General features: G+C 39.6%; 1 protein-coding gene across 6 annotated transcripts; it reads left to right on the forward strand.

Moving 5' to 3' along the window:
• Positions 1-33,766: 33,766 nt before the first annotated feature.
• Positions 33,767-120,392, forward strand: ENAH (ENAH, actin regulator). Of its 6 annotated transcripts, XM_027659229.1 has the most exons (16): positions 33,767-33,992; positions 76,265-76,430; positions 77,839-78,016; positions 88,601-88,612; positions 88,973-89,057; positions 103,580-103,899; positions 105,110-105,910; positions 107,670-107,977; positions 108,244-108,389; positions 108,773-108,827; positions 109,096-109,144; positions 110,835-110,901; positions 113,353-113,415; positions 116,928-117,006; positions 118,737-118,794; positions 119,914-120,392. In XM_027659229.1, exons 1-16 carry the CDS (start codon positions 33,988-33,990, stop codon positions 119,949-119,951), a joined length of 2,430 nt encoding a protein of 809 aa, XP_027515030.1. In that variant the 5' UTR covers positions 33,767-33,987; the 3' UTR covers positions 119,952-120,392. The 6 variants fall into 6 exon arrangements, with proteins under 6 accessions (XP_027515030.1, XP_027515033.1, XP_027515035.1 ...); XM_027659230.1 differs by lacking the exon at positions 113,353-113,415 and having other exon boundaries at positions 33,852-33,992; XM_027659232.1 differs by lacking the exons at positions 88,601-88,612; positions 113,353-113,415.
• Positions 120,393-142,276: the final 21,884 nt, after the last annotated feature.

Raw genomic sequence — 142,276 nt, forward strand, 5'->3', positions numbered from 1 at the left:
GGAGAGGGAAAAAAATTCCAAGATTTCTCCCATTATATTTTAAAATTCCGTTTCCTGAAGTGATTTTTGTGCCTTCGTAGCACAAAGCTTGTAGCCAGCCAGAGAGCTAAGCTCTGATCATGTCACACAGTTTGTGTAACTGCTGCAATGACAATAAACACCTAAAACTTGCAGTCTCTATTCTCTGTTTCATGGGGACACGCTGAGAACCCAAAAGCTCCTGATAATGACTCACAACTTCAATTTAGTTTTACTGAATGCCTCAGACCTCAACAGTGTGGCCAAACAAATAAACTGGAAGGTTTAGGGTAGATCTGCATGTGAGGGGACAAATTATGCAGGCTGTTGCAGTCTCCATTAGCAACATGGGGAAATACTATAGCTGGAGGTTTTTTTGACCACAAAAGGCACAATAGGCCCAAGAGAAAATGAAGAAATGTGGCATAGAAATAAAAGGGTGGATGGGAGGTAAGGGGAGAAAAACTAGAATGAATTTCCCTGAGTCAGTAAAGCAGAAAATAATTGTTACTGTGGGGATCAACTCTGAAAAAGTCTGCAGCGATTAGGCTGCCAAACTTCATAAATTGCAACTTGTGGGTGTGATGTGGCCTAAACAATTCTGTTAAAGGGCTTTGCACCAATGAGTGGAGGTTATGGAGAGTGGAAAGACTTAAGAATTTGGGGTTTTTTTCTTTCTAGATTAGCTCACAAAGTTTAGATGCTTGTGTGTCTGAGAACTCAGCTGTAGAAATATAAGAGTTGTCTTTCAGAGATGCTGATAATCAACAGATCTCATTCAGGTGATAGAGGCATTGACAGAGCCTAAAGCAATCAGCCCAAACACTGGAAGCACTGGAGGGAGTGTTTCTTCACTACATTAGGTTTTGGGTAGCTATTTATAACAACAAAATGGGAATTGTGTTTGGTAGAGTTTTACAAACATGTAGAAGATGCAAATGTGTGAAAATGAAAGATGTGGGGGAGCACAAACCTGTAACAGGTATAACTTTTTACAGAACCATTGTTCACCAGATTTGGATTCAGGTTTTCCAGTGGGACAGGGATATTCTTTCTGAAAAAAGAGTCTCAGTTTTGGGCTGTCCAGTCATAAGCACTTTAGAGTTGCTTTTCGGAGGATTTTAGTTTTGACTTAAACGTTCAGGATCTTTTATGTGTTGATACAGAGCTGTCTTAGGAGCTTGCCAATGTCCAGTCATTAGCCCTGTAATTCACCGTGTCTGCAGTTGAGCTAATGCAACAGAGCAAGATTAAAAAACAAATCCAAATCCATTTTGGTATTTCTTTTTCCTTAACCTAGGTTATTTCTGTGATCCATTTCAGGATGCAGCTTCTAAAACTGCTCTATATGCACAACTTTGCAGGTGACAAACTGCACCAGCCAGGGCAAGGAACAGAGAGAGGGATTTTGTAATTGGCCTTGCCTCTGAGGAAAATGTGATGTGTCACTATGACAGTTATATACAGCCTAATACACAGTGCTGCATAGCTGGTTCCTGGCTGCAGATCTTAAGGATTTTGTCTTCCCTGCCACTGCCACCACCACCTATGGCCTCGCGTTGGGCTGCCACACCTGTTTGTAACTGCACTGGGGATCAAACCAGTGCTGGGATTAAAAGCAGCGCCGTTTTTAGCAACACATTTTTTTAACTGAGATCAGTTCGTTTTTCCAGTTTACTGTGTGGCCTTACATACTGCTGTGCTGACACAGCTGTTGAAAACGTACCTTTTTTGGTGGCAAGACAGGATATGGGAATTCCTACTGTTTTTGCTGGCTTGCCACCAAAAAAGAGGGACTGTATGTGAAACCACCCCCACTCCCAGTTATCCTGAAAGCAAGGCCAGTTGCTCAAATCTCAGCAATTAACTAGAGAAGCTATTTCTGAGCCTCAGGGAATGTCTCATACCTGTAGTTAGTGTGCTGCTTCTCTCTGTTTTTCTCCTCTTGCCTGGAGAACAGAACATTTTCTTGACATGTTTGGAAAGTAAGTTAGACCACTGCAGTTATTCAACTGTAAGTTGTACTTGATGTATGTCCAAAACTGTATTTTTCAAGTGAGCTCCAGTGAATGCAGTAATAGTAGAAATCTTTCAATGGGCTTTCTGTTTAGTGAAATAAAATGAACAGTTGTTTATCACTGTGTGGAGTGTTTGGTATGCAGCCAATAATAATTTAGTAGTTAGTAAGAATTCTGCTAAAACATACATACTTATCTTGCTTTCTTTTCTTGAGTTTCTACTTTCTGCCATGCAAGAAATCATTCCAACGGTCTTAATGGCCATTCCATCACTTGCAAGTGAAATCTGGAATGCTATAAAACCTCATTTACCCTTTCCTCAGTCTCTCATTGTGTATCCTTGCTGTATTCCCTAGACCACCCCAGATAATTTCTTTTTTTGCTTGGATTTAAGACCATAAAAAGCTATGAAGCAATAACGTAAGTACTTGTGTGATGAAGATTTTTCATGTGGTTTTTCCTCAGGCCTTTTCCCCTCATCCAACCTGTATGTACATGATTAATGACCTCTCTTTGATCAAGCTTCTACTTGCATTGCCACTGCAAGTTTTGCTTCGTAAAGTAACATTCAGGCATCTGGATTGCACATGGTGATTTCTTTAGGTTTTTTATCTAGAATCTTCCTTTGCATAAATGACAAACTGAAAAAAAAGAGCAGAAAAAGACCTTGCATCATATAATCCACGGAGATCTTGAGTTCTTGCAACTCCTACAAAGTTTGTTGAAGTTGCAGCTGCTCAGCATCACTCAGGGTCAGACATTTGGTTTCTTCTTCTTCACATTAATGTTTTTATTCGATCCAAAGCAGGTGCCATATTCTTATTTGCAAAACTACTTTTCTTTCCTGGATAAGGAACTAAGATAGGAGTATTAAATTCATTAAAATAGTTATCTATCACCATGGGTATAAAAAGCTGGTCTGCCCAGCTTAAAGAAGGTGTGTATAGAATACTGTGCTTTAGCAAGCTAAATTATGGATTTGATGGGAAACAATAGCATGATCTCAGTCATGCTGCTGTAAATCCAGAGTTATTCCATTTATTTGATTGGCTTTTTGTGCGTGTGTGTCTTTAACAATATAATTAAGAGCAGATTTTGGTGCTGAGATGTTAATCCTGTTCTTGGACTAGGAGCAACAGAAAGTCAGCGCAATCATTCAGGTCTAAGAGAGTGTTAATGAGGAGTTAGTTACAAGGCAATTACTATTGCCAGGAATGCTTAGTGCTTAAAGGAGATATAGTTGCTTCTTTCAAAATAGCTTCAACCCAGCCCTCAGTAAAGTTGAGGAGAATCCCGAGCATTGTGATTATACATTCCATTCTTGTGTGTCTGAACCAGCCTGGGATTTGTACTGATGCAGACTTCAATCACACGGGGTTATTTTTTGCTTTGAAAGGGCATTTATGTGCATAGGGGTGCAGATAAATCTTGAATACACTAAGATCCAAGGTCTTTGACATCTCACCGGCTTCTGCATCTCAGTGCCCATGAGAACCAAGCCTGCAGTCAGAAGCAGTTTGGATTTGCTTCTGGATGGGTTATAACATGCCAAACTAAGCCACAGGTTTCACTCCACAGCTCTTGAAGGAGCACAAAACACGAGTCTCCTTTCTGTGGGTTTTATGTTTTACACAGCTTGGCTAATGGTTTTGCCAGGTTGAGCCATACGCAGTTAATTACACCAGTGCTAATTTTCTATTTCTTTTGCACTTACTGAGTGATTCAGGCTCATACTGTCATAACAGGGTAATACAACAGTGGTGTCACTTTGTTGTTAAAAGACAGTTCACGACAGTTAAGGCTGTATGTGGACAGCAGGATCCTGGGGCCCTATCCTGGTGTCTGTCACGGCCAAGTCACAGCTTCAAGGCAGGGTGAGACCCAGCTACCGGTTGCTATCCTCATTCCTTTTCCCCAGTGCCCTTGCTCCTTTGAAAGGAAGCACATTCCAAACATGTCCTTGACCAGGGCCACTGGGGAGCCCACAGCCTCACACACTTGCCATACCTTTTAGCAATGACCTTGCCCAAGGCAGCATTGTTTCCTAGTTTGCTTTAACTATTAGAAAAGAAAATGTCGTTTAATATGGTCTAATCTGATCTTGCTTTATGTCAGGGAGTTTATATGTGTGGACGTCAATAGCCATTACTGTAGCAAGAGAGCCATTCCTGCATGTGGCTATCTTCTACCCTTAGTAGAAAACTGCCCTTTCATTTTTGGATGCTGTTCTGACAGTGTTCTTGTTAAGCTGCTTGGTTTTGATAGCTAGAGAGATTCATCCCTTCCTGTTAAGTGGTCAGTTTAGTCCCTTCAGCATAATAACATATTCAAATGAATGTGGTGTCATGCAAGAGACATATGCTAGAGAGCAGACTCTATATTGTCACAACACTCACTGCCTGTTGAGGTTTGAGAATGAAATAGCACTCCTCGTGATGGCCTTCGGGGAAAAGAGGAGCACATCTGGTAGCCAGCTCATGAACCGGCGTTGGAAGCGCTCTGGAAGCAGACAGACACTCTCAGCATTAACCACTCATAGATTTTGTATCACCATTACGTGGATTTTCTGAGCCTGCTTAAGACGGGGTTAGATCATCTGCTGGCACACGCTGGAAGCACATTGATTTCTTACATTAATCTTTAAGTAGAAAAGCTTTTTATTTGATAGGCATGACTTAAGGCTGGTTTACCTGTGCTGTTCATACTGCTGTGGCTGACGTAATTGAAGAGTACAAACAACCAGAACAGACAAGTGAGATTAAATGCTTGTAGCGATACCTTCCCAAGGCCTCTGGAGCAGTGTAACTGCAGCTGGGGTGGAAAGGCTTTTGGACTTCTTAACTAAGTTGGCTTCTAATTCTAAACTACATGTCTCAGCCCAGATCAAATGGAAATTGCTTCCTTCTTAGTTCAGCCTGCAGAAGGGGAGACATGAGCAGTTCCTAGCCTGCTGTAATGCTAAAGCCTGGACTTTCCTGGCAGGTGAACCCTGCCAACTTCTTGCTCAAGTTAGAGTAACCGGCTCCCCCTTCCCCCGTGCTGTGGCAAGCGAAGCAACCTGAAGCTGGTGGGAAACAGTAACTTTTACCGTTTACAAAGTAAATTCATGCCTGTCCCTGAAGTCGCAAGACCTCGTTTCAGTGGACTCTCGGTTTAGCTGTGTTAGGAAAAGAGGCTGGTAGTCCCAGCCACTTGTTGTTGCCTTTCCCCAGGAATTAATGCCTTCTCATGGGGTGTTTGCAGAGATACTTGTGTGAGTGCCCCTTAACCCACTTCAATCAAACTGAGTTAGCAAAAACCTCCTACTTAATCCATTTAAGCTAAGTCTGGCTCAGGTTGACCAAAGTAGGTTAGGGGGTGTCCACACGAGCCTACTCTGCCGGCAGATCCGAAGAGGTAGTAATTTCCACAAGAAGCAGGACGGGCTGAGCAGGGGTAGTGGATCTGAATCAGCAGCTTCTCCCATCCTTTGGCTGCAGGCAGAGGAGGACACCAGCTGTGCCCACACAGGAGTGTTGGGCAGCTTGGCGGGCAGGTGGAACTTGGGAAGCCACAGCAGTGCAGCTGTTCTCCCATACACCCCTTCCCATGGTTACAACAGTAGAAGAACTTTGTACAAAGCAGCTGTGGCCAAGAATGTACAGCAGAATAGAGCTTCTGCAAGCTCCTCAAGCTCTCCTGTCTGAGTCTTTGTCCTTGGTCAAACACTGGTGGAGATGGAGGTCCAAATTATGGTCAAATTAGTGTCAAAGTGAATTCTAGTGTTGCCAGTTCCTGAAACAGCTACAAGCACACACATTCCTTTGATGTTTGTAGTATGGCAGCTTTCTATAAAAGATGTCTGATACAGAGCTTGTGTAGCTATTGGGCTTGCAGGCCCACATAAAACATATGTAAGAGCTAGGATCTGTGCTGAGAAGAGCTTCCTTATTTCCAACATGGTGCTGCTGTTAAGATCCTTGTCACAGAGGTTGCAAGTATTTACCTGATCCTTTGGTTGGTTTGGATCTGCAGAGGAATTTTAACCTCAAATCTCTAAGTTTAGCATTTTCATAAGATTTGGAGTAGATTAAAAATATGAAAGGAGTTCTAGGTGGTGTTTAGGAGTGGAGGCAGGGAGAATATCTGTATAAATTACACTCTATGGCTGTGACTTTATGTTGAAGGGATAACCACTAATAAGATTAACCACTGCATTCATGCTGCGATGTTTTTTTCTCTCCATTAGCAACTTTTACTGATCTCATTTTTCTTAACACTAAGTTGGTCAAAGGTTGAAGTGATCTTCCTCTTTCAGGAATTAATGACAAAATTCTCCTTTCTTTTAGATGAGACAAAAGTTGAGAGGTCACACAGATACCAGGAACACACAGGCAGTGGATGTGAATGAAGGAGGAAACACTCACTGCTCTCACCGTTTCAGGGCCCAGAGAAAGATGAGGGGCCTTCAGGTAATTCCCAGCCTGCTGCTGACCCTCCTGCTTTGTCTCCCTGCCTCTTACCCACTCCTGGTTGGGAGGGAGAGGAACTGGAAATGGTAGCTGCATGTTTTCTGATGAATCTCTGTACCAGATCTCTATGTATAAAGGATTCAGCCAATCTGTGTCCCCTTTATGCAGCACAAAGAGATGAGGCAGGGCATTGAGGCTGCTCATACATATTTCAAATCTCTTTTTTTTTTTTTTTTTTCTGTAGGGTTGTTTTCACTTTTATTTTAAAACAGGGTAAATCTGGCTGCCCTAAAGCTAGCTCATCTTCTATATAGCTTACTCTTGTTGATTTAAAAACAAGAATCATGAGAAAGGTTTGCCAGCATAGCATTTGCTATGCAACATTTACATGCAGCTGCTTTGAACTAAATTCCCAGCAGAAGTGAAAGGATTTTGAGGCTTCCAGATCTTAGCAGACTAGTGGGGTTTTTTTGCAGACAGAAATCTGCATCATATGTACTTCTCCAGAGATCCTTCCCAGTCAGCTAGGACTGTACTATCCTTCTCCAATCCCACTGAGACAGCTTTTGAGAGGGGATTCTTCTGGACCTAGAAAGTTAATTAGTTTTGCTTACAAATATCTGCCACTGAAGTGACTGATTACTTTTTGGAGGTAAGGAAAACTCGTCTCTCGAGCTGAAAACAGCAAAAGCATGTGAATTTGTGTAGATTTTGATGCTTGTTTCTCTTCTGTGGGGCAACACGTTTCTCCATATGTGAGCAAATTTTTCCAGCAATTCCATTTCAGTTCTGGAGTTGCAGGCTGAATAACAAATCTAGTCTTATAGATCAAGAATATGATCAGTAGTATTTGAAGGCTGTTTGCAAATCAAATGCTGGCAATTTCTAGGAGGATAAGTCTTGCCCTACCTGACTCCAGCCTGACCAGTTTCACAGAAGCTGAGAATCTGTTGACACTGATAGTTTTTTTGGGTAATGAAACCATGATCTAATCCAGGGCCAGAGCAGTAAACAAGTGGTTTGTTGTTTAGGCATGTAAGGTAACTAAAGCAATTAAGGTAATGCAGGTCGCTTACAGGTGAGGTGAAGATGTCTCCTGGTTGACACAGGAACCTCCTCACACCTTGGTGGCGATGTTAACTTCAGCAAGCGGATGCTTTTCCCCTTAGGAGCAGGATCAGTTTGATGCCCCATAAATCTTATTAGGTATTCTGTTCATTCTTCAGAGAAGTATCATGAGGGTTAATTATTTCTCTGCTCTGACTCAGACAGTGATTTTGTGCCAGAGGATTCTGGCACTAAGTATAATCCTAGTGATACCCTCAGTGAGGAAACCATTGTTAATGATGTTGATGAGGAAGCGCTAATGGAAGCTGAACCAGAGCCTGTTATAGAAACCGAGAGACCTAAGGCAAACAAAGGGAAGAGGTTGGAAACCTGGTTGTTTTCAGCTTTCTGCAGCAGATCTCATGAAAAATAACTCTTTGTCTTCTTCCCCCTTGCCCCCCCCCATCCAAACGCAGGCTGCAGAATGGCTCTCCTGAGGCTGAGCTGTGCTAGAGGGAGGGAGGAGATGTGCTGCTGAAGTGCTGGTGCCGACCATCATTCCCTGGGGAAGATGTGCAGCAGGGGGCAGGTTTTAAATAGAGTGTTTCCTCTGCAAAACCAGGTTGCCAGATGGGGGCCGAGGCCCTCGCTCTGTCCAGGCTCCAGCAAGGCATTGCTCCAGAGCTGGTTGGCACTGTGAATTATAAATACGCTGGCCATGTTACTCCATTTAGGACTCGTGCTCTGGAGTTAGATGTTGCATGAATAAAACATATATTCCATACTGATTTTTCTGCTATCAGCATTTTATTAACTCAGGATGAAAGACCAGTGATATTTACCCGCTTTTAACTGTACTGAGAAGGGTAGAAGGGCTCCCTGCACCTTGCATTAAGCACAATTTAGCCCTTTAAGAGTTTTCCTTGTCCCAAAGAGGTTATTTTCCTCTCCTAGCCTCCTGTGGTTTCCAAGGCCCATGTTTAAACATACAATGACATAGGATAGATAGCTATTTTCCATACATGGCCTTGGTTGTTCAGCAGGAAGCATTCATTGCTTTAAGACAGTACTGAAAGGGATTCTGTTCTGCACTCCAAAAGAGCAGCAGGCAGGATTATCTTGGGTCACATCTTTCTTCTATTAGTCAAATGGTGAAACCAGACATCTGAGTTGTTTTAGTCTGTGACCTTACCCTGTGCTTTCTGACAGATCTCACAGCTTTTCAGTTGTCCCTAGTTTATATGCAGGATTCTTCAGTCCCCCTGACAATCTGCATTCTTATTGGAGCTTTTTTCTGGTATCTTGGGCCTTTGGGAGATCACAGCCTCGCCTTGGTTTCTATGTGGCTGCATAGCTAACCACTCCAATAATTCACTGCCTTAGTCTGGATCCCTCTGCTGAACAGGCTTAAAGGTATTCACAGCCTTCTCCAATGTTTCTTGATGCTATTCAACCTATATAGTGTTCTTTCAACTTGCATTCTTCCTGGATGCCTCCAGAAGCAGTACAGCAGGCTCCAACATTTCCTGACACTGTGGCCCTTTATAGCAACCAGCAGCTTACACATTTGTCATTCAACTCACAATCTGCTTCACTCTTTCTGGCATCTTACGATTGCTCTCTCATTCCCTAACATTCTATAGCCTTCTTCAGGCTCAGCAGCTGCTCCAAGAAGGTTCCTAAGGCTTCCGAGCTTTTTGCTGAAAACATTTTTCAGATTCTCCCTTATGCTCTCTAGCAATGAAATTTTTCCCCCCCCATTTTGTGATATGATGTGTTTTTCCTTGGTATATTTATAATTGCTTCTTCATTTACCTTTATAGGTCCCTGATCTCCAGCAGCATGTGTTATTCCTCATAAAATATGGACACTCTGACTTTGATATTCTTGTAGTTATACCCAGCAGTTTTAGCCCTTCTTGATGTGATTGCATTCAGTAACACTCCCTCGTGTTAGCTGACTGTCTTTTGTGTCCCCATCAATTCTCAACCTTCTCTGGTTTTCATCATCGTCATCATCCTGAGGCTTACATCTCATAGCACTGTGAGGCTTTCTCAGACAACTCTGTCATGATGATGTGTCCTCTGGTTTTTTGTATCACCCTGGGACGTTTCTTGACATACATATCTTATTCAACTTCCCTTATGTCCCACAGCACTACACAGACTTCCTACATCCTCAGCAACTTTCATGGTACTCTGATGTCCCCTGGCTGTTATCTGGCTCTCTTTGATCTTTCCCAGCTGAATCACAGCACTCTCTTAATATCCCTCTCTCTATCCTTTATGATCTTCGTAGGCACCTCTGGCTTGCTAATGGTTATTTCCACATTCTATTTTAAGTTTGTTTCAAAACATTTTCACTCATCTCCAAACATTTGCAATCATGCAGCCGAAAAGGACTTTCTGGTAAAGCAGCAGTTCAAGCATTTATTTTGTTTCTCTGACAACATTTTTTTAAAGAAAATACATAGTTGTCCCAATGAATTTTGAGGAGGTTGCTACAGCATTTGGAGAAATGTATATGAGCAGTCTGATGCTCTTTTACTAAATGACTAAAGTAAGGTAAGGATTATACCTTGGTGAGCTTGCCTCATATGTAGAGACCCTGCAGAGAATAAGACTGGCAGTGCTGTCAAAAATTTGATCCATAAATTCCATAAAATGAAGCAGTGCCTTTGCTTCTCTTTGTTAAAATGCATACCATTGTTCGTTGCGTATTCATGTAGTAATATTTGTAAAGTACTTGAAATATTTGGGCTCCGTGGAAGGTTAGACTGTTGCTATTCTTACATTAGACATCTTTACTCATAATGATTAATAAGAAAATCCTGAGTTGGACAGGATAAAGCAATTTTTTGCTTGCCTGCTGGCTGGTCCCAAAACTTGTTTGATGTCTAAGGTTTTCAGACAGAAAAAAAGAAACAGATGCTGAAGTTTATGAAGCTCTAGAATTGGCTTTAGTCTAATATTACCTCTTGAAAATATATGAACACGAAAGGATAAAAGTTACATTTCTCATTAGCTATTTATGTCATAGCATCATCATCATCATCATCCTCAAACTCATCTCAGCTGGTATAATGTAAGCCAACAGCATCCATTCTACATGGATATAATTCTAGAGTGAATATTTCTTCTTCATAAAAATTCCAACGCTCGAGTCTGTATACTTTGACTCTTTCCTTGTCCCCAGTGTTTTGATTGCAGTAAGAATCCTAAAATTAATTTATTCCTATTGTTTGTCTTGTGCAAACATGTGCTGCACCCATTCCTGGTTTCTACTTACAAAAATTACAGAAAAGCCCATGTGATATAAATCATACAGTAGTGCATTACAGCTTTATTTAGTTCCTTAGTCAACCGTGCTTTTAGTTATCCCCAGCAGTAGATGCCATGTTTAACAGTGCAAGGGCTGCATGCTTGTGTGCTTACTTTATTTCCTTTGCTGCCGAAGTTCTAAAGCAGTCAACAGCACTTTAAATACGGATTTATTGCTGCTTACGCACCACTGAACTGCAGGGGAGGGAGGATAAAAATGTTACCCGGTACAGTGGGGTCAATCTCTTTTTGCATGAAAGGCCTGTTTGGCAGAGGGGGAAGAAGCTGAACCTGGTGCCAGATATTTTTGCACTAGCCAGGTCCTGTCATCAAAACTGCACAGAGCCTGTGCTAACTTAACTCCGCAGTAGGGTAAGGTTAACTTAAACTTCCAGATGTACACTTTCACAAAGCCCTGGTCCTTTCCTTCCTCTCTTTTTGCTTCTGGAACAAGTGCAGAAGCCATTTCAGCCAGCTGGACATCATCATCTGTGATGGTCATCATCACTCTGGAGAACTTAATTCAGCAAGTGATCCAAGTTCAGTCATGGCATCACTGGGTATAAAGGTTTTTTTGTAACACGAAAGCTGAGCTGGACATGATAGCTTTTGGAAGATTTGAGGGGAAAGGAAAAACAAAAAATATTGAATGTAGTCTATATTACTTTTGCACCAGATAGATGTCTCTTTTATTGTATTTCCTAAGTTGGAATTTCCCTGGTGTTAAGGATTCCCCCGTGGGTGCAGAGCCAGCATCAAGGGTGCTGTCTGTTCTCCGATACAGGCTATCATTGTGGAGGCTGGAGAATAAACATTCAATAATTTAGGCTCGAATGGTCCTCCAGAGGTAATTTGGTCCAACCTCCATTCCAAACAGGGCCAAGTAGATGAGACTGTTCCCTGATGATCCTTCACTGAGAGATGGCCCATGGTGAAAGTAAAACCTTCAAGTTTAGATTAGGAAAGCATTTCTTAAACTTCCGAGCTTAGATAGACCTCTCATGAATCATTTATCTTCCCAAGATTTTTCTGAGTGCAGCAATTCTGCCCAGACTAGGGAACAGCTAACTTCTGCTGATAGCAACAGCTCAAATTCCTCCAAGGTGAGGGAGTGAGAATTGATTACAGTTTACTTGTTTGACGTGTGAAGATCCATTTCTTTGCCTTGGAAGAACTGCACTGCAGTGAACAGTTACATGAGCTTGCATAAGTACTTGCAGCCAGTTCTCATGCCCATATTCTGCAGGAAATGAGCAGCATCTAGTAAGTAGATCAATTACTTTTCTCTATCTTGTTCTTTTTACTATATATTTCTTTTTCTTCCTGTAGTTTGCCTAAATTTATGGTTCATACTTCCTAGCTAAGAAAGAAAATAATTTTTTCTCTTACATGTTTTAGACTCCTTGTGATTCTGTTTGAATCCTTTTTCATTGTAAAGGATACTCTTAACTGTCTTTGGCCTAGCACCGGACAAACATCAGAAACAGAGAACTGCTGGTTAATAAGGAGATTGAACATGGGCGTTGCAAAATTAAGTTTTCTATTGCTTTTGCTTTGTAATTTGCCTCATGGTTGATGCAGCGGCATTACCTCTAGCAGTGTTGGTTCTCTCTTTAGCCTCTGTATTGATATTTCTCCCAATAAGTGAGAAATCTATTTTTGTGAGCATCTTGTGACAACCGGCTCAAGTGACACAAGCCACTGAACAGCTATTGAGCAAATCAAGGCTAGATTCAGAATAGTAAATTAGAGGGCCAAGTCTCCACATTCAAATAGCAACAACAGATTAATCTGTTAAGGACAAAGTTTTTGTCCTTCAGTTTCTACTTGGTGTGACAACTGTCCACTTAAAATAGCATTTAAATGAAAAAGAAAGGAAGCTGTGTCAGTCCTTTTGGTCCCCCTGCGGAAGATGTTGGTACACCCCTAATGCATAATGCACAGCCTCTCCAGAATACACATCTCTTCAGTTCCCAGTATCTGCAATGTTATAAAGCAGTTCAGAAAAGAAAGGGAAGAATAACTTCTCCAAATGCAGCTAGAGAGAGAAGTTTGAGAGAGCGCTGGATATAATTACCTGAGCTGGACTGTAGCCAGGAGAACGCTGAGCTAAGGAACAGTAAAGTCCTGACTCTGCACAAGGGATCCAGACAAATTTAAAAGAAACTGCAATAACAGAAGTGGGATTTGAGTGTCTGGGAAGACGTTTTAGAGAGTGAATGAATACAAACTAAGGCCTCCAGGGAGTCTGATAGGAAACAAAAGGAGCAAAATGAAGAACAGATTATAATGGTAATATATGTGGCACTGTCTGCCTTACAGCAGTCAGGGCTATCTGGTAAAACTGTATCCTCTGCGTGATCTAAGAGATCTGACTTCTCTGAGTTCATTTACCTCTTTACCCAAGCCAGACTACATGAACGAGGATGAAAATAAGACATGTACTCTCTGTTGTGTTCTTAAATAGCGATGAATAAGAACTGAGTCAGACCTGATAAATATGTTAAATCTTTAACATAGCACCAGGTTAATTAGCCACCATTAATGTGAGGGAGAAGGATTTCTCTCTGTTTGACTTCTCCCCAGCTAAGGAGAACTGGTCTCAGCCCAGTAGTATTTTACCTTTAATTACAGATTTCTTAAAGGGTAGTTATTCTACCGCTTGGCTGCTGTTTTTTGACAGGACTGTTATCATATAAACATTTTAATTTTCCTTCACTTTTTCCTCTTTTACAACATTTCCTCTTGTACAAAGTCTTCACAACTCCAGTATCAGCAAACCAACATACATAGTGGAAGGATGACAAAAGGGTCTGCTATTGACTACCTTTCACTTTAAGGTCCTATTCTTGGGGTGTTTTTTCATATTTGTTGGCAGCTAAAAGCATACTCAGGCAGCTACCACCGCGCAGACCGTGCTCAAAGCCTTTTGGTCCTTCCAAACTGTTTCATTCAGGCACTCTAAATTCAAAGAGAAGTGGTTTAAAAAGGAATGCAAATGCAGAAGTGAAGAGCTGATAGATTCGAGCAGGGAAGGTCCACATAGCAATGGTAAAAAAAGAAAAAAAAAAACCACAAACAAAAATAAAAAAAGGAGGGGCTGGAAGGAAGGTGGAACATGACAAAATCCAAATAGGGTAGCATTTGGGATTTGAAATCGTGCATTTTTCCCACTGGCAGGTTTTTTTCTTACTTTCCCTTAGTCCTTTTTTTTTTCACATTCCTTTTCCCCCTGGCTCATTTGTTTTATGCCAAGAGGCTTATTTGTCTTTCCTGGCTCATTTGTAGTGCATCTGGATTTAGGCATCCTGATAAATCAGTTGCTCTGAAGACTGTGATCTAAAAATGAATGTTGAGTTGGATTTTGAGCTAATTTAAACTGATATACATCTGATGAAGTGAAGTTTAGCCATGTAAAATTCCACTGCTTGAGCAAATGCATAAACAATGAACATTATTCCCCTTCAGTGTGTCAGAAAAAGGTGTTGTCTGCTCCCTACCAAAAACATTATTTAAAATTTGAAACACGTACCTATAAATGCCTGTATTTTGCAGTTTTGAAAATCTAAGCATGGAAACGTATTATGTTAATACATAGCACACACTTTAAGAGATTGTCTTCTACTAAGCACATTATTTTGAGAAGAGCTAAACCTTTCGTTAGTTTTATCTGCCTGAATGTATTGGTTTAATTGTGTGTTTTATTTGCTTCTATATTATGGGTGCTTACTCGGCTTTAGCAAACAAATGTAAGCCAGGGTCAGAGTGCAAGCTCAGACAACAGTTTGCAATATTCAGCACCCTGCAGGATTTGAGATTTCATTAGTAATTTTTGGATTTATTTTATTATTAAACACAGAATGAGAGCACCGTGGAACTGATTCATCTTAGTCACTGTTCTTATATGACTGGCTTGGAATTGAAAAAATATATTTTAGAGACAGCTTTGCTTCTGATGTTAGGGAAAGCACTGATGGGAATTAGTTAGACACTGCATCTTAAAAAAAAAAAGGCAGATAATTAGAATCCAAATTTTAGTCTTGCTGCCTTTGAAAGCCAAACAAAATCAGTAAAAATCTAAAATCATGTCCCTTGCTACTTTTCAATTTAGTCAGAGCAAGCCTGATTTCCACTTATTCCAAGAGCTTTACTACGTGTTGGGAGATGAGCTCTGGTGAATTTTGCTGCAGCAGCTACAGATGTCACTGCCTTGGCTTCCCAGCCTGCTGCTTTGCTGGAGGTTATTGCCACCCAATAACACCTCTGTTTCGCCATGGAAAACCTAGTTGTCTACTTACGTTCACCTCAACTGGATTCTTAACTGGATTTTTAACTGGATTTGCACCCATTTCCCCACAGAAGTGGAAGCACAGGCTTCCTGCTGCACGCTCAGCCGTCAGGTGGAAACCTCCATTAGAAGGACTGGACAGCTGAGGGTGGAAGCTCTTGAGTCCACCACAGCAATACTCATCTGTCAGTGGTGGGGAGGTATCAGCTCATGGTGTACCACAACTGTATGTTGACAGCAAATTATGCAAAAAAGAGATTAGGGGCTTTAATGGCAAAATAAACAAAAATACACACGTATAGAAATAATAGAAGGACAAAATGCTTTAAGATTCAAACAAGAATTCATATGGTCAGTAAAATGAAATCTTCCTTTTCTATCAAATATTTTTATTGTCATATGCATGAGGGCCAAGTACCACCACATCAGTGGTGCCTAGGCCTTTTGTTATCTCTGAAGATATGAAAATTACACTCTGAATGAAAGTGCAAGAACACTGTGGCTTCCACTGGATCTACCACCTGCCATTAGAGTAAAAAGCTATCATCAACTTTAGACATTTGGAGCAAAAAGATACAGCTATCCCAGCCCTAACTAACTGTTCGTGTTCTGTAGTCCAACTGGAGACATGTTTGGACATCTAATTTCTTAATTAATTATTCACCTTAGTCCTGACTAGAAGCAAAATGTATTTGTCCAGCAAACTGTGTGCAATTGCTCTGGGAACTGCTGAGCTCCTGCCTTTTTTGTGTGCTGTTGAAAATCAAATTATATAGCTTTAGCAACAGTACTATAATTAGGGTCAGTGGAAAACTGTGGGTAGGATAATATTGTGGATTCTGCAATTTTTTGTCATGTTGCTCTCTAATATGCCAGAAACCAGTAGCTTTATTGCTCTGCAGTGCATTAGCACTGTTAGTGAAACATCCTCTGCTTCCTGACGTGGGACTGACCCTTCTGTGAGCCTGTTGCCAAGGCTGGCCTCAATTTACAGTAATTCACAACTGTGCTCCTCCTGGAGTTAGTGGCAAAGCTTCTGTTAACTTCTGTAGGAGCTGGGCAGGCCTAGGCAGGGAAAATGGGGATGGATAGGGAATATGACAGAGCAGAACTGAGAAGAAAAGCAGGCTATCGTGTTTCATTATAATCTCTCCAGTTATCACTGAAACTCATACTGATATCACCAGGAGGTTTGTTCAAAGATTAAAATTACGTTGTAACTAAAATTTAATCAGTTCTTATTTTCCTGTTCTCCATCACACTGAGAAAATCTCTCCTCAAGGCTACTGTTGCTTCTGCCTCTGGGCTCTTAAGTTCCTCCTTTTCCTCCCTGGATTTTCTTTTGCTTGCCCCTCATCCCCCCTGCACACCTTTCTTCCAGCTATTTCCAGATCTTGCCTCTTGGGCGGTGTCATTCTCTCCACTTGCACCATTCCAACCCCCAAAATAATGAGCTGTGGGCAGGCTAATCACTGATTGAGATGTGCCATTGCTGGCCCTCTCAGCCAGGAGAATACACCTCTTGAGATCATTCTTTCAGGATGTCAGCAAATTCAGGCAAACGTTACAAGACTGATATCATAGTTGGAAGGCTGCCTAAGATCAGTTTTTATCAAAAAAATTGTGATTAAAAAAACCCTGAGTTTTAACTCTTGTGACTCTACTGGTGGTCTGAAGACGTAATACAAGTTCGAACAATTATAAAGATAATGCAAGATCCAGACTCATGCTTCATTCCTTGTGACAGAAGAGGGAAATAAAAATGAAGAAGGAAAAAAAAGATGAGTTAATTGTGGAAAAGAAGAACAGAAACAGAAGAGGTGGAAAGGAAAAGAGCAATGGAGAAATACAGAATGCTCTCATTTTTTTTGAAAAAGTGTGAAAAAAACCACCGAAAAAAGAAATAAAATCTAGGGAGTGAAGAAAAAATAAAAGGAGGAAGAGTAGGAAGAGTAGCATCGTAAGCTGGGGGCTGGTTGAATTCAATTTGAGCACTGCAGTGAAAAGTTCCAGCTATGGAATTACAATCCAGATTCTTTAGATTGCAAAGTTGTCTGTGAAGAGACTGGCTCTCTGACTTAGGAACTACCACCACACAAATACTTACAAATGCTAAGAATAAAAGGTGAAGTAACTCTGGTGCACCAGATGACTTGGAGGAACCTCTGCATGAGGTGGCAGAAATAAAGATCATATAAAAATGGAAGTGATCAGAGCAGATGAGCAATGGTTGAGCTCCAATTCTTGTATTCCTGTGCTTCCCACTTTTTGAACGTATTTTCATTTCAAGTTCCCTGCAAACTAGTTTATGTGTATACACACACACACACTCACACATATATCAAAGAATTTCACAGCTTTTTAAGGAAGGAAAGTTGATTTCCTTTCACATGTTAGTTTGTTTTGTTTCACTGGAAGAAATTCCAGATCCACAGATTGAAGTAGAGGTTGATGGACAACTCTTATTATGTAGAAGTGTATCATCCCCTGTGCAGGCTGCAATGAGACAAGGCATGCACTTTTTTAGTGGATCTCCACAGGAAAAATAGAAACACACTGCAACTCAGAAATTCTGGGTTCTATTCCAGACTCTGGGAGGAACCCACCTAGGCACAGAGTCAGCTCTTAACACAACTTTAAAATGTTCAGCTCCTAGTTCTTCTAGCTTTTCCTTCTTACAGTCCCAATTTCTCCCCCTCTTAGCCTTACATCTGCTTGTTTTCATCCCTGTTTCTCAGTCTCCTTTGAGCTTCATGTTTTAGTCCTCACCATCGCCACATTCCAGCTGCCAGAAGCTCCTTCTTCAAGTCCTCATCATAGATTCTGCTGCTTCTAAGCTCTGTAGGTCAGTCCCTGGTACACCAGGTACTCCCTGGTATTTTGCCACAGGGCTGCTCCCCCTGCTCTCCCACCCAGCTCTCTATCACCACACAAGTTTAATCCAAGCCTGCCCATTTTTGACTGAATGAGTGAAAAGCAATTTTCAGAGGTTTGATCAAATTGAGAGGCTCATGGTATGAGCAGAAAAAAGTGCCTCCTTGATATCAGCACTGGTGATCTCTCCCTCTTTCAGAGTAAGGATGGGTTAGGATTACTACCAGAAAAAGATGTGAATGTTTTTAAGGCAAAATTATATCCTTCTTTCTTGGGTTACTTTGGCTAGAATTAACCAAAATATTGAGATGAGGTGGATACCCAGCAGTGTAACTTTCAGCTGCCACAGTTAGTACTTGCTATTATTGTAATACTGCAATTCAGCTAGAAAACAGTGAATTAAATGGACAGTGTAAAAACCTCAGATACAGGAAGCCTTAACTTTATTATCCATAATGTCACAACCTCCTTTCCGAAATAGCTACATCTGCTTTGAAAATTGCAAGTAAAGACCTCAGCTCACTTTAAACACATTTACAGTCTCTCAGACTTCCTAGGCCAGGGAAATTATTACTGTGAAGGCAGAAACAGAGATACAGAAGCATCAGAGGGCAGTTTCAAAGTGCCACAGGGGGACCCAAGGGAGAAACAGATCCCACATTAACCTGAATTCCTGTTGTATGCTAAATATCATAATTTGTTTCCTGTGGTGTCAATGGATTTAAGGAATTCACAGTAACTGAAGCACAGAGAGTGCACAACAGGTATAGTAGGAAAGGTAGGCATCAGAGAGCTCATCTTATGCCATATACCAGAGAGACACAAGCAGTTCTTTTCCCAAAGGAATTCCTTATCTTGGATGCTGTTTGCTGTTGTATCAGTTATGCCAGCAGTTAATTCGTGCGTGACAGAGCCCAACCTACTCAAAGGTCCTTATGACTTGCAGAGCCATGGCTTAAGAAATGAAGTTAAAAATTAACTCCTGAAAGTTTTTTGCTGACTTCACCTCACCAGCTTATTTGCCATTTAGCACATGTCATGGATTTATATATGAAACATGAGAGGTTTTTTGCTCAGATCCTGATGTCCCGAGGCTATGTGTGTGTACATAAACCATATGCAAAAGAGAGGACCTCTGTTTTCCAAGTGTGAAAAGGAAATTGTTCTAATGTGAGACATGCGTCATCGGCATCCCTTTCCCTTTGTTCCCAAACATGGTAAAGAGCAATAAAGCTGTTTGTGGACTATAGGGTGACGTCACGTAAGAATGCCCAGTTCCCATTTTTTTATGCATATATGTATATAACAATATCAGTGCAGGCATCCAAAGAATTAATGGTTATGAAATACTGAGCAGCAGCAATGTATAAAAGGTAAATGACACACAGCAAAAGAATCTTCCTTCAAATCACATAGCACATGAAACCATTTTGGTCTGTGACGGCTACACCACTAGATTTTTTCCATGTTTATCCAAAGTAGCTTAGTAAGCATATCATGCATGCCATTCACTAATTCTGTGCACCAAAATACAGAGTGTGATGACCCTAAGCAATGTCTGCAGTGCTAGTAAGCTTGACAGAAAGGGGAACTGCTGATACTTCTGTAAAGTATTTATTTGAACTAATTTTTGCGAGAGAAGTGACAAAAATAGCTCTCATTCTACTACAGCTATTCAACTGTTATTTTGGTGGAATTACACCTGTGTAAATTTCTTAGAGGTAGGAGTTGTGCACATGTTCTGTGCGCTAATGAGACTTCAGAAAAGGTTGTCAAGGATGGCACAAGGCATATCTATTATTTTTGGTTCAGAATCAATCCACGTATCTTTTCTCTTTGCTAAAAAGGGCAATTTCAGGGTTTTTCTGGTGACTGAAGAAAAAAAGAGTAATGCTAGATGCAGGCTTCCTTCTGTCCCATATGTCTTAAGTGTACAAAGCTTTTTTTAGAGAATAGCTTTCTTTCAGGGCAAACCAGTTCTTACTAAAAATAATTCTTATGAGATCAGATAAAATGAGAGGAATGTTGTTGGCAGATCCTGGTGCCTTATTTACAAAAAAAATAAGGCTAAATCAGCCTAATCCAGACCTGTAATACGAGGAGAGAGCTGAAGAACCTTCCCTGTTCCCCAGGGCTGTGGTTGATGGCTCAAGAGCTATTTTGGTGGTTGTGGTCAGAGGATGCAAAGGGCTGTACAGACGCCTCCTCTGGTCTGCCCTAACCCCTGGGACTGGCCCACAGAGGCACACACGGCCACACACTGGGGTTTTTGGAAAGGCACAGGGGCAATCTGCATCCCCATCTTGGGACCCGAAAACACAAAGTACAAGAGCACTTCTTAGTTTAGTAGCATCTACCTAGACATGTAACTCTCTAATTATAAAAATTCAGGCCTACCTATGACAGAGCTAGAAATACAGCAAGGACTGGGTGCATGCATGGAGGTGATTCTCCTTCCAGCAGGTCTTGAGATCAATCACACCCAGCATGAAAGTAAAACTGAGATAGATGTCTTTCTAGTGTAAATGTGCTCTTGACTTTGAACTTCAGAGTTCTGCCTTCCTTCATACCAGTGTCTTCTCTCAAGCCTTTAGTGTTGAACAGTGCCAAACCGCTGCTAGTTTCTGCTGTTGTGTATTATTTGCCATCTTTTTAGGCCATTTTTGAGGTAGATAGCAAGCCCCTGAGGCAGGGGCTTGCGTCATCTGTTTAAAAAAAAGCTCAGTAATTATTTATGATTCATTTGTGGGATGGGATTTCAGCATTTTTGTACATTATTTAATAACAGATATGGACCACAACTGTTGAGCTGACAGAATGATCCATATTGTCAGAAAGGGTGAAGGTGATTTTGCAGACTCTGCGTGTTGTAAGATGTCTACATCAGTGGACAAATTTTGTGCATATTTACATTCAAATCAATCCAAAGCATACCAGTTGCTTTCTAGTTGCATAAATATTTGTTCACACAAAGCATTGTGAATTGTGTAACCACACAGTTACTTGAACCTCACCAAACAAGCTTACTTGGAATTGTGTTGCCTGGTTTTACATCTAGCTTTCTTTATTCTTCATTTAAGAGCAAAACTGAAAGGTCTGAAAGGGGCTGGGGCCTTTTTCTTCAAATAAAGCGTTTTCTTATAAAGAATTCATTGACTTAACGTATTAAAAAAAAGTGACCTTCCATCAGGTTAATTTTATTTTCGAACTAGATGAAGAATCCCAGGATCCAGTTGTCCATTTATAATTCATCACTAAGCTAAAGAAACAAGAAGAAAATGTATAGTTGTAAATCACAGCAGCAGCCACAGAACAATATAATGCTGAGCAGCCATTTTAGGTTTTCGGTTGCTTTATACCCTTTCCATATAATGAAGTCTGTTAAATTAATCCTTACGGGAATCATTCATGAAGTTCATGTTTTTTACATGAAATTCCAAATATGAGAGCTTAAATTTGTGAAGTAAATGGTCTGTGTTCTGTAAAAATTAGTTCAAGGTACTTTTTTTTGGAAAGGCTTCTTGCTTTCTAGGTGTAACAAGAGTTTTATCCTTTTAATAAAATATAGACCCATTCTCTCAGGAAAAAACCAGACAAAACAGAAATAGATTTCAGTGGAATTATTTCAGTCAGACTGAATAAAGGTGGCAACTGCAATTCCTGGTGTATTTTATTTAGAAGGATTTGTTATCTATAGACAGATACATAGACCAGATCCTGCCTTTTCCTCTATTGCAGAAATCTCTGAAAGAAACAAACTGTTGCTGTTTCATTCCAGTCTTCAAAGTGAAACCCTAACAGTGCATGGAGTACAGACTCTACTCAGTAAATGTGTAATTCTAGACCGCCTTTTTTCCTAATGCTTTACTGATGAAATTACCACACTCTCTCTTCCCAAAATTTGCTTGTGGATAGATGTATTATTTTTCTCAGTGAGAAATAATCCAGGTGTCCTACCAACCCTAAGGTTGTGCATTCTTTATTTCTATTTAAGTTAATTAGAACTGTGCAGATGTCTCTTCTATTTGATGATTTGCTTCCAGAGAAAGACTAGAGAATTAATTAAAATACACAATCTAATTGAACTGAAATCATAAGATTTTGTTTCTAGGAAACAACTTGTGAGTACAGTGGATCTAAAGTTGTGCATTCATACCTAATTAGAGAATGTATCATTTCAAGCCACTTCACCAAAGTTTGAGTCTGGGGTTAGTTTTTGGACTGCAAGTTTAATTTAGTTTCAGAATGGAGCTTAAGATTTCCAACATCCAGAGACCTGGTTGGGGCGTACGGGGGGGAAACACGTGATTTTGGTTTCAGTTAATTTTAGATTTATTTCTGTTTATGAGATCAGTTGTCTCTTTCTAAAAGTGTTTTCATTTTGACAGGCTCCTCAAATGAAAGGCTTGTTTCGAGACATTTCTTGTTGAGTAACTGATGTTGCTGCTGCTGAGAGGTAAAGGGAGACACGTACAATGCTGAAGGGAACGTATGGTAGTGTCATGGTAATGACAGGCATGAAACCAAAGATTGCCAATATCTTTCCTTCCATTGTGGAGGAGCTTAACAGGCAGTGCAAAGGGAGAACACAGTATATAGCGTTAGCAGATCTATTCCTCCAGGCTTTTGGGTGAGCTCTACTAGCCATGTATTCTGAACATGGACCATGATCTATGTTTCATGTGGTCACAGTTTCTAACCCTTCCCTTTTCTTGCACAAAGATTCCCAGTGAGCTTTGCAAATGATCTATTTTTGATGAGAACAGGGATTGTTCATCATTTATTTCCACTGTGGTAAAGACACCAGAAACCAACAAAGCTGAAATGTGCATGATACTCCTACTTGGATGAAGCCATGGTAAAGTGAAATATCAGCAAAAAAAAATCTGTCTTTTGAGGTCAATATTCAGAAATCTTGGCATTTTGATAAATTCTGGAAGCGTTCCTTTCCATCTTCCCCTACTAATGACCACCCTTGTGCAATTACCCATCTAAAATGATCATCCAGTTTCACAACCATAAGAATAAATTTAACATAAAACAAAGGGTTTCTTTACATAATAACAGAAGAGACAATGCAGATGCAATCCTGGACACTTAAGATGAATCTATCTTAATTGCCTTGTGGATGTTCTGCTGTTAGTTTAAGTCCCTCAAATAAACTTAGACAAGCCTTTTCCTGGTTCTTACAGTCAGCCAGAACTCCTTTGTATAGTTGCTGTAGTTGCTGTAAGAATGCAGTAGCTGGATAGAAAGCATTAAACGAGTGAGGTCAGCATCTCAGGAGAGTACACCTGCAGAACTGCAGAACAGATAGGTAAAACCTAGGATATGGAAGGAAAATTCTCAGCTTTTGAGGAAAACCTGTTGTGGAGGATTTACAAATGTACACAGTAGGATATAGGAAGAGAAATACAATTGTGTCTGCTTAAGAGCCCTCACAGAAACCAGTAAGATATACAAAAGGTGAAAGTCTAAGGATTGGAGAGAGAAATGCTTATGAAGCTGAGCAATTGTCTGAATTGCAGCTAACTTCACAAAACTCTTACATGAAGAACAAAAAATGCAAGGCAGTCTCTTGTGTGCTTATTTAATGAAATTAATTAATACATTTGGATCCACTTTTTTTTTGGTGCAAAGGGATCTTAATTATAGCATAAAATTCAGATGTAATTGATGTAAAAGATCTTCATGTAAATGGAAAGATGAGCTGCTATGCTTGAAATGAAGGGAAGAGGAAATGCCCTGTTGTAAGGTCACAGTTTATGTGGGTCAGAGTCTCATATGATTTGCATGTGCCAAAGGTCCAACTCACACAGAATGCTCAGCACTTCTTTATCATACAGACCAGCATTACATTGTCAGGGGTGAGACTGTTACGCAGTGATAATGAGGATAATTTGTTTATTTCTATGAGTTAAAAGATCCATTCCAAAAATTGCCTGAAAATATACAAATTAAGAGCTTTGTAGAGTCAGCTCATTGATTTAGCTGTGCTCAGGCAGAGCTCCTGTGTCCAAGACTTTCCTGCAGCCTATACCAGACTGATCTTCCTGAAAAAAATCAACCATTTTGGTCTTTCCTCCATGATCCAGGTGTAAGTAGAGGCAAGAACACCTTTTTCTTTGATAATATATGAGTGCAACCAATATTTATTTAGTAGGGTGAAATTCTCTACATCTCTGTACAAGTCACAGGCAAAGATTCAAAAGCAATGCTTTTAGTCTCATTTTGTCAGGTTTGAAGACATCACTTCTAGTGATGTGCTTTGACCTACATGATCTATGTATAAAATTCCCATAGGATTCCTTGGGCTAGTTCATCTTCTGAGCTCTACCTAGTTCCTCTCTCTTCCCAGGCATATCCTGCAGCAGCTTCCAGACTGCTCTGAGTTACCACAAGCGTGGTCAATCCACAAAGACCATTATGAAGCAGGAAACCTTGCACTTTGGCAGGATGGGAGACACATATCCCCTTTCAGCTGTCCTCTGAACTCTCCATTTATTTATGGAGAAGGATGTGAAGTGAATGATGATTTTTGTCAAGTGAATGAATCTTGTAATGTTTCTGCTTTAAAACTCCTTTTGAGCTTTCATGATGGAGTTAAGAGATGCAAGGGTGATGCATAGCAGCTTTATCAGAATAGATAGCTGGACTTCTTTGGTTTTAAAACAAAAATTAAATTGGTAAATGCAAAGCCCAACTCTACAATGGCAGACTGACTTTTCCCTGGGATTTGGCTTAGAATAATGGTCTATGAAACATGATTATATTGTAATTCCTTTAAAAAAATACATTCCCTGCCTTTGTAGATTGGTGAATTGTTTTTTTCTCAGGAAAAATGCTCATGAATTCCTCACAGAGTTTTATAATTTTTTTAGCATTCTAACCCCGCCACCTTTTTGCTAAAAACCCACTTCTTTACCTGCTCTTGTTCTCAGCCATTGCTCCAAAGGACCACACAAGCAGCTGGGTTTTAGGAACAGGCTTGCAAACTTGCATTGTTCCTCATTAAGTTCAGCATTTTTCACCTTATCAGTCACCTCTTGTGGAAAGGGATGGGCTTTTCATCTTTCTGGCATTTTTTGTCTGAGCATGCTTTCTTACCATCACATCAGATCATATTCATAGAATCATGGAATCACAGAATGGTTTGGATTGGAAGGGACCTTAAAGACCATCTGGTTTCAACCACCCCTGCCATGAGGAGGGACAACTTTCAGTAGACCAGCTTTCTCAAAGGCCCATCTAAACTGGCCTCGAACACTTCCAGGGATGGATGCCATGATCCACGTGCAGAACCTTACGCTTGGCCTTGTTGAACTTCATAAGGTTTACATGGGCCGACCTCTGAAGCCTGTCAAGGTCCCTTTGGTATCCTTGCCCTCCAGTATGTTGATGACACCACTCAGCTTGTGTCATCAGCAAACCTTCTGAGGGTGCACTCAATCCATTGTCCCTGTCACCACAGAGATGTTAAACCGTGCCAGTCCCAACACTGACCCCTGAGGAGCACTACTCATCGCTGGTCTTTAGTTGGACATCAAGCTGCTGATCACAACTCTTGGATTATGACCATCCAGCCAATTCCTAATCCACCAAGTAGGAATTTCACCAGACTGCCATGACTTCTCATGGCATGATGGATAGTGGCTTAGCCACTTCATCCACCAGTTCCCTAAGGACCCACAGATGCATCTCATCAGGTTCCATGGACCTGTACACCTTCATATTCCTTAGATGCTCTTGAACCTCTTCTTCTCCTACAGTGGATGGTTCTTCATTCTCACAATCCCCAACTTGGTTGGTGTGGCTGGAGCACTTACTGGTAAAGATCGAGGCAAAAAAGCCATTGAGTACCTCAACCTTCCCCGTGTCCTAGGTCACCAGGTCTCCCCTTTCCTTCTGGAAAGGGCCTACATTTTCCCCAGGTTCTTTTTTATCATCAGTGTACCTATAGAAGCTTTTTCGGTTGCCCTCGATGTCCCTGGCCAGGTTTAACTCTATCAGGGTTTTGGATTTCTTAACCTGATCCCTGGCTGCTCAGACAAATTTTCAGTATTCCTCTCAGGCTAGCTGTCCCTCCTTCCACCCTCTGTAGGCTTCCTTTTTCTGGTTGAGCTTGTTTAGGAGGTCTGGGATGATTTTACTGATGATTTTATGAATAGACTAACCCAATCAGATGCTACCAGCTACCAGGTTATGGTTGCTACCAGCTTAGGATGATTCTAAACCACGAAGAAGTAAGTGATGGAAGGGTTTTTATTTCTCTGCAGATATGCCAATACTCTAGTATTGTTGTTTTAATAATAATAATAATTTCAAACATTACGAAGCTGGCCCTTCCCTTTCGCCCACTGGTGTAGTCACAGCAGAATGAATGGATCATTGTTGTAAGAGTCATTTTGCCACACAAAGCAACCTCTATTCACAATTTAAGGTTAAAAATGTTCAACCAGTCATGAAGATTAAATAAAATGACTGTCTGAGCATCCCTTATATTATAAACCAGTCTGTCTTCACTCAGTTGGTGCTACCTGTCTTCTCTTACAAATCTGCAGCATCTTTTAGACTGACAACAGCCCAAGTGGAAACAGTGTGGTGAAATGTGATTTTTGTTTCTGTGTTCAGAAGCAAAGAGCAGTTGCCTGTGCCTTGAATAAAGACATGAGTCTTCCTCCCAGGACTAAAGTCGTTGGAGGGAGCTTAGAACAAAGCCACAAAATGATAGCAGAGGCTTTTATATAACTGAGCTATGGGAACATTGAAAAATTTTTTTAGTGACAGAGAGCACTTGATGGTTGAGGGGTAGCTGATGTCTGAAGAAGACTGTGATAAAATTTACAGCTACCGAGAAGAGAAAAATACAGGGAAGGTAGAATATATCTAAGCACAGTAAGCCTAAGAGAAACAAGGAAAGTTTTACAAAGAAGAACTTCCTGACAGTGAAATGTATTCCGGATAGTATAAGGTTGCTTTTGAACAAAACTCTTTAAACTGCCTAGTGAGGAATCTTCATTGGTCTTTTCCTAGTTCTATTTAATTACATTCTCCAGAAGATTAATCCTTTCTTACTAGCCAGGGAGAAACCCCAGTATTCAGCAAGGATTTCAATGTAGACTCTCCAGCAGTACTTTTTAATAAGTGGTATTCTTGGAAAGCAGTTGTTTGACCGTAGTACCTAAATTCCTGACTGCAGCATGACAGTCAGTGTCAAACACTCAGTATGAGTTGTTTAGAAATAAACCTGTGACATAGGAAATAGCGTATCAGGTTCTGTTCTGTCTGAGGGTGGAAGGAAAGAAAAGCAGAAGAAAATCCATCACTGTTTATGTGATTGTATTTGTGAAACATGGGAGGGGAACTACCAGAGGAAGTGAAGAATAAATAAATACTCAGCAGAGAGATTGATTATTGTTGAGATCCAGATCCCTAGTCCTGGAAGTGTGACTTAGTGTGACTTAGGGCCAGTTGCAAGGAATTCCTTCTCATTGATTTTATAGAGTATATCTAAATTTTGCAATTGTTGCTAACTAGTTATAGTAATAATAATGACATGTTTTAGCATTGTAATCTTCTAAGAGTTCATTTCTTCATGTCTTTTTATAGAAACATTAATTCTTTTGGCAAAAATTTTTGTGATGTTCTTTCTAAAATACTGAGGAAGAATATTTTTGCAACTGCTGCTTTGTATATTTTGGGTCTCATGCATGATTTATCACTTACTAAATTTGAAATCCAAATTACGGAACTGGCTATAGCTATTGCCAGAAAGCAGAATCTGCAGTGCTGGAAAGGACAAAAAAGGTTATCATCTGACTAAGCTGCTACCTTTACTGGAACAATATTTGTATTGTAAGTTACTTCCAGTTTTGCAATCCACAGGTGCTCACTCACAATAGCAAAAGTGTCGTCATTCATCTATAATCGGGACATTATTTTGACTGCAAGTTATTCCAACTTTGCAGTCAGTGGAAAGTAACCAGTTATAGTAAAAGTGTTGTCATTCATCTATAACTGGGACTGTACTTTCATCGTAAGTTATTCTGACTTTGCAGTGAATGGAAACTAACCAGCAATAGTAAGTGTGATATCAGTCATCTAAAATAGAAGGGAGGAGAAAGGAGAAAGATGGGCAAAATACAGAACATACTTGCAATGGAGTCCGAGTAGAATAATCCCGGGGTTTCACAACATTTTTTGCAATTCTTTAGGTTTTGGTTTGGTTTTGGGCTTTTGGTTGTTTGTTTCTTTGGGGTTTTTTTGTCTGCTAAAGATAAATAGCAAAGGGCAAGGTAGCATTAAATCGGCGAAATTCGCTACAGGCTTCAAACTGAAAGGCTACACCACCTCTTCTGGTACTGCCTGCCTCAGTTAGGGCAGAATGAAGGGGTCTGGTGCAGTGAACATGCTCTGGTAAAGTCAAATCTCTGACAGTGTTGAGGAAGCTGTCTGCAGAGCTCAATGCAGTTTCAGGCAGACTGCACCAGGTAACTAATACTAGCTGAGTATTTTAAAGCCAGCTCAGATATAGGAGACTGCAGTGTAGACATCTTGTAGAGTACATAGCTCTTCTAGGCATGAAACAGGCCTTTTTTTATGCCACAAGTGCACTGTAGGCACTTAACAATTATTAATAATAACTAATTAATAGTGGCCCAAATCCTTGGCTGTGACTGAGGAACTTAAAGCATAACTCATCTAGAGTTGTAAGAAAAGATGGCTCAAAACAATCTTAACCAAATCCTGGGCCAGCTTTGTGCCTGGACTTTCCTCCAGCATAAGACAAAGCAGCAGAGTACAATTTGTTCTAAGACATTAGCAAGGGAGAGCAAAGAACATAATGAATAAATTTTACTGGTAAGGCACAAGAAGAATGCAGACTGGTGGCAAATAAGACCATTAGGGGATAAGAGTATAAAATTAGATGGAAAGGAAGAGATGAGATTGGTCTATCGCGCTGGTCCTAAATCAACATTTCATCTCAGAAACCACAAAAGTCAGCAACTAAGCAGAGGTGAATGAAAGACAAGGGTCAAAACAACAATTATAATTTATCTGAGTGTCAGAAAAGCATTTTTACACTCAGTACACAATGCACTGATTTACACTTGATAGACAGTACTTACACAAAAAGAGGCTTCAGCTCTCACTGAATAGCCTACAGCACAATACAAAATCTTTCCATGACAAACCTAGGGGGAAAAAACAATCCCTTTTTCTTCAAGGCATTTTCACTTAAATATTTGAGTCTACTGGGAACAGACTGAAAGACATATACCATACTCCCAACTCACGTCTAGAGAGGCTTGTGGTTAGATATGCTGATGCTGTTTGACAGTACGAGGGGCACTGGTAGGAACCTTGGAAAGAAGGATAGTGGAAAGCTTCAGCTGGTGTTTTCCTTTCACTTTGGAGGTGCTTGATGGAAGACCTATGAATTGTTTACTCGCATAGGAATACTGAACTTCACCTTCAGGAGCCAAAGGACTGTGTTTGATAGCAAAAGATCTGCTTCCTTTTCTGGTGGTGTTGTTTTTCCTTTTTTACAACAGAATAAAAATGTTATTCCTTTAAGAAAAGACCTTGCTGGCTATTGTTGTTGTTATCTGCTGAGTCATGCCAACCACTGTTTATTTTAGCATTCCTAGAGAATTTTAGAGATAGTTTTCTCCCCCTCCCCCAGAAGACAGTTGAGAAATACTGTATAATTTCATAAATAAAAGAAAGCTAAAGAGTTTTTGGTTGAAAGCATTTCCTTTAATGGTCTGCTATGCAACACTTCAGCAGTCGGCTGATTCATGGCAACCTGAAATTGAAAATGACTTGAGGGTGAGGGAAAGCAAGAAGAGGACAGGAAGAATTATACTACCCAGTATACTTTAACTATCTATAAAAAAGTCTGATCCTCATTTTGTTCAACTAACCATGACCTCACAGAATTGGTTTGGGCGTCAGCTCTGTGTCTGGTCCAGACCAGAAAATGTATTTATAAATTAGATTAACATAATCAGTGATGAGAACTATATATTCAATTACTTAATTCACTTCTGTTTTGATAATCTTCAATGCTACCAGAAGCACGCTGTCAGAGTAATTTTCTTTTAGTCCACCATTTTTGGAAAGGCCTTCACTTTTACCAGAGAGAAAGCTCATGCTTTGGTGTTGCAATTCTCTCACTTCTATTATATAGGAAACTGTGTTCTCTTCCTATACTAGTTCTATGAAAAATAATCTAAACAAGTGAAATTAAGTATCTTTCCCGCATTTTCAAAACCTGAACTCTAGAGGTATTAAATAAAAAGAACAATAACCTTCAAAAAAAAAACCCCAAATCACCAGGAAAACACACTTCTACCTGCTCCAGAAACCTCTCTGACTGTATCCTGCATTATGCTATGTACAGTCATCAAAGAAGGGCCAAAGTGATCTTCTCTAAGTGCTGCTGTCCTAGGACACTGAGTGTAGTAAGTACTTTTTCCTCTTAAATACAGACTTTCCAAAGAAACAAAGACTCCAGGGTGGGAGATGGTTTCAGAGAAGATGGGGGAAACCTCACTGTGAGAGAAAGGATTACTCTGCTTTTTCTTTTTGAAGCTTCTGGATTCCCCGAATGTCTCCAGAGCATTAGTCATGCATCCTGCTCATGACTCTGTATCAAGGGTGAGCCATGCTGATGAGATGCGATGGAGTCGGCTGGGTTTACTCAGGAGTAGTCTGCCAAGCCTCTTGCAGAGGCTGATACTGAACAGAAATACATTCTCTTCTGGTTTATGCCTGGTGATCCATTTCTTTAGCATTCAAAAGCCTTCATTAGGTTGTTTGGAGAGGAGGCAGGCCGTACTTCTCAACCTGAGCTGGCCTAGCCTTTGGAAACATTGGAATTCCGGTTCCCAGTTGCAACTGAGCAGCAGAAAATGCAAGTGGGAGGGATGCAAAGTGGTTTTGGGGTATTTTGAGCTGCTTGGATCTAGAGGAAGAAGGGCATGAACACAGTCTTTGGACACAGATTCGAAGAACCATTACATGGCTCTGCCTCATCAGTTGTCGGGGGCCTCAGGTTATTAGCGTGACACCACCAGCTATGAAGGCTTTCTGCCACATTGATTTTGCCACTGCCAGAAGAAGGGAGAGCAGCAGGAGGGGATGCAGAGGGCATTGACATCCATGCTGTGCCGATGGAGGATCCCGTCAGCGGGAAAGATAACAGCAGAATCGCACCAAGCGACTTGGACACATTGAACGATTGCAGCCTGAGAATATGCAGCTGCTATGAGAGCATACAGATTTCTCAATGCATAATTCAGTATCATAACATGTACACGACACTAACTCATTCTTCTGCTAGACTACTTTAATTTCTTGACAATAACCTCACTAAATTGACCTGGAAAGAAAAAGGCACTCAACGTTTATAATTTGATTTCTGCCCTATATAATTTTGGCTCCCCTCCTTTTCATGTAGCTGCTAATATGAGTTGCTGCAGATTTAGTATTTTGTTACAGATTAATTCAATGAGATTTTTGACTAAGCTAGTGTCCAAAATGACTTTGCATTTGGTGACATCTGCGATGCCAGCATGCAAAATGATTCTTCTGGCATTTTTACAAATTCTGTTGTACCACTGAGCACGTCTTGAGAAATCCAGCTAGGACCATATCTGATTTGGCTAAGAACACCAAGTAGTATAAGACAAATAACGATAATAGTTATTTTGCAGGAGTAACAGCTTCTGGCTATTTTCATTCCTTCTCAGGCAGACACGGCACACTTTCAATGTTTTGTATATACCTGTCACAGTCAAAATTGTTTTAGATTTGACTAATAAGACCAGACAGTTGCATCGGGACAGTCACATTATGATCCTGATGTTTTCTGCTGTAGAACAACTGGTCCCTTCGAACAAAATCTTTCTGACTGTATCTACCATTCCTTCCACTGATGTATCTGCTGAAACCCATTAGACGTACATCTTAGATATATCTATACAGATACATAGATATATCAGATACAGCTCTTAACATTTCTATTTGGCTGCCTTCAAGAGACTTTTCATTGTCAGAATGGCTTTCTTTCCAAATCTTTTATTTGGAGGATGTTCTGGTGATAGGAAGCCCAGATCTTAGGAACTTCATGGTGTCTTAGGAACTGAGGTCCACTTAGTCATTAGAGTCCTCAGTATTTGCTGGAAGCAATCAAGGTAATGTTATTTACTAGACTGAATTGTGTCTCCTTTTTCAGACTGTGTTTACCTTGTGGTCAAAGGTACACAATTTTTAAGACTGCAATGTCGTTTTTCTTCTGATTACTCATCTGCATTTTGTGATTCACCTCAACTGCAACGTTTTCATTGACATCATCTCTAGGCCAGCAAAAACATGTTTTCTTACTAAACTGTTCTTCATTAGCTTCCGTTTCAGAGCCTGTCCTTGTTCCTGAGTTAGTATTTTCTAACAATTGACCATTTTTTTCATTGACCACCTCATCTCTTACTGCGTTACTAATATGATTAATTGACAGCGAACAACCCTGCCTCAGTACCACACTGATTGAGGAAGAGATTGCGTGCATAGTGTCAAATAACTGAGAATCGTGGTAAAAAAAACTTCAATGTGTGAAACCTACATCAGAAATACATAAAGATATGTATTTCTAGAATTCTTTACATTTTTATATCTAAAAGTCTAGACATCTATAAAGAAGATTCATATACATTTACTTCTCATGTGCATTTTTAATAACTAGACCCTGGAAAACACTGGTATTCATGGGGGAAAATGAAATTGGAGATGCACAAGCACTAAGATGGCTTAACGGCATTGGAAATCACAAAGACACTTGCTCATCACTTCTTCTAACCGAGACGAAAGAGAAAGAGTATTCCGCTTGGCAGAAAGGAGCCGAACAGGAGCTGGGTTAAAGTTACGCATGAGGTTTGCTGGGTCCGCTGCGGGCACTGAGAACAGAACATGAATCTGCATTTAGGACAAACGCGGGGCTACGGAAAGATGCAGAGCCGAAATAACATTCCTGCGTTCCTGGAAAAGGCTTAGGCCATCGGCTTCCGAGGGCACAGAGGGGCGACTGCCCGCAGTGCTGTCGCCTGTCAGTGCGTGCCGCGCTCGGGCAGCGGGGCTGCCGGGGCTGCCTGTTCTCTCCGGCAACGCCACCGCTGCACCGACCGCCGGGTTCCCGGGCGGACAGAGCCCGGTGAGGCAGCGCAGGGGCCGAGTGGGGAAGGGGAAGGGTCGGCTGATGGATGGGGCCGCTCGCACCCCGGGAGGCGCCGAGCTCCGCTGGCCAGGACGCGGCTCTCCGGCAGCCCATCCCGCCCCTCCGCTCCGAGGCGACTCCCGGGGCCGCCGGGGCAGGAGCCGCCGCGGGCGGGCCGATGGTTCTCCCCAGGAGCCGGCGCTCCCTCACCTGCGGCCGCCCCGTCCCTCCACCCCCGCCCGCCCCCGCGCCGGGGACGCCGAGCCCCATTGAGCCGCCCGGGCACAGCGCGGCGGTGGGCGCGGCCTCCGCCGCCCGCCCCTTCCTCCCGCCCTCCCGCCCTCCCTCCCTCCCTCCTGCCGCTGCCCCCCCGCGCCCCCCGCCCGCCGCCGCTCCCGCGGCCCCGCCGGTGTCTCCGGCCGCCCCCGCGCTCCCCCCTCCCGTTCTCGTCCTCCTCCTCCTCCTCCCCTTCCTCCTCCTCTCCCCCCGCCCTCCCCGCGCGGTGGTTCGCTCCTCCCCGCCCCTTTCCCCCACCTCTGCCGTCCCCTCCCACCCCCGGCTCCCCGCGGTGGTCTGGCCCGGCCCGGCGGCGGAGGGAGCGGCGGAGCGGGCGGGCGGGCGGCGCTGCCGGGCGGGGGTCGGCTCTCGCTCTCCGGGGGTCTCGCTGTGCGGGGACGCGGCGAGGAGCGGGGCGGAGCGGGGGACACAGCGCGGCGAGCGAGGCAGCGGGAGCGGCTCCCCGACCGCGGGCAGCACCATGAGGTGAGCGGCCGGCCCCGGAGCGGGCGGCGGGCGGGGAAGGGAGTGGGGGGGATGCTCCGCGCCCCCCGCCTCGGACCGCGCACAGCCGGGAACGGGAATAGGAATAAGAATGGGAAGGAGGGGGGGGCTCGGCTGGCGGCGGGGGAGGGGGCCGGGCCGAGGGGAGCCCCGCGGTGGGGGAAGGGCCCATTGTTAGTGGCGGCGGGGGAAGGGCGGCCCCTCCGTCCCCGTCCCCCCGCGGCGGCGGCGAAGTTGCGGTCGGGGAGCGGCGGCGGGGCCCGGGCCGGACCGGGGGGCGGCCCCGCTCCGGCGCCTCCTCCGGGCCGGGCACGCCGTGAGCCCCGGGCGCCCGTCTCCTTTCTTTCTCTCCCGGTGTTTTTTTTTTTTTTTTTTTTTCCTTCCCCCCTTCCCCTCCGCCTTACCCGGCGCGTGTTGCATTGCAGCAGCAGCTGGGCTTTTCCCTCGGTAATCAATAAAGAGGCGCCGGGGGGCGAGGGGGGAGGGGGAACCCCCCTCTCGGCAGCCGGGAGAGTGTCGCGTTCGGAGGTTTGGGATGTAAACACAGAGGTGGCCGCGGCCGGGGCCGGGGGGTGGCCGGGAGGGAGGTGGGTGCCTGCCGCCTTCCCGCCGGGAACTCCCGCTCCTCGCCGGCTCATTCATTTGAAGGCGATTTTCTGCCTCCCTGGCCCGTCCCCCCCGCCGTCCCCCCCCCCCCCCCCAGCTCTCTTTTAGCGCCTGTTCTGCTTCCATAATCTCCTTTCTGGATTGGTGCAGGACCCGCTGAGAAATGCGGCTCGGTGGCCGAGCGCTGGTCTGGCTGCTCGGGGACGCCGTGCTCCCTGTAGGCCTGTCCCTCGCTGGAACAGCTGGGGAAACGAGTTACTCGAGCCTTCCTTTTTTTTTTTTTTTTTTTTTTTCCCCCGTGGAAGTTATTGTCTGCTTTGCAGTTGGATATGAACCTTCTTTGTCTTAAAGATGACCGTAAGTCGTCAGGTTCTTTAGAGTAGAGGTCCGCAAGATCTCCATGATCAAAGTCGGCAAATTCCTCTGGTGCATAAAACTGATGAGCCATTTGAATTCCTTGTAAATTACGGGAAAATCCTAATCAAATTTTTTGAACCGTAAGGGTTCCCCCTTCAGTGCACCTTCAATGGAAAGGCTAGCATTGCAGCGGGAAGCATGGGAACAGTCTCCCTGCTGTTTTGTTTAGAATTGTGTTCCTGTATTTCCCTCTAGTTTTCTTTGTTAAATGTAGGTATTTATGTCCTGTGTTATTTTAAGCTTTACTTTGTCTTGTGATAATTTATTTTCGATTATTCACATTGCTCATGTAGAAGTCAGATACCCTGCAGATGAAAAGTTAAAACTTGGAAAACCTGCAGCTCGTACCCAGATCCTTTACACAGAGGTGTTCTTTTTAATTATCTTGACAGCCTTTAGCACAATGAAATGCTGTTAATCGAGCAGGACTTGGCATAAATTTCTTGGGAAGCCCCGTATAAATCTGGGTTTCTTGCTGGCAAAAAGCACTTGAATTGTGCGGGTGATGCTGAGTGAAGTGAGCTATACCAGCAAGACTGCTCGTTCACTGATGTAACTGTATGTGTGCTAGGACTTCTGCCAGCTTGGAGAGAGCACAAGTATTTCTCTTAACCAGCATAACAGGAAAGTGTCTGAGTTGAACCTACCCTTAGGTTGCTTATTTAGAGCTTTGAATAGTTGACTTGAAGCAGTTAATAAATGTAGGTAAATGAATATATTACAGGTCTGAAACTTTCTACCTGCTCGTGTGTGTATACGTTAAGGTGGTAAGAGGGAAACGTGGTTGCAAGTTGGAGGGTCGCTCTGAGTGGTCTTGGGGTATTTCAAAGAAATCTGACTTCAAGAGCGCTCAGTTCCAAGGCTTTGGAAAAAAAGAAGCAAGCTGTACCAATTAAACTGCACAGGCTAAGAAAATGATGTGGTTAAAGAAGTATTCTCTCTATAGAGGCACTATTAAATTCACTCAGTTTTGTTTAATTGGTCTGACTCCAGTACAATGGCAAGCTTTCAGTACATGCTCTCTCTTTGGACTTGTTTAGACTACGATTGACGGTATATTTCTGAAACATGTTTAAACAGTATCTTCATACTGGATTTTGTTCAGGCAATGTCTTTTGAGGTGTATTTGCTGGTCAAGGCAAGTTGAGACGGGGGAGGAGTGACAGGGTAGGTGGCACAAGTGTCCAGCGTTTCATCTGCAGCTCCTCTGTTTGCAGGTAGTGTTAAATCTTAGCAGTTAATACTGAAAACATACTTTTGGCACATATACTGATGGTCTCCTGGAATGCATAAACTGCATTCTGCCATTGCTGTCAGGCAGGTAAGTATGCAGTTGGTGCTCCAAAGAGTACAAAAAGAAGTAGATAAGCGGGGGTGTGTGGGGGGAAAACACCCTCAGTTTCTATTCTGTCCTTTGGCACACACATATATATATATATTTGATATATATTTGTGTGTTCTTGAGCCATCCTGAGCCTGATCTAATTCTGATGATTTTGTGTTAAGGTCTCGCACGTTGTCTGCGTGACTAGCCGGTCAGTTACTGAAAAACAAATTGGTTTTTCCTTATTTCAAATAAAACTAATCATCATTGTGAAGAGCATCTTGGAATTATAAAATAATCAACTATTCCGTAAGATGCAAACATCAGCGGTACACAAGAATTAATTCTTGCAGAAGTCTGCTTTGTGTTCAAATTGAAATGATATGCTATTTGAGTAACATCTGTTAGGGGTTTTAGGTTGCTGATAAACTTTGAATATTAAATATCCCAGTTAAATGGTCTCGCCTAAGTATGAGGTTACTTGGATCAGGAGCCAGCTTGAATAGGTCTTGTGTGTCTCTCTCTCTCCTGCCTTAGGTAAACAGCTGATTCCTATGAACACCTGTTGCTCTCTTTGTACTGGGGTTAGCTGACCTAAGTACTCCTCCTAATTCAGTTTCCTGAATGCACTTATAATATAATAGGTATCCAGGAATCAGCATATTCAGTGAGGTTTCTGTTCACTAGCTGACTGGAATGTGGTGGGGGGAAAAGGTGGTAAAGATCGAGGTAGCAGCACAATTTGGTGCCCTGGTTCTAGTAATAGCATGACTTGCCATCGTATTTGTACAAGAAGAATATGTGTGAACGGACTTTTATTGTAGCATATGCTGAAGCCTGTATTACAGGAGCTGATAAACATAACTCTACTGCTAGGGCTGGGATTCTACGGTGAAGGTTAACTGTATTATCTTAATTTTATTTTTTTTTTTTTTTGTATCAAGCACATTTTGAATGTTAACTCCAATAAAAATAAATGAGCTTTCCAAGATACTGACTTTTTAAAAATCAAACTGTACAACCTTCTCTTGGGATTACTACATCCATTTCTTTGTGTGGGAAAGAATTGTTTTTCATTAGTGTGCTAGTCAGAAAGCAGACTGCTTAGTTAGGTTTCATTACCCAAGTTGCAGGAACTGAGAAAGAAACCGTATTTTCAAGGAATTTTAAATTCTGGTGTTTTCAGAGCTCAGTATAATGCTTTGTTTGTGATGGGCTATTATGTATATATGTGAATTTCATTCCATGTTTAGATAAGGCAAACAGCTATTATAGATTGTGCCTTTCTAGAAAATCATGTCATATCCTGATATTTTCGAGGTAAAAAGTTAGCTAAATTTGTGATCTCTAAACCATATTAAAATTTCTGTTTACTTCCATTCAACAGCTTTTCTGCTCAGGTATGTTGCTTTAGAAGGTAGTTCATGCTATTATTTGAAAGTCAGCTTATTTTGTGCCTGGATTGGTAAGCCCTCATTATATTTTAAATGTTGTGCTAAGAAAACTAATACCATACTCACTGTTTACTGAGTGAAAGCCCACAGCAGCAGTAACAAAACGTGTACCTTCATTAGGACTAGGAATTCTTCAAGGAACCCACACACGTTTCCTAGGGTTTCCAGGAAGGTGGGTATACAAGAACATTATTAGTGCCCGTAGTACAGTTCAATATACTGCAATAGCTACACTTATTTAAGGTAGCAAAATACACAGCAGCAAAGCCATTAATTTTGATGGTGACGTTAAGTTACTATGTGCATTGATATGTAAGGTAAGGCTTTGGAATCATGCCTTCACTTTAGTTTTAATAATAGCCTGAATAGTGTATTTGAAGTAGAAAGCTTAATTTAGTTGAGAAATATTTGACAAAATGTTGGAAGTGCAAGCAGGCAGTTAAATTAGGCTGGATACGCATAACTGCAACTAATACAGTTCCTAAAATTGCTTGTATCTCATGAGAAAAATTGGTGGTGTAGGCAGGTTTTTTTCAGGTGGATACAAGAATTCAGGTTACTTTCCTTTTTCTTAAGTAAACTAACAGATGGACTGAGTCATTTGTCTGCAGTCTTTAGCTTGCACTTTATTTGTGAGAGTTGCAAGTAATTTTTTTACAGGTTGTTTCTGCCCACCTGATATGGAATCTGACAGCTGTTTTACCCTCGGGGCCTCTGGATAGTTAAGTGAACTATTTTGATAGTAAAAGTATAAGTCTTTAAAAAATTACCGTGTGAATGGAGAGTGCAGGAATCAGAATACAATTTTTTTAGAAGAAGCTATTTGTGACCATCTTAGCAATTATGTTGTCAGCCTCTGAAAATTAGAAACAGTCTGGGAGTGCATATAATTCAGGAATGCTCACTGGAAGGGCACGTACAAGTTTTTTCTTGACTCTGATTCAGAGTTTCATGTTTTTTGTTGGAGGTCAGACAACAGGACTGAGTGAGTTGGTGTCCCACTTCAGGCCACTATAGCGTAAAAGCCTTTTTTCTACGCTTCCATAAAAAGGAGAACAATTTTTCTCTCCCAGCACCTGTTTCAGCGAATGCTTTGCCCCAAGTGACGTCTCTCGGCGCTGCCTTAGGCATGTGATTGGAAATACTTTGTAATGGGGACTGCTTCTTGCCATGCCAGGGCATTTCATGCGGAACTGTGGCAGAAGTAGGTTATTGAACCACTGGATGGAGTCATTTGCTTTCATTACTAGAGAGCAAATGAATTTTGTGAAACAGGTATTATTCCCTTCTTTACTTTGACCTTTCATCTAGAATTGCTTTTGACAGTTCATGCCTGCTTCCACTCAGCAGTGTAGAAGTACGTGTGCCAGCTCTTTAGGCATCCAGACATGTTTAGGTTTTGAGAGTGCTGTAGTGTTGAGAGAAAGCAGAAGATATGCGCTTTTTATGTTCGATTCCAAAAAATTTGACTTTTAGTAGTAGCTAAAATTAAATGTAGTGGTGACAGAAGTCACACAAGCCTTGTTGAGCTACCTCAATATATAAGTAATTTTTGGTGATGCCTATCTCACTTCCCCAGCCTGCCTTTCCCTGCCAGTCCTTGGGAATCATATAAAACTACTTGTGTTCTTGGGGTGTTAGATTCTCTTGGAATGAATAAAGGAGGGAAGCTGCTTTTGTGTCTGTCTGTATTTAAATCTGCCAGGTGAAGAGCCAGTGTTGTGTCCCTACTGTCCCCTTCCTACCCTAATTTCCCATGTTGTTCTCACAAACCTGGAAAAGAACAGAGTTTGTATAAAGCTTTTTCGGTTGATTAAAATACAGACTCTTTTTCCCCTTTTAGAAATAGCTACACTACCTTATTTTAACTTTCAAATTTTCTAACATGTGAAATAAGATACATCTAAGTAACTGAGTCTGATTTGAAAATGCTCTGTACCAGGACAGGTCCGTAGATGAAAACATTGAGTTTTACTCCAGATAGTCCTAATTAATTGTTGTAGTAATTGTTCAGCCTTTCTCCTGCTATCGCTTGTTACAAGTATCCTTCAGTGTAGCTATTTCGTGATTAATGTTAAAAAGGTTCCGAAAAAGAGCGTGAGTACTGTGCTTACCAACTTTTGACAACATTGTGCATGTGCTCGTCCTAATGTGATAGTTCCGTAGGCACTTATGGGAGGCTTATGGAACTGCTGCCGGGGAGGTGATGTGACATCTTTCTGGGTCTGCTGCCCAAATGTTAGTGTGGTGGAGAAAAGGGGACTGTTCAGTGTGACGTGAAAGGAATTGTCAATCCACTTTGGATTAGTCTTTCCAGTTGAACTGCTAAGTGTTAAGCACGTATTTTGGGAACCAATGCACAAGTAAATGTGAGGAGTTGAAGTAAGATTCTGTTGTCTCTGTGAGTAATCTTTAGGCAAGGCTCATTAAAAGAAAACACAGTAAATATTCAGGCAAAAAATAATCTGCTCTTAGTTTCACATGTTGAAAATTCTCCAGGCGAAGCTGTCTTACATAAAGAAAGAATAGTAAAAACTATTTCAGTTTAGTGCAAAACTAGTCTGCCTCTTTGCTAAGTGAGTGGGTTGGTGTGGGTTTTTTTTCTTTTTCTCTCTTTTTTTTTTTTTTTTTTAAATTATGGTGAAGAAAGGTGCTGACACCAGGTGATGTATGAGGGAAAGAAGTGGAAACTGATTGCACTCCAGAGGGTGATACAAAAATGCTACTTCGCTGGACTGGTGTGCTGCCAGAAGTAACTCTGTAAACTCTACTTTGAGGCACAAACATGATTGGAAGGGGTTTGTTTCAAACATTCCCTCATTCCTTTGTTTTTTTTTGTTACAAATTTCAAACTTCTGTTTCTTGAGTTCCAATGTAAATCTAAACTTACTGCAAATTCTGTAAAGAAGGTGAGGTGAGGTGGGTGTGTGCTGTAATAGCTGCCTAGTTCAAAACAGAAGAAGTTTCAAAACTTGGAATTTAGCAGAACAGTAAAAGAACAAGAGTAATCACTATATTACCTACTCAGTTCAGTGTTATTCTGACCAAGGCTGAGGAGAGAGGTCCGTCTTGGAAAGCTAGAAGGGAATCCATGTCTAATCATGAGTAGAAGGAAGAGCATCTGAATGGTTAGAGCACTTAATTATTAAGTATTTGAACTTAAGCAGAAGTTAAATCCAGTACTTCAGTTGCTTCTTCAGTGTTTTGGAGAGTAAATGAGGATGAGGTTTTGTAGCATTTCAGTGGTTTTTAGCTAAGGAGCGGAAGTGCAGTAGTGGCTTTTGGATGAAAATTTTTACTTGAGATTGAGGAAGAGGACCGAAGCATCAAACACATGAAAGAAGTAAATCATACAAATTCTCCACCTTAAAGATCTTGTGCTGCAATCTCAAGGACTGTGGTGATACTGTTCTAGTTTCCACAGTGCACTGTGATGAGTTCAGTAGCCTTTGGTTACTGGACTGTGTTAACTGCATCATATATGAATTATCCCCAAAATGATTACTGCTGCACTTTACATCTGATCTTGCAACTAAGTTGTGAGGTGAAGAGATCTGACCTGCGGGGTTCAGGGACTTCATTTTGTATTTTGGCAGTACCTTTGAGTAGTCTTTTCTTAAAGTTTGGAGGAATAGGTTGTCTTAGACCTCTTGCTTTGTCGTACTATAAAGGCAAAAAACCAAAGAGTATTCTTGTATTTATTATTTGATGTGCCTTTCTTACTCTCTGAAAGAACAGTTCTGTGTTCCTGTAATTGCCACTGTTTCCAACTGTAGCTAAATCCACAAATGGATGGCAATAACATAAACACAAGGGTTGCCTTGCAGGTTATGAATACTTGTTGCTGTAGCTGTGTTGCTCTAAGGATATAAACAAGACAAAGGTTTTATAAGGACAGGCACTATCTTTTATTAGATCAACTGCTGCAGTGGCAGGGAACAGGACACAGGCAAACTTTCAGGCATCCAAGTGCTGAGTTCCTGAGAAAGTTACTCAATTGTTTGGAGACACCATGTGGAGGTTTTGTACTCTGTGGATTGTCACAGGCACGTTGCAGATACAGGTAAATGTTACTGTGTTATTTTTTATATATAACTCATAGTTTTGATGCCTGACCTAGTAGCAATATATGGTCCAATTCTTATTTCAAGGAATAAGGAATTAGGTGCTTTATAACAGGTTAGCAGCTGTAGGATGTTGTTTAAATGGCCACTTGTTTTTGTATTACTCTGCAAAGATGATGTCTGCATGAAGGATGTGGAGATTGCTTTGCAGAGAGCAATGTCAAAAGGTAAACCTGGGAAAATATTTCTCAAATGTTACTGTTCCTGTGTAAAGCGTGACAATGTATTTTCCTTTGAAGCATCTGACCTACTGGAGATCACTGGGGGGGAAAAATGCTTGGAATGCCTTGTTTCAAGAGTTCATTTTTGTTATTTTTGTGGTGACATGGTCTTGGTCTGTATAGTAAATCTGTAAGATGCAGATAGCGTATTGCACTGCAAGAGTTGCATCTTTAGGTGTGACTAATGCTTAATAATACTTAATAGTAGGATTTTATTTTTGCCCTGTTGAAATCCCTAGTTACTCATCACGCGATAGAGGAGTGTACAGTTAAGCCAGTTCTGAGTCCTCTGAATATCTTGCCTTAGATTCATATATATCCTTTTCTCAGGGCAGATGGTTGCAAAACAAGGAACCTCTCCTCTTGCACTGCTCCCTGCCTCAACAACAAAAAGAAAACACTGTTCCTTATACGTTCTGTTAACCTCTGTGTGCTACCTGTGCAGGTGTTTGCTTGTTTGGGTTTTCCAATACTTGATGCACAATCTTCACCTACAATAAGGTATCAGATTTCTATCCAGTCCATTTTGTCTCTCACTAGTTGTGAATAAAGAGGAAGAGAAGTGACTGTATGATAAATCTCTGGCTGTTTTGAATTGGGAGGTGTTTACTACCTTGTTCATCCATGGTATATGGCTTTGTGTTAACTAGACCTTCTTAGTAAAGCCTTCATAATGTCTTTCCTTAACTTGTTCCTCTAAGTAAATTGCATGTATTTTGTAAGTGCTGTTAGGATGAAGTCTGTCAGTGTAACTGTTAGGAATGCTTTCAGGTTTGGTGATTTGAGTAGTGGCAGTCTCAGTATTCAACATCCATATATTCGAAATCTCCCATTTTTTCCTCCTGGATTGAACAGAACTCCCTCTCCTCAAGTATGTCTGCAATTGGGGTAAGTGTAGGCAGTGGACTCATCCCAAAGCCCAGTCATTAGATATTTTGGTTGTAACTCTCAGGGAACTGACCATGTTTTTTTGTTGGAATGGAGAGGGTGTTTAAAAAACCAGCAAAAAACCTAAAAACTGAGAGGATTCTCTCCAATTTGTTGATGCATATTTTCATATAACTTATGATGTATCAATTTCCAAACCACCTGAGTGATTGTAATTTTCTTATTCTTCAGGGAACAGGAAAAAATTTTATGCAGCTCATACTGTCTGACAAAAAACTTTCTTTCCCACAAAGAGATACACAGTTTAAGTGTCCACATATAATTTATCTTCAGAATTCGTAACAGATCTTAAATTCAACGTAGTTTGGGTTGATGCTCATTTTTATTTTTTTTAAAAACAAACCCAGTCCCCCAAGCAAAACAAAGCAAAACCATTTAGAAATAAAGCCACAGGCTTTTCTTCTAGAAGTTTCGTGCCTTGATTTTTTTTTTTTACATAGTATGACAGAAATACTGTATAAAATGATGAAAATGTTTCACACTTAAGAATGGTCTGAGAACTTTTTCTTGGTCATAACTATAGAATTAAAATGCTGCTGGCCATATGCATTGTAGCAGTTAATTTTCTCTCGGCAGCACCATACCCTACAGCTGTTTAAATGTAGAGAATCACTTTAAAACAGAGCGAGTGTTAGATATAGCATCTTAGGTAGATTGGTGACAAGGGTAAGAGTTTTATGCCATGGATTTTCTGTTTCTCAGGAAGACTGGGGTTAATTGTGGCTTGGCAAGTAAAAAAAAAAAAAGTTCCATATTGTTTTTCTGCAGTAGATTCCTGTTGCTATGCAACAAACAGAATGTCACTTAGTACAGGATATATTAAATTGGTATTCCCGGCACATATCTCTGCCCGTTCATTTTATACTTTAACAGGAGGGTATGGTTCTGGCTTCCTGTAGGACTGTAGTATGAAGTATATATTTGAGCTTCTATTCTGGTGCTTGCTGTAGCTGCGGTGACGTCAGTGCACTTGCAGAGCCTTTCTTTGTTTTCGGCTGCATGGGACACCTGTGCAACGCAACCAGGCTTCCACACAGACAAAAAGGGGTGGTGGTTATCTTTCCCTGTGGTGGGTTGGTATTGCCAAGCAACATGTTAACACTTCAGAAGGGAGAAATTTCTTAGAGGGAAAAAATATTAGGCTGTGAATTCTGAAAACCTTTGTGTGTGATGCTGAGAAAATGAATGCAGATGGCATTGTATGAATCTTTCAACCAAAAGGTCCAGTAAATTTTTAATTATTAGAATCAACTTTGATATTTGAATATGTTGATACTTCCTCTCCCTACCTTTCTGTTCCCCCCCCCCCAGTGCTAAAACCAACCAATCTCAGCATCTGAACCCTTTAGATTTGTTCTTGATGGATTCTAGAATAGATGCTTAGGGCGTGTTTGGGAAAATTATTCTCTATGGCTCTGGAACCAGTAATTAAATAATGGACAAATGACAACATCTGGTAAGGCATTATTTTATAATCTAGTTAATCTTCTGTAGTAGAGAAGAAGACAAAAATGATTTGAAAGCTAGAAGGATGATAATTTGATCTTTGCCTCAAAGTCTGTCATGCAGTATAGATGTCTGAAATACAGCAACTTGAAAGCTGGGGATTTGTAATACTGTGCTTTTAGAAAGCATGCATTGTGTCTTACATGCCATCATATTTACCCTGTGTAATGACCCATCTTATTTTAAGCAGTTCTGTGGATTTTGAAAGCCAGTTTACAAAAATCTTATCTGAAATTAAGTTAGGAACTAAAATTAGCAGGTCAAATGCTTGCCACTGTTTCTGCTCTTAGAAGTGAAAGATGCCATTGTCTACCATCTCTTTAAATTGTCGGTCTGAAGTAGGTTTGAAAGTAGCTGGTTTTTAAAGTACTGTAGTAAATGTATTTATGTGTGGCTTCTTAAAGCAGAAATCAAAAGGAAGAATAAAGTTCGGAAAGATTTAAAACACTTCTCAGTACTGTACTCTTGCTTGTTTTGCCAAGGGGGTACCTCTAATCTATAAAGCATCATCGAGCAAACAGCCTTTAGTAATACAAATTTCTTTCTTGTAGTCTGATGCCTAATTCAGACCTCAATGGAGGGAGTTCTGTGCCTGTTCTTAAGCAGACCCAGTAAAAAGCATTCCTCTGTGTACAGAAAGAGAACTTGATATAACTTAAAAAATTCTTATGGCATTTGGTGAGATCAAACCTGAACTCTGTCACAGAGAAATGATTTTAATACATGGATGGGGATGCTTGGGGGCTTTTTGCTCTCTGTTTTGGGAAGAGAAATCTTTGCTTCTGTTTCACAACTGTTTGGTAGGAATGAGTAAACTGCTTGTGGCTTTCAGTGCTATGATGACTTGTTTTAATTTTATCTTTTGACACAGGAAACAGTAGGAATTTGTAAAACTGTCTCTACTTCTTAAGGAGGTAGCAGAATGTAATTTAGTTGTGAAGTTAACAGATCTATCTGTAACTTTAATGACGTGAACTTATTTTAATATGTAGATGGAGAAGTTCTAGAATATACACGGGAAATCAGGAAACTTGAGATTAAATTATAAGTAGTCTGTTGGTGGGCTACTTGGGTAAGTCTTAAAGGAACTCAAAGTAGAAAGTGGATGTTCTAAAAACACTGATTGTAGGGCAAAGAGCATTTAAAAGTTAAGCTCAGGTACTGTGGTGCAATAAACAGGGCTGTAACAAAATGGTCAACTTTTCATATCCGTCATCTTCCCCCCAAATTGAAAATAAATTGTGATACTGGTAGTCCAGAGTTCTGTTTGGGGGTTGAAAAAATATCAATACATTCTTCATGTATGTGTGACCAGTGACACCAGCCTGCTAGCTCTTGGTCATTATTTAATACCTGCATGCATATACTATATGCAGAATTATCTTAAAAAGGATGTCGAAGCATGTGAATGATTATATGCTATTTTTTCCTCCCCTACAATAGAGACTGGATTCTACTTTGCAGAAAGAAATAGATTGGGGTTTGAAGGTTGCTTTTCTTTTTGTTTTAGGTTGTTTTTCTCTGTTGCAGGGGTTAGAAAGTCTCTAATGAGTGAGGTAGGGGATTGCTTGAAGATAAGATGATTTCATGGACTCAGCTCAGTGTTTTCTGCAAGAATGACTGCTTTTTATTTTTCAGAGAATTTCTGTCGTTTGGTGCTGGCTGAGTTGTTCAGAGTTGTCAGTGGTGTTCATTAGCTGTGTCCTGACTTGTTATCTTGCTGACTAACTTAAGTCTATGGGCCCAATCTGTCAAAATATTAAATTATTCAGCATATATCTTTGTCCTTTAAAGCACAGAGAACATTATATGGCCACTAAAGACAAAGGGGGCCCTAGATCATCTTGGATTAAATGATCAGCATCAGAAGACTTGGTGCCCCAGTTGTTGTGCTTCAGCTCTCCAGTGGAGGAAACAACTTCCAGTCTTTAATTTCCAACTTTTACTTATTTCTTAAAAAAGACACATGTTCAAGTTAAAACTCTCAAATGATCTGTTTTATTACACTATGCTTAAACTGCGAATAACTACTGAATTTGGTATTCAGAACCAGTTTTGATTAATGTGCAAAAAACGTCACTACACATTGAATAATGAAGAAACCTACTAGCTGTTCGTTTACTCCTCAGTTCATCTATACTAAGTCAGAGGCAGTCTGAGAAAAAAGGTGGGAGGGGTGAGAGGAGTAAGTATATAACTAAGACTTTTTAATGGTTTTACAACTGTAAGTCACTCCTTTCTTCATATATAAGCAGCCAGAACTGTTAGTTGTTCTTAACTCTTGTAATTTTTTTTAACTTTGAAGCTTATTTTTTAACCGTAATACAGCGTAACTTTTTGTGTTCTTTAAAAGTTGAAATACTAAGCCAAACATAATGTGCCATGATATTTGAAATACACATAGATTTGGAACAGCTAGATTGTCAGCCGTGTGTTCTCCCTGAAATCACTGTAACTTTTGGTACTTCTTGTCTTATTAGTAGAGCATGCACATGCAGGAAGCTGAAACTGTGATTATGGCAAGGTGTGCTTACCAGACAGAAACACGAGGTCCTGGAATCTATGGTCTCCTTGTACTGTACTTAATCAGAATCGCTAACTTCAACCAAGCTAAGATCCATCAGTAGTTATCTGCCAGTTTTTGAGATAGGACTGGGACACTTAATTCGTTGTTCTAGTGTTTTGTGTAGGTTAGACCAGGTGGCTTTTTCTGAAGATACTTCAAATTGGTCTAAGTTGATCTCTGTGTTGTCTTATATAATGGGACAGTCCTCTTCGGTGACTCCTTTTAGATACTCAGAGGTGCAACTGGTCTATAATGATGATGAAATGGTCACTGTAATGTGTTTTGGCTACATGGCAGATGTAGGCCTGGTTATTAAGGAAGGAGGTGTTGCAGTACCCCTCTGAGGAGTGAGGGACAGGTTTTCAAAATAACTGTACATGTTCTCTGGCTGTGTCTTTGTAGGGTCTGAGGAAAAATGATGCCGGGGACCAGTCTGGTCAGACAGATCTTTTTCCTGCAGACTCTGGTCTGTAGACTGCAGTTTGGGCACGTCAGTTAAATGCATCTTTAATCTGAGATGGTATCACCTATCAGGAAACTTACTCCATTCTGAATTATGTTTGGAGTTTGTCTCACTATGTGATTTAATCTTGCTGCATATTAAGACTTCCATGCTCACTAACTGTGGACAGTACAGAACAGTTCATTCTCTCCAAAGTTACATCTAGTGTATATGAGGCTTCACATTTCTCATAAGTCTTTTCAAGATTAAAATCACCAATTTCATTAATATCTCACTGTGGTCTGTTTTTAGACATCCTGCCAGTTGTTCTACACTTGGTCTACATAATTTGGAAGCTGAGGCTGATTGTTGTCTTGTTTGTCATGTACTGATTTGCATCTGTTCATTGGAACATATCTAAATGTAGACCTGAACTTTTTTTCTCCAAGCACTTTTCTGGTATGCCAGTATTATTCAGAATTCTTACCCTACTTGCTTGCATCTTCTTCTGGGTTTTTGTCTCTCTGATGATAGCAAGCATATTCTTCCATCTCTTTATTGTTCTGCTGCAGCACAGGCATTGCAAAACTGCACTCCATATAATTTCTCTGAGTGTAGCATGATAGCTGGTGTCTGAATATGGTTTTCAAAACTCCTTTCCACTCTCCTTACAACAATTTTTGTGTATATATCTCTCTTACAAAAATGTCCTGTGAATTCTGTCAAGAACCTGTACTAGAAGTCATACTACAGTATCTGCTACTTCTCTATGATAAGAAGACTCCAGAAGAACTAGAGGAAACTAAACTTATCTGACATTATTAGTTCATAAGTAGCATTGAAGATGTATTTGTTATTTTTTAGCAGGTTTTCACTGGTGTTTTTCTTGGGAGTGAAGTTAAACGTAAGTTCTTTATAACCCTGACAGCTTGCTTCCTGTCCCGTTCAGAACCTCTGCTCTGGATGTAACACTGAGCCGTGGGCTTCTGCAAACCTGACTGACATCCCTCCATGGTCTGAGGTTCTGAACACCAGCTGAAAACATGGTGGTAATGATTTCAGGGGAAATTTTACTGAGTGTCTCCTCAGCTTGGAATTGAATCTGTTCAGCGTAAGCCGAACAACTGCAGTCTCCTGAAAACCAAGGCTTGTAGCCATGACGTTCAGAGTTTTCTTTTCCCTTTTCAGAGGGAAAAGATACATAGTAAATGCAGACACAAAGTACCCGAAAAAAGTCATCTGTCGTAGTTGAAGCTTGCAGATTTTTACTCAATTGAGAACATGGGCTTTGTAAAAAGCAGCATGGAGCAATCTGTTGCTAGTATCACTGATAGTATCATGGAGAAAAGACTAAAGCTTAAAGAATGAGAATGGTATCAGCTTCCTTGGTAATGCTTGGGGGTATGTTGTTGAGAAGGATTACCCTCTTGGGATCCAAGCAGGATATAACAGTTTATGGGGCAAGATGTTGGGCTACAACCTATTGATAATAACCTAAGAGAGGGGAGGAGGTTGGGTTTGTGGGAATAACCCTCTTTTTACCATAGACTCATTTTGCTGTAGCTACACAGTTGCAGCATGCTTCAGGTTTCATTCCCTTACCGTGGTACCGGGGTGTTGCAGGCGCCTGAATAAAATCCTTTCAGTCAGACCCAGGCTGTTGTTTGCTGCAGTGGATTGTAGCAGAGTTCTGTGCTGAATCTTAAACTTGCTCTGGCTTTCAGGAGAAACTCCAGGTTTTCATCAGAATGAGTTATATTGTCCTAACAGGAATCTACATAGTCTAGAAACCTTGAAGGAAGTCTAATGCATTCAAGAGTATTTTGTGACCTGTGGTCAGTCTGTTATTCTACAGTGTAAAGCCAATTGTTTTTCTAAAACAAAATGTTTTACATGAAAATAAATCTCTGATTGAAGAAGCATTGTTCTGTACAATGAGAGTTAATTTTGCTGAGATGTAATTAGCAGTACTCAAGGCTTCTGCACCTGGTAAAAATACTACCTGAAAAGACAGATGGTTTTGCCTCCTTTGTACACAGCTTATTTGTGTTTCACAATAACCTGAAAGTGTTGGAAATACTGCTAGACAGTGTTATTAAATACTAATTTTCTGTGTAGCTAGTTGGTACACTTAGGGGATAAGCTCTTAAACGGGTAATCATGGATTATTTACTTCTAGAAACGAGCTGAATTTTCATTAAAAAGTGTCACTATGGCCACTTCTGTCTGCAAAATAGCTTGAAAATGCAAAAGCCTTTTCAGTTTCCTTTTGTGTTGCAACAAGCCACTGTTTGTAGTTATGGTCTTTTCATAGAGTTTCTTTTATCTCCTGTACACTGCTGAGCATCTTTAGGTTTAGGTAAGTAACTTCATGCTGCTTGACTCCCTATTGGAAATTAGGCTTAAAATGTTTCATAGACAGTATGGAAGAACAGATCATAAGGAGAATGGAAGTGGGGAGAGTGCCCAAGCTTTTTATCCAGCTCTAGCGAATGTATGTACAGAGAGAGTTTAACTTACTCTTTTAAGTAAAATCCAGAGGTGCAAGGTAAGTGGCCATTTCTCCTAGCAGGAGCATCACATTCCTTTCAAAAATGAGTGCTGCTTTTTGCTCTCCACTGTTAATCTTAACTAATGAGACCAGCAAAGGCACAAATGAAAACCTGGAACAGGTAGTTACATTTTAAACCTCTGTCATTGGAATTCTTAATGAAACAAATGGTTTCTCCCTTTACTTGGCAGTCAGTGTCTTTCTGCTAACCTGTCAAGGGTGCTTTCCAAGGGTGATTGTTGTAGGGTTACAGATACCTGTAGATGGAATGATTGGGAGAATGTCCACAAGACCATCTTTATAGCTTGGGTTTGTAGCCCAGTGGTTGTGGAGCTGCTACCAAAAAAACATAACAGGGTGAACAGGACTTGACTGATGGAGTTTTCAAACTTGTGTAATGCATATAGCCATTCTCATTTTCTGTGATTTACCCCAATAACTTAGCTCAGTACAAGGTTTTAGAATTTAATTAGGCTTGGTCAAAATAGATGTAGTTTATAAAGCTTATCTGATCTGTGCTTTGTCTGAGCTTCAGTAAATGCTGATAAGTGATGTCTAACACTTGCTAATATTGTAGTTCATTGTGAACTTTGTGGAAATGAGAGCAGAATCATAATTTTTTTTATTTAAACCTGTATCTGCTTTTTTGCCATTATTCTTGTCTTAAAAATTTTGAAGTTAATGGAATGTTATTTTGCAATGTCAGTTAAAGCCATTTAAAAAAGATTTTATTCCTGTAAAGATCTCTAAATTTTTTTCTGTGATTGGGCAGCTGAAGTATCAAGTCTACATTTAGCTTACATTTAAATTTTTTTTTTATATGCTGTGTTTGTAAAATAGGTTCTTGTCTGAAAATGAGAGGTTTTGTTTCCTATCTTTAGAATGTCTTGAACTATGGTTTAGGCAAGGCTGGGTCAGCTCAAACCACTTTAGAATCTATTTGCTCATCCTCAGAGATAATAATGTAAAAAGCCATTTCAAAAAGTGACTGCAGGCTGTAGAAGCCCCAAGACTTCCCCCAGTATTTCCCCAGTGTGGGGAGAACTTTAGTGACAGCCTGTGTACTCCGTGTGACCATGGCAAAATATGCTGGGATTATTTGCAGCTCTATTTGATCCATGGAATGCACTGCATCTATTGTTAGCTCTCCAGCTGAAGCAAGAGCAGGAGTTGTTTTTCTTCTTTGACATTGCAGCAGGTCTGGCTAGATACTGCTGTATCTGTCTTGAGTAGTTAAGGGTGATAGTATTGGCAAACTTCCCATCCTTTTAGTAGCCGTGGGGGAGCTGAGATGTGGGAGATCATAACTTATGTGGTTGGGTTTGCTTTTTAAATTCTTCAGAAGGCTGCAGGCAGTATATCTCTGGAAGCCTATAAAGTTCACTGTGTATAGCTTCCTTGTTCAGTTTAGAGTCTCTTGGAAGCACAAGTGCTTTTCCTGGGTAATTCCTTGCCGCAGAGATTAAACACTGTGTGTGTGATAGCAATGAGGACAACATTGTCACATCTAGCCTGTAAACACAACAGCCTCGCTAACCCACATACATGTGATTCTTTGCTGTTGCCTGTTGCAGAAGTGATCATAATCCTCTTTTATTTTCTCCTCAGTGTAAAATTTGGATATTGAACTCTTCAGATTCATTGCAGAGTGCACAGATCTTTTTGTTGTCTCAAATTCAATCTTAGTCTGCATTGTACTTCGGTGTCTCTTCTTTCTCAATTTCTCCCATCTGATAGCATGCTGTAAGAGGGGCATGGAGCAATGCTTTTCTCATGTTGCCTGATGACTAGAGAACAGGCCTTTTAGGGCCTTGGTTTAGGTTGATCTGTTTGTTATGAAATATTAGAGAAAAATATATCAAAAGTAGTGTAGCCATAGATTAAGTATGAAATAATGCAAATAGATTTGAAAGCTGTTACAGCTAAAATTAATGCCAGATTAAAAAAGAAAGCTTGCCAAGATTTTCCCAGTGGTGATCCCTGGGCAGAGTGGCTGTTTATTTAAACTGGGACTTCCTTTTGACTACTTAAAACAATAGAAAATGACTCTTTATCTGAAAGACTTTGCTTCCTATCTTAGATTTAACTGCCTTGATAACAAAACAAAGAAAACAGGATGTATAATTTAAACAAGACAAATTTCAGAGTTCTGTGATTCCCTGCCCATGGAAAGAGTTCGGGTTTGTGCGAGCGGGAGAGATTTCAGTGTTAGAGTAGCATTAAAACAGAGAAGTGCCCTGCTAGGGCAGACCAGTGTTTGATGCAGTCCCATACACTGTCTTGGAGAGTAGCAATAGGAGAAGCTGCTTGGAAGAAACCACCAGCAGCCCCTTAGCAATCCCTTTTCCTCCCGCTCTGCCAGCACCCTAGAATCCATTGTCTGTTTGAAGGTGTTTTGGAACATGCCTATTGATTCCTTTTATTAATTTTTTTTTTTTTAAGAACCTGTTATCTGTGAATTCTTCTAATTCCTTTTTAGCTTGCTGATCTTATCTGCATCCATAACTTCCTGTAACAGCAAAGTCCAGAAATTCACTGTGTCTGTATGTAACTTTTTAACCTTTAGGGTGGTAGGGATTTATGTTGAGTCAAATCAGAAGCTCAGATTTGGCAACTGGCTTCCCTTTGCCCTGTCATTGTGAGTTCTGCTTCTGTTAAGCAGCCTGGTTTATGGTATGCAATACAGTACAGTGAATATATTTCTTTGCAAATGAAGTGACAAGGAGGAGTGATCATGTTTTTTGTGCTATTGTAAGACCAAAAGGGCATTGTTAATTTTCCTTGGCGTGGATTAAGTGGATATACAGCTGAAGGATTTTAGACTATCCAAGTAGCACCTTCCAATTTATTCCTTTTAGCAAATAAAGGTCTGCACTAGTAAGGAAAGATCTCTCTAAACATTTTGACAATTTTTTGACAGGTTACTTTGGTGATTGCTCTAGCAGTTTGTAATATTTTTGTGGAACTGTTTCTATAAAAGTATTCTTTGTGTGTCTAGCACAGAGGCAGTACATGTTGCGTAATTTTTATGACTGGAGGGAAGAGCTTGAAACTTGTGCAGCTCCTGTGTATGATTTACATTATGCAGGAACAGGGTTTCCTTGCAGCTATTGCTTCAGGTCACTGTCCTGCTGCTGTACCTGGCTCATTACGGGTCAGTTTTGCTCTTTTTTCTTTTTCCCTTAGTTTTTTAACTGTACCCAGGTAACTGTGTTGAGAACAGAACACAAAAACCAGAGTGGAAATGCTATGACACAGGGGAATATTAAATTTGCAAGTTTAGAGCATGTAATGCAGGAATACTAGTATTAGGTTGTTTTTAAATTCACAGCATCCTTGTAAGTCAGGAGAAAAGTCAATACATTTTTATGGAGTAGTAGTATCGGTTGGCTCTTCAACATTCCTTTCCTCTGTCTCCTTGTTACCAGAGTTGTAAAACTAAAACACGGTGACCTCAGAAGATAGTTATGGTGGCAGCACTCTATATACTGTGACTTTGATAGAAGTGTTTTACTTGACACTTGAGTTTTTCAGTGTAAGTATGTATTGACTGAAAAAACCCCCACCATCTATAAGATCACAGTTAAAGGTCTAGTGCAGTGCTTGAAATGACTCCTCTTTTAAGTTGTATCCAGGCTCTTACATTCTTGTTGCTTATATTCGTGGGTTGGCATAGTTTGTGTATTGTGAATGTTAGGATTGCTCTGGGAATTTTCACATAAAATTTCTGGATGTTTTAAGTCTTAATCTGACACTAATGAAGGTTTTGGGCTTGATTTCTCTTACATCCTCCATTATCATGAACAGGTGTAGGAGTAATTCTTCAGTGATGAAAAGTGGAAGTTTTGTGGGCTTTGGATATTGAAGATGTTAACAGTCTAATATTGGATTACAGGCAAGAAACTGATGAGTAAGAAAACTTCCCATTTTGTTCTGGGGAGTCTGAAACCCTGTTTAAAATTAAAGTTCACAGGTAGTGTACACTCAGAAGGTACAGTTACTTACAGCAAAATTCTGATTTTTTTTTTTTGTCTGACAGTTTCTAACTGTACAGAGTGAATGTGGCTGTATGTAAGAGAATGTGGTTGTGTTCCAGTTAATTCAAAATTCAATTACGTTCCCATGTCAGGACCAAAAGCTGCCTCTATTTACACTTGTAAAGCTCCTGTTGAAAGAAACTGAGGTTACGTAATTTAAATTTAGGCCAAACTATGTTCTTTTGGATGTTTTGGAACAGTGAATGATGCAGGAAAGGCCTTATTTGTCTTGTGTGTTAGGATTGTGTAGGGGTAGCACCTAGTGAGAATATATGCTGACCACAGTGGGATGCCTTTGCAAATAACTTGCATAGAGCTCCCATTTTAAGGTGGAGAACTCTACTAATACAGAAAACCTCTGCCTTTTGTTTCCCTTAAAAGCAGGTGTGAACTTAATTCATTTACTAATTTTATCCAGTTAAGAGGCCCAACTTTATATTAACTATTTTGTTTCTCTGCAGTATTTTTGCAGACAACTAGCTGTGAAAATCAGAGTATATTTAGGTGTTTCAAACATAACTTCTTCTCACATGCTTTTTTTTTTTTTTTTTTGTCCTGGGAAATGGAACTTTTTGACTGAAAAGGTGTTCAATATTTGTTTGGATTTTTAAAACAAATGAATGCTTTTTCTGCTAACTGCTTTCATAGATACATAATACCATAACCTAGATTAAAATACAAAAATACTGCAGTAAATTTGGATTCCTCCTAAAATTGTAGTGACAGCAAATTGGTAATGAAAACTTGTTTATAGCCACCTGTTTTATAATTGAACAATTTGTTTAAGTTTTATCACTGGAGTACCCGAAATTGAATATTGTTGAAGGGTGGACATGATTCTGGCTGTCATTGCTGCATTAATTTTGCAGAGAACAGCATTTTTGGCTGTTGCAGTTCTGCATAGGTGTACAGAAAACAAACTGAACATAACGTATTGAGCAAGAAGAAATATTTTTCCAATAGAAATCAAAATGGTGGGATTGTTAGTTAAATGTAAGTACAGAGATTTTAGGTGAGTTAAATCTAGGCTGCATCAAGTAAACTAAATTTAGGGTACAGTACTAATATTACAGGACATATTAATTTAATGCTATGGCTTTCTCTTCAGAGGAAGGGCTGGTGTATTGCAGTTCTCCTTTGGAAGAATCCAGCAGCCTTTTTGCTGACCAGAGAAGGGATCTGGAGGGACCTTTTTGTCACAGGTGCTGTGTCTCACTCAGGCTTCTTATGCAGCTGCCAGCAGAGGCCTCAGCAGGTTCTGCAGTAACCCACGGTTTCAGTAGCACCACCTAAAACTCTGCAAAATGTGGTACAGTGGTAGAAATTCATGCTTTAGTTTCTGGTCCTAAAGAATCTTCAGAGACATCAGAAACTGAGTGCAGCTCTTTGTTTAAGGTATAGGACTTGATGGAAAGCTGTTTTAAACAGCCTCAGAATGAAGAATGTGGGGCTTTGTAGGGTGGGGTTTTCCCTACCAAAGTTGTATAGTTTTCAAGACTGGAGACTGCTTTAGAACAATAAGTGATGTTACGATACCAAAAGTTATTTGAAGTACTTCTAAAAGTTTGAGGAAAGAGAACTTTATTTACATTACATTACAGCAATGGTCATGCAAACTCAGACAATGTGTTGACTGAATCAAGCTAAAAATTGGTATGCAAAAAACAGGGACTTGTTGTCTTTGGGATTGCACCGTGAGTCAAATGGCGTGCACAGAGAAGGAATTTGTGGAGTTATTCTGCAAACCTTGTGTTCCATCTGACAGGTTTTTTAAATCCAGTTTGTTAAAAATATAACCTCTCAATATATGCTGAAGTCAAAACTTTCAAAAACAGGATTTGCTGATATGTTCAAGTTTTAACTCTAAGCTTTCATTAACTGCTATTTCTAAAAACGTGACTTTGTATATACAAAGAGGAGCATGGATAGCACCAGCCTAATTCTAGGACAAAGAACATCCATGCAAACTTTCCTACACAATTTTTTTTCTCTGTTTTCTTGCAGACATATTCAGATCAGTCTATTAAAAAAAGCAAAAAAGAAGGTTCCACATTTCTTCTTCATCCTTTATACATATTTATGCACCTGGCATAAAAGGCCATTCGCAGTGGCTGGAGCTTTGGAGAGCAAACAACTGACTTCAGAGCTAACACCAAATACAACAATCCCAAAGTGCTCAAATTGTTTTTAGGAAGATCGAGTTAATAGTTGTTCAGACTTCAGTGCTCAGTTGATTGACTCTAATTATCAGAGTTGTAACAAGGTGTTACAATTTATCCAGACACTGTAGAATTACACAGGACAACTGATACCAGTTTTCTCGGGGACATTGGTAAGACTGATTGCTCACACATTTGTTGTCACTTATTGCTATGACAGAAGCTTATCCCCTAGCTGCTACATCTGAAGCAGTTAATAACTAAAGTTAAATTAGGCTTAAATATGGACTGCAGCATCTGAGAAGCTAATGCATGTGTGCTTTGCAGCTGTACTGCAGAGATGGCATGACCTCGAGTCAGATGGTGAACAGATATAAATTGCCGTAGTTGGAATTGCCAGGCACTTGCGGATGTGTGGCAAACATCCTTGGGTTTCTAGAACAACCTGGGTACAACATCATTTCCAAAGAACAGGCAAGTTGTAAGAGACCACGTTCTGTCATCTGGGTCAACCTCCCTTCTCCAGCAGGGTCATCCCAGAGCACGTGGCACAGGATTGCATCCAAATGGTTCTTGAGCATCCCCAGTGAGGGAGACTCCACAACATCTCTGGGCAATGTGTTCCAGTGCTCGATCACCCACACAGTAAAGTTGTTCTTCCTCATATTCCTGTGCTTCAGTTTCTGCCTGTTGCCTCTTGTCCTATTGGCACTGCTGAGAAGAGCCTGGATTCATCCTCTCAACACCCTCCCTCAGATACTTACAGACACTCATGAGGTCCTCTCTGTTGTATCTTCTCAAGGCTGAACAGGCCCAACTCCCTCAGCCCTTCCTTGTAAGAGAGATGCTCTATATAGCAAGTTGATTGTGCACTAAATGTGAAGAAAAGCTATACATGCTCAGGAGTTTTTTGAAACCACCTGTAATCCAGAATTTTGCAAAACAGCAGATAAAGATCCAGACTGTTTAACCAAAAAACTTGCATATTCTTATTAGCTGGAACAAATACTGTTAGAGTAATCACAGTAGAATAAGTTGACCAGGCACCTAAATAATTAAAACAACTGAAACTTAAGTAGAAAAATACTAACCCCAAAATTATCGATTTTACTATATTAAAAATTGTTGGGAACAGACAAGAGTCTGTTTCTAGACTGTTTAGGGATTGGTTTCATTTTGTTTCATGTTAAGAAAAGTTATTGCTAAAGTCTAATGGGTTCCAGAAATGACAAAAACAGATAACACCTGATGCTGACCTTTTAGTCACTCTATCAGTGTATGGGAAACACTAAATGAGAACCATTATTATGCAGGTACTGCCTCATTTTTGGGAGGAAGGGGTTGTCTCTGTCATCAACCCTGAAAGTCCTTGGTGTATCTCTATCTAAGGAGGCAGAACATTCGTGCTTGTTCTGTAATTTGTTGTCCTGAGACTCAGAATTAATCAGATGTCTACTCATAATTTACCAGGATCATTTCTAGATGCTAGTGCATTTGAGGGACTGTTTATCCTGGGCAGATAAGCCAAAGTACAAATCACTTGGAGAAGTGTGAGAGAAAACAGTAAGAACACTTCTAAGCTGTGTCTCATTTATGTTGATGAGACACTCTGAATTCCGAGAAAAGTTTTTCATTTCCCAAACTACTGTTGTAAATGTGAGTGTTTAGATCCTTGCTCAGTTGATTTCCTGCATATTACTTTGTCTCTTGAATGTTGAAGGAAGTTGGGATAGTGTAGGCATCGGGTTTTTTTAGTGCCATGGATATTGAGAGGCTCAAATAACACAGCATGGTGTTTTGGGCCACCAGCTGGTGCTGTAATTGCAAATTAGCTGAGTAGCTTCAGATCCTAATAAAGTTATGCATGCTCCTTGGGTGTTTCTCAGACATGGGACCGGAGCCATGGTCTGGGAACATCTGAGCCAGATTCATTTGGCTGATTGATTCTTACTCCGTACCTTCTGAGACAGCAGCCTGCTGATCTGAAGGCGATAAAACCGGCACCTGCTAAGTGCTGCGATGCATTTAGTAACCCTGCTGCTGGATCTTGACCTTGTTTTGCATAGAGCCAGTGTTGGTCTCTCCTGTGACAGGGTTCATCCCTGGTGGATACCTGTGACCCCGGGGTGCTGTGGTGGTGAGGTCACGGTTTCACGTCGCTTCCTGGAAGAGTTTCATGCGATGGGGGTTCTGTCCCTCCTGCCTGGGAGTGTGCTCTGCTGGGTGTGAGGCTCAAGGGCTGCCTATGCACAGGGATGCCCCTAAAATACCAAGCTGAGAATAAAGAAGCTAATAAACTTACCTTGAGATGTGTTAACTTTTTCAGAATCTTCCATGGGATTTCACAATATTTCTAAATAGTCTGTTCCAGTATTTCACTGCTGTTACGGTTAGGGGAATTTTCCTGTTATTCATGTTTATGGAGGATGTTGTTAATACATCCCCAGGTCTTTTCCTCTGTGTTCACTCTTTTATTTTGTAACCTTGTAACCCCCGTGTCTTTTTTTGATACACTTCTGCCCTGCCAAGTGTTTTCCCAATTTTGTATGTCTGCTGTAGTCCAAAGTGCTTATGTTTGTAGAAAGCTAATTTGAAGCTACATTTTCCTTATACTTTAGATTTTACATCTCCTACCATTTTACTAATTATTGTATGGTGATGTTTAATTATCAAAACCGTATCCTTAGTGTGCAGTACTTCGCCCCTGTCCTGAGTAACTTGAGTAATTATGAAAGGTTGTGGCTGCCTCTTCTGTGTGATCTCTTGTTCTTCCTGGTAGTGAGGTGATACTTTGCTTATAGTTTTGTATGTGCCCACATTACCTGAACCAGATTATTACAAGCAGGTCCCAAACAACCACTAGTAGTTACAGCTTTTTCTTCCCTACATGCACTGTTTCATGACGAGCTACTTATTAGTGGATTTGTCACAGAAAAGGTTGTAAAGTGGTAAATCTTCCACAGGTAACTAGGAACCTTGATTTTTATGAGCATGGTTTTCATACTTCGGAGTAAATTTGCCTCTCAGCAGGAAGTTCTTGCTCTTGGCAGTAGTTGATACTCTTTGGATTGTTTTGGCCAAGCCAGTTTTAGTGTCTGTAGGTCTTACAGTATGAATGCTGGTTACTTAATGGAGATGTAGAAACTATTTTATATATTTGTACTTTCTACAGTTCTTTTTTTTTTTGTTTGTTTGAATCTGTATAAAAGTATTCCCTATTGGCTTATGCTGCTCTATAAAAGGCATATATTTTCATGAGTCTGCTCCATAAATTGAATGTCTTTACCCGACACAACAGTAGTTTTAGGTAGTTCAGGATGCTGCTTCACCTCTTTGAAGGCTTTTCTAATTGTTTCTTTAGCTGTTCAGGTGAAGGAAACACTGGTGCTCATGGTGGGTCCCACTCTAAGCTGTCTTTTGTGAGGAATTGAGAATAGTATTGGTTTGTTCCCAGACTTTTCAGTTTGCTTTGAATGCTACCTTATAATGAGTTGGCTACTTCTCAGACCATTGTTAAGCAGGAAGAGGTAAGACTGCATGGTGGTGCCTGTTATTGTATTTTTTCACTTGGATATTTTCTTCACAGTGACTGTGCTCTTTGTGTTGGTTTTGGGTTATTTTTTGAGAATTCTTGCTCCTGTGAACATCTGTGCATGTCCATTTAATTTAGCAGATATTAGTTGTTATAAAACATTGCCTGATGTCCTTGCTGGTGGAGTGAGATGTATTGCCATGGCTAGATTTAAATAACCTCTGTGTCCTGCTTTAAGTGCAAATGATGCTGTTAGTCTGACTCAGTACCACAAGGAAAACCAGCTACTGGCATTCAAACTACTGCTGTTAACAAGGCCTGGATTTGATTAGACTGCCTAGGTCACTGACAGCCTTAGATCACTGGAATAAAAGCTGAAGTAACTGGTTTCTAAACCAAACCATAACTTTGGATCATTCAGTGGATTGTGTTGATGGGGTAGCTGGCCAGTTTGCTTCTTTTCTCCTGTAGCCTGAAACAGCCTTTCTGTAGCTTTTTACTTTGTTCACTCATTGCTGGCAATCAGAACCTTGAGTCCCTCCTGCTTGTTTTTGCTTCCTATTAGTCCATTTGTCTCAATTTTAATTTTGTAAAAAGCCATGAAGCACTTCTGAAGCAGCTTGCGTGAGGATGCAGAAGCAGAAGAACTGCATGAAGTAGCATGTGCTTCTAATAGTTTATGGTTACATTATCCTCACTGGCATGCTGGTAGATGGATTCAGAAGTAGTTTGCAGTCTGACAGAATATGATTAGTCTGCACTTACTGGTACACATAGTGTCTGGGAAACCCTGATGTAAGTCTTGAAAGGCTTTATCTCAACAGTTTTGCTTGATAGCCTTTGGGAGCTTTTTTCCAAAACAAATGACTCACAGCCCTTAGGTACTTCATAGACACAGTGAATGCTGTTCTTTGTACATGGGAGGAGGGAGAACAAACAGTTCACCTTTTTGCTTTTAAAGATAAACTTTATAAACAAAACAACCCCCACAACTAATATGCTGGTGCGTGGGGGGGGGGGGAAAAGGTCATAATGGAAAAAGGGTTTGAAGTATATAATTTTCTGAAGTCTATAATAAGCTGGTTAGTGTTTTCTGGAATGTTACCTGTTCGTTTTATGCACGGAGATGTGTAAACTAAGTTCTTTTGACTTTCTGTCATGTTTCATTAACCAAATTTTATCATTACATTTCATCGTATGCTCTTTAAGAAATGAATTTGGTCAATCGAATATGCATAAATAGAAAAAGGGTTTTACTATATCAGGGGCCAACTAATTGAACTGTGGTTTTAGCGTGTGACCACATATGGCATAAAGCTGATAATAGAACTACTCTTTTCTCTCTGTCTCCCCACAAAATACCTTTTTAGGGCTGGTAGTGAAGTCTTGCCTGGTTTTGTTTGCTTACCTTAAGTTTGCAACTGATCACATAATATATTCCAAAATAGGAGTGCTTGGCTAGTCTGAAAATGCAGTATCATGTTAAGCCCCTTGTCCTGTGTATTGCTTACCTGAAAGAGGGCTTTTGTGGGGCAGGTAGCAACCAAAGACAACTAAGTCTTAAGTGTGTAGCTGGTGTTATCAAACTGATTTGTGTCCTATAACACAGTAATATATGCTTATAGCTTGGGTTAAAAACAAAACAAAAAACCCCCCCCCATTAACACAAACCCCCAAACTGCCTCAAAACTCCTGTTTGCCAGCAGACCCGAAGGCCCTGGTTAGAAATGCTTTTGTTAAGAGGGAAGATGCAAAACACTCCCTCTGTGGTTTAAAGATTAAACTTCCAAAGGTAGCTGTTAAAAGGGTGTCATGACACTGGAAAAACCCAGGCTAGTAGTAAATGCTGTAAATAGCAGAAGAATGTTCTGTGACATGAAGCTTAAGATATCCTGGCACCAAAGTGACTCTTGGTGACAGTAACATAATAAATTAAAATGCTGATTAAAATGATGCAAGATTGCCTGGAAAAGGTGGTTTCTAAAATGAAGCTAGAGCTGGAGAGGAAAGATAATGCAATGGTTGGACTGTTGATCCAGAGTAATGAAAGCCATGTTACATTTCTAGCTCCGTAACAGCCATCTTGTACAATGGAAGAGGCCCATGGGATGCCAGCTGGATTGTGCTGCCTTTATGTGTTAAAATAGCGTTTTCCGATAATTACTGCTGGATTAGCTGAACTAGTGAAAATCCCTGTTCAGATAAAGCTTTCTGGCACTTGCAGTTAGCACAAACCTAAACAATGGATATGCTGATAAGGAATCTTAATTTTCTAGTGTGAGCAGAATTGTTCTTCAACTCACCTTTGCGTTATAGTTACTCCACTAAATAAGTTATTAGTATAAATAATCAATGAATATATAACTGTACTTTTAAATTCTCTTTTCCCAGTTGGCGTTTACAAATCTTTTTTCAGTTGAAAAGTATGATGGTTATTATAGGTCTCTACCTTTTAGTTCCTCTGATGTATTTCCAATACTTAAAGACACAGAATAAAAGCCTTAATTGGCTAGAGCTGCTGGTCTGTTTAAGCTGTTTGTATTCCTGCTTTCTAGACTGAATTTATAATTTCAGTTTAATGAGAAGTATTTGCTTATATGTAATGATTCACTGAAGAAACTTGGGTAAGAAAAGATAAGCAGAAAAACTATGTACAAAGTAGTAGTAACCTATGAACTACTTTCAGTTAAATACTGGGCTCTCAGTGGAGATAAGGTGTAGTGAGTTACAGTCATTAAAAAGGAGGAAATAGAATAGCTGACATCTGATAATAACTGATATTAGAAGAAAGTGTCTAAATATCTCTTCCAGTTTTGATAGTAATGGACTAAATGCACTCTTATTAGATTAGGATTTTTTTTGGATCCAATTGCTATTTTGAAAACTTTATTTTCCTGTTTTTCTAGTAAAGGAAGCCAGTAGCTACTTTTGTCCCTGCCCTAAAGGAAAAAATATTTTTGTCAGAACTTTAGGGAACTTCCCGAGCTGTTAATACCATTGTGTATAAAGGACTTATACAGTGGATTTTTTTTTTAATATAATGCATTATGTATTCAATATAACACACAAAAATATAAAAATCTGTAGACTTTTTTCTTCTGAGTGATGTTTTAATTCAGTTTTGGCTGTTCTGGAGTCAAATCTTGTGCCCAAATACAAATAGAAATTCACACGCAGAGGTTTGGATTTGTTGCATAATTATTTGTGCTTGTTCATGCAGATATACTTAAAGGTATGATTTGTCATGTCTGGGAAAGTTTTAAAATGAAATGACTCTTGAGAAATACAATCTCCTTTTGCTATAGCCAGTAGATGTGATGCAATTTATTCTAAAACTTGGAAGTAGAGGTAGGTGGTATGGTAATGGAACAGAAGTCCTGCTTACGAACATGGATATGTTCCTATTACTGTAGATCCTGGTGTTTAACAGATTAACATATTGTCCTGCTTTCAGCTGGGACAAATATTTAAGATTAAAGTAACTGCGAAACAGAATTGACTTTGGATTCTTAAAATTCAGGTTTTGTCTCTAAACACTGAGCATTTGCAAAGCAGAGAGAACAACTGGAGAGACAGCTGAAACATTTAGGAACTGGGACCAGGAAACCAAGGCAAACACAATTTCTCACTGTTTAGCTTGGTAACTGTTTTTCTGGTGTGAAGGCAGATCTCAGTGACAATATTTAAGAACCTAACTTGCAAAGCATCCTAAAATGAGGGAAAAAACCCATTGCAATCTTAAACATTAATTACATTGCCAAGAGATTTGAAATTCTAAAAGAGCATTTCTGGAAAAAATCAGTGTGTAATGTTGTGATAAAGAGTTTTTATATTGATCAACATTTCTTGACCTTGCATCATAATTTAGTAACTTCTTATATGTGGGTGTTGTCTGCTCTAAAGTGAGATTGTTCTTTGTTTTTTTTCACATTGTAACCATTTTGGTAGAGTTTTGATAACGGACCTATTTCAGGGGGGGCAAGATATGGTGAAAAATAGTTTTGATTTTACTCATTGAGATGACAATTCCGATGTCCATTCATGTTGGCTGCTCTGTGTGGGTAAAAACGCTCCAAACAAGTGTTTCAAGCACACATCTGCATTGATACACTTCTGTTCAAGGGCTGTGTGCTTACTGCCTCTTCACTCCAGCCGCTTAATTTTTATTGCAAGAGATGCTTGAAATAGCTGACATTGTGAGAAAATCAAACAGCTTCTACTCAGTGGTTCATGGTACATCTAGATCATCCAATTTTCTGGGATAGAGCGTTAGATGTAATGAATGCACAAATGTTAATTATTAACTAGATTGAATTAGTTACTGCAGTCGTCTGCTGGTGCTCAAAGTTAAAAGTGGGTCACTGAGTCTCAAAATACTTTTGCAGTGAATTCTAGTATTGATTTTCATATTTCTCCTTGTGCTCTTCCTTGCCTGCTGGTTTAGAGAGGAAGAATAGAGCACTTCAAGCCTTTTACTTATACCCTCATAATTGTAAAAGTAACCTGCCCCTTCTGTTAAAACTGCAGTAGCATGCACATTTCGGGACAGAATCCTCTAAATCCCTCTGCCAGCTACTGAAAAAGGATTTTCTTTTTAAATTAAGTGTGGGTACTATAAAATTGTTGTAGAATTTTTAGATCATACTACCTTTATTATCTTGTCATCAAAGTCATTAACTGGCGAAGCCAACTTCAAACTTAGGGAAGTGCAACATTTTTTACTTTTAGTTCTTAAATAACACTGTATGAAGGATATTCAGAGGAAAAATGATCACAGGATTGGCTAATTATAGATTAATTTAAGCTGCATTTAATAGAAGAATGTATGAAAGTGGGATTTTACTTAAGGAACTAGATTTTAATTAACAGACTTAGTACTTTGAGGGAAGTGTATTATATGAATTGCTGGAAGAAATAAGGAATACAGCTGTGTGTGAGGTGGAATCAGGAGTTTCTTCAAGTTAGAGGCTGAAATCTTGATTGACTTGAAGTCAGAGTTGGAAGAAGGGCTTCTGAAATGACTGTGTGAGTAGCCATTTCAAGAAGGATATTACCAATACATAGGGTACAGGAGGAATGAAAAAATAATCAGTTGTGTAAAAAGGGATATTTAGAGATAAAATGATGTGGGAAAGAAATCAAAGTTATTCTAAATAAGGCTGAATTAGGCTTGCCAAAAAGTAATTTGGATCAAAGAAGAGAAGAGAGGAAGAAAAATGTGCTGTTCAGTGAGTAAATGCAGTAGTTTGGCATGAAAATTGAATTCATGTTTCAGTATAGGTGATAACTTTGAATGTACTCAATGGTGAATGTAAATTAACCATAATTGAAGTGGAAGCAGAATGCTTCCAGATTGTGTCAACTTGATGATGATAACCTCTCCTTGATTTGTGAAATTTGTATGTGGAAACTGGGCTCAAAGAGGAGAGCAGAGCTCTACTGTAGAGAGGCATTTAAGTGGAAATTTAGTATTCCTTTGGTTTACAGATTATCATAAATGTCTCCACTGAATGCACAACATGAGAATGCTTATTAGATCTTCCTGTACAAGGAAACAATTGTAACTGGAGAAATTTTTGCAGATCAGTGTTTGTTTACCACACCATGACTGCTCTTGGGTTGCTTAAGAATTCACTTCTTTAGAGTCGCTTGAATAAGGCCCTGAACTTGCCTTATCCTGGTGCCCTCGGAAATAAGGACAAGATTGTTAAGAGATGTGTTTATATTTGAAGTGTTTTGTAGCACAGACTTGTTAAGAGATTTCAGAAATTCAGGAATCAATCTTATATGTTTTGTTGGGAGGAGAGTAGGCAAGAAATAAGGCTTATTGCTATTAAATATTCAAACATTTATTTGGTAGTACACGTCAGCAATATAAATACTATGTAGTTTATTTAAACCTCTTACTTTTAGACGTTGAATATTAGAACTACTAGCAGTGCTTAAGATCTTTATTTATAGGCTACAGAAGGAGAGGCTGGTTGCAACTTCAAGTGCGAAATGCGTGTTGTTATTTTTGGGAAGAACATTCCAATAAAATGAGGTGCTAAAGCAGAAATTGTCATAAATAAGGTACTTGTATATCTGCAATTCAGTGAGGTGTTCTCAAAGAATTTTATTTCTTCTAGAGCCATACAGTGTCTTATTCAAGGTGGGAGTTCTTGGAGTTCATCTGCTCCAGTTGCTTAGGGCCTTGAGATTCCACAGCTCCTCTGGGCAGCCTCTCACTGATCTCTTGGTGCAACTTTTTCTTACCTGGTTAGAAGCTCCTTTTCTGCAGTATTTGACTGTTACCTCTCATCCTTCTGTAGTGCACTTTGCAAAGATTGTGTCCCTTATTGCCTGTAACAACCTATTGAGTAGTTGAGAATGGCTGTTATGTTCCTGCCTTAGCTTAAGACTGAACAAGCACAGCTGTTGAAGCCACTCATTGTGGGTCTTTTTCTCTAGCCCCCTTTATGATTTTCACTTTAATTTGCTCCAATTTGTCAAAGTCTTTCCTTCTACTGGGGAGCCTGAAACCAGGCACAATGTGCCAGATATGGTCTGAATATAGGGGAATAATAATCTTGTACGGCTTTGTGGGGTTTTTTCCTAGCTGCCTCCAAATTTCTTGATGTTTCTGTCATCTGGTTTCTCCAACCTCCTGAGACACCTCTGCACAGTAACTCTGCTGTACAGCATATCAGTCTAGCCCAGTTTATGGAAAGCCATCCATAGACTTGCTGAAGTTGCATTCCATCCCCTTTTCCTGGTTATTAACAAGTACCTTAAACAGCATCATAGCTGGTGTTGACCCCTGAGAAATGCACCAGTCATAGCATACAGTTAGATGTCAAACTGCTCACTGGAACTCTTTGGGCCTCTGATTCCCTAAACCTTGGTTCTTGTTCTGCTAGAGGGTCATCATGATATTGGCCTTTTTCAAGCTGTCAGGAACTTCTCCTAATCACCTTGTAAAGATATGTTAAAGTGGCCTCACAATTTCACCACGTGGTACCTCCACCTGTGTTGGGTGCAAACTGTTCCATTCGATGGACTCCCTGTATCCAGTTCATCAAACTGGAACCCCTAACTTTATTTTCCTCTTCTTCAGGTAACACTCCAATACTCATGCAGACCTGGGAAGTCTGAGAACAAAAGTTGCCCCCAGAGACCAAGGCAAATACGTGTAGCCTTTTCTGTGTCCTTTGCTGCTCACAATTACCTTGATTAACCAATACAGCCATAGAATGGTTTGGGTTGGAAGGGACCTTAAAGATTCCCACCCCTGTGCCCATGGGCAGGGACAGCTTCCATTACACCAGGTTGCTCAAAGCCCCATCCAACCTGGCCTAGTTTGCATTCGTGTCCATGTCAACTTGGTGTTTAAAAACAATTAAGAAAATATGGGTTTTTTACTTTCATATTTTTTAGGTGAAGTTAAATTTTAGAAAGACACTCCTTAAAAGGCTCTTTCTTGTAATAAACTGTGAGTTGCATATTCCTGTGTTACCACTGGGGCCAGGATGTCTCAAAGATCAGCCGTGTTGCCTTTAAACCGCTCTCTACATCAGAGGCTGCCGTTATATTAAATAGGTAATGTAAAAATCCTACTGTCTTGCTATTCCAAGAGGAGTTGGGCGTTCGTTATCTGAAAGTAAAATGAGTTACATGATCTGTAGTGATGGTAATGTAATGACGGATTCTGTTGCAGTGTGTTTGGGAACTCGGATTGCCTGGGAAATCTGGGCTCCAGATGCTGTGATTTGTACCATGTGTCGAAAGCTTAAGAAATAACATAAGAAGGTCACTTTTTGTTAAAGTATGGATAGAAGATAGGAAATGTATGTTAAGTGTTTTTTCACAGGAAATCGTCAGCTGTCAGTCTAGTTGTTGAAGATGTTGTTTTGCTTGCCCACTTAAAAAGGCTTTCCACAGCATGTCAGGCTCAGATACATGGAATTGTAGCAAGGAAAGGAAAAAGCCACCAAAAAATAGACTATTTATAGCAAAGAAGTAATGCATATGGATAGCTTTTGGCCCTGGTTTTTAAGACCTTCAAGTTAAAAGATTTGAACTTTTCAGTCTGTAATGATTGTTCCTATTCAGTAAAAATACTGATTTTATGGTTGATAGCTTTGTTCAGTTACAGGATACCCTGGTCCTTACAGATTGGTTAATTCCCAGATTTTGCTGTAGAGCTTATTTTTCATTAGCTTTGACAACAGGTAGACAAACCAAGAAAGTGATTTTTGATAAAAATCTGTCTTGAGATACAGGAAAAATCATGGTAGGAATCTTCTGCTCCTGTTTTACTGTTAAGTCAAATCACTATCCAGACAGTATTATCCTTTACTGTGGCAAAACCTTTGGCTTGCATTGCCACTGTATCGGATCTGCATTGAGGAAATGTAATCTATTTCCATTACTGCATAGATACTGCATAACCTTTTAGTGTAAGTAAAGTAGTAAATGCCCTTAAGAAATATGTTTGAAGAATCAGTGGAAAAATGGATTTGATTATAACAATGCCGTATTTTCAGGAAAAAAATCTGGGTAAATTACCAAAAATGCCATGTCTAAGAGAACACCCTGTGTAAAGGGATAAAAGAAAACAAGAATACGGATGAGTGCATGGAGGAAGCATGAACTGAATTATCTTATTTCATGGTTCTGTGGAGTCTAAATGTAAGACCTTATTTTACCAGGATAAAAATAATGGCTAGAAAGACTCCCCCATCAGTGTAAATGCATTACAGTGAAATAGCCTCTGTGTAGTTCTGATTTTTTTTTTTCAGAATATCCTTTGGAAACCTTTATTGGGAAAAAATCTTCATGATTCTCTATAGGATAAAAAAAATCTAGAAAATTCTATAAGAAAGTGAGAAAATATTGCTTTTGTCACTTGTAGGTTGCTTCATTGAAAATCTTATCTCAAAGCTCAATAATGAAGGCCTCTAATAAATTATTTCTGTTGAGTTATCACTGGGTTTGCATACGAGGCAAGGACCAAATCTTGTGTATAAAATTCCAGCATATCCAAGTTCTTATTTCTCTGTCTCAAACTTGGAATTTTAAGTAAACCTAGTATTTTTTTGATGGTAAGGTTTGGACAAATTTTGTAATGTCTGGTTGTTCAAAGGAAATTCTTCTCTGAGATTTAAAAGCATCACATTTTATTTTAAGGATGTTAAGAATTGTCTGTACAAGGCTGAGCATTCTTTTTGGACACGTATAGGTAACATTCTAGTGCTGCATTTTTTTTTCAATCCAAATTCTTTATAAAGAAAACCTTGACCCTGCAATGCAAGCCACTTTTATTCTCCTCTTTTTAATTCCTATCAATACTTTGGGGTTTTTTAAGGTTTGTCTCTGTGTAGTGTGGCTGTTTCTTGGTTTGGCTGTTGTCATATTCTTTCTTAGATATTCCTGATTTCCATTGAGGGAATAGGTGAATTTTTATGTGACTCAGCACAGGAAAAACCCAGAGACAATATTGAATCGCCAACACAAAATTACTTTGTCTGCATTACATTACTGCATGAAATATGGCATGTGAAACAGTGTTTGGGGAAAAAAAAATTTCCTTGGGTTTTAAATTGGCAATTCTGTGTGAAAAGTAGGCTTTCATTTGACATCAAGCTGCTGTTCTAAATAATGTTTCTTTTTCTACCTGAGTGTCCTGCAATGATTTCCTTCAGCTGTTTGATATTCACCTGCTGCTATGGAACAAGCTACAATTGCAAAATCATCAAGGAGCAGATTTATAGGAAGAGGAGAAATTTATGCTGTAAATTTTCTGGCTGCAAGAACAGACTGCTCTTAAATTAATGTTAAATACTTTTATACACGAGATGAAAAGCAATTTTCTTTCAGTGGAAGGTGCTCATTGAGCAAAGTAAGTTGGCCTTCAACAAACTGTACCAACTAAAACTCTGTAGTGTTGCAGAATTCTGTGCCAAAAGCAAAGCACCTTTCCTATGCCAGCTATTAATCCTAGTGATTCAATTTCCACTGCTTCTCAGCAGTACTAGTTTTATTTCTAGTTGGGACTTTCCTATGCAGGATTTTCCACTGGTTTCTGATGTTGCAGCTAATCTGTATTCTGAGTAATTCATGAGAAGAAAAAGTGGGAGAGATGAATGAATCTCGGTTATCAGAGACTGAGAAGTGGGAGAGATGAATGAATCTCTCGGTTATCAGAGACGAAACAGTGGGAGAGATGAATGAATCTCTCAGTTATCAATCAAAAGTTTTCTAGGCACAGGCAAGTACTAACTCATTAGCAGCAGAGCTGTTAGTGAAGCAATCTGGAGCTACTTCTGTATTCATCCCCTGTTTGAACAGCAACTCTTGAGTTTGATCTGCTAGAAGGAATCAACAAGCACTCTTGTTCTCTGGGGCATTGTAGTGTCTGAAGAAAAATCCACATGAAAACTGATGAGATCAATCAGCTGGTCCTAAATGAGTCTTATTTTAAAACCTAAATAGCAAGTAAATTCTGTACTAGCCGAGGTGTTGGAATGTTCATTTGAAGTTGGGTGCAAGTAGAATAGCACAGCTTAGTTCCTTCTGCTGTACTAAGCCTGAAATATTCCCCTGCAACAGCATATTCAACTGGGTTTTAGTAATGCAGAAAAAGTTGAGACTCTTGCCTTTTAGCTGTGGATGAGTTAGAGAAAATTGGTTTATTGTAAGAACCACTATGTTAATCTTTGCTGAGTCCAAATGGGTTGTGTTTTCCATGATGTCCTGTTGGTGGTGTGGATGCCAGACTAGTTGGCAGGAGAAGGTAGCAATTGTTATACTCAGCCTTCTCTGAGATGTGCTTTTGGCTAAAGTTCAAGAAACGAGTAAAATTAAAGTGATTGATTATGAGTTAAAAACTAAAGTAACCCAGAGTTCTTCCCCTCTACCCACTCACATCACCCTCCTCAGCAAATCCAACCCCCTTCCCCTACTCTCCAAAATAAATATTTATCTATATAATGGAGTTCAATCTGGATTTCAGCAGACTATAATGTGAGGAGCACATTTGAGGGCATAGGAAACATTTCTTGTGTTAACTTTAAGATGCTGACAAGTAGCTTAATTGTTGGGTTAAGCCAAATGAACACCTTAGAATACATGACAACTTTGTCTACAGGGTGTCTGTTTTAGTTAATGAAAAGTAGAGGTGCAGTGCACAGTATGTTGTGGGCTTTTTGTTATTGGTTGGTTGGTTTTGATGTTTTTAATAGCAAAACGGAGAACATGCGTTTTCACCAGGATGTACCAGTCAGGGTTCATGAATAAGCAGGGAAAATCATCTTGCAGAACACCACCACCAAGGTACATAACTTGATATCTGGACTGGCATTTAGCCGCTTTTCAAAAACGTGTATTTTTAAGATGTTGGGATTGGAAGCGTTTGGAATTTCTTTCTAGCTTTGTGCCACATGGCTTGAAAATCCTAAACAGGCGTTTGGTGAATCAGTCTCTTTCCATTCCTTCTGCCCCGCAAAGACTGCACATTTAAGAACATGTTGTTATGTCTCTCTAAATTGAGAACATAGCAAAAAAAATCCCTGAATCACCAGAAGCAGCGGTAGTGGGAAATGATTTTTCAAAACCCTAATTGTTACATCACTGAGAAAAACACTGAAGGTTGAGAATGAGAGCAGTCACAGCTTTTCCTTGCTCTTGTTAGTATAGTTAAATGATCTATTCTGTGGCTGCTATCGTGCTGTTTTTCATAAGAGTTTGATTGGTTAAGTATGTTTATCCTTTTTAGTTCTTGAGAGAGGAAAACCAAGCATTCACTTTTTGTGGAGAGGGGAAAAAAAAAAGGCTTAAGTCAGCAGACTGTGGATTGGTGTCACTGTGCATTGAGCTTAAGAACTTGGGAGTGAAAGAATGAACACATTCCATCTGGGCAAAAGAATGATGTCTGTTAGGGTTCAGTTTGCTATGGTTTTTGAGCTTTCCATATGATCTCATCACTGGAGGAGGAAAGTATATTCTCCCATAAGAATAATCTTATAGTTATGATTCATTACTACTGTGGTTTTTTGTGTGAGCCTTTTGAGTGCCAGACCTCCCCCCACTCTTCCACCCCAAATAAAAACCAGCCACCCTGTCTTTGGCTTTATATGGTATTGCTGTAGGTGGACTTACCCAGAATAATGGTTGGCTGTAACAATCAGAGCCTTACATCTTTGTCTAGAGAAGAAGTCTTCCTAAAATATATTTATTCAGCTATTTGTCAAGCTTTACATTTTGGGAAGAAAGCTTGTACACTTTGTTTCCTAAGGTTTGGTAAGCATTCTTTTGCGTGAATGTTCTCTTGTATGAATTTTCACTTTTCTGCATATATATATATATTATAACTCATATACTGAGTTTAGTAAGTTTACTTGGGAACATACAATTTCTCCATTTTTCATAGTTAATGTTCGGATTGTCACTTTAGTTCCCCAGACCACTGCCCTAATGAGTTAGCAATCAGTTCTTAAGAGCAGCTGTGCCTTTTGGCAGTATCATTTGAAGCTGGAGATAGATCCCTTCTCTCCTTCTCCCACATCCCCCAATGAGCTCTCATATGGGGAAAGGGCAGGCTAATCCAAGTGTAATGGTTTCTGGAGTTGTTACACGACACCAGGAAGAGGCAAATTTGTAGAAAGGCAAGTAAACCCTGTAGGATGCTTGGCAAATAGGTGAAGATGTGACAAATAGGTGAAAACCCTTTTTGTTTTCTCTTTCAACGTGACTGTAGACGATTTGTTTATTTCCCACTAGTGAAAAGTAATCTGTCCGTAAGAAATGTGCCTTTCTGAACAGACTAAAGTGATTCTGGTGCAGTGAATGAAGTCATCCTAGCACAGGTCAGTTCCTGCATGTAAGGGACATGTGTTACAGCAAACCCTGTGGAGACAATTCATGTATTAATATGGAGATCAGTGAAGACTTGTTTCCTGTAAGAAGTACAGCAGAGAAGTGTAATAAGCGTGATAAGCAAGAAACATAATAAATTATACTGTTTTGATTCAGTTGGCTCTTTTTCCTTTGAATTGAATTTTAAGTTCATGTATATTTTTACAGGAATACAAGAGCACTGGCTCAGGTTTTAGCAGCAGTCTGTATGTTGAACTCGGCATTTTCCTAGAAAAAGTTGGAACATGGAAAAAAACCCAAACCTTCTTTTTCATTAGACCAGTCAAAGATAGTCATGAGCTACCAGCATGAATTTTTGATTTGGAGTAGTAACCTTTTGAAGTTAGTGGAGTTGTAACAAAAAAAAAAAAGTGATTTTTTTTTTTTTTTGAGACTTAAATATTTACTTTATAGTGTTTAATGGCTACAATATATGATATACTGTATTCAAATGCTAAACTATCAAATGGCCATTGAAGAGCAGACTTAAAGATTCTTTACTAAAGCTCATGCCTCCATGCTTTTCTTCAAAACGAAATGTAATCGCTATAGAGAATTGTTACTAAGAGAAAGTATTTAAATAAATCTCCCCTGCATCTAGTAATATGGAATTATTGAACTCTGGAAACAAGCTGGCATACTGTGATGGTTTAATTTTTTTCTAATAGGGATAGCTTTATTTTTCCATCTCTCTGTTGCAGCCTGATAAACAAAGTGATGATTGGTGGGAACTGCTGGCAGGAGGGGAGTATGTCACCTTCAAATTGATACCTGGATATGAAAATTACATACCTGGAACATTGAAATTTTAGTTATAGGATTTGTGTGAAATGAGGGCAGAAGTTTTATTGTGTAGTGATTGAAAAGGTCAACTGAAAATTGTTTTTATTTGTAACTTCTAAAAGTATGTGAATCATCTCATATCTTTATATGGATAAGAATAATTCCCTCCTAAGAAAATTGTTTTATTTTAAATGGAGCATGAAGTATTTGAGATCTAGACTTGGGTAATAGTTCCAGTTACAAGGCATAGCCTGAGAAGCAGAACTAAAAATAGTTTAACAGTTGTTAAAGAAAAGCTAGAAATTCTACTCAAGGTCATCGTATTTGCACTTGTGAAGTGTGCCATTGAATACCAAATAGTTCTAAAATTAATAGGTTTTTCTTTTTTTTTTTTCCTCCTCTCGGTATGTTAAATAAAATCATAAAAACTTCTTTAAACTTAGGCCTGAGAAAGGACCAAGGCAAGGCAGGGAGAAATTCTCTGAATAAGAACACCTGATCTTTGACGGTCTGTCCTAATAATTAAGTCTTCTGATCACTGTACCATTACTCAATCACTCTCTGGTTCTACCTTCGTTGTAATTGGAACATATTAGCTTAGAATCATAGTCTCAATTTTTAATAGATTTTTTTTTTTTGATCTGTCTGGCACATGACTGAGTTGAAGTTATTTTTTGGCAAGAACTCTGCGAACCACATGGCTCTGCTTCCAAATCAGTATCTAGGTCCTGTCACCTACGCTTTATCATGCTTGTGATTGATCCAAATTCAAACGTAGCAAGAAATTGTTACGGATTCAGAAGTTTTCCAAGTTTACTGTAATACTGTTAGGCATTTTAGAAAAACCACTACTGTTTGTCATGTACTTTGAGAACAGTACAGAATGTTTCTGGGTTTGAACTTTAAGATGTGTGCCAAAATATCTAAAAATAAAGGAATCCAGTAGGTTCTTGCATTACCCTCTTCTCAAATGAGTGAACATTATTTAACTGTGCCATATTTTTAATGGGGCTGTGAAACACATAAAAGTTGTAACTAAATTTATTTTCTTTGCATCTAATCTTTCTTCTTGGATCAGATGTGGTCCTTCCAGTCTAAACTGTAAATTATGCTTAGAAAAAAAGCACTGTTTATATGTATATTATAATTTTAGTGTCCCTACATTGAACTAGTTTCTGGCTAGAAAAAGGGTGGTCTAATTGGAGGTTGCAATCCAATTCTTATCTAGCTGTTGAATAGTTGATGAGACTAGAACACGTGCATTTTTAAAATTAAGAAAGTATTTCCTCGTTTGTTCTTGAATCTCTTGTGTGCATAAGAGACATGATCTCAGTACTCCCTCTTCTCCCCTAGCCTTGAAAAGCATCCCAGTGTTCAGTGCTTTTCTAATTGTTAGATTGTCATGGAAAGTATTATAGAAATTGATGCTGTTTTCTCAAAAATGTCAGTATTGAAAGTTAACAAAACATCTGGATACAGTGCAGAATTTTCTTGTGTTGGGAGACAGAAATAAGATATTAGGAAATTCAACATGATCTTTAAAAAAAACCAACCCAACAAACACACACCCCCCTCCCCAAACCAACCAACCAATAAAAACCACACCCTTCCCCCCTCCAAGAAAGATGGATGGAAGAGGCATCATCTTCCTCCTTCATAAAATATGAAGAAATACTTCATTTCTTTCCTTTTGTAACTTTTGAAGAATGTATGTCTCCTCAGCCTTCTCAATTTTCCAAATGGCAGACCGCATTCCTTACAAGCCAGGCATCATGTGCTTTCTATAATGTTGGATGTACCGGAGTGGTATGTTCAGAGAATTTGACTTACTGATAAGAAATCATTCCTTTCTATTTTTACTTCCTCTCTACATCTGGACATTTTCCGTAAAGCCAACTTGCATAGTATCACCCTTTCCTCTCCTAGTAAACAGTGTGTTTATGGTATGTTCTGATTTCTTGTATTTCGAATATAATGACATTCGTGATACGCTCCTTTGTAACTTCAGGCTCTACCTTAGCTTCCAGATGACTGGCATAATCAGGATTAGCTACTGATAGCAATCTCCTGATGAAATTGCACTTTTCAGTAATCGGTGGAACCTTTTCTCTGGGAGAAAATGTTACATCTAGCTGTTGACTGTTGTAAAATGTGACAAAACCAAAATGCATTTCATTTACGAGCTGGTGAATTTTTTGTGCTGAACTTTGTCCCACATGTGTTTGTTTTGTTCTATATATGTTAAAGGGAGCAAGGGCTTTCCAATTCTTACCTCTTTTGGAAGTAACTGCCTCTGGAAAATCCAAACTGTATGAAGCTAGTGTGACACCAAATTCTTTGCTCTTTCAGATTTTGCACAAAACTTTGTGTATTGTTATGGCATTTAATTAAAATTCATGGTTGGTGGTGAGGAGAAAGCAGAGGGGGAAAGTGCAGGAAAAGTAAATATCTTCCTGATCTCTTTCATTAGTAGTTAGGCCTGTCTGTCTTGACCATAACTCTCTAGAATGAACACACGTAAACAAAATGTCAAAGTGCTACAGGGTTTATATTCAGAAAGGTGGGTGTTTCGGCAAGTTGCAAGGAGTATTGCTTTAACATTTTGAGTTAAAAAAAAAAACTGACCAGAAAATTGATGGTTTGCCATAAGTAATTTTATTTTCTCCTCCAAAATATTTGTATTTTAACAGTGAACAGAGTATCTGCCAAGCACGAGCTGCTGTAATGGTCTACGACGATGCCAATAAGAAATGGGTACCAGCTGGTGGATCAACTGGATTCAGCAGAGTTCATATATATCATCACACAGGCAACAACACATTCAGAGTAGTGGGCAGGAAGATTCAGGATCATCAGGTAAGGAAATCTCTGAAAATTTGGAATGTTAAGAAATAAGCCTTCAGCAAAATTATGGGACCAGGAAATAATAAATGGATTTTTTTTTTTTTTAATTGAAGGAGCAAAACTGTGTTATTGCTTTTTTCCCCATGAACTAAGCACTTTGCATACCTCCAAGGCAACAGACCTTTTACCATCCCTTCTTACAGATATCTGTCTACAAAGGCTAGTAGTGTACACAGAAGTCATCTGGTTGTTTTTAAGGCAAAGTAGCAACCTAAAAGCTTTTCTTCCCTGCTCTGTGCTGTCAGCTGCAGTCTGCGTAGACACCAGCAGTTGTCTTTTGGCTCTTCCTGTCTTATCAAAACTTAGATGCATGATATCTCATTTCCCCAGATCATTTTGACCAAAAAGCTGTCTGATATTTGGTAATGCTTTGAGAGACTGAGAAGGGATTAATAAGGATTATATCTTAATTTCCTTGATGAAGTTACTGGATCGGGATTAAATGGCAAATTGAGCGTTGTGTCTTGAAATATGCTCTGCCATGTGATACTTACGATGGGGTTAAAAATCTAATCTTTTGTTTGAGGAAAGCTTCTTGTATTTGTTTCCTTTTCTCCCAGCATTTCATAGAATTGTTTTGGTCTGTTCTTGGTCATTTATCACACACCTGAAGCTTAGACTGATAATCTCTCATGTGATTTGTCACTATGCACTTATTCCAAATAATAAATGATTTCTGTGCATTCATCTGAGAACAAACGTGGGGTTTTTTCCTCCCATTATTCAGCAAAAAAGGTGAGAGTGATCCAGTTATCGAAGTGCAATGGGATCCTCTTAGTGGATGGCTTGTAGTAAATGGTTGTACTACCAGCTCGAATTTATCATCTTTTGTGTGAGCCGTAACGATCTTGCAAAATGATACCTTGTGATGCATCCTAGAAGTTCACATAAACTGCTGCTGAAAGCCCTGCAGGCCAAGGGGCGCAGCAGCCTCAGAGAGAAGGTGATAACGTGGGTAAAAAAAATTGTAACAAATACTCTGTGAAATTCATGGAAAACTGAGTTTCTGAATTCCAAGTGCATATTCACATCAAGTAGTCTGCTGCTGAAAGTCAGAACTGTTGATGTTACTACATTGCTGTTACGAAACATCGCGGCATCTTTTGAAGTGAGAACACTTAAGCTACAAAAGTTGATACAAAATATCTCATTAGTCCCCTTGTGTATTCTCATCACTGATTACATACAGCCTTGGAATTAAAATTGAAATGGTTATGTGCTTCAGCATTTTGGTCTTTCAGATTGTGGGTCTTGAATTAACCCATGTGGTTAAAGAATAAAATCTATACAAAGCTGAAACTTGTGATGAAACAGCAATTTTAAACAGAAGTAATTTTTTTTTTTTTTTTAACGATTGTAGGTGGTAATAAATTGTGCCATTCCGAAAGGGTTGAAGTACAATCAGGCTACACAGACCTTCCACCAGTGGCGTGATGCCAGGCAGGTGTACGGTCTGAATTTTGGCAGCAAAGAAGATGCCAATGTCTTTGCAAGTGCCATGATGCATGCCTTAGAAGTATTAAATTCACAGGAAGCTGGTAAGAATCTCTTAAGTATTTTTTTTTTCCTAAGATTGTTCAAATACAGAAATGAAAAAAAATTCAATGATTATGCGGGAAAGTCAATAAATCTTGTTTCTAATCGTGATTCAGCCTCTAGGCATTTTAATTATTTGGGTGTTTTGTCTAACTAATTACTGCTTCTTAACAGTGATTCTCAACTGCACTGCTATCCCTGTAAATGCAATTCCTAGCAAGTAAATCAATTTTCATATTATCTATTACCTATAAAAACTGCTGGCTTTGCCTTTTTTTTTCTTCAAGGAAGCAAAACCAAAAGACCTGACCAAGAAAGATGTACTTTGTAATTAGGATACTTTTCAGGATTTCTAGACTCATTCAGCATTCTTATGGTGTGTCAGTATCCTTGCTTCTCATTGATTACTGATTTATTATAAAAATAAGAGGTTTTTTCCTCCAAACTTAAGAATTCAGGTCATCCTCTTTGGCAGTTCTTACCATAAAGAGTTTTCTAGCTTTGAGGCCTTAAATCCAGGGGTAACCTTCAGATGAGCACATAAAATTTAGACAACAGGTCTGTCATTTTATCTGTTTGAAGACTGGGATGACATAGGGTGTAAAACATTGGTGGAAAAATTAGTTGCTTTCAGTCTTCAGGTGATATCTGTAACATATTCTAGGTAGGCTCTACAGCAAATTGATCAGTGTAACACTGTGATACACACACAGGGAGTTTTTCTTTTAAAAGACTAAGAGTCCTTTGTGTTCTTGTAACCAAATAGAATTCTTTTGTCCTCATTAAACTTTAAAGATTGCCCATGTAACAAGAGATAGTTCTTCTGTACTGGTTTTCTTTCTTGTGTGTAGGAGAGGCTGTAGATAACTTTACTAGGGCTGTCTCAACTACAGCAAAAAAGGTGACTTTATCAAGTTGCTCTTTATTCTGGTAGTTGTTTCAAGACTTACCTTTTGAAACTAAGCTATCTAGACCATGGATGATACATTCTGCAGTGCTTACACTGTTATGCAACATATGAGGCCAAAATAGAAATGGTAGCTAGAGTTATAGGGTTTCTTTTTGCCTGCTAAAATAATCCAGTTGTGATTCCTATTCTCCTACCCTCAGTAGGCATGACAGTGCTCATTTTTTGGTCAGCGTGTCTTCGTGGATTGCAATTTGTCTAATCCTAATTCTCTTGCTGTTTTATGCAAAGAATATGTGGGCTAACAGCTGAATTGATACATTTTTTCAGTAGCGGAAGTTTTACTGAACTAAGGTACCACTTCAGTTGGAGTTTGTCTGCTTCGTTCACTTAAAGACCAGTTAATCTCTGATGACTGGTTGTTTTGTTTTTGGCAAATTTTGAAATGAGAGTTGAGTATGACTGTAGTATCACAGCCCAGGTGCTAGCTACAGTGCTGTCATCTACTGGTTCGTTCTTGACAGTTTTGAGGTGTAGCTCTGACAGGGACATGAATTAAGTTGTGTAATTTTGTCTGAAAGTGGCTGATTGTAACCTTAAGTTTTCTGAATTGTGAAGTAGTCACTTTGTTTCTCCTTGTGATTTGACTTGGTAGCAGCAGTAGGTACAAGTCAAAATGCATTAATTAGCTGCATCACAAGCTAATGGTGGGCACAGGAGAGATAACTGTTCTTCCCTAGCCCCTGTCAGCCAAAAAGAACTGTAGTTGTTTAAGATTAGCTTTTTCTGTCACTGACACATAGGTGCTCTTAAGCTTCCATCAAGATGAAATAAAACCAAAACTTAACATTATCAGCATGGTTTTCAGCAGATGTCTGAAGATGAGTAGTTTAGCACTGCTGCTTTTAAAAAAAAGTCCTAACTATGCATATAGGATTGCTCTGTAAGCCTTGTAACATTTCCAGAGAATATTTTAAGATAATGTTCATAATGTATCTGTGTTAGAATACTGTTATCAAGTGTTCCTAAGTTTTATTAGCTGGGAGGTTTGTCTTATATGTATGATCTACATATGTTAATATGTATGATCTACATATTTTCTGACCTCTATCAGTGTAAGAATTAAAAAAGATCAAGTATCTTTCTAAACATGCCTGCTTCAGTATTGGAAATGGGATACTGAGTAGCTTGCAGTTTAGGATCAAGCTAATTGGACTCCTTGCTCAAAGTTTAATGCATTTCTTCTCTCTGTAGTTGATATAATTTCCTAAAAGTGCAGCTAGAAACGAATCCTTGCTGTTAAGTTTTCCCCCCCAGCATCTCTGAAATAGCTGAATATTTACTTAGATGGGTCACTGACTCTGAGGCTTTCATAGTAGCTCTACATTTTAGAAAATGGATTGCAACTTCCCTTCTTTTATAAACAAATTAGCCTCTTTTTTGGAAAGGTGTCGAGAGGGTATATGTTATAAAAGTGAAGTTATAAATACGTGAAGATCAATGCATAATATATTGATGGTTTTGTTTCTTTCAATTATCTGCTAGGATTTTAAAGACTTCTCACACATGCAATTGGTATTAAGAAGATACTGCTTCAAAATCCATACTTAAAGAACTGAAAAATCTGTACTTAAAGAGGACAACTTGTCTCTAATATTTTAAATTGCTGTATTTTCTAGCGTATGAAATATAGCATATAGAGCTTCCAACTCAAGTAAAATAAATGCTATATAGGTAACTTTCCTTTTACTGTAGAATTGCTTACAGTTGAAGTTTGATTCTTGCAGTATCCTTATTTTCTGCTGTTTTCTCACTTTGGCGATTTCTTTTATTAGCTTGGTTATTCTGTGTTGTATTTTATTCATAAAAGGAAAGCACTTTTAATGTTAGCTGAGCATACTATTCAGAAATTCATAAAGCTGTAGATGAATTTTAAATTTTATGCAAGGGTTCACAGAAATCTAAATGACTTCTGAGGAATATTAAAGATTGTGCTGTGTACATCCTTTTAGTTTGCAAGTCAGCTGTTGGGTATGGCTCTCTCGCTCTTTTTAAAATAAAATTAAATCATGGTCTCCCTCTCTTGCATATATTTGAAAAATGTCATTGATCTTTGCTTGCAGTTGGCATCCTCAGCTGTTCTACTGGCTGCTGGCGAAATTGGAGGTTGTTTAATTTAGGATCTCCCTCTAGTGGATCTGCCGAAGCCGAGGTGACGGCACTGGGTGCCCTGTACCGCTGAGCTCGCAGGGATGGGCTTTTCCTCATTCTGATGAGTTCAGAATGCAGAGTGAGAGTCTCTAAAGTTAAAGGCTTTACTGCAGCTGGCAGTTTTCTTCTAAAACTGTTTTCTTCTAAAAAAACCACTACAGGTTTGTTTCAAAGGGCTCCGAAGCAGTGGCTGCCTTGTCAGTGAAACTGTCTGAAATATTCTGCAGGTCTAGGTTTTTTTTCTTCCCGCTGATTTTCAGGGCTGATCATATGAACATCCTGACTTATATGCTTGAACTCTGCTTATTTTATTTTATGTAAAAATCAAAGTGTTTCAACTCCGCTCTGGTTTGAATAATTGCATTAGCTAGTAGCTGTTCAACCAGACACTATTTTCCTGCTGGCTAGTTGAGCAGATTGTAGGCCACCTGCAAATTCAGCAGAGAAAAACAACACAGGACTTTATTTTCTCCTGGAATTTTAAGGTAGACTACTAATACTACAGGTTCTTGCCTCATACTATTTAGAAGTTGCATTAAAACTGAACTAAGATTTCTTTCTGTCACTCATTTGGGAAGATTTTGAAAGACTTACTTATTTCATTAAATGATTGTTTGGAGCTACACCTGCATCAAATGACAAGTGTGTGTCATCAGTTTAAGAAGTCATTTGAAGAGGATTTCAGGCTTTAAGACTGTGTGCAATGAGTTCAGATATTCAGTTATTGGTCTTGTCTAAAGCTGATGGCTCTGTGAAAGTTTTGCATTTAATTACAAAGAAAATATTCATATCTGCATTAAGTAGAGCTCAGTGTTGCAATCAAAGTGGCTCTGGAATGAGTAAAGTGTCAATGAAAGGAAATTAGATGGCTGGGAAAATTCTGTGTGTGAGACAATGGATTATTTCTTTGAAGGAATAAGGGTAAATAAGGGAAGTGTGCTCTGGGAGATGGGAGGAACAAAGGAGTATCATACTCAGTTTTGCTGCAGAAGTACCTACTAGTTCAGTTGGAATTGGTGTTGCTTTGTGTGGCATCTCTCTTCAATCTCGGGAAAGCCTTGCTAAGGGAATAAGAAACGAAAGATGAGATTTATATATGTGTAATTTGCATTTGAGGAGGTACTTTGAGTTGTTTGTTGCAGAAGATGAAAGCGTCGGAAGAAGAACTGAAGGATGTCATACAACCGTAAATAAGCCTGTTCTAATTCTTACTACATATACCTAAGATTCATGATGCTTTTTGTACTAATCTTTAGCAGTTATATATTGATCCTTGAAAAGATTTTGGGCTGTTCTGGATATAAAGGCAAGGGGGGGAATGGCTTCAGTGATGCTGTTGTAGTACTGCCTTAGATTGCAGTTTAATTCATAGGAAAATGGGGAGGAGGAAAAAAAAACAGTTTTTGTGTTTCCAGGGTCTCATTATTTTGTTTATCTAATCCTGGGGAAAAAAGCTCCTGTGGTTCACGTTCTTTGAATTTCTCTTGAATTATTAACTCTAGAAGTTAGGTTGTCCAGTTATTAAATAAAAAAAACTTTTATGAGGTAAAGATGCATGCTTTTCCTATGACTGTATCTACAGTCCTTTTTCTTATAGCAGAGATAGTTAATTAAATCCTTGCTGATAGGGGAATGCACTTATATCGTGCGTTGAATAATTTAATATCTCTGGGAAATGCAAACAACCAAAAATTGAGGTTTCCTAATTGGAATATATTGAAAGACAATGGAAGACTGAAAGGAGAAAAATATATCCGGAGCTCACGGGGGGATCCCAGATGCTTCTCTTCGTACTGTTTTGGTTCATGTCATGCTAAAACTTGTATAGAGAAAAGAGAAAATTCTACAGCAGTGAAGTAATTATGCTATACCTGTACTCTAAGCCAGCCTCTGGAGCAGGCTGTCAGCACTCCCTGTAAGAAAGAGAGTAACGTGATGATATTATTACCTGTGTTGTCAGAAGTTGGATAATATCTCCATTTTTGCTAGCAAGATTTTTCCTTCCTTTTAGATGTGGGATTGATTAAAGAAAAAATTTTGGTAGTTTCTAGATTTTTACAATAGCTAATCCCAATTTAAGTAATCCTAATTTATATGCCAAAATATTGACCAAGAGGAAGTTTTAACTATTTATTGGACAAAGTACTTCCTTTTCATTTTAATTGCAGTTAAGATTATTGAAAGCATCATCAGTGTTGGTTGTGGTATTTAGAAGCGAAGAGAGAGTTGCTAAGTTTTATGAATTCTTAAGGGTTGCCTGTATGGTGTTTCTGATTTCCATGGTTCTTCAGAATTAGTGGTGTATCACATGAAAGCATTTAATTTTTTTTTAGGTGAACAAAGAATTTAATTAAAACTTGGTAGTTGGTCTAAACTGTATAGCAAATATAAACAGAAGTATATTAATTTGTGGATAAAGTTTTATTTAATAAATATTGGGGAATGTCAATATATTTTACCCTTGAGAGTTCATATTGTTGTCTTAAAAATATTCCCAGTAGAAGTTGTAGATAGATTAAATCTGCCTTTTGGGAACAGGATGTTTTCGTAAAAATCATGAACACAGTTGTGGAAATACAGCTTGGTTAGGCTCATTTCTGTAGTATTATACACCAGTAGCAACAGTCATCACCTATAACATTGCTATTTAAACAAATTTTGTCAGAACGGGGTGGTGGAAATAGTAAATATTCCGCAGTAGATGGTACTGATATATTTTATTTCAATAATTGCTATTTGAAGTTTGTGATACTGTAGCTTCTTTAAGCAACCATAGTTCTCTGCTGCTGAAGCTTTGTCTCCCCCTGTATGAAAGGATGGCAGAGGGAAACTGGAAGCCTGCTGAAGGTTGCCCAGCACACTGGTGCTGAGCCAAGCCTGGCACCCAGGTTATCAGCGCCTGGTTTCCGAGGCACTGCTGGCACTGATAGGAGGCTCTGCTGGCATTGATAGGAGGCTTACCTCTACTTAAATTCAAATGTATTTTAATGAATATTTTTGTTATTCTTGCTGCCTTTTGTTATCTTGATCAGGTAAAAGTACTTGTGGAGTGAAATGGAAAGTATTTCCTTTAAGTATAGAGTGATGACTAAATTAACTCAGCTGAAGCTACTTACAAAATGGTAACAGCATAAGAGGAAGGAGGTATTTGAAGGAAAGGGAAGTCTCAGCTGGAAGATGATTCACCCAAATAGAAGTACTAGAGAACAGTTTTGTCACTTGTTAATGCCCTAGTTTTTGGCCATCATAGTCTTGCATATAAATCCATAACCCAAGTCCACGTCTTGGCTTTGTTTCTGCTGGAAGCTGGTTAGCAAGTCTCCCTAGACTTTGTTCTATCATGTCCTAGAGCAGGACAGGCTCTGAATGGGAGGAGAAGGAGCTAGGGACAAGTAAAAGAAGGTACTTCACCATAATTGTTCTTAGTACTCCCTGCATAGATCTCTGAAAAGCCTGCTTTCCATTTATTCAGAAAACATTTAAGCATTTAGTAGAAAACTTTTTTTCTGTTATAAGGTCTTATATTCTAGAACAGAAGTACATCTTAGTGGCTGTGGCTTTGAACTCTTGCCTGTGGTCTTAGCTTAGTAGGTGTACTCAACCTGTTCTTAGTGAAAATTGTCTCTGAAGATTATAGTTAGTGCAGTTATGTTTAAATTATATACATGTATAAATAAACTTGCTGTTCACTTTCAGTCTTTGAAAAGACTTTGAAAAGTCAAGTCATACTTTGATTTGGATATCAGACTGTATAATTGGAATGTTGCTTAGTTTTGGCACTAACGTGCTGAGAAAGGAAAGAGTGGAAACTCTTAGTTACTGAGTTGTTTGTATAAACTTTCTCTTGGGAGAAAGTAGAGATCTTCACCTCAAACTAAAATTCTCATGTGTGATAGTTGGCCAGCTTTACTGGATCTATTAAAAAATTAGAGTTTTTTTCTCTTAATGCTCTACTCTGAACAGTACAGTAATTGGAGGAATGAGGTTTTTCGTGTGTTTGCTTTCTGGAACTCTAGGGCATGTGGGGTTCTGACAAAGATTTCACGTGATCTGACTGTCAGCAGTCTCCACAAAAACCATTTCACCCATCCTTATGTTACCTAAGCCTGTCCAGCCAAATGAAAATATACATTGTAGCTCATTGTACAACTTGTAATACATGTATCGTGCAGATCTTGAACAGCAGATAAATGGGGTTTTTTAGGGCTATAGAAACCTTATGTCCTCAATGTCAGCCAGTTGCTATGTCAACACTGATAACAGAATGCAGGTGACATTAAAAGAAGGGGGATAGAGTGTGGTGTGAAACTCCAAAACAGACACAATGTAATTGAAAGACTGGAGGAATGGAGGAACCCAAAGGCATCGAGGGAGGAGAAACCACCTGTTTCCATCTCCAGTTTGCTAATTATGCCTTTATGGGATTGTACAATGGAAATTGATTCGGCTTTCGAATGGAGATGGAGGTAAGATGTCAGGGCTGAAAATGAAGTTAAGGAGTTTGATAAACTACAACTCTGGTTGTGGTTTAAAAGAGTGGTGTTGGGGATGCCTAATTTGGTTAAAGCAGCCCCCAGCAGCCCGTTACTCTCTGAGCTGCGCCAGCATAATTGTCTGTGTGACTACATGAAGAACCAGAACTGGCTGTGATCTAGCTGGTAAAAATGCTTCATGCAGGCTTTTTTTTCCCTGGGTTTTTTTAAAGATTTTTAGACTTCCCGTCCATCTCTCACCATGCGGTTGCCTGAACTGTCATAGAAGAAGGGTGATGTGATGCAAAGGTGAGAATAAGCTGAAAACCAGAAAGCGCTGAAACTGGAATGGCTGCTGAACAAATTAGTATGAAATTATATCCTCTGTCTGTCAGAGTGTGCTGCGGAGTGCACCATCTGTGCTTTCTTTAGAAAAAGAAAGATGTTAGGTTTTCCTTAAAACTCAGAATGAATAGACTATTCAGCCTCATCTCTTACTTGGCTTGTACTGGTTTCTGAAGATTAAGTGATCCTGTAGGAAGATCAGACTTTTTTTCCAGGCAGTATCTGTTGAGATTTTCTCTTGGGGCTTGATTTTTCTGAAGTATCTTGAAGTGTTCAAAAGCCTCTGAGAAAGCTTATTTAAGCTAGCTACTGCTTATTTAATATACCACCTACCCCACTACCCAGACAAAGAAATGATGGCCTTTGCTTGCTGTAATAAATTTTCTCAGGTAAAATGTACTTTTCCACCTGGTATGTGCCTTTAACTTGCCACTGTCCATTTACATGGTAGTTAAGAATCTGTGCTTGCAGAGAGAAATTTGATGAGAAAACTGGCCAAATGACTTGGTAGCTAAGCTTTTCTTTCTTGAAAGCCTTTGGTATACTCAAATTGCATTTCCTTACAGCAAAAATTTGTATGAAATACTTACAAACCAAGTAACCACCAAATTAGTTGTCAGCAGGTGATTGTGTTCTGCTCTCTTGCATATACAGCTATGAAGGAAGGACATCACTGGAGTAGGCTGGCCAAGTCAACTCTAACTTGGCTTGCTGATGATTGCCTTCTGCAGAATTGACAATATGATTTTCTGGCAGATAGAGCTCTGGAACAAAGTTTGAGGCTACAAGAACAGGTTTTCTCACTGCTAGGTTGGTTGGAATAGCCAGTGCAAGTGAAGCTCGATGGTTGGTTTCTGGAGGGGTTGGCTAAAAAGAGAGTGGGAGCACACTAATAGAAAGGTTGTAGAGTGGTGGTCCATGTTGAGCTACTGCATCATGATAATACCTTGTTCAAAAACCCCCTGTGAAATACTCTTAAGGATTAAATGGGTGGAAGCTTGAACTTCTCATTTCTGCTGTACTTTCAGTACAGCAAATGGTTGGTAAATGTCCATAGTATGACTATTTCTTTTTATTTCTGTTCTTTGTTGTTAATATTTAGGTCAATGTGTTTCATACTCAGAAATAGGAAGGGAGTTTCGTCATGTGTCTGATACTTAGCGTTACTTGCAGTTTACACCTCAGACTGTGAACCTTGACTTGCTCCAAGCATTCTATTAGATGTGGCAAGCAGTAGTGGTGTATATGGCATCTCTAAGCAGCAGCACAGCTGCTGCTGGTTTGTGTCTACTTTTTAAAGTCCATGAAAGGCTGCAGCATGGTGCAGGCAGCAAATAGCCTGGCTGCCTGGGAGCTGCTGTCATGGTTTTATGGGCCTTAAAGCCTTCCACCTGTCACACAGGGGAGATGAAAGCAGGACGTGTGTCTTATGGAAGTTTTAAAGCTGCAAAGTTTTCCAGATGAGCAGTATAACAGATGTTTCTACTTAGTGATAATTTAATTATTGATTATCATTGCAGTTTAATATTTTGCATTAAAAGTAGTATAGATTTATATCTGTGGGTATCTCTTGGAGATACTTGAAGCAAAAATAATAAATACATCAAGGGCAGCATCACATCATTAGGTACATGCTGAAAAGAATAAATCAGGAAGATACCACCTCTGTAGTGCAATTTCTGCTTTTATCTTCCAGAAGTAAGTTCCTACATTACTTTTTGACTGTAGGATACACAGATAATGTACACTTTTATAATTTTCAGGGTTAATTGTCTTTATGACCACAGTGGACACAATACTATGCTGTTCTGAGTAAATGAACCTTTTTGTATAACCTTTAAACAGGGCACTTGTTTGACTGTCCTAGATGTGTCAGTGTATCACACATGGTCTTTTCATGGGTTTGGATGACTTTCACAAGTTCAGATGGGAAACAAATTCTACATTTTGGTATTTGGTATAGGGGAGATCTCATTACAACTCCATCACTGTAACTAGTTGGGTGGAATCTCAGCAAGAAATTACTGTTTTGCTTTGGGATGTTTTCAGAATTTGACACATTTTAATCTTTTTTTAATTCTGCTTGCTTATAAATTCCATAATCTGAAGTGTAGCTACAGTCTAAATAATTTACTGGTTTAGTGCCTGTTTTTACAGAAATAATGCATTCTTGATCCCCTGTATTCCATTCCACACTTTGTAATTCTTCACATCTGTTAATTCTTTGTAAATAATTCTGTGCTGTAAATAGACTTGAGAAAGATGGAAAAGTCATTTCATTTCTAAGTATACATATTTCATTTCTAAATGTACATATACAGTTATTTGGAAGTTGTATGATTCAGAGTTGCCCATCAGTAAAAACTGAAGATGAATTTGCGTGTCCTTCTCTTTTGCATCTCATGTGCTTAGCAGAGTTCACAGTTTGTACATTGGTGATGTGCCTCTGTTCCTTTGGACCCAGTACTTACCTATCTAAAAAAGAAAGTCTTTGATCCAAGTTGATGAGCTAAAATCTGAGTAAATTTTGGTGTGACCTGTTGAAACATACTTTATCTTCCTTTTCTCAATGTGGTGATAAGGTTCTGATGTTTTTTCTCTCCTGTTCTTTTTTTTTTCCTTTTTTTTTTTTTCCTCTTCCCCTTTTCCAGTGTTCTATTTAGGTGAGTGTTTTAATTTTTTGAGCCCTTCCTGTTCCTCCAAGAGTATTTGTTCATTGTTTTAAGAAAATCTCAGACTTGGAGTGCTTTTCAAAGCTTTTGTCAAAGTCCATCATATATAAAATCTGTTTTGCATTTCTGTGAAACCTTTCCATCCATGTGAAATAAATTCATTCTGTAAATGCGTAAGGTAACATTTGTTGCAGTTTTTATTTGCTATATTGTGTTTTTGAGCTTGTTTGGCTTAAAAGGCAAAAGTGAACAGTTCTTAAAGTCATGTGGTGGCTGGCCTTTTTCCTTGATTATGTGGTTTTTTGCATGGTAAAAATTCAAACCATTTTTATGGTCTGTCTTCACTTTTAGGTCCTACGTTGCCTCGACAGAATTCACAGCTTCCCTCTCAAGTGCAAAATGGTCCATCACAAGAAGAATTGGAAATCCAGAGAAGGTACGGCATTAAAAGTAAACAGATGTTAAATTCAAGGAAGTGATACCTCCTAATGATGAGAAATTACATGTCAAGGACTTAGAATTACTCTCTTGCGTTAGTGCAGCATTTGTATGCGTGTGGTTTTCCTTAGTGCAGCTCGGCCATGTAAAAACTTTGATTGCAGCTGATCCCTTGTTCGTGCTCTCCACCCATTCAAACAATGCAACTGCTATTGGCCTGTCAGGAAAGAGCTGAAGATCAGAGGGGAAGCCTTGGGAGGTTTCACTGCTGTCATTTTCAACCAGACTAATTAATTTTGCAGTGACTGTTGTGTCTTCAGTTTTTGACACACGCTTGTAAGGAAGAAAGCAGCAAGCAAAGAAGGAAGTTTTAACCTTTAGAAGCAGAGAATTGAATCATCACAAATGACAGCTTTTCTTCCTGAACGTGGATGCAGTAGATCAGAACATTCTATTGGAAATCTTGTTTGCCTTCATCTGTATTACTTAGCAAAGAAACCTTCCTTTTCTACTTCTAGTGTATAAATTTATGTTGCCTTTAGTTGTTTAAGTTTCAGCTGTAGCAGTGCTGGTTGTATCTGTGCTGCCTTCAGCGAGTAGTCTGTGTTCCCCTGACCAGCTGGCACTTCTCCAAGCTAAGCTGTTCCCTGCAATGTGAAACCACTGTACCCTGTCCTATGCCCTGTGGGATATTTTTCAGACCCATAGCATTTTTAACATACGGATTCTTTCTGTTCTTTTTAAAAATTGCTGTGTATCAATGATGTGCCCAAGTTCTAGGAAACTCTGTAGTTGCCAGATTCCCTCATTTGTTTTGTGGCAAAACGGGTTAATGCTGCAGATTTAGTGTGTGGGATATGGGTATATGAAATGGCAAAGTCTTGTAGGACAGTGCTGTTAGACCGGTTAAATGAAAACAGCAAGACCTTGGGCTGTCTCAAGCATACTGCCTGTGATGCAATCCTGGATTGTTTTACCATCAAAATACTCCCAGGAGATTAGCTGTTCCCTTCCTGAAGGGATGCTGGGAGACATTTAGGTCACATGCAGTACAGATGCAGGGAACAAGATCCTTGAATAAATGGGAGGTTGTCCAGACTGATGGTGTAAAAGCACCTAATAGCTTTCTGTGGTAACTGGAAAAATGCTTAAACATGTTTGGGTCTAATTGGCACTGAAGTTTTTTCTGTGTTGATATTTGGCACTTAGTTTGTTTATGAAAAGGTGAACAGAACCAGATTGCTAATTTGGGAATAATTCATATTACAGGTTTGATAAACTAGTAACTAAAGCATATTGAACAAAGTTTTGACATCAAAATTGGTCATACTTGTCTGTCTTTTTTCTGTGGTATGTTCTTATTCTGAACTGGGATCACTTTCTATCTGAAAGTTACTATGTTTAAAAACAAATAGCAAGAAACTCATTACAAATTTGTCTGTTTGATGTACTTATGTACAAGTTTGCTGTCATAGTAAAGGTCTTTTATGTCACTTCTTTTGACAGACTTTTAAAAAGCTTTTTTTCTTTAGATATTTTTTTCTGTTCTATATTAATGGCTTTTAGTATTTTTATTTCTTGTCTGTTCCTTTAGAAGGCTGTATTAACTGAAATTTCTAATGCTGAAATATTTTTCAGAGTAGCATTGTAGATAGGCATCTCTTCAGGAAGAAGTGCTGCCCTATATTAAGAGCTCTGCAAGTCTCTTGAGATTTTTTGTATATAAAGGACATATTATCAGATGGCATTCTTATGGCTTCATTTCTCATTTGATCAGTGTGCTCTAATTGTTTTCATCTAATGTAATGTCCTCTTTGAAGTCTGGTCCTGGTTTTGATTTGTTTTTCCCCTAAAAGAGGATGGAGCTCTGGAGTGTTTACTCATGCTGCCAGCCAGATTGTCTGTGGAAAGACTATTGGCGTTGTGTCATTAAGCTTTAGAAGAACATGTAATTTTGTTAAAACATTTCACAAGTGCTTCTTCAGTCTTGTTACTGCTGTAACTACATGGTTTTAATGAAGGTCAATTAACTCTAAGCTCGAACTTCTCTTCTGTACTAACTGTCTTTCAGCTTTCAGACTGTAAGAACAACAGACTTACTCCCATAACGTAGAGAGTAGTAAATAGTTGGGAAAAAAAGGTTTAGGCATGTACTACTTGTGACATATCTATGAGTGACATTTCCAATCTCAGTAAAGGGTAAAGGCAGTGTGGGCAGAATTAAATCCTGTGGGGAGCACTAAGGCTACAGGGAATGTAAGAAATGGGAATAAATGTTACTGCGTAGGAAGGAACATGGGGTTTGTGATGGATCAAGAGAAAGGCAGGCTTTGCGAAGCCTATGGCTTGTGAAATATGTGTCTGTTGGATGGGGGTTTTCTTTAAAATGTGGCTTGATAATAGTTGTCTTTACGTGCTGTTCTCATATCCCTGCCCTTAGGTGTACCTGGATTTAGTAGTGTTTAACTGACTACCATGTTGAGTGCAGGAAAGTATTTTTTGAAATTATTCTAAGCTGGAGAAAAACATCTACTTGCATGAAAATTAAAGTTGGAAAAGGGACCCTGTGGTGGTCTAGTCAAACCCTCTGCTCAAAGCAGGACTAATTTCAAAGTTAAATTATGTGGCTTTTAGCTTCAGGGTTTTCCTAGGCAGAAATAGAAACATTTCTTCAGAAGTATTTTGCCAAAGGACTGACCAGTGAAGAGTGGCATAATGAAGAGAGCTCTTCAACAGATCTGATGTTTTTTTTTTCCTTTGCTTTTGTAACCAGTGTTCAAGAATCTTGGGGAAATTGGGAACTGAATTAGATCATTCCCAGCAAAAGTGTTTTATTTTGCTTCAAAGAATCTTTTCTATTTTAGAAAGGATTTAGATGCCTTACATTTTAAGTAGAAGTGCTAAAGTAGTAATATTACTTTGCTTATTTTGCTGCAGAGCTTCTTACTTGGATGCTTGTATTGCTTACTGTGCAGTGAGACAATTTCTAAAGCTACAAGGACCAGATGTACGGTTGAAAACACCAAGGGTTTTATGAAGCCAAGATTACACATGAGGTGTAATAAAATAATTTTGTCTGGTGAATTGTAACCTTTGTTACTCTCTTTTAAGAAACCTTAACACATGACTTATGCTTTCCCTTTCAGGGAGTACTTGAAGTTAACTGTAATTTTCCTTAACTTGCACTCACTCAACTACAGTAATAACAAGCTTTAAAACACTCCAGCTTCTATTTTTAATCCTCAGAACTGAAGGGATATTTTGTTATATGGGTTGTTCTACATTTTGTCAGCCTGGTAGTCAGGCAATGTTTATGAATTCCACCAATTGATAATGAGCCAAGTTGAGCTGACATATGTATTTGTTAATAACTTCAGAGTTACTTAATGTCAAACACCATTTTAAAATATAAGATTAGTTCATGGCATGCTTGTGTGTGCTACTCGTGCATGTAAATTTACCTTCTCTTCAGACATGGTAAATATATTGTCAGGAATATGAGTCATTGGGTTGGTATCTAATATGACACTTGGGAATTTAATGAGTTAATGTTTATAAATAACTTCAAAATCATCACCGCTTCATAAATAAAGAGACCAAGAACACCAGAAACAGAGGAACTGTGTAGATAGTAAGGAATAATGAAGGTATACAAGCCTCCTGTTGTCCTTCAGGGACGTAATGGACCAAAACTTGACCGAATTCTTTCGTAAGTACTCAAAAATGTCAGAAGCTTGCAAAACGCAACAGCAGAATATCAGGGGGGAGGTTATAATCGTTAAATACTTCAGATTTGCTTACAGTTTTGGTTTGTTTTGTGGATTGGGTTGACCCTGTTAAAGAAAAATGGGTGTGTGACTGCTAGAAAATAGTGTTAATATGGCGTGGTGTTTTCATAACATCTTGTGAAAGGCTTCTTAGTTTTAGATAGTGCAAGTTCAGAGGCTGTCAAGGGTAGCAATTTCTTATTTACCAATAGACTGAAAGATATTTATGTTACAGATTTAAAATGTTTTTTCTGAGACTTTGCTAATGTTAATTTTTTAACTATGGTAAAAGAATTTTCCCCCTCCCTGTCATTTAGTAATTATTACATAGATAATTTCTGAGCTGTTTTGAAAACATGGACGTGGTGAAAGAAAAAACCTGCATCCCACAATTCAGTAGTAATATAGCTACAGTAATTTGAAGAATGAAAGCTTGCCCATCACTTTCTGTCCCTGATAGCCTGGTTTCTACTGATTTCCCACAGCCTGTAACCTTTTCCTACTTAGTGGACAGATGTAGTGTTTCCAGTTTTCCTTTGCTTTTGAAATTGTACCATTTATCCAACAGCTTATTTCAGGAAGTAAAATTTCTTTAAAAGACATGGATTGATTAGGTTATAACTGACCAGTCAGTTCTAATCTGAAATACACATATGAATAGATATAGTAGTTGGATTTTTGGTTCAGGATTTTCAGAGTGGTCAATAGAATACAGTATTGTGTGCTGTGCGTGTTACAAAATCTGCATGAAGTTTGCACCCCAGAGACATGGTTTAGATGGAGTTGTGTACTAGGACAAGAGATAAAAGGAGACCAAAGCAAGACCCATGAGCTGGTTTTGTTTGTCATCATAAAAGGTTAATTTTTTTTTCTTGCCCTCAAAAGTTTCTTGAGAACGGGGTTGAGTTGTGATATAATAATGACTATATTCCTTTTTCTTCTTCTTTTTTTTTTTAAGATGTGTCATTTTCTTTCCATTCATAGTAAGGTTTTCCTTAGTTTTGTCAAGTCTAGTTTTCAGAGACTTAAAAGGCTTTTAAGGAGAGGTGTTGGGTGGGTGCTGTCTGGTTACAGCACTGCATAACTATACGTGCTGGGTAACGTTAGTCTGTTTAGCAGGCTGAGAAGAGCACTCTTCCATTAAGCAGTCTTTTGACTCCATTGACAAAGTTGGTTTGAAATCTTATGCTTTTTGAAACATTTTAAGTTCTATGGGGTTTTTTTTCTATTTAATGCAAAATATGTAATTTGGATAAGAAACTGGTCTACGTTTTTCCAGACTTTTAGTTATTGTGGTTCTCTTTTATGAAATTGTGTTCCAGATGTACTCACTGGAGTACACCACTGAGAGGGAGTTGCCAATAAAAGTAAATTTTTCTACTACTGAGATTGTTATTTGTTTTTCTGAAATTGTATGTACACAGGTGTCTTCCTGCAATCTGGCTTCTGCCAGGAAAGTTCAAGTGTTCTGTTAGTTTAGATGGTATATTGAAAAGATCAAGGTGAGGGAAACTGGTCTTAATGAGCCCAACGGGCTTAATGAACCCAATCTGAGAGTATTAATAAATCCCTTTGTGTATTAAAATTCCTGTATCTAATAAAATTTTGTTGTATCTCCATGTCTTTATAGTGGTGGCTGGCTACTAGTTTTTGCTTGACTGATAAAAACTAGTTCTTAGTACTTGCAGCTAATGTATTTTGAGCTTATAGCATAAAAGCTTCTTGTTAAACCTTAAATCCCTTTAGATCAAGGAAATAAAAGCCGGTTAGTTTGACTTTCGTCCCAGATATGACATAGGATACTAAACTGGACACAGATAACATTTTCTTTTGCAAAAGCAGAAAGACTGTTCCTGGGCTTTAGTAAAGCATTTAACAGATACCAAGAGGGAATTTCTTAGTTAATGTGGAAGAGAAAAGGATTGCTGTGGAGGTGTGTGGAGCATAAAAACGGACATCAATGGGACCAGGAACAATCAAATTTGTTCTGATGTTTTGGTGAACAAAGCAAGTCCTGGATGCTGATGCAAAGGAGAGCAGGAGTTGGATGATCAAAATGGAATGAGAAATAGTTCATAGTAGGTGTTCTGTTTTTGGAGGGGGAAACCACCAATCTGTAGACCATACCAGTGTATGGAGAAAATCGAACTGACAGTGGAAGTGTTACATGCAATGGTGATTAATCAGGAGAAAGCTGCCTGAACACTGGAAGTAGCTGTAATGACCTAGTTTTGCTTAGTGTTTCAAAGTCACGATACATGTAGTCAGTTAAATGCCTTTATAATTTTGCATTAAATTTTGTAAAGTGTTCTTTGATACAAATTAAAAACAAAACCCAAAAAAATCCCAAACCCAAAACCCCATAATTTGAAACAGTCTCACCTCTCACTGCTGTTTAAAGAACCGAAGGCCCACACCACTGTTCAGACTGGCAGTAATTACCAGTTTCAGAGCATATACATAAACTCATTTCACAAACCCTGACCTTCAACAGTCAGACTTTGCAGATCTTCTAAGTTTCTGTTGCTTGCTCATTGTATCAAGGTGACTAGATCTTGTCTGAGTTTCTCTTATATGATGTGCATTATGCTCAGGTAGAAGCTGTAGGGGCTGTCTAGCACTTGAAAAAAAAAATAAAGCTAGCTTGGTAAGAGTTTTAGAGCATATAGCAAGAGTTCAGTTTGTAAAGTGAAGTTTGTGCAACTGAGATTGCTTAGGAAGATGCAAAGAGGTGAAATATTGATCACTTCTGCTGAGGTTATGTTATTGGTGCATCAGTGTACTTTTTATTCATGAAGATTCTCAGTCTCTGTGGACTCTGCCTGTGTTTGATGTCCACACATATTGTATATTTCCAAGATTTAGGCTATGTTTTCTCTCTGTAAATAAATTACGAAGTTTGGGTGGTGGTGTGTGTTTGTTCCATGGTACATAACGTGTAGGCCTTAAGATACATATTCAGAAGGTTTGCGTGACCATACAGAAGAGTGAGCTCTGTGGTAAGTGCTGAACTTTGGAGTGATGAATAAATATTTAATATTAATGATGGAAGAGCAAATTTAATGTTAGGACTCTGTTTTTATTATTCAGATAAGTTACTACAAATTTGAAGGGCCATAACAGATGCACTTTTCCTTTCCTGAACTTGTGCAGAAGATGATCAGGTGATTAAACCATTAAAAATCAAACTAGCAGCTATGTTCAAAATAACATATTAAAATGCCTTTTCTTCCCTCCCCCCTCCCCCTCCGCTTTTAACAGTGATAAAGTAGCTTGGCTGTATCTACTTAAATTGATGTCCAGAGAGTGCATAGGGTGCTGTGCAATAACAAGGTAGCTGCTCTTCTGCAGAGAACAAAGTGCTTCAGATGGAGCTGAGGTCACCCTGCATCTGGTGCTGGTGCCTCGAGCTCAGCCACGCATTGTGTAGCCTGTTTGCAGCCAGCTGCTCTGTTTGTGGCAGTGACTCAGTGGTGGGAGGAGGAGAGCCATCATGTGAGATGTATTCTAGCAAGTAGTGACTGTTGGATTAGATAATGCTATCTGTGCCCACATGCTGGGGCTTCCAGCATTTTAGAATAAAACTCAAAACGTTACTGTCTTGTTTATTGCTCCATAGGCTGAGGCAAGGTTAGAGGAGCTGGTGTAAGAGCTTGGAGCAGCCCTGAAAGCCTGGATATACTGAGACTCCAGTTTGAACAACCCAATTGGTTTGGATTGATGAATCCAGGTTTAATTATAGCCGGGGTTGTACACTTTAACACAGTAGTTATTCCTAGATCCCTTGTTTGTGTTGGGTTATGAAACTTGAAAATAAACATAGTGAAGCACAGAATGAAAGATGTATACACTGCTGAATGCTTTCATATAATCACATTTGGTTTCTTATACAGAATGCAATGTTTTAAGCTAGCAGTAGTGTTGCCTTTTGGGTGTTATCCTTTTGTCTCTCTTCTGCCATACCATGTTTGTTTTAGAATAAGTAAAAGCACAAGCAAGAAACTACTTTTTGAAAAAGAAACCAAACAAAACCCACCATGTGGGTGGGTTTTTTAGCCTGAAAATCTCCCCTCAATTTTGTGATTTTTAATTCCATGTTGTTTTTTTAAATTACTCAAATGATGGTTTTTGGTGTCCTCTTTTAGTACAGCAATCTTACTAGTGCTTTTTTCCTCCCTCATCCTTCTTATTGTTGTTGTATCTTTAGGCAGACAAAACAGGGATAGTATTCTTATTGATCTTTCTGAGTGATTTGATGCCCCGCTTTGACATCAAGTTTTTCAGCCAAGAAAGAGTGGAATATGAAATTGGTGTGTACATAGATGATGACTAACAGCTGTCAAACACTATGTATTGTCTGCCTGCAGCTGACCTCTTCACTCAATGCAGCAATTACTTCAGTCAGGTCTGTTCCTCAAGATATTTTGTTTTCTACAGGCTTTACCTTGGATCTTTGTTTTCTACAGTGAGTTTTAAAATTAAATACTTCAAACCAGTTTCTGTTCATCTTGGAATGTCTATCAGCTCAGTGCCTGCTGAATTTGGATGTGATACAAAGATGCCTTTGTCTGTACTGTGCATGAAAATACCTCTGTTTTTAATGTATCTGGCTTTGTGGCAAGAAGCCTTCCAGGTTTGTGACTGAACTCTGTTATTGAGGCTGATATATGGGCTTCTCAGTGCAGTTTCCTATCATCTTTTTAGGAAAAAATTTAATGGTTTGATCTCACTTCCAAGAGCAAAGCAAGCTAGTGTTAGAATCCAGCAGATTTATGTGAATGTAAGGCAAAACTTTCACTTGAGGAAACAAGGTGACCTGCCAGAGCAGGCAGCTATTTGCTTTTGCAAGCTGTTTCAGCTCTGGATTTGTTACTCATAGATTTTTTTTTTTCTCTTGGTGCCTTTGTAACAGCAGCTCTGTTTTTTGACAAAATGGGAGTTGCTTAATTTTGGTGTGGACTTGCTCTGGTGGAAGGACAGTCTTTCCACAAACTGAGACACTTGCAGAAACTCTTCTGCAGACGACCAAGATATGGAGGCTTAGATGTGAAGAGTGTTGCAGAAAAGGACAGTTTCTCTCTGGCTATTAAGTCTGTTCTGACACAGAATATTGTTTTACCAGTTGCTTAATCTCTGTCAGTCATTTCATCTTCAGGAGCAGAAGTTAAAACAACTGCCTCTTCCCTTCCCCCTCACCAGTATAGATCAAAAGATAGTGGATACTATTAATTTGAGAGAGTTTCCTCGTTGCCCATCACAACACACTGGGTTTTGAACGTACTGGTGCTATGTGCTAAAGGCATAATAGAAAATGATCTCTGTGCGTGTGTATTTGGCTCATTTCGTATATCAAGAGCTGAGACAGCAGCACTTCTTAATTGTTATACCCTTTTATGATCTGACTCAGAGCAAGCAGGAAGGCTTTCTGTGTACCCGAGTAAGGAAATTAACTGCAATTGTATTTTGCAGTTGTCACGCAGGAGAAATTCTAAACCCTTTCACCATCACAGAGATGTGACAGTGTGTGCTTCGTTCTGCTCATTGCATTTTTCTACATGTGTTATTTCAATAATGTAGTTGTGTTCCTGATGCTTGTCTGCCCAAAGAACTGCAGGATTTATGCTGATATTAAGTCACAAGTTATTGTAGTAAATATGATTCTTTCTTCATCCTCTGCCAGTACCTCCCAGTATCTCCATAACTGGACAAAAGTATAAGGTAAGAGGGGAAATAATTTTAAAAACTGATGCAGTATTAAAGTAATCTAATATAAAAATAGCACAACCAAAAAAACCTCAAACCAAACCAAAAAACCCACAAACAAACAAAAACCCAACCCAAAATCCAAAACCTCCACCAAAACACCCCAAAGTGAAGTTTCCCAAGATGCTTTTGACATGAAACTAATTAGGAACCATAAAGTTCCATGAGTAGGATCTGTGATAAAGCTAGCAGCTACTCTGAATTTCTGAAGTTGACTCTGAATCTAAACATGTGTAACAATACCTTGTGTGTGACTGACATGCTCTACAGTTTTGTAGATTAACTCTTAGATTTAGTAATCCATACTTCCAAAATAGTTAGAATCACATTTCCTTTGCATAATGAGCCATTCATTATCAGACAACTTTCTAGGGCACTTTTAGTACCTCTCCATCTTTTTCAAAAGTTGTCCTGGTGGCCAGATACTGTGCATTCTAAGGCTGAAGGATTTTCATATGTTGCTTTCACAGTGCTCTTGAGCTACCAGTCTTGACATTCAGACATACTTTAATTAATGTGTGATGACTCTTCATAATCTAATAATGCTTTTGCCTAATATAATTTTGATCTCTGACAAAATTTTAAAATAAAATTATGCTATCTAATGCTAACTAAACAAAACCAAGGGGGATTTAATGCAAGTAGTTTTTTTGTTTTAAATAATCAAATGAGTTTTTAATCTTTTTAAGCAACAACTGTAACAGTTGTTAAGCTTAGTTTGTAGTTTACAAAATTCTTCCTTGCTCGTTAAGTTGTATTAAAGCAGCTTAATTGCAGTACTGGAACACTGATGTTCTGACCTGTGAACCTTTTGGCTTGCTGTTCAAAAGGTTGTTGAAATTGTTAAAATTACAGTAAAAATGTGGTGGGTTGTGAGTTGGGGAAGGGTGCAGGGGGCTTTTTTTTGTTTGTTTGTTGTTTTGGTTTTATGCGGTCGAGTTTTTTTATTTTTCTTGTTGACAAAGGGATGGTTCAGCAATGTATAATGAGAAAAAACTATGCTCAGTGATGCTGTATTTAATCTCGTATCTTGCTGCATGGGAATTTTATATGTTTGCAAGGTATTTTGCTGCCCTCTCTTGGTAGAGCACTTGTATTGTAAACAAAATGCTCACCTCGTTGATAATTTTTATTTGTACATTTCAAAAACTGGTTTTATACCTTTTATTTCCTGTAAAAATGGAAAATGATGATTCTTTTACTAAAAAATGAAATGTTAAATTCTGAGTCACTCAATATTTATTGAATAATCAGTATTATTTTATTCGAGTCCTGCATGGATGAAAGTGGTTATCTCATTGCCTTTCATCTGTATCTCATTAGATAGCCAATACAATTTGATCATGTTGATTGCTGATTGAAATGTATTTTGCCTCAGATTAAGTTTAAACACTTAGGTGCATTTTGTTATGACACAAGGGTTTTGTGTGTCTTTATAGCTCTGTGAAGAGGAGAAGAACCCCAGGAAAGCTTCAAGAATGCGTTAAGATGTATTAGGAGAATCAGTCAATCCCAAACACAGTTTTAGGCATAGCTACATCTTGAACTTTAGCTAAAATTGTTAAATTTAGTTAAAATAGCTAAAATTTAGCTAACTGCACACAGTTACATGCTATATAAAGACAGAGTATTCCTTTATATACACTCTCATCACCAATTCCCCTGTGTATACAGTACATAGTATACACACGTGCACTTACCCTGTCACTAGTTAGAAAAGCTTTAAGTAAAACCCTTCTGGGCCAGGGCAAACACCTGGAATACTTCCCTCTGCTACTCTCCTGTCTTCTGGGCATCCCTTGGTTCAACAGCTTCTTGTGCATGATGCCACTGGTTTTCTAAATGGCTTCCCATGGTTGTTAGTTTTATTCTTTGGGCTTTTTCCTATTCTTTGGTTGAATCACTCTGGCAAGGAGTTCCACAGCTTGTCTGCCTGATGTTCAGAGGAGCTCTTTTCTTTTGAGCTTTGCTGTTATTAGTTGCATCAAATCTTTCCTCTCGCCTGTTGTAATAGGATGTCCTCATCGCTCAGGATTTTGTAGAGTTCCAGTTGTCTTTTCCAGAATGCAGAATTCCAGTTTCTTTAATTATTTTTAGGTGGAAAGTGTTTGGTACGTTTGATCATAGTGTTGCTGCTCTTTGAATCTTTTCAGTTCTGTTGTTCTCCCCCTTTTGATGTGGGAACAGAGATTCAGGGTTTGTGAAGCAGGATGGTGCTGTTTTCTGTACTGCTCTGTAATCCTTTCCTGATGTCTAGTATCTGGTTTATGTTTTTGAACAGAACACATCAATGAATGGATGTTGTCACAGACCTGTGTGTTCTAACCCTAATATCTCACTCCTGAGCCAATAGTCAACGCAAAGTCCAGCGTTTTGTATATGAACTTAGCAGATTTCCCCTCTCTCTCCCCTGCTTCACTTCAGTTATATCTCAGTTGAGTTTTATTTGCCAGGTTAGTTGAAGTTGGAAGATCCATCAGTAGTTCTTCATAATCAACCATCATCCTTGCTATCCTAAATAACTTAATATTTTAAGCAGCTTAAAGAAGAGCACCTTGCTGTTTCTTTTCCAGATTGCTTATGAAAATATGAAATAGCAGAGCTCTTCATATGGCTTTATTGCAGAACTGCCTTCGTGATACTGGTCTTGTGTGAGGAATGACCTGTATTGAGGTTCTATTTCTATAAAGAAATGAAGAACTTAAGCAATTGGCAGTTACTTGATGTGTTGTTAAAACCCAGTGAATTGATACCTTCTAGTATTATAAACTAAATATAACGTGAAATGATTATAACCTCAAATGCCGTATCTGCGTTTCAGTTTTAGGATGAACAGAGTACACATTTGTAGGTAGAATATGCTCATTTCTGGCGAATGAATGAAAAAGAATGAAGACAATAAACAAACCTGCTTTGGAGCCTGTTATTGTTGACTTCTGCTCTGAATAGCCCTTTAGCAACAAATGTGTGCGCATTCACCTCTCTTTTAGGGAAAAAAAAGAGCTTAAGATGAGCAAGCTCAAATTAGCTATGATGAAAAAACCCTGCTTTCCTTAAATAATAGATTTTATCTGAGGGGGAAAAGAGCATATAGTAAAACTAGTTTTGCACAATACAGCGCAAGCAAAAATGTAATGTAAAAAATACTTTAATATCTCTTTTGGAGCTTAGATTTTTGTGGTTTATATTACATTCTCTTAATATTTTATAGAAATCCTCTACTGGTTCCAAATATGTATGGGTCAATCACCAGACTTTTTAGTGGACTTCAGAGGCTAAAAATCAAACATTTAACAAGCTGAGTTGCAGCTCTGGTTTCATGGTGACTGCTATTACAGCTTTGTTATATGGGAGAGCAGGAGCTGAGGGAAGGACTGATTAAAGGAGCCATAACTATTTTGCTGCTCCTGAGGATGGTGGGTAACAAGTTCAGTAGGGAAAAAGTCCTTTTGCTGTACATAACTCAAATTTTATTGTTCATAGCAGTTATGAAGTTTCAATATTTGTAATTTATTGTTGTTTACAAAGGAAAAACACTGGTCCGAAAAATGGGTGGACTTCATAACAGTTCAAGGACTAGAGTTTCCAATTATGCCAATATTTTCTAGGCATGAAAAGGAGTGAAACAGGTGAAGTTCCTTTCATTTTCAGAATTCAGTTTGTATGACTCTACACATTGAGTATAGCATTGCCAGTGACCTGTCCATGAAAATTGCCCAGTGGTGTAGTATGGAAAACATGTATCTAGCAGCTTGAGGTGTCAAAATTCAGGTCACCTTTTTGCTTCATAGTTAAAAGCTGGCTGTGCTTTGTATTTGTTGAGAAGCCCTCTTCAGTTTGCATCTGAAGCATGGAAGAAAAAATGACTGTGTGATTTATATACAAGATTTTTTTTTTTTTTTGGAAACAAGAATTCAAAGAGAACAACAACTTATAACATTTTCAGTGTTATGTTCTGACAGGAACATACTGGCCACAGCTGGGAGGAGGATGTGCCTATTTTTTGGTTTAGCAGCGAGTTATCCCCAAGAGATGAAAAATCTTTAAAAATAAAAAGGTGTATTTTACCCAGCTAGGAAGATTTATTTATCTTAAAAACAAACAACAGCCTAAAGAAAATGTAAAACAAGTTGAGGAGAAAGAATCAAAAAGGTGGTATATAGCTTTTCCCACTATATTTTTGCAGGAAAGTCCTTTCAGCCAACCCAGAGGCTTTGGCAGAGACTTGCAAGATTCCTCCTTACCCTTAGGAAGTTCTTTATATTTCCTCTACCTGGCTTATACTTGCCTTCCCCCTCTCTGCTTTCCTTTGCAAAGACTCCCATGAGCTGGAAAACCTGCCAGCTCCCTGCAGTGTTTCCTTGGCTGCCGCAGCCTGGGTTTTCTTTGACCATGTCCAGTTTTCCCCTGCCTTCAGGGTGTTCTCATGTTGTTGCCAGTTAAATTGTATGTGTGCATAGTACTATGCAAGTGGAGACGGACATGTTTTGATGCTTCTGTAAAATTTGGATAAATACTAGCTGACTAGTTAATCCAAAAAAACGTAGTTTATGTGAGGGTGTTTTTTTTTTTAAATGAGTATTTGTGTTATTACTGTTTCACTGTACTTTTATTCACTGCTTCGGGTATAAAATACCATGCAAAGAACAAATGTAACTCCATATCCCAAACTGGGAAGATTGTATCAGTAAATTAGCAGCAGCAGCTTTCTATTCTTACTTCTTGAAAGCTGTTTGTCAGAATGTTCAATTAGTTCAGAGGAAATTGGATATGTGATTTTTTTTTTTACTGTAAACATAATAAAGCTCTTATCCAGCTCAGAAAAATGACACATAGAATTAAGAATTTTATGTAGGTACAAATGGTGTGCTTTTGTTTTTGCTGGTGCAAAGATTGTTGGTTAGTTTCTCTTCTTGTCCTCTTAACAGTTGCTTCATATTTTTGGTTTTCACTTTGCAGCTTAGTCTTTTTCCTTTTTTCACAATTGTAGACAGTTGCAAGAGCAACAGAGGCAGAAGGAGCTGGAACGGGAAAGGCTGGATCGTGAACGAATGGAACGGGAGAGGCTGGAGAGAGAGAGGCTAGAAAGGGAAAGACTTGAAAGAGAGCGCCTAGAGCAGGAGCAACTGGAGAGAGAACGGCAAGAAAGGGAACGGCAAGAGCGCCTAGAAAGGGAGAGACAAGAGAAGGAGAGGCAGGATCGAGAAAGACTTGAACGACTTGAACGGGAAAGGCAAGAAAGAGAACGACAAGAACAGTTGGAAAGGGAACAGTTGGAATGGGAAAGAGAGAGAAGAATTTCAAATGCTGGTAAGAATTTCAAACCCTGAGTGTGTTGTGTGTTCAACTGTCAGACTACTCTTTATGTGTTTTGGTGATGGAGTGTGAGAGGAGCAACAAAGGGCAGTGAGTACAGTTTTGTGACAACAGGCTTCTATTTGCTGGAATTCCTTTTTTTTTTTATGGCAAGAAGTCCAAGAGCTTTGACTTTCTTGTCATAATTTTCCATTAACCCTGAAATAAGTTTTTTTGCACTGTTTGCTCACTCCATTGCCGTACTCTCTGATTGCTTGAAGAACTTGAAGCATATTGGACGCCCTCAACATTGGTTAAAGTGTGATGAGTTAAACTTTCTAAATACCTTATCATTGCTTGCTCTATTCAACAAGATGTATTTTGCAGTGCATAATTTGGGAAAAAACCCCTAAACATGCCAGGTTGACTGTGTTAACATAGAAGGTATGTACCCATATAAGGCAAAGTGATATTGGAGAAAAGCTTCTCAGTCTGAAGTCTGGCTTAATTTATCATTGTAGTAACATTTCAGTGAAATGTATTGTATGTGCTTGTAGATAAGATAATGCAGTGCCTGTGGAAATGTATCCAGTGATGACTGAAAGCTTTCTCATTTTGGTAATATAATGGAACATTGGTCAAGTGCTTAGTTGTTCTTTAGTAACAAACTCAATTTGCATAAGTCAGCTCATGGTAGAAGTCAAGGAATGCTGTGCAAGAACTAGTCATTTTAGAGCAGAGGATTTTATGGGTAGTTGTATTCCCAACACTTTCAAGTTTACGATGGAGCTTTTTCTGGGGAATAGAAAGATGATACTTGCTGCCTAGGGTAGGAATTTTGTTAGTGGAGTTGAAACAAATGTTAAGATCACTACACTTGCTTGCAGTTTGCAACCAAATACGAAGATAAAAACTCATAAAACACTGATTACTCAACCCTATATCTAATCCATCTCACAGATGGGATTTGAGAAAACATTCTCTGGAACATACTTGTAAATTCAAATGTTGGCACAAAAATAGTTGGTAAGATTTAAAAGCACCTGTTGATAATATGTAAAACTTTCCTAACAGTATTTTCACTTGTGCCTAATCCTCTGGTACTAACTGTAGTCTACATTTATACATTTTGTTTGAATGCTGGTTTTGTTGCTTCATTAGCTCCCTTTTTCTCTTTCTCCTTTTTTTATCCTGCCTTTGCTGCTGCTTTCCATCTTCTGTCCAGCTCCATCTTTCGACAACTCCCCGTATAGCACTTCACTTCCTGAATACTCCAGTTGCCAGCCTCCTTCAGCACCTCCTCCATCATATGCAAAAGCAGTCTCAGCACCAATGTCAGAGGCCACACCGGAGTACGCTGTAGTGACTTCTGCACCACCGACTTCCACTCCCCCTACACCGCCTCTAAGGCACTCTGCATCACGTTTTGCTACATCTTTAGGCTCAGCTTTCCACCCTGTTCTCCCCCATTATGCTACGGTTCCTCGTCCGCTGAACAAAAGTTCTCGGCCCCCTTCTCCTGTCAATGCCATGGCGACTTTGCCTCCAAATACAAAGCCTGTTGCCTGGTCCGCACCCAGTTTTGCCCCCCTCCCCCCGTCTCCTCCAGTAATGATAAGCAGTCCACCAGGCAAAGCTACTGGTCCGAGACCTGTCCTCCCAGTGTCAGCTTCTAATCCGGTGACCCAAATGTCCACGTCTCCCACGGCTCCTAACGGGCTTCCTGAAAACCTGGCTTATCCGGTTCCTTCACCTTCTACCTCAGGTCCAACGCCGCCTCCGCCACCTCCTCCCCCCCCACTGCCTTCCTTTCCGCCTCTATCACTCTCTGGACCTCAAGCTTCTCCTTCTCCCAACTCCCCGAATGCCTCGACTCCCTCATCCAAGCCTAGTGTTCTCCCTTCTCCCTCTGCAGCTACCCCTGCCTCTGTTGAGAACTCTCTAAACTCTGTGCTGGGAGACTCCTCTGCTTCTGAGCCAGTCTTGCAGGCAGCCTCTCAGCCGATTGAACCTACGACCCAGCAGGGTAAGGCTTTCTGTTATTGCTACTAATGCGCTAAGCAGGAACGCAGTCGAAACCAATTGGTGTCAAAGCCCCTAACTGCCCCCAGGCATTAATACAATGCTTCCAAAGTTGCAGTGATCTTAATACCACAACGAAATACCGTTTGGAAAACTGGGGTAAGGGAAACTTGAAAGCTCCTGTGCACAAGAGCTGGTGTTCTGTGGCCTGTCATAAGCAAAAGTCCGATTTCTTAAGCTCTCACCTGTCTAGATCTGAGCTTGTCAAATGTTTGCTTGGTAAATATTGCACTGTTAGTTTATTTGGAATGAGGTGTTAACAGGCAGCATCATTAGTTTCCTCATGGTAGCCAACACAGAAGAACACGTGTGTGGCTTTGGACCTTAAGTGAGGAATTATTCAAATTTAGAAAATAGCATGTAACACCTACAGCATTTCCTTTTGGACAGTGTTTGTATTTGGATACATGGCTGTATGTGCACACATATATATAGATAGGTCTTCTGTGGTATTCTATCAGCGTAGCTAAAGAGACTTTAGACAGAAATTTTGATTAAGCAGGTGACAATCTTAATGGACACTCTACCAATGTGACAGACATACGTGTTTTACATGGGTCTAAATGTCTTTGTTAACCTGAATCCTGCTTTTATATTGATTTGGTAGATTTAGATCTTTGTACATAACTCTGCAGTAGCTGAGCTAAAGGGATGGGCCGAGGGGCTCCTGGGGGATAAGCAGCCTGTGTCTTAATCACACACAAGCCATGCAGAGTAGATCCTTTTTATACCCTCTTGTCTTAAATAAGATGTGAGCTACTCTGGGATGGAGTGGAAATAGGGTGAACAGCCTCACTTCTAGTATGGAATAAAAGTGTGCACTTGGATGGTGAGTGATGCCTAGAGAGTTTTAAAGGCTTTTGAATTTATGCAGTGGTTAGCAGACTTCAAAACCAGGCAGAGTTGTATGTGAAATTCCTGCCCTTAGAGACTGCTTAAGATAGTTGTGCAGCACTTTTAGTACCTTATGGCAGTTTGGATGAGATGGGGAGGGATGTGTGGAGCTGTTATCTTAGTCACAATTTCTTAAATTCTTCTTATAATAATAACAACACAGTGATCATCAGAATATTACTTTTTCGAAATACGTTTTGTATTGGATATCATTGTGAATTTAAAGCATTAAAAGAACGATACATAAAAAATAGAAGAGCTCGTTCCCATCAGCTTGAAATATGTCAGTCTTCTAACTCACCAGTTAGTGTTTGTATTAAATTATTAAAGTTGATTAGTGGAATGTTTTTTAGAAGAAAGATTTATAAATAGCTTAGAAATTAGCATTGGTACTCAAACAGTTTAAGGGCTCAGATTGGGTGATGTGTTAAATGCTTTTTAATACAAGGAAAGGTCACTCTGTGTTTAGCACCATGGGAACACACAGTATTGTTCCTACATGGTGTGATGCTCGTGCCTTACTTGACTGGTGTAAAGTTCTTCTTGGTTGCAGCATGGAACCTGACTGGAGGGGTTTCCTATCTAAATGTCTCTGAAACTGGCTGATCTCTCATACTATACTATGTAATATTTTTAGTACATTGAATAAGAATGTTTGTCTCCTGCTGAAACTTGCAGTGTTTTCTTGCCTAGTATCTTACAGTTTTGGTGTTTCATGCACTGAGCAAAAGAACCACCATTTCAATGGAAATAAGACATTTCTTTTCTAAGTCCTTAATGTATTCTGTTTGTTTTCTCTTTGATACTAGGTGGTGTCCAAGGACCACCAGCACCTCCTCCTCCACCTCCCCTACCCCCTGGCCCAGCTCAGTCTTCAGTAGCAGCCCCACCTCCTCCTGGCCCACCACCGCCTCCTCCACTTCCACCTTCAGGGCCTCCACCGCCACCACCACCACCTCCTCCACTTCCTAGCCAAGTTCCTCCTGTTCCCCTTCCACCTCCTGCTCCTCCTCTCCCAGCCTCTGGATTTTCAGCGGGGTTCGTGTCCGAAGATAATCGCCCTTTAACTGGACTAGCAGCTGCACTTGCTGGAGCCAAACTTAGGAAAGTCTCACGGGTAAATATAACTTCCATTTCATTTTCCAGTTCCTGTCTCTAAATCCTGTCTTCCTGAACTGATTGTAACCTTTGTTCAAGATTAATAGCAGTATCAAGACTTTTTGGGTAGGCTTAATTAATTATTAAAAAAGAATTACAAGATGTGCTACCAGCCCGTCACATTCTTTATGTAGTTGTGTCTTTCCTGTATGTGAACTCTGCTGATTTCATTAAGTCAACTCTCATTCTGTTTGCACATCTGCTGTTATTTTGTGTACTATGCAGGTTGAAGACTCCTCCAGTTCAAGTGGAGGAGGAGGAGGCTCTGCTTCATCTGCTTCATCTAAGACAGATGGTGGCCGTGGAAATGGACCACTTCCCTTGGGAGGCAGTGGGTTGATGGAAGAAATGAGCGCCCTGCTGGCCAGGAGGTAAGGAACTGTTTGTGCTGTGCTCCAGCTGCTTGGTCATCATTAGAGGTAGGATTTGGGGTGCCTGTTTGCAGCTGGCTAAGGATCAAATAAACATCGGCTTGCTCATGAGGTTGATAATGTTTCATGAATACCCATTTTTATTTGAGTGTAATCCAGTACTTCTGTACAAGTCTTTGTGCAGCAGTAGGGGAGGGGATTCAGACTTTAAATTGCACAGTTGCGTTCACCAGGAGTGTGTTGTCCTTGAAAGTATTTTGAAAGTGCCTCTTTAAACACGCTAATTTTCAAGTATCTATCAGGCTGTGTAGGTCTTTAGTTGCAGTAAAGAACATTCATCTTAAAACCGTGATGATCTTGTTAACTTTTGTCTCTGCTTATAGGAGAAGAATTGCTGAAAAGGGATCAACAGAACCAGAGCAGAAAGAAGATAAAACTGTGAGTTGAGAAATTTTATCTACTTCTCATTACTCAATAAAAAGATTGAGAGATATTCAAATGGTGTACAAGAGCTTATTTATGCTTTACTATATATTTCAACACACACACACAACCACTATTTTGTAAAGTGCCTAGTGCTTACACGTTTTCTACATACATTTTAAATCTATATAAAAAGTGAAATAAATATTTAAACAGTTGAGACTGACTCTTGTGAATCTAACACTCCTCCCTCTTTTCTCCTTCTCTCCTCCATTTTAATCAGGAAGAATCAGAGTCTTCGACTTCTAAAGTTTCTTCAACAAGCACACCTGGTAAGTAGCACAGGTTTATGAACCCTGGGGCTCTATAATGCTACAATCTAGTGACAAATCTCAGCAGCTCTGCTGAATTTTGGAACCTGCTTCTTCTCCATAATTACAGCCTTTAATTTTGCTGTAGAATGGGTCCTGGTTCAGAAGGTAACTGATAAAAAGAATATAAGTGAATAAGGAATATAAGTGTATGGAGTTGAATTCTTTATCCCTGATTCCTCTGCTGAGGAGTGCTAGAAGCTAAGTGTGTCCAGATGAAAATAACTGGAAAACTTAATATTGAGATACAGCCAGTAGTCTAAAGAAGTTAGACTGCAAGGCAATAAATGACGTAACACAAATGAAGTTTTTACACCTCCCTCCCTTTTTTTTTCTCTCTCCTTAGAAGTTTGCTTCATTCTGTTAAAGCCAGGGATGAATTTAGCCTTAGGGAAATTAATATAGGACCAAAAGAGGGAAATGAAAGCCAGTAGAAGTGGTTCCTTTAATTGGTTGTGATGATAAGAAGCCTCATCAAACTTGTTAATGTTAGATGCGTTCAGAATTTAACCATTTCCTTCCAGTGGAGAAATTTCACTTCATTTCTTGATGTGAGATGCTCTGGTAATGCTCTGCCTCATCGCTGGAATGTGTCTTTAAAATGTTCTAAGAGGAATGCTTAGCATCCACTTAAGCAAGCTGCAGCCATAGCCGAAGTTACTCAGTTTTGCAGATATGGCTAAAATCCCACTGAAATAACTCCTATGGCAGGACAAGTCCTGAAGACTGGTGTATAAAAACAAGCTTCAGAGTTATTACCGGCACTGGCAACCTTTATTTGGCTGGGTCACAGGCTATGCTAGCAGACTTCTGCAATTCAGATACTCTTCTCAGTATCTAGCTGCATCCCAGAAAACTTTCTGGGCAACATGAGACTCTGAAAGGGCACGTCTGCCTCTCTGCTTGCCCAGCTTAGCAGAGCTGAGCAGCATGAAAGAAAGGGAACAAACTCCAAACCTGAAATACAGACTGATCAATAGCACATTGAAGTCCTGAGTTAAGTAATGATTTCAAGTAAGTAATAATATCTCACACTACAGAAAGTTCCTTTAGTTTTGAGTCTATTATTTTGAAAGGGGAAATGATCTTTTACAACTGTAGAAGTATCCTTTTGGAGACAAGACTTTGGAAAATAAATATCTTGTTGCTGAAAAGTTATTCTAGTTGTGTGAGGTTGTGTCATACCTTCTGTAACAAAATTGAAATTGGCACTGAATTAATTTTATATAATTCATTACCAGCTCAGGAAAACTCCTTTAGCTTAAAATCCTCTTCCTCGAGTATTTGAAGCTGACTGGTTATGTTTCCAGAATTCCATATTTCACAACTGAAAGCAATCAGATACATAAAGTATAGGCAGACCTTCTCCCAGTTGGATTAAGAATCAAATGGCATTTACAGTGTCTAGGACACAAGTGAGACTCTAAGATGCTCTCACAACATAACTGGTAGTATGACTGAAAACTACCAGATGAATACAAAAGATAGATACAAAAGGAGGCAGCTTAGTATAAAAGAATTAATGCAATGTAGGAACAACAGCAAAAAACCAACCTGCTGACTTAAGTTGCCAGATGCTTGAAGTTTTCTCATGTAAATTACACAAGGAATGGAAAAAGATAGTTTTTAATCTCCTCACTATGTTTTCCAGAACTAACAAGAAAGCCTTGGGAAAGGACAAATACAGTGAATGGAAGCAAGTCACCTGTTATTTCCAGGTACTCCCCTCAGCTATCTTTTCCTTATGTTTGCTGTTGTACATGCTGCTGAAGATGGTGGGCTAAAATAGCAAAGCTCACCTTAATGGTGTTAAAAGTAAAATGTATGGGTTTAAAATTACTGCTGTGAAACTGCTTTTTGGCAGTTCTAAGTAGGAATCAAGAGTCACTTTTGGAGAATGCTAGTAAGTGAAATTTTTGACAGTAAAATCAAAATTATAACTCAAAAATATTCTTTAACAATTGCTAGTATATAACTTGAATTACTAAGGTGTATATGTGCCTATAGCAATGTTTAATTTTTTCTATTTGTTTGAAGTCTGAAATTTCCTGCGAGGGAAAACCAAATTCAGTGCTGCAGTTCACACGCTCAGTAGTAAATCTAGTGAATAGGTGTTCTCCCTTCTATCACTGTGCTAGTCATAGAATGGTTATCTAGTCATTTAAGCTATCTTGGTAAGATTTGATTCTGTGACAATTTTCAGTAACTGTCTCGTACCAATCTAAGGAAGTCTGTCATTAAAAACTACATCCTTCACTGCATTAACCAATCTTCAGTAACTTGTCAGCTGGAACTTTAGTAGGCAGTGGGTGTTTCAGTGGGCATTTCAGTAAGTGAAATAGTTGCTTTAGGTATTTTTTTGGAGGTATGTTTAATTGCAATTTACATTAAGCAGAAGGCTTGGGCTTCATTTAGAATTCCTGTATGTTGTGTGTGCAGAGGTTAAAGGATTCTGAACTGTGATAATCTGACAGAATTACCTGAATTTCTTGAGAGAAAACAAAAGAACATGTTAAACTTTGGAATGCTGTGTTTGAAATTACTTGAATTCTCCTTAGAAGTCTGGTCTGTTGGAAACAGCTATACAAGATTTGGTGATTAGAGTATTAAAAACAGCTGTTCTTTAAGTGGCCTCACTTGCAGCTGAGTTTGCCAGTTTAGTTCTAAAATACAACACTAAACATTCTCAGCCTGTATCAATATCCTTGTCTGTCCTTCAGAAGTAACTAAATCCCAGGAGCTCAAGGTGTCTGCAGCCTTGATTCTGGTTGTTAGCTTTGTTTTTTTTCAAAAAGTAGGTGACATTGGTGATGATGTTGTCTCTGCTACACTGTCAGTGTAACAAAATGCTGCATTGCCTTTAGCCTTGACTGTCCCCTGCCTTCTTCCCCTTCACCCCCCAGTAGGTCTTACCTGCTTTAACCAAGGTCTCTTGTACTGATACCTTGTTCTGCTTCAAGGTGTGGCATTGAGGGGGAACTTGTCACAGAAATATTTTGTGTAAGGAATCCTAAAGAGCATTTTCAATTTCATATTGATTAAAACAGTTGCTGACCTGTCCCTTTGGCTGTAGGTACCCTATGGATAAGCAGTTGAAGAAAGTGAAGGGATTAATAAGTAGGGTAGCTCTCCACATCGAACTCTTTTGGGGAGTCTGGAATGTTTCTAAGTCTTGTTTCTACCTGCCCCTACAACAGCAGGTTCTTGTAAACTGTTTTATGCATCTAATTTCACTGATCTTTTTTCAGCTGGTGAAATTCAGAGTTGCTGAAGTCTTTTAAAAAAATATTTTCTGGCCTAGAGGAGTACAGGACTACAAAGGATTTTTGAGATTTCTCTTGAGATGCATTGAGACATTCTCTCCATCAAGCTTTTGTTTTCACTCACCCAGTGGAAAATGTTGATAGAATTCAAGTTGATATGGGCCTTCATTGGTGTATACTCTAAAAATACTTCTACAATAAGAATGCTGTGTTTATTGAACATCAGTATTATTTTCCAATGCTGTCATAACCTACTTGCAAGTGCCATAAGTGTATACTTTAAGATTGCTGGTACAGCTTTCTAGTCAGTGTTTACAAGTTGCTTTGCCAGGATGAGGAATGTTTCACAGACCAAGAAAGAAAAGGTGTCAATAGAGGTCTCCCTTGAATATCCTTGCATTTTTCTTAATTCTCTACACTTGCTAAGTTTGTCTCAGCAAGCAGCTTGTTAAACTTTCTTTGAGTGAGTTAATAAAAGGGTGCTGCTATTTGAAACACTAGTACTGTGTTTGCCAAAAGGGGATATCTTTCACCTGGTAGGGCTTGAGAACCTGCTTCCAACCTCTACAGAGAGGATATGAGTCATCTACAGAGGTTAAGCAAAGTGTGCTTAAGAAACTGGCAAGTAAGCAAAATTTTCTCTTCAGAGCTTCCAAACAGGTTGACAATCAAGTTGTTATTCAGAATGAATGTTCTAAGCATTTTAAAATAAGCTAGTGTCCTGTTTAAGATCAGGCCTTTTTTTTTGTAGCAAACCAAAAAGACTTAAGCTTTGTGCTTTTATTTCCTGAAACATTCAAATAGAACTCTTGGACCTAGTGAAACTCCATGGTGTTTAAGGTGCTAAAACTGAACAAAATTAAGACCTATTATAGCTTGTTAAGGTAGTGTTTCTCCCCTTCGTAGACGGGAATCTCCATGGAAAAACCTGCTTGCTTCTGAAAACAGGTTCTATGATTCATTAAACAGGTATCATCCTGTTGGGATTTGAGACTTTGTAATAACCACTTTGACCAGTTCAGGGTTGGACTTTTTTTACATGGATTGGTAATCACCACACTCACCATCTCTTCACATTTTTTTGTCCAGTTGAGCCCATTTTTGCACTCATTAAAAGCAGATAGTGTCAAAGGCAAATTGAGATGGCTTAAGAACCAGACGTGAATTCATATTAAATACTGGTTTTCTGGCAGTCTCCACCTGCAAAGATGTAAATTCCTGTTGAATGCCAGGATTTAGTGAACCATTTACAGTGTTTTGAGAAGCAGGTTTTCAAAACTATAAAGTTTAGATACACAGGAATAGCAATTACTTTTCCAGGTGAGTTTTCACGTTTGCTTTTTGATTGAAGACTTGTTAAACATAAATTAATGTTTCTACTTGGAACATACTCACAAGTTAGAGTTAACATCATGTATTTTTTTTTCTGTAGATCTAAGTTTCACACTCTAGTGGTACTCACAAAGTACTGACATTTAAATCTTTCTTAGGAGAACTTTCCACAGGTAGAAGTGTCACAGACCCCTCAGAATTACTGAGTCAGATTTCAGCTTTGCTTTTCATGAAGGCACTCACTGTGGTGATTACTTAATCTTTTGTATGAAAGGTTCCCCTTTTAGCTACTTATCTTGGGTGGTGTATTCTGCATGTTGGCATGAATAAAATCTTTACTTTGCATGCTTGATTTAAGGTGTGTTAGGGACTGTCAGTTGCCTCACTGTCCTGTTAGGCAATGCTATGAAAAACCACACGGGAGAGCTCTTTAGCCGTCTATGGATCGAATGGTTGGGATGATTTATTAACTGAATTTCAATAGTTAACATTTCCTTAATGGCAACTGCATTCACTGTTAATCTTTCTTCTGAGCAAGTTGGAGAGGGGGGAAAGACAGGTAGATTTTCCTGATAATAGATATTATTTAGTTTACAAGTTACTGTCTTTCAGTATTTAAATTAAGAATGTCTTACATTTAGGAAAGCAAAAACAGAAGACATTCTTAAGACTGAGGGGGAGAGTTTTATAAAGGAGCTTTCCTGTTGAGATTTTTGACAGCAGGAGTAGGTCATGTAGGGTGGGTAAAGCTGACTTTTTATTCTGAAGCTCTGAAGAAAAAAAAAACATGAAGCAGTCATTTTGTGGAGAGCTTTTCTTTGAAGTCATCTCATTAAAACATTAAAGTAATCAGTTATTTTTTTAAAAAAATTTTAAAAAATATTTAAGTATATTCTTGTTTGGACTTTTCTATTAAGGCAGTAGGTGCCTGTTATCAATTGCCAGGAGCTGTATTTAAGAGGATACTGGGGGTTTTTTCAGTCATGTTTGTTAAATGCTGTAATACCGTAGAGCGTGGGAACAAAGTGGTATTCAATGGAAGTGATCAGAAAATATATATGAAGAATCTGAAAAACTCATGCTATTCTGCTTGGAGTAAGTCGGGGTTCACGGTTTGCGATGTAAACTGCAAGTAACACTTCAAATATCAGACACTTCGTGAAACAGCAATTGCCAAAGATCTCATCTTGATGAATATTTTAGAGCATGCAATTCTTCCATTATGAACTAAACACTGTAAATACATAAAGAGTTTTGTAAAAGATCCTAAATTGTGGTTTGCTTTCATAGCATTAGCACACACAGTAGATTTTGTAGTGGTTGCAAGGTGAATTCTATTTTTCAACTTCTTTCGCTATCAAGTTATTCAGTATTTCATCTTTTGTCTTACTTGGTGGATTGTGTATTTCTTTTTGGGGTGTTTCAAGCAATACTAATGTTAGCAGTTTTTCTCTTGGAACTTACATTTAAACAGTGTAGGCTTAAGTCTTAACAGCCATAGCAATTGAGTATTGGGATCCCACATGAAGAACAAGTATCAAACCAACATTTTGGTGTGTGCACCCTTTTCTGTTTGGAGTCATGTTTTGAGTGTTCTTACTTCAGGTAGCAAATCCAGAAAATGTTCCTGTCAGGTTGTAAAAGTCATCAAAACAATCCAGTGTGATGTTCATTCAGCTCTTATTGAACAAAACCCATGTAATAGGATAACTTCTCTGTGAATGAACTGCTGTCTTGTAAAGGAAGATGTATGAAAGCTGAAGGGTAGTGATTTGATAAAACAAACTAGGAAATATATGCATATATATGTTTGCTATTCTTTTTCTTTTGAGTGAGAACACAATTTTTTTTTTGGTTAGCTAAATTAAAAATATAGAAATAAATGAGAACGAAAACATGGGATACACTGCTTGTGTCCTTCACGCATTCTGCTTTTTTCTGGAAAAAAAAAAAAAAAATAGTTTTATAGTGCATACTCAAAAGAAGATGAAGCACAGAATTGTACCTTTCTTGCTGTTTTTTTTCTTTTTTTTTGTTCCTGTCCACCTTCCATTGTAATAAATAAGGCTGCACCATCAGGTGACAGATCCAGAAAAGTGCGGTGCTTAATGAATTTCTCCTGTGTAGGAATTTTGAAGTGACACACTGAGTTTAGGCCAGGCTTTTTTTGTTCAATGAAATAGGTCCCCGTTTAGTTTACTGACACCCTGCCCTTCCTCAAAGTTAGCATACTGTGATAATCCTAAACACTGGGCAAACCTCTTGACGTGAACTTTGTCCCATGCCATCCATCCATCCCTCCCTGCTTTGGAGAACCATTTTGGTATTCCTGCTGTCAGCATCTAGATACTGTGTCTGCTCATAGCTGTAGTAAGTACATGAGTCTGAATTACACCTTCTATAAAGGAGGGGGTGAGGAAAGAACAGTGAGAAGTCAGAAAACCCACTTCTTTTGGAATCTGTGTTTAAAAAATGCAAGATGATCTTGGAAAGCAAGTCTTTGTCTTAGGAGAGTATTGCATCAGGAAACATCGAACGTGACATAGTCCAAAACACTTAATTTCCTCTCACATATTATCTTACTGTTGTTGCAGTACTTGCTTTCAGTAGCTTTAAAAAGCAATTGATGGAATAATTTGGTTTGGAAGGGTGTCAGATAAGGTTGCTCAGCCATGTCCTGTCAAATGTTAAAAATCTGCCAGGGTGATTCCATGGCATTCATACAGTCAGCATCAACATGTAGTCATTAGTTAGTGGGAGTGTTTCCTTGAGAAAGCCTCTTTTGAATGAGTAAGCAACTGAAAAGATAAAGTATTTGACATCTGAAGGCGTTCAGCTTTTCATGCCCATTATGAAGAAATCAGAAACCACTGACAGTGAAATCTGTCTGCTACTTTGAAAGTTCTTGGTTTGAACTAATAACTCTTATTCATATGGTAATTAATATTTCCAGAGTGTGGAGAACGTTCTCGGTTGTTGCTTTCTATTCTGTGTGGTATTTTGGGTCTGCTTGATTTTCCCACCCTCCCACTCCCAGCATTTTTTTTTTCATTCTGATTCTTTACTGTGTTTTCGATAGACAAGTGTTAGTAAGTTTGATGGGGAAGTCCTATGTATCCTGTACTCATGGATGTGTTTTTGTACTGCAGACCAAAATCTACACCAACGGGACAACCTAGTGCCAATGGAGTACAGTCAGAAGGTCTAGATTATGACAGATTGAAGCAGGTATGTATATAATGCATTGAATGGGCAACTTGGATATATAAGGGCTTGTAGCTGTCCCATACCAATTTTTAACTGTATTAGCTAGTTCCAGACTTAATGATTTAGTAATTGCTTGCAGGGCTATGGTGGTGGCAGTGGTTTTTAGAGGGGTGTGAATTGTCAAGTTGAAGGATCTTCCTAAAGAGCTGTTTGAATCAACGGGCTTGTCCCCAAGTGGGGAGGGAGATTCTGGTGCAAGCTCCAGCTTGGTGGTTCTAGAGTGGCTTTTAACTTGGTAGTTGCTTCTAGACCATTCCGATTTAGTGGTTGGCTCTAAATTGGGTTATGGATCAGCAATCTGTTCCTGTTGCTTCTGGATTGAGTCCTGACTCAGCAGGCAGTTCTAGAATGGGTTCTGGCCTGGTGGGAGGTCCTGGAGTGTGTGTGGGTTTGTTCTAGGATCTAGTTTTGTCATCTTGAGAGAATTTGTGGGACTCTTGCTACAGCTTCCATTAAATGCTGCTGCTAATAGCAGTCTAGCTGCCTTTTTTTTCCCCTTCCTCTTTTTTCCTGGTCTGCTTTTATTTCTTTTCTGTGGTTCTTTCAAGTTGAAGGCACAGAAGATGAAGACCCCATCATCCCATAAAGCACAGCTCTCCCATGTTTTCCAGTGCACTCATTCCCACTGCCTCTGTTAAGATTATTTTCTCTGGAGGCCAAATAATCTCAAACTCTATGTCTACTGGACACATGTCAAGCTCTTACTTGCCCTTGCCAGAAACTGGTGGCCACACTCCCACTCTGGGGCTTCTTGCTGTTTGCCCAGGAGTCTTGTATAAGACTTGGCGAACAGGGAGACCTTCCTACTCCGCAGCTTTGGTACATGCTCTTATACCAGGAATACCTTCAGGCAGAAGTGTGTCCATGCATATGTTGGTGCAGCTCATAAGGGACTCAACAAATGTAGAGCACATGACAGTAATCGCATGCTCAGTTGTGAACAGCACAGTTGTGAACAGCATGCTGACCCCAACACTGGAAAAGAAACATCTGGAATCCCCTAGATGACTTTTGTGCTCGCTACGGATTTGGCGAGGAGATGACAGTCTCTTTTGCAGAAACAGACACTACCCCCCGCTCTGCTTGTAGACACACTATCAAATCATCAGTTAACATCACTTAGAGGAAAGGATGGAGAAAACAGCAAGTGGGAGGTGGCACCTTTGCCCTGTTGCCTTCATTTCCTCACATTCCGCTTGGCAACTGGGACCTTGATAACTTGATCTCCCTTTTTTCTTCTTTTTCTTTGAATATTTCCTTGGCTTGTGGTGCTTAGATAGCTCCTTTTTTTTACATTCCACATCACTTTTCACCTGTAGCAAAGCTTCCTTAGGTTAAAGGAATGTGTGGAGTTTTGCGGGTTTTTTACTTTTTTTTTTATTTGGCAGTTACATTAGTGCACTATTCTGACTTCAAAATGTCACTTCTCATAAGTTCTTTGGAAATCAATTTATAGGACTTCTATGGAAAATTTTTCTCTGTATTGTACTGCAGTAAGGATGTTTTATGGATGCCTGTCTTGGGTTTTGAGGATTAACTTGGAAGCTGAAGGGTGGGTTATGTGTTTCAGAAGGGTTAAGTGTTGTTTGGAAGAATCGGATTGGAAGAATTTTCGATTTCTCTCCACAGAAAATTACAGGTGGCAAAACTAATCTGTTCACTGATCTGTTATTTTTGTTTTGACACCACAGGACATTTTAGATGAAATGAGGAAGGAGTTAACAAAATTAAAGGAAGAACTCATTGATGGTAGGTACTGCTGTGTTTGCTGTTGCTGTTCAGTTTTAGAGTAAGTAGCTACAGGAGCTTTATAATGTGTTTACAAAGTGTTTCCAGCCTTGAGAATTATATATTGGTAAAAGTAGCTTTGTTGTTAGCCTGGTGGCAAACCATTTATGCCAGACCTGTTCTGATTGATGTGCTTTGTTTTCTCTCCCGGGAATTTTGCTTTAGTAGAACATTTATACCAAGTAGTGTCTTTTAAGAGTGGTTGGAGGGATGCTGTATTTGGGTGATTTGCAGTTGTCCTTAGTATCATGTGGTGGTAGGTAGGTTATTTTTAAATAATCCAGAGATGCTGAGGTGCGTATTTCAAAATTGGTAATATTCAGACTAAAATGGTGCTTCCAGCTTTGTCTTCCCTTTGATCTGTAACATAGGAGTCAAAGAAAAGAATTCTCACAATTTTCATTTTTAATGGAATACCTTTTCAAAAGTAGTCTTCTGTAGTTAAGAGAAAACACCAAGAAAGCGCAATCTTAAAGGTCCACCAGTCAGGAAGTAAATAAAAGTCTGTGTATAATTTACTACCTTGGTGGGCTTTTTTTTTTTTCCTGCTTTGTGGAATGTACCAAAATAAAGTATTGGGGGGAAAAAAAGTCGTATTAAACTCATACAACTGCTGATAAAATATCAAATGTCATCAGCTGATGTTGTAGGAAGAGCTGGCTGGTTTTGGGCTACAGAGAATGGGCTTTTCCCTATATTTTGACTGTGCTGTGTTGTACCTCAGCCTTTTACAACAGTGCAGTGCAAACTGTACAGGGCTCTGAGGCTGCTCTTAGAACAAACAAAAAAACTTAAGTGAGCCCAAACATATGGTAGTGATTGTCATTAGGTAAGGTCATAGGCTTGCTGGAGATGGGAACTGAAAAATAAGGTGTTAACTTTACAGGAAGAAAAAGGGTAGTGCCTGGTTGATAATGACAATTGTCTGAAGCCACGTGAGACTGTCTTATATATTGCTTATTCACATTGTAAGACTATTGGAGCAGGGTGAGCCTTCTTTAAGGGCTCAGTTGTGTATTCTGGCTTTCTGCCTTGACTGTGACTATTTGATTTGCTAATTTTCTCTCTCTTTCTCTCCAGCTATCAGGCAGGAACTCAGCAAGTCGAATACTGCATAGAAAGACTAGTACTAAGCCGATGTGACTCTTTAACTTGATATAAAACTGACTACGTTTTGTGAGCTGTTAGAAGAAAACGGAGACAGACAGACAGACACTTGGAAGGAGGGAGAAACAACCTATTCTGAAAAGCTTCAGACACATCACTCTGGTGATATGCTATTCCCCTCCTAGTTTGCAGCTTTTTTCTGACCTTTACAGCAGGGTGGAAGAGACTCTTAAAGTTACTGTAATGATTATGCAGAAATTCCTACACCTATCAGACAAGATCACAATGCTTTGAAGTCTACTCATGTCAAGATAAAATTGCACATGTTTCAGAATTCATGCTGGTTTAAAGGTAAACCGGTGGGAGAAAATGAACCTAACTTGAGAGATTACAAGTCAGACTTACAATTTACTAAGAAGATTACAATAAATACAATGATACAGAGAAAACTGGTTTTAACCCCCAAAGACAGATGTATAACCCAGCGCCCTGGGACAAGAAGTGTGGTCCCTCGGGTGCAAAGTAAAAGGAAAGGAAAACCTGTTGGTCCAGATGATGGTCGCAGTCCTGTTGAGGTAATGATCACAGTTGCAGTCCTGTTGGAGTTCTGGTCTTTCTCTCGATCTGCCGAGTGGTACCAGAAGTCCAAAAACCCCAAGATTATATGTGCTCAGGTTCAGGTGGGAATGTCCAGTACCTCCCCCAGGGCAGGGAGTTTCACAATGGGTGATTTAACTCTGTGAGTCATGGGATATTTTTGGAGTCTTTAATGGTCTAGGTCCTTGCAGCTGCCTATTATGCCAGTCCAGTATGGCCCATTAGCAGAGATGACCCCTGAGGCTGGGTGTGAAGGTGCTAATGCTTCCCGGAGGGGAGTAATCACAGCTGAGTCATTACTGTAAAGACAAAGAAACACTCCTCACAGAGTTCTTTAAGCCCAGCTTGTAGCCTGAGGTGTCAGGTGTGCCCTGGGCAGCTGCTGCAAATGATCTATTATTAACAGTCCATCAGAAATGACATAGAGGGTGTAGAATACACAGTTTTGGTTATACCCACATTGTGATAAACTGGTCCCGACCCCTGTAACTAGGACAGTTGTTAAGACAAAAAACAGGGAAAAGCTTGGGAAGGCTTTTCAGAGAGGTTTTCTTTATTAATGAAGGAGTTAGCAAGTTATACTGTTGTACTTCAAATGTATCTCAGGTTTGTCTTCCTATCATATCTGATATTTCCATGAATAATTTAAGAGATCAGATGTGTAGAAGTTCGGTTCACAAAACATGGAACAATTAGAAACGCGCGCTTTTAAAGGGCAATATTTGTAAGTGAATGACCTAGACGGTGATAACATATCAAGACTTTGGAATTTTATGATAGGAAGCCTCTCTAGTTAGCCTTCATGCAATTTTATAGGAAAACAAAAAAAAAAAGCAAATACAGTCCAGAGTTTAAAGATGTAGATGCCTTCCTACATTGTTACGATGCTTTACCAAATCTAAGACTTCTACATAATGCGAATCAGCAGTCAAATGTAAATCATTAGTATGTTGTAGATTTACAGTAGATTTTGGGGCTTTTTTTAGATTTATGCATGTGGACATTTTTGTAATGTAACACAACACAGCCAGCTTTTTAATTAAAAGAAAAATTGCATGTCACAGAGTAGCCTTTTCATTTGTAAGGCTTAATTTATGCCCAGAAAGATGCGGGATGAGGGAGGGGGAAGGTGACACATTTTTATTACTTTCTACACTTTTTCTTCATCTTACATGCATGTGTAATAATGAGGAAAACATAACTTTTATCAGTAACCATGTTAATGGAACCAGGTACTTAATCCTTTTGTATCTTTTTTCAGTTTTCTATTTGAAATTCAGTAGTACTTCCATAATGGTTCTGAAACTCCCAGGTGAACCAAACTCATTTCTCTGTGAGAGAAAAAATGTGTAGGCATCTGAATTACTGAGGATGCCCCTGTGTAAGTGTGTTGTCCTTTACCTTTTTACCATGACCTTCTGCTTCACTCTTTTCTGAGACTCCTTTTTTTGATTGTTTAATGAACAGAACAGCAGTTACCTTAGAACAACAGAGCATCAGGTCACAGTAAATGTCCCCTTCTCCTCCTAATTTATCTGCCATCTTCCTTTCCAAAAACAGTCAAAACCAACAAAACCCCCCACAGCTCCACACAACCCAAACCCAGAAAAACAGCAACGCCATTGGTTTTGTTCAACAATTTGAGAATCATTTCTCGGGAAGGTGATACTTTTCTGTTTCCCAGGGTTTTCAGATCTTATGCATTTAATTTTTTTTTTTATTTTTTATGTTTTTTTTTTTTTTTAATGTGGTACAATTCAGTGGAATAGAAATTCTTTCAATTGGATCTGTAGTGCTTTGGACAAAGAACATGGATCAAAATCTTTCCTTTTCCTTTGCACGGTCAATTTTTCCAGGCTGCAACAGTGCCATGTTTGCTTTGGGATCTGTGCTGATCAAAAAGAAAAGTTTACTTACAACTTTTGGAGGGATTAGCGTTTCAGCTTACATGTATGTGCAGCTTCATTCATAGGACAAATGCTTTCCATAACATACTGTCTTGAGTGCTGAACACCAAAGCAAAACAGCACTTAACAGCTTTGGAAAGGCTTCAGAAGGAAATTTTTCACCCGTTCAAACATTGCCTATTTCTAGAGGTTCAAATTCTAAGAGTTGACAACAGTGGAAATATTACCTGACTCCATTTGTTTTTTTTTTTTTTTAAATAAAGAGAAGCAACAACATTTTTCTGCATGCATTTATTGGAGGCATTAAAAAAAAAATCCATAGTAAGCTTGTCAAGTACTGTTTTTCTCAAAACAAGAGGAGGCATTTTCACCTTTGTTGATGTAACTTTTCGTTTTACATGGACTTTTTGAGCATTAAGGATGTTTACCCTTGTCAGAAATCATGTTTGATTTGTTTCTAGGAGAGTTCAGGAGTAGCATAGTGGAATAGTGAATGGGTACAAGTGGTCCAAAATTAAAGGCTGAACTACTAGATTGTGCAAGGAACTGGCTTATGCACTAAACGTTTTGTGCCTTGGTCTACAATTAACATGATTTCTGTTTAAAAGAAAAAGGAACAGATGTTGTCTTTTGTGCTGCTTCTACATACATACTTTCTGTAATCCCAAACTGCAGAATTGGTTCTTTCCAGGAAATCGGATTGAATTAAAGATTACTGTAGACATTTCCTGACCTACTGACAGTTGCACCGTTTCCAGAGATTTCAGTATTGAAAATGAACTGCAGAAGCTAAGATTATTTTGCTTACTGGTGACTAAGTTCTTTAAAAACCATATTGTGGTGGTTCTGTGCTTTTGTACAACGGATGTCTTAAGCTGAGGGCAGTTTAAGGGATCCTCTCTAATGCCAGGAGGGCGTTGCTTTCCTCAACACTGTGATCTGACCTGTGATAAACCTGCACTACAGACAAGTGGCTACCAAGTCAACTGCAAACCAACTGAATGTAAAAATCTTAGTGCTGGTGCTGAAATCTCTTCAGATAGTTCATAATGATTTCCAGTTCATTGTTTTAAAGTTATCAAGCATCAAGTGTCAATCAAAGACTGAAGCTGATCACTAATGAATGTTGACTTTTCATGCATTTAGGTTTACCTTCTTTTTAGTTTCTCAGTTCATTCTCTGCTATTTTTATCATATTGTGTCATTTTAAATTTCTTACATGCTAACGTTTTGTTTGAGCGAATGAAATAAAATTGCAATATATACACGTTGCCACCATTTATTTCTGGAATGTCGTAGAGACTCTGAGGTTTACTGCTCAAATTCCCAAAATGACTATGGTCATTCTTTACCCCTTGATTCCACCTCTCCTTTCTGTTTCTCCATCAGAAGATTCAACAGAGATCAGTGAAGACTTACCTTATAAGGAATGTAATTGCAGGGACTGTGTAACATTCATGAATGGTAACTGCTGTACATAAATTAAAATTAATTTTAAATGTATGATGTGATTTACATTCTCACACAGTATATATTTTGGTCTCTGTATCCACAGAGAACTTGGAAGGGAGGGAGAGAGGAAGACCAGGGGGAAAATACTTGCAAACAGTCCAACTTTTTCTCTTGCTGCTTTTATGTTCATGACTTATTTTCAATACTGGTAATAAAGCAAACTTACCATGGCAGATCAATAGAGCTTTCTGTACGCTAAGGACAGTTTTGCTCAATTTATCTTATACCAGAATATTGAGCACAGCGGTTTAAATGTCCTCGACTTGACATCCTGAAGCTGTACTTCTCTGCTGTTGTTGTTTGGCAAACTGTTGGTCCCAGTGCCAAGTTTGGCACCAACCTTAATGAGTTATAAAGGTTTTTTTTTTTAAATAAAATTATCACTAGATTCTAAAATGGTCTGCTGTTATTGGGGCAGTGTTTAGGCAACAAGTGTAAACATTCCTGATTAAAATGTCTGAACAGTGTTACCAAATCTGTCCATTGGTGTCAAGAGATGGATGGTATCTACTTTTTAAAGTTGTGTATTACAAAAGCAGGAAGATGGTCTGTGGTTGATCCAACTGATGATTGTCAACACTTTGCATGGGCTCTTCTGAAAATGTTTAATTGGGCTCGGTTCCAGTGCTAAATATTACTTACCAGCACGTTCTTACGTCTAGTCGTACAAAGCCTGCAAAATGAAGAGAAGATTTCCTCTGTTTTCAGTAGGTGAACAAGACTGGAAGCAAGAAAAAAATTTTCCCAAACCGACTTTTTACCAAAAAGTCACAGTTCTTTTTGGGGCTGTAAATTTTCTTGACACTGTAGGCTACTGCTGGGCAGGGGTTGATAGAGAGCAGGTGACAAGGGAACGAGAGTCTGATTTTGGTGGAACTGGGGCCAGTGCAAAGTTCTTGAAGAACAGGCTAAAGGTCACTTAAATTGTTTGTCTTAAGGGGTTATTTTTTGGTATGAGGATTATTTAATGCTCATTTACATGATATCTAGGAGAGTCTTAATGAAGGAAGAAGCAGGATGTTAAATCAGCTGTCGCCATATAAATTTACGTATTCAAAACAGCACATCTTTAAGTCAGCCTATGGGAAGGCCTGACAGGAATTAAGTATTTATTTCAAAACTTTAAAGACTATTGAAATTGATATGTCAGGAGATATATTCAAGTCAATTAGGTTTATAATAATAATAATAATAGACAGGTAATAGAAATTGGTGTAATTGTCCAAGATATGGAAGAATAGGTATAGTTGTAAATGTTGGGAAAGCTCAGCCAAACCTTATAATCACAGCACTGGTGTCTGCATGTTATGTTGTAATCAGTATCTTAATTCATTGCACAGAGGTAGTTGGTTGTTACAGTGATGCTGAAATTCAAGGAGCTTGAAAGTTACCTCCATTTTATAAATGGATCCCAGGTAAACACTGTTATATAAATGCATTGTCTAACATTTGCTTTATAGGGCTTAGTGTCCTGAATCTTACTCAATGAGTATTCCTTATCTGGTGTCCTGTTGAGCTGCTCAGTGGTGAAGATGTGGACGACTACTGCAGCTGAGCTCTGTTGCTGCTCTGGCTGTTGCAGCTTTTGACTGCAAGCTGACAGTTCTCTCCTAGATGCTTAATTTGCCATTATTGTTATTCAGTGATGGGGACCATCTTCTCTCTTGTCAACATGTTTTACAGCTTTTACTGGTGTGTTTTCCCTTCTCTTTGTGACTTCAGGTCTCTTCTGCAACTGCTCAACCACAATAGAGTTGGAAGTGGTCTCCCATCATCATCCAGTGTTTACCATCTTAAATGTTATTTTTTTATCACCAACTAGCTGAAGCCACTTAAGTCCCTTCCTACTTTCTGAACAACTTTCCACTCAACAATAAAATTATCTGTGCTAATTATGCTGTAAGTGTGCTGAACTGGTTTTCCTTGAAGAGTCTCTGGGAATTGTCCCACAAGCTGCTGACACAGGCAGAGGAAAATGTAAACGATAGTGAGGATGTTGCTGAAAGAAGAGAAAGTGTAAGGGAGTTCTGAAAGTGTTCAGGCTATAGCTGCAGGGACGGACACTGCTGGAAATGGCCTGCAGGAGGCTTGAAGACACACAAACAGGTTTTAAACCCGCTATGGATGCTGCTGGAATCCACAAAGAGAGACAGGCAGGAAAGGTGGCTTTCTGGACAGTCTTAAGGCTGCTTGCTTGTCACTGTAGGGTGAGGATGTTAAAAAAAAATATGTTGAAGTTCAGTTTTCTGCTGCTTGACATTTTTTTCCCCAGTGCTGTATTGTGAAACCCATTTTGACCCTGCATAGCTTGGTAAATCCTGTGATGCGGCAGAACCAGCCCCAGCAGCTGACATGTAGCCCTGATGAAAAGAGAGGTGCAGAGACGCTCATTGTGCCTCCTGATTGTGGTTCCAGAGGTGTCTGTCACTGCCATGAAGCCTTGTGGTTGGAGAAGTTGAGAAACAGTTTTACATGGCTCTTAGGCTGAGACCTTTATTTCTGCCAGTGACTGGCTAATTTTGCCTCAAATGCAAGTATCAAAAACGTACCCAGTAATCTTCGCTCCCCCAATGAGAAAAGCTCTCCTCAGCTTGTGGTCCCACAGGTTGACACACTACAGGTAAGAGGTGGAGGGGGGTCCTAGGAGTCCAGTCCTAGATGGAGCTGGTCCATCAAAGGACTTCATAGGGTAAGTGAAAAATCCTTTTCCTTGCTCAAAGTGCATCCTGAGGAGTACTGGCTGATGCTGCTGGCTGCCTGTGATGCTGGAAAGACACTGGCATTCATGAAAGACTTGGTACTTACACTGGATTTGTCAGCACATCTTCAAGGATAACTGGATTTTCTATGTTAGTGCAATATACTCATAGCCTGACCCAAAGGGCAAAGCTTTGTATTTTGCATATAATGTGGCCTTAAACATGATCTTCTTTAGTTCAGATGTTTGCTGGAGTGTTTGGTTTCTCAGAGGTGAGAACCTCGTTATATCCTATTATTATTTTACATGTTACTACTTGTATGGGAATGAATCTCTCAGTTATGGAACCACTTTACATGTTCCACCTCCCAAAAGTGACTTGAAGTCGAGTTAGTCATGTAGAAACTTGTAAGAAAGCTGAGGAGTTCAGTCCCATCAGACACTGCAAGTTCAGGGACATTAGAGTACTGTGCCTAATAAATACTGTGTCCCCAGAGGGAGAGTGCAGTTAGCTATGGATGCACAGGTTCAGGCTTTGATGGTCAGGAGGCCTTTGTCCAGGAGGGAAAGGAAATCCAGTGCTTGTGGCCTTTTATCTTTTTTTTCCACCTGAAATCTGTTATTAAAGAGATAGTAAGTGATACTCCAATCTCCAGCTTCTCTTAGTATCTCCATAACATGGCAGGTCAGTGTGTGCTGAAGATATTTTTAGAGACAGCATTGCTGAATGAGGCCTTTAAATTTGCTTTGTTGTCCTGTTTCTGTTTGATGGGGGGAAAAAAGTCCTTCAAAGATTTAAATATTATTCTCAGATACTTTGGAGTCAAGCAACTTTTCCTGAAGCTGTGGTGACAAACTCAGTATGAGTCTTCACAAGGTCACATTCCCACACAGATCTCAAAGTACAGGAAAGGGGAACACACAGGCTGCATACCAGGGACAGCTTTTAAGTACTCTTTAAATAAATTATTAAACAAAAATAGAAAAGAAAAAGAAAGAAAAGCACTCTTTGAAGGCTTTTACAAAATAACTTGCAAGCTGGAAATATGATGGCTCTGCAATTTATTGGTTGTAAACTGAAAACATGAGTTTTCAGTTCTCCATCAATCTGTTAGTTTGTGTTGCTTTCCAGATGGTTTTCCATCTCTTGCATCTTATAATGCTTGGTGATCTGCTACTTGCTATAATAAGTTATCATAGAGCCAGCGAGATGCTCTGTGCTTTCAGGTGGGAACGAACAATTCTGAGTTCAGTGACCAGTCAGGCTTGGTTACCACTTGCAGTCAGTGGCACAGGGTGCCTGGGAAGAAAAACCCTCGTGTAAGCTCTTGGAAGCACCTCTGAAAGTCACCCAAAGGTGGAGATCTCCAGAGATGAGCTTAGGGATGGAAATGGAGTAGTGCACCTTTAGGGAATGTAGGTAGAGAAATCACAAGTCCACAGCAGTGGTAGGCAAATGAGAGGACTCCAGAAGAGAGGGATTCTGATAGCCAAAAATGCAAATTCCTTCCTTCAAAATGAAGAAATAGAGTTGCAAAGTGCTTTGAAGATGGTGGCACATTTAGCATGGTCAGAACAACCAGTGTGAATTCGAGCATCCTGGTTTTGTGTGTTCCCAAGCACTGTGTGTGAGGAAAACCAGAGGTTAATAACAGGAGGGGAACGAGCACTTCATAAAATACTGCAGTTTCTTGCTGTATTTGCTTTTCACTTACATGCTTTTACTTTTTCACCGATGGCATAGAAACATAAGGCGAAATAGGTAACCAAAATCATGTCTTTTACATACTTGACTAATGTAAAGGAAGAGGAGTTCAGGTCTGAAGCACTGCTCCCCAAGGGCAGAGCCTGGCAGGGTCACAGCTCGAGGTCTGAGCGCTGTGCAGGATCCAGCACAGCCTGTCCATGTGAAGCCTTGAGCACAGCCAGGGCTGCACCAGCAGTGAAATCGAGGCATTTTCATTGTGTAATAATTACATTTTAGATATCTGCTGAAGGACAACTTCGTTGCCTTGAAGTCATTAGTCTTCTGGGTAAAAAACCAACACAATTCCTTTAAGTGTCAGTCGGTCAGCCTGCAACCTTTAGAGTAAATAAGTCATTCTGTATTTTTTACCCTCTACATTACTCTAAAGGCAAAAGGTTTTGTTCTTTAACTGGACCCAAATTGTGAATGTTTCTCTGTATGCTCTCAGCTGTCATGAACAAAAGTTGCACATCTTCAAGCCCTGAGTGTTCTCAGCTTCTCTGAAGTCAATACTAGTTTGGTCTTTTTAGTCTGAAATATTTCCAGCCATCAGATGTAATTGTCTTGTATTTATACAATCTAGTAAATACTGCCCAGCATTTCTATGCATTTATGAAAAATATCTAAGCAATAAAATAAAACTTCAATTACAGGAAATTATTATTATTTTTTTTTAACAGGAGGTTGAGAATCCTGCTTCTAATACTGTCAAGGGTGCTACAGAATGGCTCAAACTATTTTTAATTCCTTACTTCCAGTCTATATGCTCCCTTTCTGTCCAGTGTTTCGTGTTATCAGTGTCCTCTAACTTCCATACTATCATATCACTACACTGACATATGTCATGTACAGTATGCTGTGAGTAAAGAAAAGAAAGCATCTGGCAGTATTTCTAAACTCAAATTGATTTGCTGAATAACTGAGATACAGATAATGAATAAATAAATAGCAATTACTAACAAGTAAGGTCTCCTTTTTGAGCAAGGAGCTGGATAGTATTGCTAGCTGGTGCAGTTTGGAGCCAGCATTGCAGGGAGGTGCAGCCATTGCAAGCGTTGAGGGACTTTTGAGCTCTGCTACTGAGTTTCAGTGGCACTAAATTTGCTAGAGGTAAGGAAAACACCTTTTTATGGAGAGATTCTGTACTAAAATTTCAGAAATGGCTTGATGGCTGCTTTAAAGGGAATGAAAATGAAAACGCTCCAATTACAAAGTTATCTCAGAGGGGCTTTTTTTTATATCATTGCCAAAGCTAATGCTCCCAGAGGAAAACTCCCCTGAAGTGCTGCACAGATGTATCACAGACAGATTGAGATTCTGTATTGCAAACAGTGACTTAAAAATACTTTTTATATTTTATGAACCACACATAAATTTCATGTTCCAGTTAATTTCAGGCTTTCCTCTTGAAAATATGTTCGTTTGGAAAATGCAGGGGGAAGTTTGTATTAAAAGTTTCTTGGTGATAATGGATTAACTCCTCATATCCATGCTTTGCTGGTTAGAAAAGGGTGCTATATTGATACAGTCAATATCAGTTTGCTTTTTGAAATAAATACTGATAGTTTGGCATGAATGTAAACTCTGTAATGTTTCTCTAGCAATGCAGGACTGATTTTTTTCTGATACTGGAGAAAGGTAATTGAAGTGCTTGAGAGAGGGCAGAAACCAGAACAGTCTGTGCTCTGTAATGGCTTGTTTTTAACAAAAGGATTTACATGCTCAATGTGTAGAACAATGAGGATAATCAAAACAGATTTGTTTCACAGTCATCATAGTTTCAGCCTAGGGGATATCCTACGGTGCAGTTGAAGCAGTTAATGGAACTGTTTCCTTCCAAATCTGGAGAGCAACTTCCATCAGGTGTTTTCAGTCTTAAAACAGCTTCAGAAGAGGCAGGGGATGACTGTTCAACTGTTCATAGTCTTTTTAGGCTTAAATTAATTTTTAAAGGTAGATACATGGATATGGATTCTTGTTCTTCCTCCTGGCTTCCCTAAATCTTCTCGCTGACCGGCCTCTCACTTGCCTGTTGACCAAGGTTCTCCTGCTGCACATGTGGCAGAGCTGTATTGTGCACCACTTGTTTCTCTTGGAGTTTATTTACCTCTCTATTATTATTAGTAGTAGTACTTTCAATTATTAAGCGGTTCTTATCTCAACATACGAGTTTGTGTTTTTCACACTTTTTTTCTGATTCTCCTCCCCATCCCACTGGGGCAGGAATGAGCAAGCAGCTGTGTGGTACTTAGTGGACAGCTGGGGTTAAACCATGACACTTTGCTGAGGTGACTTGGGTTATACTAATTAGTAATTAGGTTTAGGTTCCAGAAAACCTGCTCCTCACTGAGAGTTCACTGGGGCTTTTTTAGCAATCGTGTATCAGTGGTGTATTCATTCCCTACAGCCAGAGTCCCACCATATCAGGATCTTCTTTGGTTATTATAAAAAAAAAATTAGTGATGCTGTAATTAATGGAAAAATAGCCTACCTGCAGTTAAGGAGGAGAGAGGAGAAGGCAGGTGATGTGGACTATGCTGCTTGGTATAATGTGCTTTCCCATTAACAAGCAAAAAAAATACCTGGTAAGCCTCAGGACACAGTAGTACAAATGCCCAAGTATTCAGTCCAGTATCAAGAATACAATTTAAAAATAGAAGCCTATGAAATACTCCCCAAGAATGCTCAGTCTGGAGTGTTACTCAGATGACTCTGTATGAACAATCAAATAATCGTTTGCTGAGAAATTCCCCCGCAAAGGCAGCAGCAGGAACAAACTCCAGACACAATGCCCAGTATTGTGCTATGACATGGGTAATGTGTAAGAAAGCTGGAGCCAATGGAGGGGGAAAATAAGATCTGTGGGAACAGAGGTATTAATTGTAATTAGTGTGTGTGTGTGTGTGTGTGTATTTACACTCTACTAGCTTCAGTAAAAATACAGTGGGTGGATTAAGATATGTTCCTGTGTATGATTCGTATTCCCAAACACAGGACATTCTGTTTAAAATGGAAAACTGAACATAGATCTTTCCAAGGATATAATGAGATTGATGAAATGGTGGTCTGAGTGGGATGCAGAGGCAAAAGTATCACTCACAAAGCTGGATCAAGACAGGGATAAGGAAGAAGTTATCAGTGGCAGAGACAATCTCATGGAACAGTAACTGGGAAGCAATAGTGGAAATGTTTGGGAGTTGAGGAAAGGGTTGTACCTGTTTGGGGATAAGTCATAGGAAATAAAGGATGGTTCTGTCCTCGCAGCTGATGTGCAAAAACCCCTGTTCCTAAAATTTCAAGAAAAAAAGAAAGAGAAGGAAACGTTGGTTCTGCGGTTCGAGTTATTTTCAGACATGAGGCAACAATGTTCATTTGCCATAAACATGCAGTTAATCTAAGTTCACAGAAAATTGCTTTGTGGCCCAGCTACTAATCCTGTCAATGTGTTCAGAATAGAGCTGTACAAGTGGTTCCAGCCCATGGCCCTGGCTGGTAGGGCAAATAGGCTTTGGGGAATTAGTAAAGTGAGAGTTGTCACTGATACGAGCCTGACATGTTCTTTGTTTAGCTGAATGTTGGTGCACACACAGTGGTGTGTGTTGGGGGGCTACTGCATCCTCAGCACCTTGCTGTGGAAGAGATCTGCATCTACCTGAAAGTCTGGTCTGTCTGCAGAGAGAGAGAAGTAACTCAGGAGTGGTGCCCAGACATCCTCTTTTCCCAAGTGTGACTGGAAGAAATAATCTTGGGAATAGGAGAAGGTCAGGAGCGATAATTGCCAAGAGTAGTGCTGGTAGCCCTAAAGGCAACCTACAGCTTCAGGAGGGATTGGCATCGTTTCAGTTTTCACACCCACGTTAGGCCTTCAACTCTAAATTATTTAGCCTAGACAACAGTTACCAGAGAGGAACCAGCATCTCCAGAGGATGAAGACTTCATCTCTTCCATGGCTTGACAATATGGGGCCATAGTTGCTCAAGGAGAGCCTTTTGGCTTTTTTTCTCGCAAGGAATTTGTTCCAGTTCCCTGTGCAGCTGGTGGTTTGGATGCTATGGCAAGGAGGTTTCCGTCATAACTTGAGGTCAGTGAGATTATGAAGGAAACAAGGAGTGAACTCCTGTGGATGCACCTCCTTCCACAAGGGCATCCTGAGTGGAGAAATTCCCTTCTGAGAAACCCAAGAGCCTGGAGGAGAATTTCTTCTCTTTCCTCCTGGGAGGAGAGTGCTTCTCTCTCCTGTGTCCCTCTCCATCTCTTTCAGAACCTGGTGGGCTCCTTCAGTTCAGAGGATATCCAGGAACTGTGTGGATGCCAGGGTGCTTTTTTTAAGGGTCCACTGTGTTCCTATTCCCCCTTCTAAGCAAAGCTATTACTGATGTGTTTCCTTGCCTTCCTGAGCCCAACAGAGCTGTCTTCAGAAGCGGTGATACCTTAATTACTGCTCTGCAATTTGCAGGCCCACCCTTGTGTAGTCCAACCTTTATAAGAGCACATGACCTACTGTACATGATCTCCCTCCCACCTCCTTTACAGTGTCTTTGTAGCCATAAGTTTCATTTAAAAACAAAGCCATGTTCCTGGTGCAGCTGTGGGAGGTCAGGGCGTGGTCACGCCGGCCTTGCTGCTGGGATGAGCTGCTGCCTGGATAAGTCATAGGCCACCATTGTCAAGCCCTGGTGTGGCATTTTGAGCCTTATCAGGCTTCTCAGGCTGCTGAACTGGCAGCAGGCAGGAGAGTTCCTGCAGCTGGGCTTCTCCTATCACTGAGTAGCTGTCTCCAGCTAACCTAGGCCAAGAACGGCAGAAGGGCTCTTCCACTGCTTCCCCACAGCCTCTTCAAGGACAAACATGTATTGTCCAGGCAGTTTACTGGCAATAACACTGCTCTTTCCTACTCTGAGCAGCATAAAGATGTTCAGAAACCGAGAGCCTGACCAGGAAAATAATCCAGCAGAGGTGGAGCCTGATCTTCCCCAGACATGGCTGCTGGTGCCTGCTGATTGTGGGATTTCCATGCCTCTGCCTGGCCAGGTTTCTTGTATCAAGAAGCAACAGTTTATGGTGAAACTTCAAAAATAAATCAACAAAAAAAACCAAACCAAAAGCCAAGCCCTTTTCAGGTTATGTTAATTCCTTATGGAAAGAGACTGGGATGCTTTAGTCTGCCTGAGCACCAGCAGGTCTCTAAGGACGCAGGCAGCACAGACTTCAGGCAGGATGCTCCAAGTGTGGCTGTTTCTCCAGGTTTCTGTCACTCCCCTTACTGTCCTCCTCAGCATCTGTCAGGGCAGGTTAAATGCAGTGATCAGAGCCTGCCACATCCAGCCTTTGTGAGGCATCAAGCAGTGCCTTCTTGCTTTGTCGTGCTGTGGTGTTCTTGCTGCACTAAACCCAGGAAAACTCAGTCCTCTGAAAGGGGTGGTGGTGGCGAGGATTTGGTTTTTTTTTTTTTTCCAATCACCAGCTTCTAATTTAAGTAATTCTGGGAAGCTGCTGAATATGTACCAAGATGTACCAAGGAACAAAAGGTCTTAATCTCAAATTTTTTATCTTTTATAACAACTTTACTGCAGTGGCATCTGCTGGCAAGGTTTACAACTGCAGGGCTTGCAGTGATGCTGAATGGGATTGTTGGGTGTTAGTGCAGGCACTAAAGAATGTTTTGTTGAACTATTTAAAATGCCATATCAAGGGCATTTAAAGCTCTGAGTCAGCAGGCTTGACCTTATAGCTGACCTTGGTTTGAGCCAGAGGTCTGACAAGGCATTCCCTGGGTTTGTTCCAGCTGGAATTTCCCTGCAATCCACTTTACAACTTTGATTCTTTGCTTCAAACATCATGGAATAAACTCCCTGATTTGCATTTATTTATTTATTTTTAAGGATTTGCATTGCCTGAATCAATGTCAGTCCCAAAACATCTCAGCCCAGCTGAGGTCGCCTTTCTTTGGGGTCTGGCACAGATGACAAATGGCTGAACCACTTGGATGTGTTTCTCTAGTCAGGCTGGGTAATTTCCATGCTTTTCACTGGGACACTGTTAAAGCAAGTGATACGTCCGGGTGGAGGAGCAATGCGAGCAGGAGGAGGGACCTGAAGAGTCCCAAGCATGTCTTCAGCTGCATGTGTAAGTGTTTCCCTGGCACTCACCCATACGCATGCAGCCTCTCAGAGGTCAACTTAAGACATTGATGCAGATGTGCAGAAGAGGGAACAGATGTCATGAAAATCATGCTTAAGATTGCTGTGAAAATCTCTCAAATACCATGCAAGTTTGGGGAATTGTACTTCACCTCTCGGGACAGACCTTATTTTAAATGCTGAAAGAAGTTCAGCATTTATTTCTGAGACAAACATTCAGTGATTTAACCTGAATAAGCAAAACTCTCCCTTATTCTTTCCCAAGGCTCCCTGGCAGAAAAGATTCGGGGTCATCTGAATCTCACATCATGTGGAAGAACACAGCATCTGCTTTTAAAACAAGGAAGGGATTCACTGTTCTTCAGCTAATGTAAAAAGACGCATTTGATGCATTCAGTTATTCAGTTGATACATCTCTTTACAGGCAAAGTCAGTGGTAAATTAGAAGCAATTGTAATAGAAGCTTAAACGTCCTTGTAGTTAATTTTATCCTATAATTCAAAGCATCACTGTCTAGTACTGATGATGTCTTTTGAAGACCCAAATTGTATGTTTGGCTTTGAGCTACGTATTTTATCTGAAATGGCATTAAATGTATGACGCATAAGTAATCAAAAAAAAAATCAATCATCTGAAATATATCTTTTTCCACTGGGAAAATTTTAACTTGACTTAGTAGGCCTGGATAGATACTCTTTGGCTTCAGTGTTTCAGATCAATACAGAAAATATCTACATATGTTTTATAATTATACAGTGAAAGACTAAATTAGCTAGATGGCTCTACTGCTGCACTGCATAATAATTTAGCAACTAAACGTATTGTTGGTGAATAAATCAAAGGCATCATAAAAACACCATTTACCTTTTTTCTTGGAGTTGCAAGAGCCATTTGTACACATAACATATTCTCTACAGCAGGAAACGAGAGAAATTACACAGCAAAGCACTGATGGGCCTTTGTGAAGCCTGTTATGCACTGCCTTGGTGTTACATAAATGAAATTGTTTCCTGTGTTATGTTTCAGAGCTGCAACGGCATAAACATAGCACAACTCAGACTATTTTAGAGCACAACTTGATCCTAAGTAGTGTCTGAGGTTTTTATTGAGGCAACTCAACAGGACCAATGCTCTGATACAGTATATTGCACTTTTGAAATAGTACAACAGGAACTGTTTTGAAACAGAATAACAAAAGGCTTAAAGGAGCTTAATGTTGACCTAAATAATCCAATATATTATTTTTTTAAAACTCTTACCATACCATCTGGGGGTGTTGATTTCTGACAGCTTACTGAAACTTCATTTTGTTTTTTTAAAAAAAAACACCTCTCTGTGTGGCGAGCACTTCAGCACCACCACAGGGAAAGGAACGAGCTGCAGCAGCGACAGGAAACGATCAGAGGCACAGAAACCACGCGGACGAGGTGTGCTGCCAAAGGCACAGCACCAGAAAAAGAAACAAATGAAAAAACGAACAAACCCCCTGGCCGTTTCCTCCCCACCTTTCAGATGCCACCAGCTTGTCCTGAGGGTGAAGTTGGAAAAGCCGCTGCAAACCTTTGCATCATGTCCCGAGGGTGGACGGCTGCTCAGCTCACCAACCCCAGCTCACCCATTTCCCCCTGAGGAGGGCTTGGCTTCACTTTGTGTCTGGCTCCTCCTGGAAGCTTAAACCGGTGCTCTGTGTGAACTCTCACTGAACCTGACTCTCAGTTTCCATATTCACCATCTCTTTTGTTTCCTCTAGTAAAGTCCTTCTTGTTAATCCGTGTCCTATGGAAGAGGATCTGAATTCCTGCAGCCCAAGCAGCTGAGGTGGAGGAATGGGTGGGGAGTCCTGGAGATACAGCCAGTGTCCATACTCAGGTTAGCTGCGCATTGGCTATACGTTGCATGTCCCACAATCCATCCACAGCTCAGATGGGGCACCATCTAAGTTTAATCCAACTTAATAAATTGAAACCAGAGATTTCATTAATTTAACTTAAATTTTTTTTTTTTTTAAATTGTGTAATGCTTAGGAGGTGGAAAAAAGCCCAGTTGCTGGGAAGGTCCTGCCCTGGTTGTCGGAATTCTAGGAATTTAAATACATGACATTGAATTTCGCCCTGTTTATTTTGGGGGATGGGAGGACAGCAATCTGTAAATGATGACGTATCTACAGAAGACCATGGTGTACCTGCACAGAAAAGATTCACAGGGACTATCTCGTGTTCCTTTTTTCTAAGGCAGGTACTTCTAGACTTGATGTCGGTTTGCTGCATGTTTGTCTAGAATTATCCCACTGTAAATGGGATACAACCTGACAGGTTTTAGGATTTAGCATAAAATACTGTATCTCACTCCAAAATCAAAACACGCACTACTTGTTACCAGCTACAACTGATGAGGCCACAAGTGTAATATTAAATGGATGCTTCTAGTTTTTTATATGTGACTTCCAGTATGTTAAAACTTTTTGTTTTGTGAGGAATGTCAACACTTTAACAATCTCTTATAAAATATACATTTCAATAATCAAAATTTAAATCATCTTTCCACCCCTTGGGTCTAAGGTTTAGTCAGAACGGCTCTTACATTCTTGCCTAGCAACACAGAAGTGGTCTAGAGAAAAATTTACTTCTGAACATTTCTGGAACTTCATATAAATTCACATTTTAACATATTTCTAGTGAAGCTGAGGTCTGAAGTGATCTAGCTCCATTCTATACTTTAAGCAGTGTGGTCTGCATGTGTGTAGGGGTGTTTGTTGGTAGTCTGAATTGGATCTAACCCTGAATGTATAGATTATGGCTGAGATTGAACTTGAATTAAAAGAAATGCCAGTTTGATTCCCTGCTATCTGAGCTGATCTTTCTACTCCTTGAAGCATATTTCAATAACCCGCTTGTTATCTCCCTCTGAGTTCCCGGATGCTATTATTGTTCTTATCTAAACGTTCACTTGATTATGGGACTGCCCTCTGAACCTGCCATCACTGTTGCTGCTTCATAATGCCTGCAATTATTTCTCTGTGGGCTGCCAGACCCACTAATGATGCTGTTGTTGCTGCGAGAGGCGAGGGCTGAGTGTTCACTTCTGCGGAACGTGATTGAAGCTGGAGCTTGGCTGGTAAGAGCAATGTAGGTCAGAGTAGTCTCAGGATCACTTTGTGGGGGCATTAATGGTGGCAGGGGTTTTTGCGCTGAGCTCAGAAGAAGTTACTCCATTAGGACCCTTGGAGTCTCTTGGGCTTTCAAAAGGAGGGTATTCTTGTGAGTTTATGCTGTACCTTTTGATTTGTGCGTCATCCACAGCTTCTGCTGAGATCTCCTCCCTCAGGATTCCCAAGGTTGGTGCTTTTATGGACCCTCTCCAGATCAAAATCCATCTGCTTGTTCAAAATGCTCTGCTCAGAACTGGCTGCTGTTTACTGATGAAAGAACACGTCCAATTAGTTCCTCCAATTTACCAGCCAAAGCAGCCTTCCAGCTATCTGGAAGCTGACGGTGAATCCAGTAAGCACAAGATCAATCTTTTCTGTGCTGCTCAGCATCTTCATATGTGAATTAGCCTATGTGCAAACAGTGAAGCTCATGATGCTGAAATCACAGGTAAAAACTGAGGCCTTTTATTACCGCAGCTTGAAATTAGTCTTGTAAAACTGTAGAGAAATATTTTTGCATTTCAATTTATTAAAATCATGTTGCAGAAGTGTAATATGGTAAATAACACACCAGTGCAGTGGCACAGCAAATGCAGGCTTTGTTCTTGGAGACCTCTAAGCAGCATTAAGTACAGGTCACTACACAGGGAAGGAAAAGACCATGAAAGAAGTGTCAGATCAAGATTTTACTCTATAAGTTATTTCCCACAAACAAGGGTGGGAAGGGAGAAAAAGTAAGGATGAGAAGTGCCTCAGCCTTAGGGTTTCTTTTGCAGTGTCTGTTTAAGACCGACATCTAGTAAATCAGACTCAGTTTTACTTGGATAAATGGAGCATAAGACCAACATCTAAAGTAGGCAAGGACAAGGTCACAGCTGTGTGTAGGGGAAGACAGCACAACCCCTGCCTCCCAAAAGCACACATACATACACAAACACAGACACACACATATACCCTCACGGGTTTCTAGCTTTGGTATTGACCCCAGGGATGCATCAGGAGACCAATGTAGGGAGTGTATCCAGGGCTATGCCCTGGCAGAGCCAGGTCAAACAGCTTTGCATCATCGCACTGCATTCTCAGCCAATGAGCCCTCAGTGATTCGCCAGTGACTCTAAGGAAAACACAGAGAAGAATGAAGAAATGTAAGCCTTTTGCTCAGTCCTACCTCTGTAAAGCAGTGGTTTGCACTTCTATTGAAAACAGGAAAAAAAAAGTTGAATACTGTGAGACACTTTGAGTCAGGCAAGTACTTTCCCCCCTTCCCAGGAAAAGACAGGGCTGGGCACCTCACAGGTTGTTTTTCTCACAGATAATTAGCATGGTAATTGCCATGAATTTAATATACTAGGTGTATTATTACCTAGTGTGAGATGTTAGAGCAACACTGATTGCTTTGCTCTCCCCTCGTCTAATTGCAGCACCTCAAGCCAGAAACCACACGTTCACAGTTCATGCTCTAATGTGCAAGACAGGGACTGGTAAATGGTCTGTTGTGCTCTGAGTGTGTTGTCCTCTCTGGTTTTGTATGTGAGGTTGCTGTGGAGGCGAGCTGCCTAGGATCTTTGCTGAGAAAAGCATAATTTACCTTGAACTCTCTCAGTACTGTGTGGTACTGTGACAGAGAGGGCTGCTAATGATGCAAAACCCTGCCCACAGCCTTGATCTTTACAAGTTGGCTGCATGCACACACATGTGAAATGCTGCTTCAGCTGTTTTTTTAATGAGGGGAGGGAACCCAAGAATGAAGAGGGCTCACTTGCACACCCCTCTGCCAACCTACTGCTTTGTGAGACCTTAAGGCTATTGTGGAGCATTGGAGTTGGACACAAAACCACTTGGAACGCATCCCTCATTCCCAGACAGGTATTTTAAAAGTACAAACTGTGTGGCTGTTTTAATACTGAGAAGTACCCTGAGATTAGCTCAGTTGGTTAGAGCACAGTGCTGATAACACCAAGTTTGATCTCCACGTGGGCCGTTCACTTGTGGGTCTATTCCAACTCAGAACATTCTGTGGTTCTGTGAAGTATCTTTTAGTTAACAATCTGTTAGTTACAGTGGCACAGGGCCGCCTTTCTCAACTCATACTGGCACTGTAATCAGCTTATTAGATGCACACAACAAATAAATCCTAATTTTCAGGTAGAATGTGGAAAAATAGGTTTTCCAAGTATCATTCCGCTGTCCCCACTTGAGATGGCTTTCAAATGGCCTCCTCAAAGATGAGACAAAAGAAATACATATATTGAGAGGACAGTAGACTCAGGTTCAGAAATCATGTCATGCAGTCATCTAATTCTGGTTCTATAGTCACTGAATTGTGTGGTTTTATCCAGTGGTAGACATCTCTCTGCAAGCTTTAGAAATGAGAGCTCTTTGAATGGAGAGTTGGAACAGCCACTGAAGCTGTTACAGATGGAATTTGCAGCTACAATTTCAACAGATAAAATTTAGAGGAAACTTTGTTTCCTGAAAAAAATAATTTATCAAGCTAGTGAAACAAAGCCTATTTTTTTTTTTTAAGTCAGAACAATTCCTGGGGTTGTCAAGATATCAGGACAAGTAAACTGTGGTGTAAGAGTTGTTCTTCTTTCTTCTGCCTCCCTGAAAGCTTTTCAAAGGGGCCTTAGAAAGCACAGGAGAGGAAGAGCTAGCTGTGGCAGCAGGAAGATGCCTGCCCAGCTGAGTCCCAGCATCCTCCCCTAATCCCAGTGAGTCTCCAGTTCAGAGCCATCAATTTGGGCTTGCAAACTACTCCCTTTGGTCTAGTGAAAGCCCTGTAATGACCTAATTCTGCAGAGTCCTCAGGTTTGGTTGGGTTGGAAAACATGGATGGGACTCAGCTGCCGTTGCTCAGCTGACCTCCTTTTGGGAAGGAGCACAGTGATGTGCTCACACTGATGGGACGGCCACAGGTGCAAGTGCTCTGCACCATCCATCCCCTGCCACAGAAGGATGTAAGGGGACAGCTGACAGGTGCAACTTTGAACGAGGGAAAGGGAAGAAACCAGGATAATAACTTCTGTATGCCTTTCTTTTTCACACTGTGAACTTTGTGTGGGGTGTTCATCCCTAAAATAAGCCGCCAGCCTGCAGTAGCTGATGTCCACATGGAGCCAGTCCCCCAAGGCAGGACTCTAGTGTAGGCACATAAAGTAGACAGGTGAGGGGGCTGTTGGTATCAGCTCAGTAACAATCACACACAAACTACAGCAGTTGAAATACGTGCTCTAAAGGAACGTGAAACTGTAGTAATACCAGGGAGGCATGGGATAACCCACAGCCTTAATATCCTATCAGATATTGTTAATGCCTCCGTGTTCCTTGCCAGCATAAGGATTCCAGCTTCCATCACTTTAGGTGGAGGTCTTATTCTCCTTACTGAAACCAGATTCTTCTTTAATGATCTGTGTATTTGTTAATTTTACCCCTAATATTTTAAAATTATTTTGTTCAGTATCATATGTACCAGAGAGCAAATACACCCTAGATTAGACTGCATAGACTAGACTGCAAGGTAGACAGCTGTGAATAAACTAGCTGTGTGTTGTGCAAAACATGTCTAATTCACTGTAGTTTCTTCTCTCTGCCTGGCCCCATTTTCCTCCATCTGTATGATCCTGCAGGAAACCAATCCCTGAGACCACAAGATGAAGCCCAGAGGCAGCTCACCATGACCTTGCTGTCAGTGGTATCTTCGAGAAGAACTCTAAAAGGTATTTCTACCGAGAGGTAACAGCCTGCATCAATAAAAATGATCTGACTTGTGGGGCTTCCAGGCCCCAAATGGATGGTCCCACATCCAAGCCTCTTGATACTTTATGTATGCTTGTGTTGTCGCTGCAGAAGTGCTGCTCTGGGACGGGCACAGCGTTGCTTCTTCCCTTCTGGTGTCTCCTGCTGTGCTGTGCAGTCCAGCACTCACACCCTGAGCATGAAATTTAGGGAGCAGGAATGGCTGAGGGCTTGTTTTTCTCCTCACATGAAACTATGCAGATCCACAGCACAACATCAAAGCTCAGCTCTGCTCCTCTGCTGCTGTAGATGTTAGGCAAGTTTGGCTACTTTGCAATGGGATAAAAAGATGTGGGAAGAAACATGCAAAGAAGCAATAAGGAAAACTGCTTTAAAGTTAGAAGCTTGAAGTTCTATTTTTTTTTTCTGTTTTCTTTCTTCTTTCCCTTTCTTTTTGTTTATTTATTCTTTTTTCTTTCTTTTTTCGTTCTTCTTTTTCTTTATTATATACATTCTTCTTTCTTTCTTTTTTCCTTTATTTTCCTTCTTTCCTTCTTTTTTCTTTGTTTTTTGTGCTTTTGTTTTACATTTGCACTGTGATGTGTTCTTGAACTGGGTAATTTGCAGCAGCTTAGGAGAAATTGCTGTGACAGGCAGCACTGCAGAAAGACTGTATCTCAGACTCACCCTCCCTGGAGCAGCTGCTCAGGATGCCTGTGATACAATGCTTTTCCTGTCTGAGGAGCAAAACAATAAGGCCCAGACACATTGCTTCTGGAAACGCTTGCTTACAGGCAAACTTTTTACACGTTGAATGTGCTGAAACTATAAACTAGATTTTAACCAGGT

Source organism: Corapipo altera, unplaced genomic scaffold (genome assembly GCF_003945725.1).
Source record: "Corapipo altera isolate COAL_440 unplaced genomic scaffold, ASM394572v1 48, whole genome shotgun sequence".
Taxonomy (NCBI): domain Eukaryota; kingdom Metazoa; phylum Chordata; class Aves; order Passeriformes; family Pipridae; genus Corapipo; species Corapipo altera.

Bases quoted from the DNA above. Each gene is read 5' to 3' on its own strand.
- ENAH (XM_027659229.1), top strand. The intron at 103,900-105,109 runs GTAAGAATTTCA...TCTTCTGTCCAG, and splicing joins GAGAAGAATTTCAAATGCTG to CTCCATCTTTCGACAACTCC. The intron at 105,911-107,669 runs GTAAGGCTTTCT...CTTTGATACTAG, and splicing joins TGAACCTACGACCCAGCAGG to GTGGTGTCCAAGGACCACCA.